Raw genomic sequence first — 144,179 nt, 5'->3', positions numbered from 1 at the left:
CATCGATCGGTGCGGTGTCAAGTCCCCAAGTGACTAAGTGGCTGTTATTTGGCACATGGCAGCCACTTCCTATGGAAATCACCTCGAAATGACACCCGTCCACAGACGTGTCATGCATGCAGGTGAGAAGGTGGCCAAACGGCCCAGCAAGGCTTGCCGAACATGCCATGATGTGACAGTAAGCGGCGCATTTAATGCGTTCTGCCCTGTCTGCAGAGTTAGGTATGATAGCACTATTTGCTATCTAATCAGTACACAATGACTGATTTGCCATGGTGGTGACCCCTTGATCTATAAAAGGAGGGCCATGGCAACCATAAAAAGGATTCAGACCCTTGTACACTCATACATGCATAGCTGCCCTCGCCCCGAGGCAACCCTGCCGGGATAGAGCACTGCGTCTCCACCACAGCCTCTCATCAATCCACCAAAGTAGGAGTAGGGTTTTACGTCTCGCGGCGGCCCGAACCTAGGTAAAACTGCCCGTGTGATCTCTGTCGTGCTGTGCTACGTTCTCCGCTCTTTGTGCAATGTGCTCATCCCCCCTGCCGAACCATAAGGGGCTCATGGCCCCATAGGTGGCCGTGGTTTCCCACGACATATGCCGTCTAATACAACCCCGTCACTAGGCTACTGGATAGCATCTGCCCACCTAGTCGCTGCCCGGACATTGTCAATCGGGATGCGAAGAATTAGGAGATCATTCGGGCCTCCGACTATGAACTTGTTGTTTAAATCGCGTTCCCATCGGACGACTGGTGTCTAGCAGCTCTTGCTCATGAACGATTAGACTGTGCTCAATCTTAGCCAGCCGAGCATGTTCTGCCAACGTCTCCAAACGAACAGCCTGCCAGGTGATGAATCACCCGGGATGGGTTTGTGAAGGACTCGCTCGGCTGCCTCACGTTGCTCCCAGATGGCTGAGTCCTTGTCGGCTGTGCCTCGCCCAAGTGTCATGGTTGGGTTGGCCGTAGTCCTCCGGTGGCTTGACTCGGGCAGTGGTCTGCTAGCCATGAAGACTTTCACTATGGATGCCTGTGATTTGCTGCTCTCTTCTCCCTCGGAGATGAACTCCAAGAGAGGATAAATGGACTCAGAATCCATCATTCCAATGAGCTGACTCACGGGATGACAAAACTGAGGGCGAGGTTTGCCAGATCGCTTCCTGCAATGACGCGACACCAGTTGCGTCGACTAGTATGACGATGGGAGCTACAAGCACAAACCCCCAAGTCGGTGGCTCGGTAGTGGATACTCCCATGAGCCCGTAGGTCTGCACTATTCAATGGGGCATCGAGATGCCACGCCAAATAGTGGATGGAGAACTCAAGGACCCAGAAGCAGATGCTGTCAGTCCGAACTGATGATGACGAAGCCAAACACACCATATCATCGTTAGACGCTTTCCCCATGGTGGGTGCCAACTATCGTGGATATGATCCTGACAATACTAGGGGGTATGGATATAGAGGCAATCATATCTAGCAAACGGTGCGATTGGGAGTATGCTAAAGGAATTATATACGTTCGGGCCCTCTACGGTGGAGATAATACCCTACTTCTATGGTGCTCTTTTCTCTTGGCATAGGGTACTGGTGGTTCTATATTTACGCATTTTCAGAGCTCATTTGTTGCATGTTATCTTCATATATCATGTCCCACTGAACCAAATAGTTGTCCATTATGCACGATTACCGGTATTTACACTTATCTTTGTGAGCATTGCACATTTAGTATTTATTTAGTTCTTATTAGTTTTCTTTATTTTATTGTGTCTACAGGTGTTTTGGAGCAACCTAGGACGAAGCACGATGAAAGCATCAAAGATGGGTTCAATACAGCGACACCCACATCCAGACTTAACCATTTCGGAGGTTAAAAAGGTCATTTTTCCAAAGTGCTCCAAATCAATGTCTAGGACCAAAAATTGATTAGCGTTGTTCTCTCGAATCCAACAATCCCAAGAACGTTAAAATCGGAGTCCGTATGAAGAAATGGTGATTGTTTTACCGGAGATGGACACAAAAGACGATGTACCATACGACCATCCAGGTCACACGTGTGAAAGTTGCCCTTTCAGATGGGGTTCTTCGCTGATTTCATCCCCGTTCGACCCCATGAGATCGTTGGCTCGTAAAGAAGTGATTGGGAGAGGATTTGGCTCATCTAGAGCCCTTGGATGCAGCCCATCAAGAGAGGAGACTAGGGAGGCGCCCTATATATCATCTACAACCCTATCCGCCGCCTCCATCATCCTCATTTATCACCAACACATACATCTCCATTGCTTCTCTATCCACCACCATAGAGGAAGGGACAAGAACAAGGGCAATAAGAGGATGCTCCACTACAGGAGCACCGGCCTACAGGCCGGTGCCCTCTCCACCGCGACGGCGCCATCACCACTATCATTTCAACCACGCTGCCGCCACCATCATCATGACCACCATGTCTCCTCCCTTTACCAGCTCGATGCCGACTTGTAACTTGACCCTCTCCTTTATGTTTGAGTAGATGAATGTGTTCTCAAGGATACATATGAACTCTTCTATGATTAGTATTATTATGATTCCAAGCGATCCAATATGCTCTTGTTCATGTTTGAGTTAGTATTCTCATGAGTGTTGAGAGGAGGCCTTATTCCCACTACTGCCGTGATTGTTCGTAGAGGAACTACTGTTGTGTATTGGTTAGGATGTTGAGGTAATTTGGGGTGACAGTAAAATCCTCGAGTCCTAGTCTTTGGAAACTTATAGGGGAGTCTAGGTAAACCAATATTTGGCTGCATCCATGGGGAAACCCTTAATTGACCGTATGTGATAACCGGCATGGAGAAGCTACGGTTGGTGGCATATGTGGCATGAAGTCTACGTTAGAGTAGAACACATTCTATACCGGGAACCGCCCACTTATGCATATGAAGAGTGGATAGAGTGTGGCACCCCGATCCGCATGGAGTAGGGGGCCTTCACATGTTAACCCAGGATACACAACAAAAAAAGACACATCTGTGACATTTCGGGCCGAACAATTTTTTTCTGTCATGCTTATGACACTTCTATGACGATAATTGTGACAAAACCCGGTATCATCATAGATGTGGTGGGCTCCTACTTCTATGACAAAAAATCATGACAGAAAATGGGCTTTTCGTCCTGGGCGGGCCGGAGACGCAGCTGCATGACATTCTTTGGGCCGTCCATGACGGAAAAAACCGTGGTAGAAGCAAGGGCGCGGAAAATATCGGGGAGTTCCCGGTACGGTGGGTGGTCAGGGGCCGAGCGATGCATGTTTCTCTTGTCCGTATGCGCGTGTGTGCGAGGCGTTGGGCTCTAACTGAACCCGAGCGATTGCACTGCAGGCTACACGTTACTGAACCCAAGCGATCGATCGATCCCTTGCTGTTAACTGAACCCGAGTAATTCCTTCGCTACTGCTGCTAACTGAAGCCGATTGATGCTACCTCTGGATGAATAGTGAATGTTATGGGGGGTTTGGATGAACAGTTCCGGGTAGGGGGTTGGATGAACAGGACCCCGTTGTAGTAGAGTCCATTGTCGCTGGATGAACAGGACCCCGATCGATCGAGCCGGTGGAGGGCTGGATGAACAGGACCCCGTGGAGGGCTGGATGAACAGGACGACTATCGGTGTCAAAACCGGCGGATCTCGGGTAGGGGGTCCCGAACTATGCGTCTAGAATCGATGGTAACAGGAGACGGGGGACACGATGTTTACCCAGGTTCGGGCCCTCTCTATGGAGGTAATACCCTACTTCCTGCTTGATTGATCTTGATGAATATGAGTGTTACAAGAGTTGATCTACCACGAGAACGTAATGGCTAAACCCTAGAAGTCTAGCCTATGTGAATATGGTAATGAGTATCTCTATCCGGACTATGCTCTCTGGTTTATATAGGCACCGGAGAGATCTAAGGTTACATGGGGTCGGTTACATAAGAGGGAATCTTCATAGTTGGTCGCCAAGCTTGCCTTCCACGCCAAGTAGAGTCCAATCCGGACACAGGTATAGTCATCGGCCTTCATGTCTTCACAGCCCATCAGTCCAGCCCAATGAATAACAGGCCGGACGCTCGAGGACCCCTTAGTCCAGGACTCCCTCAGTAGCCCCTGAACCTAGCTTCAATGACGAGGAGTCCGGCATGCAGATTGTCTCCGGCATTGCAAGGCAGGTTCCCCTTTTTCCGAACTCCAAGATAGTCTTCGGATGCGATGATTGTATCCGGACCTGTAACGTATTCCACACAACCGCAGAGAGAATATAATATTTGCACGAGTCTAATCTACTGACAGCCTTTCGCAACGTAGCATTATGCCCGTCCGGTCAAAATTTCGAACCGTTGTCCCACGTTTCAAGATGCGGTTGCTATTGGCACGTCTTGTCGAAGCAGAGATCGTGTCCCCTTATTTCGGGATCCTCATCAATGCGGGCGTGGGTAACCCAACCATGCCATTTGCACAACCATTGGGCACAGGCGAGTTTAAGGCGAGTGGGGAGGCGTTTGACACTCACGACCTCTATAAGGGGGTTAGGATTCCCTTCTCTCACCCACAAACTTTCTCTTCCTCAGCCCTTCCGTCCTTGAGCTCTAGCGCCCAAGCTTTAGCTTTTCCCTCGTTCGAGAAAGTACTCCGAAGATGTCCGGATCCGGAGCCGGAGGTAAGTGGATGGCCTCTTCCGTCAAAAAGAAGAAGGATATCAAGGAGCTACGGGAGGCCGGATATCTGTCCAAAGAGATCGCTCATCGACTCCCGGCCAAGGGACAGATCGTTCACACTCCCGAGCCCCACGAGAGGGTTGTGTTTCTCACACATTTCGTCCGCGGGCTTGGGTTCCCTCTTCACCCATTCGTCCGCGGGTTGATGTTTTACTATGGGCTGGATTTTCATGACCTAGCCCCCAACTTCATCCTCAACATTTCAGCGTTCATCGTCGTTTGTGAGGCTTTTCTCCGCATCCCGCCTCACTTCGGCCTGTGGCTGAAAACCTTCAATGTGAGGCCGAAAGTAATGCACGGTCAACAAGCAGAGTGCGGAGGCGCTATGGTGGGCAAGATGCCCAACGTCACCTGGCCCGAAGGTTCGTTTGCGGAGACGGCGAAGGGGTGGTCCTACATCATCGAGCCGCGCGATGCTGATTGGTTGGCGGACCCCGAATTCCGATCCGGAATCCCGATGCGGCTCACCTCCTGGCAAGAGAGGGGCCTAACCTGGGGTCCCTCGGACGAGCTGACTGGGCACCAGACGTGCATCCAGAACATGATAGAAAGGAAAATCAAGCTCGTCAACGTGGTCCAGGTCATGCTTGTTCGTTGAGTCCTTCCGTGCGAATGCCGAACTTGTAATTTGTGGGAGTTCGAGCCGGTCAAGCACCAGACGCTACTGGAGCTCTTCGGCACGACGCACAAAGAAATCTGGAAGGTGCTCTTCAAGGCCGGCGAGACGCCACCGCCTACGACCGAAGACCACGGGCTTAGCTTAAAGCTCCAGCCCAACCCGGTCAGTTCCTTTAATGTTTTCATGGAATATCCCCTACTAGCATATTTTGAGAGGAAATTTAAGCTTCCTTCCCCTATTTTCAGGCCTGGATTAAGTTGGCCGAGGAGATTAACTGTCCGGCTCCGCTGCCCGAGGACCAAGAATTTCCATTATTGGAGAAGATGTTGTTCCCTGCACCTTATGAGGTGCCGGAGAAGATGGCTAAGAAGGCGGCCCAAGGGGCCAAGAAGGGCCTTCACCGGAGAAGCACTCCGGACGAGACGTCCGGAAGCGAGACTTCTTCTTCGTCCGCTGACGACAGCGATGAAGAGGAAGAAGAAAATGACTCCCCACCTGAAGCAGGGAGGAAGAAGAGAGTGGCCCCCATAAGCCCGGAGGCGAAAGCACCTAAGAGGGCTAGAGGCTCCTTCGCGGATAATTCTGCGTGGGATGTTGACAGCAGTCCGGAACAACCTCGCCGGACCAAACCTTGGGCCGCCTCGTAAGTACCAGAATCCGCAAACGGCTGGCCTTCCCGGTTTGTAACATTGACATATTGTAAACTTTGTCATTGCATTCTGGCGCATGATGGCTCCCCGCGATCCTCGACAAAGGATTCGCTGGACACGGAGGAGATGGCTAGCATGTCTCCGCCACCTGCTAATTCCATATCACCCAAGGGTGATGACGAGGTGGTGTCCAAAAAGACCTTCCCAGGCCGGGGGAGGTTCTGGAGATCATCGGGGTGACGCCCCAGGATGACTCCTCGGACGTCGGACACATGGGGGAAAAAGCCCCCATGGGGACTGGTGACGGGGCCCGAGTTCCCTTCGGCCCTCACACGGATACCATTCTGGAAATCTATACGGCTCCGGGGTCCAGCGAACGGCATTCCCCACCAGGAGGGGGTGTGCCTGTTCCACCGGTGACCTCTGTCCAACCAGAGGCACCGGATAATCTGCTGGAGGCGCTGCTACCTCTTGAGCACTGCGTTGGTTTTCCCTTGAAGAGGAAAGGGTGATGCAGCAAAGTAGCGTAAGTATTTCCCTCAGTTTTTGAGAACCAAGGTATCAATCCAGTAGGAGGCCACGCACGAGTCCCTTGCACCTACACAAACAAATAAATCCTCGCAACCAACACGATAAGGGGTTGTCAATCCCTACACGGTCACTTACGAGAGTGAGATCTGATAGATATGATAAGATAATATTTTTGGTATTTTTATGATAAAGATGCAAAGTAAAGAAAGCAAAATAAAGACGGCGACAGAAATAGCTTGTTGTCGGGAGATTAATATGATGGAAAATAGACCCGGGGGCCATAGGTTTCACTAGTGGCTTCTCTCAAGAGCATAAGTATTACGGTGGGTGAACAAATTACTGTTGAGCAATTGACAGAATTGAGCATAGTTATGAGAATATCTAGGTATGATCATGTATATAGGCATCACGTTCGAGACAAGTAGACCGACTCCTGCCTGCATCTACTACTATTACTCCACACATCGACCGCTATCCAGCATGCATCTAGAGTATTAATTTCAAAAGAACAGAGTAACGCTTTAAGCAAGATGACATGATGTAGAGGGATAAACTCATGCAATATGATATAAACCCCATCTTGTTATCCTCGATGGCAACAATACAATACGTGCCTTGCTGCCCCTACTATCACTGGGAAAGGACACTGCAAGATTGAACCCAAAGCTAAGCACTTCTCCCATTGCAAGAAAGATCAATCTAGTAGGCCAAACCAAACTGATAATTCGAAGAGACTTGCAAAGATAACCAATCATACATAAAAGAATTCAGAGAAGATTCAAATATTGTTCATAGATAAACTTGATCATAAACCCACAATTCATCAGTCTCAACAAACACACCGCAAAAGAAGATTACATCGAATAGATCTCCACGAGAGAGGGGGAGAACATTGTATTGAGATCCAAAAAGAGAGAAGAAGCCATCTAGCTAATAACTATGGACCCGAAGGTCTGAGGTAAACTACTCACACATCATCGGAGAGGCTATGGTGTTGATGTAGAAGCCCTCCATGATCGATGCCCCCTCCGGTGGAGCTCCGGAAAAGGCCCCAAGATGGGATCTCACGGGTACAGAAGGTTGCGGCGGTGGAATTAGGTTTTTGGCTCCGTATCTGGTAGTTTGGGGGTACGTAGGTATATATAGGAGGAAGAAGTACGTCGGTGGAGCAACATGGGGCCCATGAGGGTGGAGGACGCGCCCTGGGGGGTAGGCGTGCCCCCTACCTCGTGGCTTCCTGGTAGCTTTCTTGACGTAGGGTCCAAGTCCTCTGGATCACGTTCGTTCCGAGAATCACGTTCCCGAAGGTTTCATTCCGTTTGGACTCCGTTTGATATTCTTTTTCTGCGAAACTCTGAAATAGGCAAAAAAACAGCAATTCTGGGCTGGGCCTCCGGTTAATAGGTTAGTCCCAAAAATAATATAGAAGTGTATAATAAAGCCCAATAATGTCCAAAACAGATTATAATATAGGATGGAACAATCAAAAATTATAGATACGTTGGAGACGTATCAAGCATCCCCAAGCTTAATTCCTGCTCGTCCTCGAGTAGGTCAATGATAAAAACAGAATTTTTGATGTGGAATGCTACTTGGCATAATTTCAATGTAATTCTTCTTAATTGTGGTATGAATATTCAGATCCGAAAGATTCAAGATAAAAGTTCAATATTGACATAAAAATAATAATACTTCAAGCATACTAACTAAGAAATTATGTCTTCTCAAAATAACATGGCTAAAGAAAGTTATCCCTACAAAATCATATGGTCTGGCTATGCTCTATCTTCACCACACAAAATATTTAAATCATGCACAACCCCGATGACAAGCGAAGCAATTGTTTCATACTTTTGGTGTTCTCAAACCTTTTCAATCTTCATGCAATACATGAGCGTGAGCCATGGATATAGCACTATATGTGGAATAGAATGGTGGTTGTGGAGAAGATAAAAAGGAGAAGATAGTCTCACACCAACTAGGCGTATCAATGGGCTATGGAGATGCCCATTAATAGATATCAATGTGAGTGAGTATGGATTGCCATGCAATGGATGCACTAGAGCTATAAGTATATGAAAGCTCAACAAAAGAAACTAAGTGCGTGTGCATCCAACTTGCTTGCTCACGAAGACCTAGGGCATTTTGAGGAAGCCCATCATTGGAATATACAAGGCAAGTTCTATAATGAAAATTTCCCACTAGTATATGAAAGTGATAACATAAGAGACTCTCTATCATGAAGATCATGGTGCTACTTTGAAGCACAAGTGTGGTAAAAGGATAGTCACATTGTCCCTTCTCTCTTTTTCTCTCTTTTTTTATTTGGGCCTTTTCTCTTTTTTTATGGTCTCTTTTTTTTAGTCCGGAGTCTCATCCCGACTTGTGGGGGAATCATAGTCTCCATCACCCTTTCCTCACTTGGGACAATGCTCTAAAAAAATGATGGTCATCACACTTTTATTTACTTACAACTCAACAATTACAACTCAATACTTAGAACAAAATATGACTCTATGTGAATGCCTCCGGTGGTGTACCGGGATATGCAATGAATCAAGAGTGACATGTATGAAAGAATCATGAACGGTGGCTTTGCCACAAATACGATGTCAACTACATGATCATGCAAAGCAATATGACAATGATGGAGTGTGTCATAGTAAACGGAACGATGGTAAGTTGCATGGCAATATATCTCGGAATGGCTATGAAAATGCCATGGTAGGTAGGTATGGTGGCTGTTTTGAGGAAGGTATATGGTTGGTGTATGATACCGGCGAAAAGTGCGCGGTATTGGAGAGGCTAGCAATGGTGGAAGGAAGAAAAGTGCGTATGATCCATGGACTCAACATTAGTCATAAAGAACTCATATACTTATTGCAAAAATCTACAAGTTGTCAAAGCAAAGTATTACGCGCATGCTCCTAGGGGGATAGATTGGTAGGAAAAGACCATCGCTCGTCCCCGACCGCCACTCATAAGGAAGACAATCAATAAATAAATCATGCTCCGACTTCATCACATAACGGTTCACCATACGTGCATGCTACGGGAATCACAAACTTTAACACAAGTATTTCTCAAATTCAAAACTACTCAACTAGCATGACTCTAATATCACCATCTTCATATCTCAAAACAATTATCAAGTATCAAACTTCTCATAGTATTCAACACACTCATAAGAAATTTTTTAATTGGATGCCTATCATCATTTAAGCAAATTACCATGCTGTTTTGTAGGACTCTCAAAATAATATAAGTGAAGCACTAGAGCAAATCTATATAACTCAAAAGATATAAGTGAAGCACATAGAGTATTCTAATGATTTCCGAATCATGTGTGTCTCTCTAAAAAGGTGTGTACATCAAGGATGATTGTGGTAAACTAAAAATCAAATACTCAAATCATACAAGACGCTCCAAGCAAAACACATATCATGTGGTGAATCAAAATATAGCTCCAAGTAAAGTTACCGATGGAAGTAGACGAAAGAGGGGATGCCTTCCGGGGCATCCCCAAGCTTTGGCTTTTAGGTGTCCTTAGATTATCTTGGGGGTGCCATGGGCATCCCCAAGCTTAGTCTCTTGCCACTCCTTGTTCCACAATCCATCAAATCTTTCACCCAAAACTTGAAAACTTCACAACACAAAACTTAACAGAAAATCTCGTGAGCTCCGTTAGCGAAAGAAAACAAAACACCACTTCAAGGTACTGTAATGAACTCATTCTTTATTTATATTGGTGTTAAACCTACTGTATGCCAACTTCTCTATGGTTTATAAACTATTTTACTATCCATAGATTCATCAAAATAAGCAAACAACACACGAAAAACAGAATCTGTCAAAAACAGAACAGTCTGTAGTAATCTGTAACTAACGCAAACTTCTGGAACTCCAAAAAATCAGACAAAATAGGAAGACCTAGAAAATTTGTTTATTGATCAGCATCAATTGGAATCAATATTTTATCACGTTCTGGTGATTTTAAACAATTATTTTCGTGAACAGAAAGTTTCTGGAATTTTCTGCAAGATCAAATAACTACCATCCAAGAAGATCCTATAGGTTTAACTTGGCACAAACACTAACTAAAACATAAAAACACATCTAACCAGAGGCTAGATCAAATATTTATTCCTAAACAGAAGCAAAAATCAAAAAAACTAAAAATAAAATTGGCTTGCCTCCCAACAAGCGCTATCGTTTAACGCCTCTAGCTAGGCATAAAATCAAGGATAGATCTAGGTATTGCCATATTTGGTAGGCAATCCATAAGTGGCTCTCATAATAGATTCATAAGGTAATTTTATTTTATTTCTAGGGAAGTGTTCCATGCCTTTCTTTAACGGAAATTGGAATCTAATATTCCCTTCCTTCATATCAATAATTGCACCAATCGTTCTAAGGAAAGGTCTACCAAGAATAATAGGACATGAAGGATTGCAATCTATATCAAGAACAATAAAACCTACGGGCACATAATTCCTATTTGCAACAATAAGAACATCATTAATTCTTCCCATAGGTTTCTTAATAGTGGAATCCGCAAGGTGCAAGTTTAGAGAGCAATCATCAAATTCACGGAAACCTAGTAAATCGCATAAAGTTTTTGAAATTGTGGAAACACTAGCACCCAAATCACACAAAGCATAGCATTCATGATCTCTAATTTTAATTTTAATAGTAGGTTCCCACTCATCATAAAGTTTTCTAGGGATGGAAACTTCCAACTCAAGTTTTTCTTCATAAGATTGCATCAAAGCATCAACGATATGTTTAGTAAAAGCCTTATTTTGACTATAAGCAAGAGGAGAATTTAGCACGGATTGCAGCAAGGAAATACAATCAATCAAAGAGCAATTATCATAATTAAATTCCTTTAAATCCAAAATAGTGGGTTCATTAGTATCTAGAGTTTTGATCTCTTCAATCCCACTTTTACCAATTTTTGCATCAAGATCTAAAAACACCGAATTTTTGGAACGCCTTCTAGGTAAAGGTGGATCATATTCAGTACCATCATTATCAAGATTAATATTCTAAAACATAGATTTAATAGGGGACACATCAATAACTTTTAGATCTTCATCTTTATTTTCATAGAAACTAGAAGAACACGCTTTCACAAAACAATCTTTCTTAGCACGCATCCTAGAGGTTCTTTCTTTGCACTCATCAATGGAAATTCTCATGTCTTTGAGAGACTCATTGATATCATGCTTAGGAGGAATAGATCTAAGTTTCAAAGAATCAACATCAAGAGAAATTCTATCAACGTTCCTAGCCAATTCATCAATCTTAGGCAACTTTTCTTCAAGCAAAGCATTGAAATTCTTTTGCGAATTCATAAATTCCTTAACACTAGTCTCAAATTCAGAAGGCATCTTATTAAAATTTCCATAAGAATTGTTATAGGAATTACCATAATTATTAGAGGAATTACTAGGGTACGGCCTAGGATTAAAGTTTCCCCTATACGCGTTGTTACCAAAATTATTCCTACCAACAAAATTCACATCCATAGATTCATTATTATTCTCAATCAAAGTAGACAAAGGCATGTCATTAGGATCAGAAGAAACACTTTTGTTAGCAAATAATGTCATAAGTTCATCCATCTTTCCACTCAAAACATTAATTACTTCTATCGCATGCACTTTCTTATTAGTAGATCTGTCAGTGTGCCATTGAGAATAATTAACCATAATATTATCTAGGAGTTTAGTAGCTTCTCCTAAAGTGATTTCCATAAAAGTGCCTCCCGCGGCCGAATCTAAAAGATTTCTAGAAGCAAAATTCAATCCGGCATAAAATTTTTGTATAATCATCCACAAATTCAAACCATGAGTGGGGCAATTATGTATCATTAATTTCATCCTCTCCCAAGCTTGTGCAACATTTTCATGATCAAGTTGCTTAAAATTCATAATATCATTTCTAAGAGAGATGATTTTAGCGGGAGGAAAATACTTAGAGATAAAAGCATCTTTGCAGTTATTCCAAGAATCAATAATGTTTTTAGGCAAAGACAAAAACCAAGCTTTAGCACGATCTCTAAGCGAAAAAGGAAATAGCTTCAATTTAAAAATATCATTATCCACATCTTTTTTATTTTGCATATCACACAAATCAATGAAGCTATTTAGATGGGTAGAGGTGTCTTCACTAGGAAGGCCGGCGAATTGATCTTTCATGACAAGATTCAACAAAGCAGCAATGATTTCACAAGATTCAGTATCGGTAAGAGGAGCAATCGGAGTGCTAAGGAAATCATTGTTGCTGGTATTGGTGAAGTCACCCAATTTAGTATTGTCTTGAGCCATCGTGACAAGCAAGCAATCCAACACACGAGCAAACAAGAGACGGGCAAAAAGAGGCAAACGGAAAAGAGAGGGCAAATAAAACGGCAAGGGTGAAGTGGGGGAGAGGAAAATGAGAGGCAAATGGCAAATAATGTAATGCGGGAGATAAGGGTTTGTGATGGGTACTTGGTATGTTGACTTTTGCGTAGACTCCCCGGCAACGGCGCCAGAAATCCTTCTTGCTACCTCTTGAGAACTGCGTTGGTTTTCCCTTGAAGAGGAAAGGGTGATGCAGCAAAGTAGCGTAAGTATTTCCCTCAGTTTTTTAGAACCAAGGTATCAATCCAGTAGGAGGCAACGCATGAGTCCCTCGCACGTACACAAGCAAATAAATCCTCGCAACCAACGCGATAAGGGGTTGTCAATCCCTACACGGTCACTTATGAGAGTGAGATCTGATAGATATGATAAGATAATATTTTTGGTATTTTTGTGATAAAGATGCAAAGTAAAGAAAGCAAAATAAAGACGGCGACAGAAATAGCTTGTTGTCGGGAGATTAATATGATGGAATATAGACCCCGGGGCCATAGGTTTCACTAGTGGCTTCTCTCAAGAGCATAAGTATTACGGTGGGTGAACAAATTACTGTTGAGCAATTGACAGAATTGAGCATAGTTATGAGAATATCTAGGTATGATCATGTATATAGGCATAACGTTCGAGACAAGTAGACCGACTCCTGCCTGCATCTACTACTATTACTCCACACATCGACCGCTATCCAGCATGCATCTAGAGTATTAATTTCAAAAGAACAGAGTAACGTTTTAAGCAAGATGACATGATGTAGAGGGATAAACTCATGCAATATGATATAAACCCCATCTTGTTATCCTCGATGGCAACAATACAATACGTGCCTTGCTGCCCCTACTGTCACTGGGAAAGGACACCGCAAGATTGAACCCAAAGCTAAGCACTTCTCCCATTGCAAGAAAGATCAATCTAGTAGGCCAAACCAAACTGATAATTCGAAGAGACTTGCAAAGATAACCAATCATACATAAAAGAATTCAGAGAAGATTCAAATATTGTTCATAGATAAACTTGATCATAAACCCACAATTCATCGGTCTCAACAAACACACCGCAATAGAAGATTACATCGAATAGATCTCCACGAGAGAGGGGGAGAACATTGTATTGAGATCCAAAAAGAGAGAAGAAGCCATCTAGCTAATAACTATGGACCCGAAGGTCTGAGGTAAACTACTCACACATCATCGGAGAGGCTATGGTGTTGATGTAGAAGCCCTCCATGATCGATGCCCCCTCCGGTGGAGCTCCGGAAAAGGCCCCAAGATGGGATCTCACGGGTACAGAAGGTTGCGGCGGTGGAATTAGGTTTTTGGCTCCGTATCTGGTAGTTTGGGGGTACGTAGGTATATATAGGAGGAAGAAGTACGTCGGTGGAGCAACATGGGGCCCACAAGGGTGGAGGGCGCACCCTGGGGGGTTGGCGTGCCTCCCTACCTCGTGGCTTCCTGGTAGCTTTCTTGAGGTAGGGTCCAAGTCCTCTGGATCACGTTCGTTCCAAAAATCACATTCCCGAAGGTTTCATTCCGTTTGGACTCCGTTTGATATTCTTTTTCTGCGAAACTCTGAAATAGGAAAAAAACAGCAATTCTGGGCTGGGCCTCCGGTTAATAGGTTAGTCCCAAAAATAATATAAAAGTGTATAATAAAGCCCAGTAATGTCCAAAACAGAATATAATATAGCATGGAACAATCAAAAATTATAGATACGTTGGAGACGTATCAGGCGCTACGAGGCGCCTCTATCATGTCCTTATGGACACGGTAATAGAGAAGGTTCAGTCCGTTAAAAGCGGACTGACCGAAGCCTGCACTAGCCTTCTAACGGTCTTTGAGGTAAGTAATGTGACTATAGGAAAATATCACAGTATAGACAGTAGACCCTGATACTCTGTTTGGTGTTCGGGAAGAAAAGCCGAACAGAGGATCAAAAAATCGCAGGAGTCTAACATGAGTTGTCTATGTGAATTAGCAGGTATCGCTGCAGGCTGCCACTGCTCATGCTGCGGAGGTCTCCGGACCGAAGCAGAAATTGGAGCGGCCCGAGGAGGAGCTCGTCCGCGTGAAGAAGCAGTTGGAGGATAGCCAAGGTATGCAGTAACCTGTGGGTACATTTTGAAAAGAAATGAATAGTCCGACTGGGCTAAAGTGTCATAAACTTTATTAGGGGCCACGGCCGAGGTGGCAACCCTGAAGAAGGTGCTAGCCGAGGCCGAGGAAAAAGCGGCCAAAGAGCGCGTCTCGCGCGAGAAGCACGATGCCCGGGTTGGCGAGGCGCAGCAACAGCTCCAGGGCGCGATAGAGAGATTTGAGGCCCTGGAGCGCGATTGTAAGGCGCACGAGTCTGAATTGGTGAAGGCTCGCCAGAGCGCTCAGGATGCGCGAGCCGAAGCCCAGAATGCCCTCCAGGAAATCGAGATGGCCAAGAAGATTGCGGCGGGTAAGTTTTTCACCATGCAGAGCAAGCGTGTAGAAGCAACGTCCCTTGTACTTATCCTGAATTTTGGTTTTCCAGGGGCATTTACAGGTCTGCCGCACAGTGTGTCGGATGCGGCCGAGCATTATAGAGCCGACGAAGGGATGGCTATGGAGAAGCTGTTCTGGTCCCAATATCTGGGATCCGAACATCCGGTGCCCTTCAGCGACCAGCTAAACCAGTTGGTCGAGCTGCACAGGTTGGCAGAGTTAGCCATGAAGGACTTTATAGTCCGGCTGTGGCCTGCCAATCCTATACCTAGCAGCTACTTCGGACTTGTGCAGCGGCTTGTGAGTGCCTGTCCGCGGCTCGAAGCTGTGAAGCGGTCAGTCTGTATTGAAGGTGCGCGTATGGCCTTTGCCCGTGTCAAGACGCATTGGGCGAAGTTGGATGCCAAAAAGCTGATGACCGAGGGACCGCCGGAGGGCAAGGAGCATCGTCAACCCGAGCACTATTTTGATGGTGTCCTGGAGGGGTCCCGCCTTGCGGCGGAGCAATGTTCAAAGGATATTATATTCCCATAAGAACATGTGTATTTTCTTGCCCTGTAATACGGAACAAAGATGTAATGTAGTATAATGTTTATGATTTTAACTTTTACCTCCTGTGCGGCCGTTTATTAAATCTGAGGGATGACCAGTCGTCGACTTCTGCCCCCACGTAGATAGTACGGGGGTGTTCGGGATAAATCTAAACACTCTTTACTCCACATTCTGGTCCTTAAAGGAGGTGTTTAGCGCAACGAACAAGGCAATCAGACTATGCGGCCTTTACCGCCCCCACTTAGCCATAGGAGTTTGACAATTAATAAAGTTGGCGAAGCCCCTGGTGTTCGGAAGGCCGAATTAGGGGCATTATACACGCCTAATCGGAAGAACCGATTCCTCGCAAGAAGCGGAAAAAATCTCCAACGATTTGGAACCTCGCGAACAGCTGACCGGCTCTCGCCGCATCATGACAGTCATTTTTCGGCTTTCTCTACTGAGGTGCTCGTTCGGAAGAACCGGGACACAATCGCAGTAGTTCTCCCTTTACTACCCTAGCCGATATAACGGGACGTAAGCTAGTAAGCACAGGAGCCGGGCAACCCAACTATTGACCAAAGACATGATTCGGAGCCTATGCATATAATGCTATAAGTTCGGGGTGCCGAACTATACTGAAAAAGTGTTCGGACTTTTATTACCGTGATGCGGGGTATAATGAAGCCCCTGGCGTATTATTACGTACCATGATGTACGCGTGCAATGAGTAATAGATACTGAGGTGAGGAAACGGAAAAAATTAAGTAATGAGTTGACGCCACCATTTGTTCACCGTTGTGATGTAATCAGTACGTCGAGGCGTACTTTGTACAAGTAATGCGATAAGCAAATAAGGCTATTTAACATGCCGTAACCAAGGGCGAGCTGCATGCGGGTATGTAAAACAAGTATATTAATCATTTATTAGAGACCACCTGGGGGTTCCATTGTACGCCAAAGCTCGTTGCCTCCTTTGTGTGTTCTGCAAACGGGTCGTCCGTATAGACCTTGAAAAGAAAAGAAAAACCCGTAAAAAGAAAAAGCGGAAGCGTGCGAATCCCAGGGTCTATGAAGCCATACTGTGGATTGCGAGCGAGTTGTGCCTCCGTCAGTACCCATGGGGTTTCGAGTGCATAGTTTATATGTGCACGGTACTAATACCATTGCCTCGTCAGGGCTGGGACGGAGGCCAAATTGCTAGTTTGGCCCGTGATGAGCCGAGTTGTCCTGCTGCAGTGTAGTCCGGACCCTCTTAATGATGTCCAGAGGCTCGGCAGTCGGATTATAGTGCTGCTTGAGAAGGCCACTCTGTGCTTCTGCTGCTAGGGCGGCTGTGTGCTCCTCTGTTCAAAGGGAGCGTTCAGTATTGCCATTGACTGTTATGACGCTGCGTGGACCGGCCATCTTGAGCTTGAGATAAGCATAGTGTGGCACTGCGTTGAATCCAGCAAACGATGTCCGTCCGAGCAGTGCGTGGTAGCCGCTGCGGAAGGGGACGATGTCGAAGATTAACTCCTCGCTTCGGAAGTTGTCCGGGGAACCGAAGACCACTTCCAGCGTGATTGTGCCCGTACAGCGGGCCTCTACGCCTGGTATGACTCCTTTAAAGGTAGTCTTTGTTGGTTTGATTCGCGAGGGGTCAATGCCCATCTTTCGCACTATGTCTTGATAGAGCAGGTTAAGGCTGCTACCACCGTCCATCAGAACTCGTGTTAGGTGGAACCCGTCAATAACTGGGTCAAGGACTAGTGCGGCTGAACCGCCGTGGCGGATGCTGGTCGGGTGGTCTCGTCGATCGAAGGTGATCGGGAACGACAATCATGGATTGAACTTTGGGGCGACTGGCTCTACCGCGTAGACGTCCCTAAGTGCTCGCTTACGCTCCCTTTTGGGGATGTGTGTAGCATACATCATGTTCACCGTTTTGACTTGAGGGGAAAATTTCTTCTGCCCCCCAGTGTTCGGCAACCGGGGCTCTTCGTCATCGTCCTCGCTCTGTGATTCCCCTTCTTTGTTTCTGCTATTTTCCTTGCTGGCTTGTTTAAAGATCCGGCAATCTCTGTTAGTATGGTTGGCCGGTTTGTCTGGGGTGCCATGTATTTGGCAAGGGCGATCGAGTATGCGGTCCAAGCTGGATGGTTTTCCGCTGCTCCTTTTATTGGGCTTCTTTCGCTGGTCGAGCTTGGAGCCACTGAATCCGGCATGAATTGTTGTGTCATCGGTATTATCTCCATTGCTTCGGCGTTTGTTTCTGTTGCGCTGTAGCATGCCGGTGCTGTTTTTGTCCTCGGAGAGGCTTGTTTCATTCGCCGTGTTTGTACTGCGAGCCAGCCAACTATCTTCTCCCGCGCAAAAGTGGGTCATAAGTGCCGTGAGGGCTGCCATGGACCTCGGTTTTTCTTGGCCAAGGTGTCGGGTGAGCCATTCGTCCCGGATGCTATGCTTAAAGGCCGCTAGGGCTTCGGCATCCGGACAGTCGACGATCTGGTTATTTTTGGTTAGGAACCTAGTCCAGAATTTTCTGGCTGATTCTCTGGGTTGTTGAACTATGTGGCTTAAGTCATCGGCGTCTGGTGGCCGGACATAAGTTCCTTGGAAGTTATCAAGGAAGGCCTCTTCCATGTCCTCCCAGCTGCCGATGGAGTTTTCAGGCAGGCTTTTAAGCCAGTGCCGGGATGGCCCTTTGAGCTTTAGTGGGAGGTATTTGATGGCATGGAGATCATCTCCTCGAGCCATATGGATATGGAGAATAAAATCCTCGATCCATACTGCAGGATCGGTTGTGCCGTCGTATGATTCAATGTTGACAGGCTTGAACCCCTCGAGGAATTTGTGATCCAGCACCTCGTCTGTGAAGCAGAGAGGGTGTACGGCGCCTCTATAGCGGTCCGCATCGTGGCGGAGCTCTGATGGAGTCCGTCTTTGGCATTCGGCCCGGGCATGGTTAGATTTTTCACGTCCGAATAGGTAGCCGTCGTCGTGCCTCGAGGCACGTCCTCGCGATCCGTAGATCGGTCTTGTATGTCCTGCTCTACTGTCCAGGGTCTTCCGAAGGTCGTACGTGTGACCCCGAACTCGTTCGTCTTTATTTTTGCGGGGCGGTGGGGCAGGCTGTTGTTCGGCCTGAGTTGCCGCTTTATCCCGACCGTGGGGTGGCCAGTCGGCCGCCCTATCTCGACCACGCGATGGTCGATCCGCCTTCGCGAGGGAGATGCGTGCTCCGGTGCCTCCTCGTCGAATTGAGGTAGCAGTCTGCGTTTTGGGTAGCTCTTGGCTGGGCGCTTGAGGCCGTATTCTTCGGCTGTCAGGACATCAGTCCATCTGTCGACGAGCAGATCTTGTTCAGCTTGAAGCTGCTGCTGTTTCTTTTTTAGGCTCCTTGAAGTGGCTATGAGCTGAAGCATAAAGCGCTCCTGCTCCAGAGGCTCCTCCGGCACGATGAAGTCTTCGTTGCCGAGGCTTGTCTCCTCCTTGGAGGGTGGATGGTAACTATCGTCCTCCGAATTATCTTCTATGGCCTGTTCATCAGGGTTGTCTTGCCTGTTTTCATGTTCCTCCTGTTCGGATGCAGCACCGACAGGGTCTTCATTGTTTTCGGCGTCACCCGGAGTGCTATTTTCTCCGGTACCAGTGTTGCTATCTTTTGAGTGACGAGGCTTTGAGCGGCGTTCGGGGCGCCGGCGCTTGGACTGCGTCCTAGAGGGCTTATTCTCATCTGGCTCTTCTTTGTTGTCGCCAGATCCTTTTGGTGTATCAACCATGTACACGTCGTAGGAAGAGGTGGCCGTCCAACGTCCAATGAATGACGGGTCTTGGCCTTGCTCTCTATCGGCATCGTCGTCCATATCGTCGATGTCTTTGGAGCCATAGTCAAGCACGTCGGTTAAGTCGTCGACGGTGGCTATGAAGTTGGTGGCGGGTGGGAAGCAAAATTCCTCGTCGTCCGCCTCTAGGTCGAACCGAACATAGTTCGGCTGTGAGTCTTCCTCCAAGGACAAGTTCTTCAAAGAATTTAGTACGTCACCCAAAGGCGAATGCTGGAAGATGCCTGCGGCGCTAAATTCGAAAATCGATAACCGATCCAGCTCGGTGTCCGCATGCGCACTTGATCCGGAACATGTAGCCGGAGATGAGTCCGAGTTCCATTGACGCAAGCATTGCAGGATGTCGAGTCCGTGTGCGGCTCCAACGCCGCAGACTTTATGGCGTCGGAGGGGATGATCTGCTTCGGTACTGAGGCCATTGCAACAACAGGATCCATCTCCTGGATGTGATCCGATGATAGATTTGAATCATGTTCATTGGAGAGAGGGGGAGCGATCGCCGCAGTCTCGAATCCGTCGAAGATCAAGTCTCCACGGATATCCGCGACGTAGTTCAGGCTTCCAAATCTGACCTGATGGCTAGGGGCGTAGCTATCGACCTGTTCCAGATGGCCAAGCGAGTTGGCCCGCAGTACGAAGCCGCCGAACACAAAAATCTGTCTGGGGAGGAAGGTTCATCCTCGGACAGTGTCATTATTGACAATTGAAGGAGCCATCAAACCTTTCGTCGACGGCACAGTGCAACTCTCAATGAAAGCACCAATGTCGGTGTCAAAACCGGCGGATCTTGGGTAGGGGGTCCTGAACTGTGCGTCTAGGATCGATGGTAACAGGAGACGGGGGACACGATGTTTACCCAGGTTCGGGCCCTCTCTATGGAGGTAATACCCTACTTCCTGCTTGATTGATCTTGATGAATATGAGTGTTACAAGAGTTGATCTACCACGAGATCGTAATGGCTAAACCCTAGAAGTCTAGCCTATGTGAATATGGTAATGAGTATCTCTATCCGGACTATGCTCTCCGGTTTATATAGGCACCGGAGAGATCTAGGGTTACATGGGGTCGGTTACATAAGAGGGAATCTTCATAGTCGGTCGCCAAGCTTGCCTTCCACGCCAAGTAGAGTCCAATCCGGACACAGGTATAGTATTCGGCCTTCATGTCTTCACAGCCCATCAGTCCGGCCCAATGAATAACAGGTCGGACGCCCGAGGACCCCTTAGTCCAGGACTGCCTCAACGACCCCGTGGACGGCTGGTTGAACAGCAGCCGGTGGAGGGCTAGATGAACATTAGCCCGTGGAGGGGTGGTTGAACAGGACCCAGTGGAGAGGGCTGATTGAACAGTAGCCGGTGGAGGAGCGCGCGGTGGAGGCTGGATGAACAGGAGCCCGTGGATGAACAGTCGCATGTGGAGGCTGGAGGAGGTCGATGGTGGTTGAATAGTAGCCCGTGGAGGCTGGAGGAGGTCGATTGTGGAGATGAACAGTATCCCATGGAGTCCCGTTTTGCGGTACGCCACACCCCTCCCGATGAACAGGACCCCCCATTTCGACCGTAGCGCTCCAACACAAGTCCGTTTCCTCCGTTTTGCGGTATGCCACACCCCTCCCGGTCAACAGGACCCCGTTTCGACCGTAGGAGGTCCAACACAAGTCTGCTTCCTCCGTTTTGCGGTACGCCAGACCCCTCCCGATGAACAGGATCCCGTTTCGACCGTGGCCTGTCAAACACAAGGTCGTTTCCTCCGTTCTGCAGTATGCCAGACCTTGTTTCCATCGGTTGTTCCGTCCAAGCCGGTTGGCTCCCGATGAACACGACGACACATTCCGTGCCGACCCAGCCAGTTGGCTCCCCATGAACACGACGATGACGTAGTTTCTCCGTGCCGACCCAGCCATGTACACGAGCCCTGGCCACACGTATGTGCGAGTAGGCGTTCGAGACCCCCGGTATGTACGTACATGGTCGTATTTACGTTCTTGCACCCTAGCCACTGTACGTACGTGTAGATGCTACGTGCGCGCCTCTACTACGACACGTGCGCGCCTCTACTACGACACGCGCGCCTCTACATCGACTAGTATGTACGTACACGTTTGCGACCAGAATGACAATGCTACATACGCTTCGACCAGGTGGGTCCCGACTGTCAGGCACTTCCTTGCGTGCGAAGATGTAGCTGGTGGGTCCCAACAGTTAGGGGGCGAATCATTTTTTTTGCCCGTAATATGGATGCACTTCCTTGCGTGCGAAGATGTAGCTGGTGGGTCCCAGTAGTCAGGGGGAAACGTTTTTTTTTACGAAATACGATGGCCCGTCCGGTGGGTCCCTACTGTCAAGTGGAGGAATCATTATTTTTCGCGTAATAAGGAGGCACTTCCTTGTTGCAGCCATGGACCCAGCTGTTAGCCTCTCCACGTAGAGTACTCTTCCGATGGAAGTCGGTCGTTGACCACATTGACCACGCCGCGCCGAGAGCACCAAGGCGGTGGACGACGGTGAGGCCTAGGAAGGGGACGACGCGGAGTCGGGGAAGACGCGGCAGTGGATGCCCATGCGGGGAGGAGTATGAGGGTTCACTGGTTCGGCTGCGGTGTGAGGCTGTCGTCGCCGCAGAATAACAGGGGGTGTGGGTGAGTGAAGGGATGGCCTGGCCAGCGGTGGGAGTAGTAGGGTGCGGTGAGGCCTCCGCGGCAGCACAGCCGGCCACGGGAGGCAGGAGCAGGCGGCATGACCGGCGCTGCTTTGGGCGGCTGGAGCAAGAAGACCAGAGGTTGAAGAAGCACGACGACCGTTGGATGGACATCGTACGGTAACTGCAGCTAGAATCGTTTATATTGACTAAGTTGACAAAGCCCTTGGTACGCGTCAACTTAGTAGGCCCACAGGTCAGCTTCCGAAACGGTGCGCCCCAGATGTCAGGGGGAGGAATCATTTTTTGGGCGGGTGAAGCTAGAATATCCGAGATTGAAGAAGAAGCACGACATCCGTTGGATGGACATCCAACGCCCACTGCTGCTAGAACCGTGTGTTGACTATAAGTTGACAAAGCGTTGCATACGCGTCAACTTTTTTTTGAGGGGACGCGTCAACTTAGTAGGCTCACAAGTGTGTGGCAGAGAACTTATAGCCCATTTGAGATTTGTAAGAATGTACAACCCATTTTTGAATTCTAATGAAATTTACTACAACCCATTTACAGTTTGTTAAAAGTACAGCCCATTTTCTAGCTAGGACAACGATTAATAATTTCAACCAACCGTTCAAAACAGAATTCAATAAAATTTCCCACATTTTGATGGGATCTGAAATATTTTTATCCCAAAATTTCTAGTCAGATTAAATACAATTTCAATATAAATTTGTATTACGTAAAAATCCAACGAAACATTGTGCGCGCAACAATTAATGAAATTAAAAATTTCAAAATCAAGAAATAATATTTTATAAAGTAATTACGTGTTTGGTGCATTTTTTATACTTACTGCCAGTTTTTATAATTACATCCCATTTATTATTTCTTAAAGCCCATTTTTTATTAAGCCTAATGCATCCCTCCTAGGAAAGATTTGCAGCCCAGCGGGGCGGAGAATAACAAGTTGACCTTGCCTGGGTATTCCATAAAAAAAGTATAGCTGGGCTAGCCATTTTCAGCTTGAAAAAAATTAATATCTGGGCTGGATATCTGGCCTGGGCTAGACGGGCCATAGCCCGCCTAGTTAATACCCTGCTCTCCTCTAAACAACAACGAAAACATTGCTCAAGAAAAACTTTGCAGTGCTCACACCTCAAAAAGACAAATACTGCTCGAGCTGCTTGGTCCCAGCTGTCGGTCGATCCTTGTGCAATTCTCTTGTTTATTGACTACATAGGTTGACAATGGTTTGGGACCGTGATGTCAGGAAACCAGGAGGAAGCAAAAAATATTACAGTTGTATATAATAAGGAGGCACTTGCGTACGTGCGGCTATGGCCCTGGTGGGTCCCCACTGTCATCCTCTCCAAGTAAAGTCATCTCCTCATTCCTCATGCCGTTGACCATGTTGACAACGCAAGACGGCCGCGCCACGGCGAGCGCAACAACTCGAAGGACGACGGAGAGGGCCTCGTGGGCCCTACAGATGGTCTGATACAGTGCCCGCTACTCATTCGGGAAGCCAGGATCATAGGGCCACATGTCCGCGACGTCATTGTCGTTCGCTTGTTCACCGGTGCTTGTTGAGGAGACGGAGGTTGCAGCACAGGTCCTCCTGCACTGGTAGCTCTTCCGCCATTAGGGCATCGAAGTGGGCCGCACCTACTCTAGGGTGAACACGGCATGAACCGGCTTGGACAGTGGCGCGGCTCCTGGTCGGAAGCTACGTCCATCGTCTGATTGTCGTCACTCAGCTCGGCGAGCTCACTGGCGAGCCAGCATGTCCGGCTGTTGGACCGACCTGCTGCCAAGCACAAGTCTGACTGCCCTAGCCCACCCAGACCGCCTCCCTCGCCCGCGCGCGCTTTTCTCCAGAAACGGTCAGCGCCGCCCGCCCCGCTTCTCGGTGCAGGCGATTGCTCCAACTTCAAATGACACAAGTGTCGTCCGTCTGTCCGTTTGCCGCCCACATTAACGATACGCGGTTGCCAAGGTGGCTACTCTGGCGCCACACGTCCGTCCCTCCGCCGCCCACCATTGCTATATAAACTGCTGCGCCGGCCATAGCCGTAGTCATCCGCCTCCGTTCCCTTTCTCTTGTCCACACCACTACTCCCACCATGGCTTCCTCGCGCTCCAGCGCTCTTCGAGACGGGCGGACGACGGACCACAAGGAGATGGCAGCCATTGCCGCCGACTGGCTGGCCGGCAGGCAGCCGGAGGATGATGAGGTCCCAATGGAGAACATGGTAGTCGACGATCCGGCGCCAACCCCCTCCTCCGCGCCATCCTCGTCGGTGCATTGCACCATGACCATCGGCGAGGCCCGTGCCCAATACATGGACACGGTGAGGCAGAAGCGTCAGGAGCAGTTCCGGGAGGCGCAGGCGGACGCCGCCTACAACCACCATCTCCTCCAGGAGCACTTGCAGGTGAAGGAGCAGATCGCCGCGGAGCGGGCGGAGCAGGCGGCGCTGCTCGACTCGTACTGCTCCGCCCACGAGGGCCGCCTCGAGCGCTGGTGGTACCACATGCGGGTGGCGGAGGCTGCGGCCGCCTACAAAGAGGGCGATGAAGCGGGCGAGGCGCTGTTTGGCCAGACAAAGGACGGGGCAGAGGACAATGCCGGCTCCGATGAGTCCCTGCTCCGCTAGCGTCAACGAGGCCCTGCGGCGCCAACAACGAGGCAGAGGACACCGCCGGCTCAGCCGAGGCCCCGCCCCGCCGGCACCGAGGCAGAGGCCCTACTCCGCCGAGGCCCCGCCCCGCCAACAACGAGGCAAAGGACATCGCCGGCTCAGCCAAGGCCCCACACTGCCGGCAACGAGGGGCAGGATTTCCCCCGCTCCGCCGAGGTGTCGCCCCGCCGGCAACGAGACAGAGGACATCGCCGGCTCTGTCGAGGCCCCGCCCCACTGCCAACGAGGCCGCACCACAAAAAAAATGAGGAAGAGTAGAACACGGTAGGTCGCCACCGCTCGGGTCCAAGTAAGGCCACCGCTGCTACCCTCCGGTTGAAGCCAAGCTAGGCGGGTTGACCATTGACGGCCGATTAGCTTCTTGGCGGTGACATGGAGTCGGAGAGCTATGTTGGAGAAGGACGTTGCTTCAGTTACTTAACTGCAGGTGTAGTTGGGTCACTGGCATGTGGGCCCAATAGGCATCTGGACCACATGTAAGTGGCGCAACTGCACCTGCTGTTATGTCACTGAAGCTCAGTCCGCTGGAGACGAAGCTTCTGTTCGGCTCAGCCGGACACGGGTGCTACGGTTAATTAATTATACCTCCAGCGCACCCCTTTTTAGTTGAAGAATGTATGAAATGTAATGAAATCCGGCATGTTTATATGAAATCCGGCAGTGTATGAATGAATTTAGTTTGATTTGTTTGAATTCTTGTATCACCGGCATTGGATGAACATGCAAAACAATACGTACTAGCATTATTCCCATGGTGATCACCTCGTTTGCAGCAGTTTCACATGTACTCCCTCCGGTCCTTTTTAGTCTGCATTTAAGTTTTGTCTGAAGTCAAAGTATCTCTACTTTGACCAATCTTATAGAAAAAAGTATCAACATTCACAATGTAAAATCAACTGGCTTGAAAGAAATCTAATATGCGAAGTAAAAAGGAACAGAGGGAGTACAAAATTTAGCATTCCTGTACATTGCAATAAACACACAGGCCAGGCAATTCATAGAGAACATTCAAAACAATCGATGATTATGCATCTTAGCGATTCACATGTCAGAGCCAATATTTACTTCACAGCTAAAGAATAAAGAAAAATCGATCGATGCTACTAACAGCAAAGGGCGTCCCATTCGAAAATATCAAACGTATGTCTTCTTGCTAACATCAATGAGCAAAATTTGACAAGGTTGTCCCATTCCAAAATGTCAAATGCGTGTTGTTTTGCGTACATCAATGAGCAAACTTTGACAAGCTTTTCCCATTCCAAAATATCAAATGCCTACGATTGCGGAATGGGCAGGGTTTGCCATCAGTTCGGACATTGACATGGCACCTCGTGCAAAATAAACCAGCTGTTCTTTTTGTGCAGTTCCACAAAAATCAACCAAATTCGTGCGTAGTTTGTATGATTTCACCTTTATATGTTGCAACACCATGAACATATCGGCACCTCCTTTCTTGTGGTGGAAATGAATGATTCGAGAATATTCGATGTATTCGTGAACATTTTGTGCATATCCTATTGAAATCAAGCTGAGCACCCCTGTTTGCATAAATACAAAAAAAGTGATTAGTATAAAGCAACTGTACTATGAATTGACAGTTTAAACAGTCAACCTACATGATCCATGTGGAGCACACATTTAAAAAAATGGAACTCGCCAGAAGGAATCGTAAAACAACATTGTACTGGCCATCACAGCAACAAAGATGGAGATCCGTGAGTCCTTCTTAGCTAAAGTTAGTTTGTTCATGTGGGCAATAATGTAACCATCCTTCAGTTGCTCCCTTCTTAAGAAGAGAGGCTTGGCTTCTTTATCCTGGCATAATCGAAACTAGGCATTTCATGTACTCCATATTCTTCTTCAGAGGAGGATGATCCTGTTGTGCAAAGACAAGAGGACAACTAAATGCTAGCATCCCTGTTTGCTCAAAAAAAGGAAAGGAAATATTTAAAACAACACAGATGAAGCACTTCTCAAGGACAATACCACTTTCTCATGATAGTATCTAAACAGTAGCACAACACCAATAGAGATGACAAAGCTCAATCGTATGGATGAAATCCGTGGGCGAGTACCAACCTTAGTCAGGAGGCTTATTGTGTAAAGCATACAGATCAAGCACTTCTCCGAAACCATCTGTTGTTATCTACTGTGGTTGCCATGCTTACTGTATACTCCTCGATTAGTTTAATGTTTCCAACATCTTCTTGTGTAGTTCCACTAAAATATATGGTATCTTCAAAGAAGATCCATGTTTGCACAAGTAGAGATAATTACATATTACATTAAGAGTGGCAAAACAATTGCTCGTTCCAGCCATAGCAATAAATTAAGATGCAAAACTATATCATTACTTGTGTCATCACAGTTCCAGTGCTTCATTACAGCACCGGGAGTTTATTTTTGTTTTTCTTCCACTTGTTCTTCCCCTTCATCACTTGGTTCAATAACAGACAAGCTTCGCCTTCAATGTAATATTTGGCATGTCAATTAGGGAGCACAAGTATAGAACTAAACAACGACGTTAATTTTCAGATGAAAGTGGCAAAATACAGGCTAACAGTTGTGAAATATCCTTATCTTACCTCAATGGGATATTACGGTGCACATACAGATTGGAAGTCTTGTCTCCATTTGTGCAGTTCCCTAAAATCAAGCAACATTACCGTACAAGTAGCACAACATATGAAAGCATACTGCACAATCATGTGAAAGAAGGCTAGTACTGACCTCTCATGACGTGGAATTCAAACAACTCGCAAGAAGAAGATCTGAACCAAATTTTCCAGCATGAATAGGAAGTAAGATCTCCTCTTGTGCAGTTCCACTAAGACCAAGCAATCAGGCAACATTGTCGGTGTGACATTTTGGTTGAACTGCACAAAACACTCTTAAAACAAAAGTGTTTTGTGCAATGCAACAAAAGGTCACAATAGCAACAAGGTGAAGTAGATAACCCTGTTTACACAGAGGTGCAAAGGAAACAACTAGTGGTAAATAACGGTGGATGACACAGAAGCCAACAAAAAGAAGCATCTAACTTATCTAAATGGGAAAGAAAGCAAGACAGTAGCATTTCTCAAACGGTGGCATTGATTAATATTAACAGAGAGATTATATTAACAATAAAATTCGTTAAACATGTAATTTGGTTTTAACTATGGCATTGCATCAATTTTCCAGCGGCATTATTAGAGGGTGTTTGTTTACAGGGACATTTTGGTGTAGGGACTAAAAAAAGTCTGTGTCAGTCCCATCTGAACCAAACAGGAGGGACTTTTAGGGACTAAAAGTGGGCATTTGGGACTAAAGAAAGAAGACCCCAAGGGAGAGTCTTTTTGGAACTTTTCCAACAGTTGCCCCTACCCCGTATCACAGCTTGTCTCTATTAGTTCATTACTATGTGTAACATGGTCTTTTAGCATGTCATTTAATAACCTCTAGTCCATGTTTAGTCCCTGGAACCAAGAAGGTAGGGACTAGGGAGTTTTTAACCAAACAGGGCCTTAGATTAACAACAGCTAAAGAGTTGCACGGGATAGTGGACGCACTAGCACCATGTGCATCTACCGATGTATGAAGGGGTGATGCACAGTCTGTTGCAACCAAGAACAAACAACCAAGGAGCATATTTGTGTTGGTCCCAGTTTTGTTATCTTTAGACACCTTTCCCTATGTGAGCGTAGCAAATCTAGTCCCGCTCAAACTCTACAGCCTTGTCCCCCAAAACAAAAGTGTCAGGACCCCGATTCTAAGTCACACCAATCTAGCCTGTAACACCTCATATCACTTTGCGGCCTCACGCACGGTATTCCCACGGGTGTCGCCTTACCATGGCCCGGGACCGTTTGAGCCTTTTGGCTCACGTATATGATAGTGTCGCTAGCATCCATATGACAGAGAAACCGGGCCGACATGGCTACACGTGAACCCAAAGTGGCACTAACTTACGGGGACAGGCATACATGAATCAACATCGAGCATCTCGGTCAGCAGCGTGCGAATCCAGGCTATAGCACTGGGCTAACAGGACTCCGGGAACCCGGGCTGTAGCAGGCTAGGCAGGACTCCGGATGTCACCGGGTGACATTTCCCCGAAGGGACAGACACAGGAACGAAGTGAGACACATGCCGGCCAGTCAAGTGTTCCGGAGCAGTAGTGCTGGGCTAGCAGGACTCCGGTGAACCGGGCTGTAGCGGACTACTATGGCTCATGGAAGCACAAGACTACATTTCCCCATAAGAGAGGCTACCAAGGATAAACAACTAGGTTGTCGGATCCCACACATACCAAGCATTTCAATCATACACACAATATGCTCGATACGTGTAAATACAACATGGCATCACAACATAACTCTACGACTCAAGTACTTATTCATTAGGCTCCGAGAAGCGAGATATTATAAACATAGGTCTCATGACCCAACATTCAGAGCATACAAGTCAAACACATGCGGAAGCTTAACATGTCTGAGTACAGACATCTACAAATGAAAAAGGCTGAGAAGCCTGACTATTTACTAGATCCTGCCAAGGGCACAAGATCGTAGCTGAGGTATCAAGCTAAACGTCGAAGTCCACACGAAACTACTAGCGAGACTGACGTCTCTCTGCAAAACATAAAATAAGCAAACGTGAGTACAAATGTACCCAGCAAGACTTACATCAGAACTATCTACATATGCATCGGTATCAACAAAGGGGGTGGTGGAGTTTAACTGCAGCAAGCCAGCTTTGACTCGGTGGCTATCCTAAACTACGACTGCAAGTAACTCTTTTGAGGTGGCGCACATGAGTCCACATATTCACCATATCAATACTCCACTATGGATCCGCTCCCATCTCCCTACGAGAACGCCATCCATAGCACTCACGCTTATCTTGCGCATTTTAGAGTATCCACTTTCACTTGTCTATGAACTGTTATAGGCAACCCAGAAGTCCTTTACCGCGGACACGGCTATTCGAATAGATGATGTTAACCCTGCAAGGGTGTACGTCGACACACACGCTCTCACCACTTACCGTCGTTTACACGACATGTACTCGGCAACCTTCAAGCGGAAGCCCAGCGAGGGTGTCGGCCACAGCCTACCTAAACACTCAAGTCTCTAGTCCAGGTTTATCGCCTATTCAGGTTCCATCCGCAGGGAGTCCGGCCGAGGTTTCCACATACGGCCCCGAACGATGTGTGCAGGGTTCCCGTGAAACCAAACGGGCGCCCGGTCCACCGTGCCACGTGCCTACCGCATCACAGCCCACCCCTCAGGTCAGCGCTGTCCACGGCCTCCAGCATACTACAAACACCAGAAACTACTTGCAACTCCTGGACAGAGGACAAGGGTGGTTAAGAAGCCGAGAGGGTCCATTGGTTTCGGGCCCAATGCGTGGTAGTAACTGTTTCATGGATCACAAACACAGAACTCAGTTCCAGAGGACGGCTTCAATGAAACAACCCACCATGTACTCCTACATGGTCTCTCACCGCTACCTTTACCAAATCGTGTTCACACACTTAGCTCACACACAGTAGGACATGTTCATCACCATTCCAATTCATCCTCGATGAATCAGACCTGACACAACTCTAAGCAATAGCAGGCATGACAAACAAACATGAATGAGTAGGCACATCAGGGCTCAAACAACTCCTACTCATGCTAGTGGGTTTCATCTATTTACTGTGGCAATGACAGGTCATGCAGAGGATAAGGGGTTCAACTACCGCAGCAAGTAACAGATGAATCGTTGTTGTCCTAATGCAGTAAAAGAGAGCAGGAGCGAGAGAGTGGGATTGTATCGGAATGAACAAGGGGGTTTTGCTTTCCTGGCACTTCTGAAGATATTATAGTTCTTCATCGGTGTCATCAAACTCATCGTCGGAATCACGGCTATCGAGAGGGGACAATTACCGGCAACAGAGAGGAAACACAATCAATGCAATGCAACAATATGATGCATGGTCGTGACATTTCAAGAATGTTATGATTTACATTAATGCATCTAACAACAGTTTAAATGAAGTCCATATGAACTAAGGGTTCATATGCAAACTCCACATTTAGCATTTAAAATGTCATTATCATGTTTTCACCTATACAGCAGGTATAACTTAGTTTGACATGCATGAAAGTGATACAGATGGATAGATTGCATTTTTCTGATAATTTTTCATATATAATTTGTTTCATTTGGAGTTACGGATTAATTTCTATGAATTTTAGAAGTTTTGGGCATTTTCGGGAATTTCATGTATAAAAATAATTCCAGTAATTAAATTAATGCGTCAGGGTGACGTCAGCTGGTCAGCGGGGTCGTCCAGGTCAAACCTGACGTGTGGGGTCCACACGTCAGTGTCACTGTTAGTAAACTAACTAATTTAGAATTAATTAAAAGTTAATCTAGGTTAATTAGCAGGCGGGCCCACTTGTCATTGACTCAGGGGAGGGGGTCAGCCTGGGTCAAACGGGGTCAACTCGCCGGTGTTTAGCCGCCGACGAGGCCAGACGCGGCGGCAAGCCACGGGTTTGCCCTACGGGGCGCCGTTTGGCGCACGGAGCACAGCTACGGGATGCGGACGCTCGTCCGCATCCAACCGTGGGGGTGGCGTGGCCGGGGAGTTGCCGGAGTGGCGCCGGCGACGAGCTCGGCGGCGGCGCGTGCGGGTGAGCTACGTGCAGTTGCTACGGAGCACGAGAGCGAGAACGAGAAGGGGGAGAAGGTAGCGGAGCTCACTGCGGTCACGTAGAAGCAAACGGCGCGGTCGGGGACGGGCTGACGACGTCGGGAGGTCGTCGGCGATCTCGGAGCAGAGGCGGCGAAGTCGAGGGTGCAGGTGGTGATGCAGGCCGTTCGGCGTTGCCTGACTCGTCTGAGAGGACGAGGGCGTCGAGACGGAGCTGCTGGACAGCACGGGAAGGCGAGGGGAGCACGGTGGCTGCGCGGTTCACGCCGGCGCGAGCTCGGCAGCGTCGGCCATGGCGGAGGCGAGGTGAGGGAGAGGTGCAGGGGGCGAATGAGGTGTCGGGGCGGTCGAGCGGGCGACGTGGGCGTCATCCAGATCCTCCAGAGGCGCGGGCGGCAAGCAGGTAACGCCGTGGCCCGCACGGCGGCGTCGCGGTGTCCCTCCTCTGCCTACTGGCAGAGGTGGGGGATGACTGGCACGGCCGGGTGGGCTGGGCCTCTGCTGGGCCGCGGGTGGGCGCCGGGTAAGTGGCCTCTGGCCTTTCTCTCTCTTTTTTTATTTGTTTCTGTTTTCTAATATTCTGTAGTCTTTAGGGCTTTATTAAAAATACTTAGACACTTCCAAAAATCATGAAACTACTCATGATCACTGTTGGGAATATATCCTACAGTAAACATTTTAGTTTATGATTATTTGAGCATTTAAAATATTTAATAGCATTTAAATGCTCAAATGCAAATAGAGTATGATTTAATCCAGAGCCCAAATATGTCGTGGAAAGATGTGCATCACCTCTGGTTACTGTTTCCAGCAGTTTCCAAGAATGATGAACATTTTTGAAAGCCATTTGGATTTACTAGAAATATTTTGGTTGAACCTAGTGAATTCCTTTAATGCTAGGGTTTAGGCAATCCCTATTTCAAGTTTCTTTCAAAGTTTAAACATGATGCACACATGAAGTTAGCCTAGTGCAATCTCAGAAGCTAGGGATGATACAACTCACCCCCACTAAACAAGAATCTCGTCCCGAGATTCAAGTCGTGAGGTAAGAAGACAGAGGGACACAAGCTAACACAATCTTCACGATCCAGATGTCTTTCTCGAGGATGTTGATTCATTGCATCACCTTGATCTCGACGTCTTGCTTTGAGAACTACATCCAACATAACAACGAATAGAGAGAGAGAATTTAAGAAGAATCGATCTTCCTGAGGTTCGAGCAACTTAGGATCATCTTAATGATCACAAGATCAACTCACGGAATGGGACATAGAAACATCTCTGGAGCTGAGAGGCAAAACATGCATCAGGAGGGACGGAAGAAACAATTTGACGAAGGTTTCAGAATAGCGAGGAAGAATTGCCATGATTCCATAATGGGGCACCTTAGGAAAGGTGACTCGTAGAATTCTTCCCTTAAGTGGCAAAAAGAATTACTTTTGATACAAAGATCATTGAAACTCTTTATACCAGCCTAAGGCAATCACAATCGATCGTTTGGCGGAATCCAAAGGAATGGCATATCCGGATTAAAATGGATGATGTGGACTACCTTGTTGAAGACAACGTAAGGAATGATTTTTGCTTATCATCAGAAATGGATGGGACCCATGGTAGGACCACTTTTGAAGAAGATCCTGAGCAGCAATGGCTGAGAAGGGCAGCCCATGGGAAATTGGCACAAGGCGGTGCAAGCTAGGAACAAAATGCAAATGTCGGGAATGTTCCAACCATCATATCTGCCTGAGATTTAGATCTGGTTGGTGTCAGGATATTCCAGACTCATCAAGTCTAGAAAGAAAAATGAAAGTTTGCAACACAAATCGACGAGATGATGTTGCGAGATTCTCGGGGAGTGAACTACGATAGCAAGCTCCAAAACATGAGCTGGTTCTGCTAAACACATGTGAACACGCTGTCCCAGACAAGCATGACCACATAGTAGTCTTATGATAAAACACTACTGAGTTCAAGTTGGGAACCATCATCTAGGGTAACGAAGTCTTGTGCATGACCTAGGATTTGCACAACAACTCCTTTTCCTTGAACAAATCAATCAGTGGCTTGGTGTGCTAGGAACACATATAGAACGAAGGTTGCAAGTCTCCGAACCACAAAATACTTCGCACGTATGCATGACCGATTTTGGGATGATTCCAAAAGAAGCAACATTGACTTTCTCAAATCCACGGCGGCAACTTGCATCAGATGCACGTGAATTAGAGGAAGTCACTACTTTCATCCAAACATATGCTTCATGAACGGAACATGAAGGCATTGTTTACAAAGTTTCCAACACTAGCTTAATGTTTAGCACGAATCATGGGGAAAGCAAGATGCTGCTGATGGGCTCAACAGCAACTCATCGGAATTTCCATATCACTGGACTTCCACCATCGTGTGAACAGGTGATAGCATTGGTCAGACCAAAAGATCTAATGGTGTATGCGCGAGGAATCAACCACGAGTAAGACAACATTACGAACATCGTTGGTTCTGATTTGACTTGACGATAGCCCATACTCAAATCAAAGATTGGTAAGATAATAGATCCAACAACTGATCACGAGGGTCAATCAATGAAGATATCATCTTTCCTTAACACACACACACACACACACCAAGATATCCCTTAATGATGAACTAAGTCAGACAAAGCTTTTATCTTCCAACTCTCCAAGTTGTTGTTTAGCTCAACCAACTAGCTCAGGGGTATCCAACACAGATTCTTGGAGAAGGGGTGGTTTATAGGAAACCAACTTGATCACGAGGTCAACATAACGGTCAGGGAGCAACCTGGTGATACTTCCGAGAAGATATTCAGGAAATCGCGAACCACCGATATGTTACTAGGCTCGAGAACAATCTCGCCTTTCAGAGCAAGACGATATGATCAATAAGCAAGGGATTGAATAATCCTAACTCATTGATCGAAGAGTGCACCGGAAATAAGGACTAGATAGCACGATCAACCTTAGGATGTGATTCAGTAACCAACACGCTAGGGATGAAATTATTATCCTTTAACTACCAAGCAACGGAGTTGCTAGGAGTATTGATTTCACGCATCACGATTCACTTGTCGGTGTTCCGGTTACAATAACACGGGACCGAGAAATGAATGATGATGGCGAGGAGTATCACTGCGTCAAGAATTCACAAAAGGTGGTGCAATTCCTACGATATTCTCGACATAAAGGGGGTAATACTCGAAGGTAGAACAGAACAAAAACTGGTTAGGCATTTGATCTGCGGAATACAACTACTTTGACCCAATCCCAGAGATGGACGAGGTACTGGAGTTTGTTTCTCCTAGTCATTCCGGATTAGAATGGCTTGACAGACCACAAGAATAATAGGCATCGATAACACAAATGCACAATTACTCCTGACTATCAATTGATAGACGAGGGCCAGAAAATAACTAAAGAGGGACAACCCAAAGGAACATATGTTTTTCTGAGTTGTGGATGCATGGATTAGTATGTCGAACAAATTCAACATATTTCTTCCGGATAACCCATGCAGAGGAGGAAGGACTGGCAGAGTCACAATATGAATGGAGTACTCCTCAAGAGCACCCTGGTTGTGATCTTTTGGTTAAAAGAACTTCTGCCATGATGGTTCATGGTATTGGAAGAATGAAATACCACGGACCTCGAGGACTAATGCAAAGGTTACTAATAACCTAAAGGAACGAGCAAACACTATCAACAGGAGGTAAGTGGAGTGAATCTTGGGCTCAAGAACCCAGAAATAGAATGCCTACTAACTAAATGGCATCACGGGATGCTTTCGAGAATAATGGCCAGAATCATCACACTGGGGATGCAAGCATTGCTAGATTACTAAGTGGTCCTCTAAGACACCTAGGGTCATAATAATAACTCCAACGTATATGTCAAGGCAACAGAGTACCTCAACTCAACGATTAGTGTGGTTAATCTGGCCCACAGGAACATCGAGAACGGAAAGAAGGGATTTGCAAATGCATCAGATTATTTAGAAGCCTGGGATGACTCAGACAGCATAACGGCTGTAAATGCTCAAAGGATTCGAGACATCCTACAAAATGGTGGCATAACCACTCAACATCACAATATAAACTTCCGGGATCAATGGTCAACATACGGAAGTAGTAGGAACTAAACTGAGGCTTAAATCCATCAATCGTATGAGTCTATGGATTAGTAACACGTGATCCTGATAGAAAGATGAGAAGCCTAGTTCTTAATCCCCGTAGAAGAGAAGAGGGTGACTCGGATCAGAAGGGCATAAGGTAAAGGAGTAAAAAGAGCCTTACGTTCCCTCCCACAATCAATTCCCTTATATAACTAAAGCATTTCTAGACACAACTTCGACCAGTTTGGCTTGGTAATCCTACAGGCAGTCAGGCTCTGATACCAACGCTGTCAGGACCCCGATTCTAAGTCACACCGATCTAGCCTGCAACACCTCATATCACTTTGCGGCCTCACGCACGGTATTCCCACGGGTGTCGCCTTACCATGGCCCGGGACCGTTTGCGCCTTTTGGCTCACGTATATGATAGTGTCGCTAGCATCCATATGACAGAGAACCCGGGCCGACATGGCTAGTCGTGAACCCAAAGTGGCACTAACTTACAGGGACAGGCATACATGAATCAACATCGAGCATGTCGGTCAGCAGCGTGCGAATCCGGGCTGTAGCACTCAGCTAACAGGACTCCGGGAACCCGGGCTGTAGCAGGCTAGGCAGGACTCCGGATGTCACCGCGTGACATTTCCCCGAAGGGAGAGACACTGGAACGATGTGAAACACATGCCGGCCAGTCAAGTCTTCCGGAGCAGTAGTGCTGGGCTAGCAGGACTCCGGTGAACCGGGCTGTAGCGGACTACTATGGCTCATGGAAGCACAAGACCACATTTCCCCATAAGAGAGGCTACCAAGGATAAACAACTAGGTTGTCGGATCCCACACATACCAAGCATTTCAATCATACACACAATATGCTCGATATGTGTAAATACAACATGGCATCACAACATAACTCTACGACTCAAGTACTTATTCATTAGGCTCCGAGGAGCGAGATATTACAAACAAAGGTCTCATGACCCAACATTCAGAGCATACAAGTCAAACACATGCGGAAGCTTAACATGTCTGAGTACAGACATCTACAAATGAAAAAGGCTGAGAAGCCTGACTATTTACTAGATCCTGCCGAGGGCACAAGATCGTAGCTGAGGTATCAAGCTAAACGTCGAAGTCCACACGAAACTACTAGCGAGACTGACGTCTCTCTGCAAAACATAAAATAAGCAAACGTGAGTACAAATGTACCCAGCAAGACTTACATCAGAACTATCTACATATGCATCGGTATCAACAAAGGGGGTGGTGGAGTTTAACTGCAGCAAGCCAGCTTTGACTCGGTGGCTATCCTAAACTACGACTGCAAGTAACTCTTTTGAGGTGGCGCACACGAGTCCACATATTCACCATATCAATACTCCACTATGGATCCTCTCCCGTCTCCCTACGAGAACGCCATCCATAGCACTCACGCTTATCTTGCGCATTTTAGAGTATCCACTTTCACTTGTCTATGAACTGTTATAGGCAACCCAGAAGTCCTTTACCGCGGACACGGCTATTCGAATAGATGATGTTAACCCTGCAGGGGTGTACTTCGACACACAGGCTCTCACCACTTACCGCCGTTTACACGACATGTACTCGGCAACCTTCAAGCGGAAGCCCAGCGAGGGTGTCGGCCACAGCCTACCTAAACACTCAAGTCTCTAGTCCAGGTTTATCGCCTATTCAGGTTCCATCCGCAGGGAGTCCGGCCGAGGTTTCCACATACGGCCCCGAACGATGTGTGCAGGGTTCCCGTGACACCAAACGGGCGCCCGGTCCACCGTGCCACGTGCCTACCGCATCACAGCCCACCCCTCGGGTCAGCGCTGTCCACGGCCTCCAGCATACTACAAACACCAGAAACTACTTGCAACTCCTGGACAGAGGACAAGGGTGGTTAAGAAGCCGAGAGGGTCCATTGGTTTCAGGCCCAATGCGTGGTAGTAACTGTTTCATGGATCACAAACACAGAAGTCAGTTCCTGAGGACGGCTTCAATGAGACAACCCACCATGTACTCCTACATGGCCTCTCACCGCTACCTTTACCAAATCGTGTTCACACACTTAGCTCACACACAGTAGGACATGTTCATCACCATTCCAATTCATCCTCGATGAATCAGACCTGACACAACTCTAAGCAATAGCAGGCATGCCAAACAAACATGAATGAGTTGGCACATCAGGGCTCAAACAACTCCTACTCATGCTAGTGGGTTTCATCTATTTACTGTGGCAATGACAGGTCATGTAGTGGATAAGGGGTTCAACTACCGCAACAAGTAACAGATGAATCGTTGTTGTCCTAATGCAGTAAAAGAGAGCAGGAGCGAGAGAGTGGGATTGTATCGGAATGAACAAGGGGGTTTTGCTTGCCTGGCACTTCTGAAGATATTATAGTTCTTCATCGGTGTCATCAAACTCATCGTCGGAATCACGGCTATCGAGAGGGGACAATTACCGGCAACAGAGAGGAAACACAATCAATGCAATGCAACAATATGACGCATGGTCGTGACATTTCAAGAATGTTATGATTTACATTAATGCATCTAACAACAGTTTAAATGAAGTCCATATGAACTAAGGGTTCATATGCAAACTCCACATTTAGCATTTAAAATGTCATTATCATGTTTTCACCTATACAGCAGGTATAACTTAGTTTGACATGCATGAAAGTGATACAGATGGATAGATTGCATTTTTCTGATAATTTTTCATATATAATTTGTTTCATTTGGAGTTATGGATTAATTTCTATGAATTTTAGAAGTTTTGGGCATTTTCTGGAATTTCCTATATAAAAATAATTCCAGTAATTAAATTAATGCGTCAGCATTGGATCAGGGTGATGCCAGCTGGTCAGCCGGGTCGTCCAGGTCAAACCTGACATGTGGGGTCCACACGTCAGTGTCACTGTTAGTAAACTAACTAATTTAGAATTAATTAAAAGTTAATCCAGGTTAATTAGCAGGCGGGCCCCACTTGTCATTGAGTCAGGGTCAAACGGGGTCAACTCGCCGGCGTTTAGCCGCCGGCGAGGCCAGACGCGGCGGCGAGCCACAGGTTTGCCCTACGGGGCGTCGTTTGGCGCGCGGAGCACAGCTACGGGATGCGGACGCTTGTCCGCATCCAACCGTGGGGGTGGCGCGGCCGGGGAGTGGCCGGAGTGGCGCCGGCGACGAGCTCGGCGGCGGCGCGTGCGGGTGAGCTACGTGCAGTTGCTACGGAGCTCGAGAGCGAGAACGAGAAGGGGGAGAAGGTAGCGGAGCTCACTGCGGTCACGTAGAAGCAAACGGTGCGGTCGGGGACGGGCTGACGACATCGGGAGGTCGCCAGCGATCTCGGAGCAGAGGCGGCGAAGTCGAGGGTGCAGGGGGATGCAGGCCGTTCGGCGTTGCATGACTCGGCTGAGAGGACGAGGGCGTCGAGACGGAGCTGCTGGACAGCACGGGAAGGCGAGGGGAGCACGGTGGCTGCGAGGTTCACGCCGGCGCGAGCTCGGCAGCGTCTGCCATGGCGGAGGCGAGGCGAGGGAGAGGTGCAGGGGGCGAATCAGGTGTCGGGGCGGTCGAGCGGGCGACGTGGGCGTCGTCCAGATCGTCCAGAGGCGCGGGCGGCAAGCAGGTGACGCCGTGGCGCGCGCGGCGGCGTCGCGGTGTCCCTCCTCTGCCTACTGGCAGAGGTGGGGGATGACTGGCACGGCCGGGTGGGCCGGGCCTCTGCTGGGCTGCGGGTGGGCGCCAGGTAAGTGGCCTCTGGCCTTTCTCTCTTTTTTTATTTCTTTCTGTTTTCTAATATTCTGTAGTCTTTAGGGCTTTATTAAAAATACTTAGACACTTCCAAAAATAATGAAACTACTCATGATCACTGTTGGGAATATATCCTACAGTAAACATTTTAGTTTATGATTATTTGATCATTTAAAATATTTAATAGCATTTAAATGCCCAAATGCAAATAGAGTATGATTTAATCCAGAGCCGAAATATGTCATGGAAAGATGTGCATCACCTCTGGTTACTGTTTCCAGCATTTTGCAAGAATGATGAACATTTTTGAAAGCCATTTGGATTTACTGGAAATATTTTGGTTGAACCTAGTGAATTCCTTTAATGCTAGGGTTTAGGCAATCCCCATTTCAAGTTTCTTTCAAAGTTTAAACATGATGCACACATGAAGTTAGCCTAGTGCAATGTCAGAAGCTAGGGATGTGACAACAAGATCCGTTCATTACAGATGTGCGTGCTGCGTTTGTCAGTGTTTTCCCTTTTCGACCAACGTAGGTGCTGGATAGCCAGTCTGTACTATTACTTTCCCCCTTCCTTTCCTCTTTGAACCACGTCCTAGATTCATGCTACACAAATTTCCCCACTACTTTCCTGTTTGATCCAACACCTAGATTCGAGTGCAGAAGAGGAAAAAGCCTACATGTAGCTAGAGCAATGCATGTGGAATAAGTAAATTATACCTTAAGGTTCTTGGGGTGTGGTTCGGTGGGCGACCGGAGGCCGTACAACCCACACTATGTACGGCGGCGAGGAAGAAGGGGTCGGAGGCCCTCCCGTGCCGCCGCTGGGTGAAAGAGAACAGCTGCGCCGGTAGTGGATTCCCTCCCTCGCCGACGGCAACAGCGTTAAGCCTCCTTCCCTTCCCGACGGACGGATCCTGCCGGCTCTTTGACCAGCAGTGAGGGGAGAAAGAGAGGCCAACGAAGTCTTGTTTAGATCTGGAGAGGGTGAGAGAGTGTGAAGAGAGCACCTACAAGCGCTGAGGCTCCAGCGTGTATATATATACTGGAGAGAGAGTGTGAAGAGTGCAAACCCTAGAAAACAAGCGCCGAGGCTGCATCGTATACGTGATGAGGTGATTATACGGTCACTACAAGATCGTATAGCTCCGTATCCATCCATTTTGACCAGTCAAAGAATCCTCCTGGCACCGCTCCAGATCACTTTCTCTCTCTATCATGCGGGGCCTACCTGTCATTGGGTGGAAGAAAGAAGTCGAACAAAAACAAAATTATGCTCAAGTGTAGTTATCGAACCCAAGACCTCAAGTTTGATGAGCGAACAGGCTAACCAGCTACACCACCCTCACGTCATGTTTAACGAGAGGAAAATAACCTTTTATACATTCCTGCATTCATGTGACAAGCATGTCGTGTTTTTTTTGCATGGGAGTCATTGGGATTTAAATCATAATCGTGTCATGTGCCTTTGGTGGTAAGGTCTTTTGGGATTTAAAGCGGTGTTGGTAGTACAGAAATAATGCAGCCTTAGTCACCTTACTTTTCTCCACGTAGTACGTTGGGTCCCACCAGTCAGAGGGTGAAACAAACAAATTAATAAGAAAAATTAAAAGCGTCAGCGGTGTATCTTACCTCACACATCTCGCTACTGCTCGTGAACACTGTCCAATTGATTCCTCTGTTCGCTCACGTACTATTTTAAGTGAATCCTTATTATAACATGCACACCATTTTGGGCACTTGTATTCGACCTAAGTCAGTGTGCCACCGTATCTCATACTACTCCCTCCATCTAGGTGTAATAAATCACGTTAGAAGGTGCAGCGGGACCAAGGTGCAAGCAGATTGGAGGAGAAGGAGAAACTTGACCGGTCCTTCCTCCAATAAAAGCCCTGATTTCTGTCTCTAAATGCAATAATTAATCACAACAACTAAGAGATGCCGTTTTAGATACAATGCAGGGCCACGTATTAACTCGCATGCAAGCCGACTTTGATTTCTTGACTGATCAACGCGTAGTTGCGCTCCATGCATTGGGTTTCCGGGGGAGATAACAAGGCAGAGTAAGGAGCGTTTGGTTACATTGCTAGGCTGGTCATAATGTTGAGTAACTTGGACTAGTAACATGCATATGTTACTAGTCTATGTTACTACTTTCATAGTAGGTAGTAACATATGGATGGTAACATGCAAGTCTTCATTAATTGAGATATACTCATTTTACCTCGGCATGTGTGTGTGTGTGTTTAACAGCATGTGTGTGTTAGAGAGAGCGATACATCGACCTACTCCTACAGAGAGATGGTGTGTAGTGTACGATTTAGCTGCGAGAGTCAGTGCATCCTCTCGTTTCCGGGCGTCCGGTCGGGACAGGCGGGACAGCTGCCATGCCCGCTCCTGACCAGCCTGGTCCACCCAAAGCCCCTCCATCACCCGCGCGCGCTTCCCGCCCGAAACAGTCAGTGCCGCTCCAAAGAATCGGTGCCGCATTCATGCCCGGGCAGAGCGGACGCGACCTCTCACTGGCGCCTGCGTTGAAGGGAGAAGCGGATTCAAGAGTGATGGTTGCTTCGTCCGTCCAACTTACTACTGGGTCTATGTGATTTGACGGCTCATTGGTCATTATTACTGAGGTGGTAGGACTGCTGGATGTCCCACGCTTTCGGCAGAAGGAGGTACTACTAGATTACAATTTTCTCCATTCTTACAGTGGAGGAGTGTGAGAGTAGTGAAAACACGCAGGCTCAGAGATTACATGGCCCACCTCACACTATCACCATATTTTCTGGACACCGTGCAACACCTAACTCTTTACATAGTACTAGTATAGTAGGTACTGTAATTTATCAGCGAGATAAATTTGTACAATGCTATAAAGCTTCCAGCTTCGGTTTCATGTATCTTGCGTCCAAGGTTGCCCGTTGCAACATTTCATCAAATACAAAGGAGACTAACATGCATGCTATTGCATCTCAATGATTGAAAGATCATAGCCAATATGTACTCCCTCCATTCCAAAATAAGTGTCTCAACTTTATGCAAACTTTAGTACAAAGTTGTACTACTACTAAAGTTGACACTTATTTTGGAACAGAGACGACTAAAGAAAAAATGATCCATGCAGTCCCTAGCCCTTGAACCGTAAACCCTAACCAGGCTTTAATTTGCTGGCAACGTTGGAGCTTCCGAAGAAATGAAGTTTGCAACCCTTTGACCATCGGATCATTTTGTGCAGTTTCACCAAAATCGAGATGAGCATCCCTGTGGCAAAGAAATTGAAGAAGCGTGATTAGAATAAGATTACTGGGAGTAGTTCATGAGACATAAACTCATCACAAATACAGTACGTAGAAGCCAGTAGAGGTATGTGCGGGGCAAAGAAGTAGAGAAATATCCACATGGAGTGATGTGGGCAGCTGGAGCAGTGGTGCAAGCCGGCTGTAAAGGGAGTTGTACCTGAGGGATGTCGGGACGTAGCTCAACCTAGAGGAGGGTGGAGGGAGGCGGCAACTGCCCACGTTGTGTCAGTGAGCAATGGACGAAGGCAACCTCACCGGCTTTGTGAGAGAGAATGGCGGGGACCCCTGATCGGGACGTGCCGATAGTGGGTTTTCGCCGTCGGCAACAGCGACCGCATCTACACTAAGCATCCACCCCTTCCCCCGGTGGACGTGATCCGCCGGGATGTTAGAGATGTGGCCACAGTCGTTTTCTGCGAGAGAGTGTGAAGACTGAAGAGAGCAACCCCAGCAAGCAATCGTGTAGGCTCGTCCTGCCTATGTATATAGTTGAGCGGTTTCCTTTTCTCTCCATATGAACCTATTTATATTGTGTACGTGCCACTGAAGAAAAAAACTTTATTTATAAATGACGCGACACCTACTACTCATTCTCCTATAAACCTTGCGCTTGGCATCTCCAAAATATTAACCTTGCGATTGGCTCTTCGCCTCTTTGGGAAGTCGAGCAATAATGGTACTGCAGTATATATCATTCTGGCTATATGAGACCGAATGAATTGCTGCACGTCCACCACGTGGCCGAGGGTCGAGGGGCGAGGGAGAGTGCGTACTATTACGTCAGTTTCAATATGGACTACATACGGAGCAAAATGAGTGAATCTACACTCTAAAATATGTTTATATACATCAGTGTTTGGAGTGTGTACTACTAGTTCATATTGAAATCTACTAAAGGACATATATTCCAAACAATATGATAATCTCTCTAACCAAGGTAGGGACGAGGAGTAAACAGAGGGAGTAGTAAAAATTTCTCCTCGTCCTGCCAGCCACCGCGCGCGTGGGCGAGGGAGCGGGCGTAAGGCGTACTAGTAAGAAAGCTTCACCTCATCTTGAGAGCCACCGCGCCCGTGGGCGAGGAGACGGCCTACTAAGCAAGCTTCTCCTCGTTCTGCGAGTTGACGGGTCACATCAAAAGTACTCCAGTGTATAGAGCCTTGCCTCTAAGGTAGGCCCCACATGGTTTGCCTCTTTTTTAACATAACGCATCAACTTGCAATTTGTTTGTTCACCCATGGTAGACGATCCTCCATCAAGTGGACAACCAGTACACGTGTCAAATTACCATGTGGGATGCCTTTTCGTAGAGAAATGAGCTCCACCGTGTACCTGCACGGGTGATGTTGGGAAAGAGACGGGAGTACGTGCGCCGTGCGTGCACCTCTTCTCTTCGTGCATGTCCCCCACCTACGTGGGTGTGTGTGAGAGAGATACAAACCTAGACAGATGGCGTGTGCGTTCGTGAGTGTTTTTTGTTTTGGGGGGTGATTTCGTGAATGTATTTGTGGGAATATGTGTCGATGACATCTCAAACAAAATGTTGCATGCAATGTGTGTGAAATAGAGGCATATCCATATCATATAGAGAGGGCCAGAGGGGGCGATCCACGAGAAGAGAGGGAGGGGTCATAGATATCGATAGAGTCGAAGAGAGGATCAAGTGGGTGGGTGCGAGATGGATGAAGAGAGCCATCGAAATTGTGTGTGTGCAAGTCAAAGATATAGGGCGACTGACCTACCAGAACGTCAGAGGGCACAAGGCAAGTTTGTGTGTGGCAGGGAGACATGACTAGAGCGCTCGATGTATCTGTGTGTGTGGGGGGCGGGGGGGAGGGGGGAGGGGGGAGGCAGACGCCTAACTAGAGAGGTAGAACGACCCGTATATGTGTTGAGAAGGAGAGACCCAGCTATGTCTTGAGGGAGATCGGTCGACATCCATACATAACTGAAGGACGGGAAATAGGTTGGGACAGAGAGAGAGAGAGAGAGAGAGAGGAGAGAGAGAGGGAGGGAGAGGGGTAGAGTGCTGGATGGGTGATGGAGTTGCTTCTCAAAGATGGTGGGAGAGGCCTACTAGACAAACTGAGGGTAGAACTACAATAATATCAATAAGAGTGGGGATGTGTGTCTGTGTGTGCCTGTGCGTGATAGATCTATCGGGACACATGCATGGATGATGAAGGGGAACCATGTGTTTGCTAAGCAAACCTAACTAGATTGGTAGATCAATTGTTGTTTGTCGGAGGAAGGGAGAGACATAACTAATGAGGTAGATCGATCGACGCGTGGGAAAAAACGAGTAATAAGGACCTAGCTAGCTATATGTATAGCGGGATATCGGTCGGTTTACATCCATTTGTTAGAGGCAAATAAGGCCCAGCGAGACGGATATACAGAGAGAATGGAGCTAGGAGGTGGTGCGAGAGGCCGAGCTACTAGCTAGATAGGGGGAGGAGTGTGCGGTTGTGAGATCGATGAAAAGAGGGGCGAGAGTTTACATGTGTGTGGGACCGTATGAGAGACACGAGGCATGGACACAAAAAGGAGGAGATGGAAGGTGCGTGTGTACGTATGTTATAGGCAGACGCTGGAGAGGTTTATCGATCGGTGTGTGTCGGAAAGGTATTGTGGAGACTGTGGGAGAACGACCTAAAGAAAAGAATGAATGTGCGCGATGGATAGAATGCCGAGGGAGGGGGAGGGCGAGGAGGGCGTGTGGATGCACGAGAGAAAGTTAGTGCTAGCTACAAAGGTTAGAGGATTGTGCGGGTGTAAGAGACTAACAAAGATCATAATTTGATAAGAAAGTGGATTCATATATTTGAATAGGAGATCATAGTGTTATAAACATATGCATGAATGAATATAGCGGTGATACGCATGTTGTGGTTTTGTACATGTTATACCATAATGTGATAATGCATGTCGTTTGCAACTCACAACTAAATGTCGAACAATCTAAACCATACTATACATCGAACAATCTCACATTTATTTTGAATTTGTGATAATGTGTGGCGTTTGCAGCTTACACCTAAATATCGAACAATCTAAACAATACTATATATCAAACAATCTTGCATTTTATTTGAATTTGTGGTAATGTGTGGTGTTTGCAACTCACATCTAAATACTTGTAGGCGTAGGGGGTGGGGCACCATACATTATGTGATAAACACATTATACATATGAGACATGGTTTAGATTATGAAGATCTAGTTAGAGCTTGAAATGTACTGTGATTCAAAATCAACATAAAGTGGATTCAAAATATCGAGTTCGAGTTCATATAGTACACATAGTTCATATCTAACTCGAGAGTAATCATGTGGTGTGCTGTGAAGATAATACACAAACGATGGTTGAACTTGACAATAATGATTATTGTAGATCTTATTAAAATAGAGAAACGAATTCAAATGGTTTGACTTCACAACAATCATTATTGTAGATCTTATTCAAATAGAGCAACGAATTCAAATTTAGTTCATATTGAAGCGGTAGTATATACGTTTGGAATGCACTGAAACATTCATTTGAGTAGCAGGTTGCATGCATTATACACGTAGCGAAATATTTTAATTGAACATAACATGAATTCAAAGTTTTGAATGACATTTGTAGTGCGAATTGATTTGGTACAGTACACGGGACTAGACTCTCTTGTGTGCTGCGAATTGATTTCTTTTTCTTTTTTCGTCGATGGAAGTGCGAATTGATTTGGTACAGTACACGTTGGGCTTGTCCGGAAATTTCAACCCGCGCCTTGTTACCCCGAAATATTTAAGATATATCTTGGTCTCGTTGTGCCTCGACAACTCCCTCCATCTCAACCCGCACCTTGCTATTCCAAAATTACAACACTCGCGAAAACTCCCACCTCCTGTGAAATCCCGACACACGTCCCGTGATACCCCTGAACCGAAAGAACCACCTAGCTCAAATCGGTGGGGGTACTTTTGTAACTTACCCCACATTTCGGACAAGCGCGTCCCTAAGCCATGGTTCCCCACTCCCATCCCATCCGCCCACCCATTCGTACACCGAGGCCGCGAAAACACGTGAAGCCCCACACCCTCCTCTGTCCGCCACCCAGCCAGAGCCTCTTCCCCGACGACCTCCTCCACAGCAACACCTCGACGTCCCTCATCCACGTACCGGATGAGGATCCATCGTCGACCTCGTCGTCCCGCCGGTTCAGCCACCCCGTCCTCCACCTCCAAGGAGCTGCCCCGACGTTCCCCTCGTCTTTTGCACCACCTCCATTCCCACACCGCCGTCTTCACCTGTACCACCGGAAGAGCATCATCATCACCATTTCCTCGGATGAAGCTGAGGCCTAATCGGCGCCACCAAAGAGGTTGTACACTAATCACCGCATTTTCTTCTTGATTCGATCTCACGGTGCTGCCGGCGCTTGGTTCCAAGCCGCCACGGCGCGGCTCCATCCACGGCGGCTTTGCCAGCCACTTCCTCCATGGCGTCGCTCCCTCGGCGGCGCTGTCTACATCAGTAGGAGCTGCTGCTGCTTTAGCTCTCGCTCGCGCTGCTGCTCTGCTCTTGCTCTCGGTCCCCTGCTTGGTCTGCTCTTGCTATTGTCCTTGCTCTTGCTTGCGTTGTTGCTCTCGCTCTTGCTCTTGCTTGCGATGCTGCTCCGATTTAGCTACACTTCAGTCGACTGAATCGACTTTTGGGCCAGTCGATTTTTAGGGGGGGGGGGGTCGCCGGAGTTAAGGAAGAACCAGCAACAGCGGGTAGGGGGGCTCACCGGAGAGGTACCCCACTATCTACCTTAGGGTTCAGGGTGGCGGCGGTGGTGTGGCGGTGGCGTGGGGATCGCCAGAGAAAAAGGTCGGCACGGGGGGCCTAGAGGGATGTCCGAGGTGGCGGCGGACCGGTGGTGGGGAGTGGTTTCGGGACGGGCGGGGCGGTGGGGGGCGGCGGTTTGGTCGGTGGTGGCTGGCGGCTCAGGGGGGTGGAGGTTGAAGATGAACTGCAGGGCCTTGATTTTGTATCCAACGGCTGGAAAATCGACTGACCAGAGATGAAAAATTCAGTCAACTGACATGTAGCCTCACCTGATGCTGCTACACGACCAGCTGCCCCGGCTCTCGCACGCGCTGCTACTGCTGCTACTGCTTTTCTACTACTAGCTAGTGCGTTCAGTTTCGACAGTAAAATTCAGTTTCGGCAGCAAAATTCAGTTTCGATAGTTAAGTTCAGTTTCGACACTTAAATTCAGTTTCGACAGTTAAGTTCAGAGATGAGCGGCTGATGTATTTTACATCTAGCACTTTGTGGTTATGTATTTTACGTCATCTATTGGAGATGCTATTAGAATTCCACTCAGGTTAACGTTGTCTCTCCTGTCCCGCTTCAGCCTCGGCGTCGTACAACTCATCGGAGCTGCTCCAATGACGAAACCCTCCATCACAGCGGAGCAGTACCCCGGGCTCCATCTCAAGATGCCTAAGATCTTCTTCCCCTCCTCCGACAGCCAAGTCAGCCGGATCATCCTCACCGACCAACCCAATCATGCTGAGCTCGACATGGCTTCGCCAAAGAGGTTGTACACTTGTTGCATCTTCTTTTTACTCTACATGTTATATATATTGTCCACTAAGCACACGTAGCAACGTGAAATACGATTAGTTTATCCTACTATATGACAAGCAGTGAGGTACCAGGCAACTTAGTTGTCCGTGATGGACTCTCTTGAACGCCATCATTATTTATCTCTGCGTGTTTGAGCTGTGCATTTGTCGATGGGCCTGGGAGTTGAGCTAGTAGGGCAGTGGCCTGGGTCCAAAGTAGTAGAAGTAGACAAGTAGCACAAAAACATTTTTTGAGTGTAGCTTTTCCTTGCTCAAGCCTGCCTACTAGAATCGTCAGTGCTTGAAAGGAAAGTGAAGGAAAAACATAGGAATTGGAAAGTTTCCTATGGTACTACTATTCATGCATTTGGTTCAAAGGAATGGAGCAAAGGAAAACTGTAGGATTTGTTCCTTTAGTGTCTCCTTGAAAGAAAAACCGCACGGATTTTAATTTCCACTTGTCCTCCTTTTCGAATTCCTATTCATGAAGCACAAGACTAAGAGATAGTAGCATAATAGCATTATAACCATACATTTTCTTGTGGTTTGACTTAATATCACCATGCTTCTTTGCATCCTGTGATATTCCAATTCTTGTGAACCAAACACCCAGATTGGCAGAAATCCTGTGTTTTTAAATTCTCTGTTTTGCACGTGCATTCCTATCCTATTAATGTGTATTTCCTATCCCTGCTTTGTTAGAACCCTCCAATTCAAATGAGCCCTTACAGAATTACTTCTCTTACAGATAGTTGTCAAAGAAAACCTTCTGTGGTTTGTCCCGCTCCTGCTGCGCCGTCGTCCACCCAAGCTCAGCTGCTCCAACGACAGAAGGGTCCAGCACAGCAGGGATCCGGCCTCCAGACTGTCTTTTGCCACCTCAGATCTTCTTCCCCGCCGCCGGCAGCCATGACAACTGCATTACCATCATCAACCGAGCTGATGACCTTGAGGACTACACTGGTCCGCAAGAGAGGTCGCACTCTTTCGTGTCTGCTTACGTTATGCATCGCTTAATTTTACATGCTACTTTATCGTCCTGTTCACCGATTAGACTCTGAGTCAGCTCCAAACTAATGGTCAAACTTGAGTTTTTAAATGGTTGTGGGGTACATATCGGGGCCGCAATCAATAGTATCTATCTACTATCTGGTTAATCTCTGGTGTCTACTATGAGTTTCATGTTGGGTGGGAAACAAACAGTAAAGAAGCCATTATCTGTATTTTTTAACTGAAGCCATTATCTGCCTGCTATCATTGGTTTTGGGTCTATCCACAGGTTGCTACCATCACTCTGGATTTCTGCATGCACTCCTTACATAATCTCACTATGTTTTATTCCTGTGCCTGCCAGTTATTGTACACAACGGAACTGAACATGTAGAGCAAAAGAGACGAGCCTTGCATGGCAATAAAATTTCATGCAGATGTCGCTCCATGGTAGGTGCAAAGGCAGCCCCCTCCACCCATTTCGGATTGTAATCGAGAGGAAGATATCTGTTTTGAGGGGGATTCAGAAGGAGAAGACGACTCCTATTTACCCCATGAGGTCTTCGCTCTAACTTGGCATGCTGATGTTGGTTATATCATGCATATGGTGCCTTGCATTGCTTACTTTATACATCAAATATGTCATATGCTTAGTTTAGACATGCTTTGTGTGAATGCCATCTGTTTAGTTTATTCATCGTTTATGTGAATTATGCAACGCCATCTCGTTTAGCCAGGCATCATATATGCGAATTTTGCAATGCCATCCTGCTTAGCCAGTCATCTTATATGTGAATTATATCAGGCCATCCTTTTTTCATTACGTATTACATTTTTCAACCATGTTAGTACATTCAACTACTCTTCGTGTGCATCAGCCGTTTGACACGGTGATGGAAAATTCTGGAGTGAAAACAAGGTCTTCAGAACAGACTATACTATCTGACGAAGCGCATATCTCGCTGGTTACGGATAGCTCCTCAGAGGAGGATTCAGAGGCAGATGACCAGTCCTATTTCCCCCCGAGGTGTATGCTCTAACTTGGCAGGGTTATGTTGCTCATATCGTTCGTATGGTGTCTTGCATTGCTATGTCATTTGATTAGTTTAGACATGCTTTGTGTGAATGCCACCTGTTTAGTGTCGAATTACCATATATGTGAATTATGCATTGCCATCTTGTTGCAAGACATTATATATGTGAATTATGTAATGCTATCTTGTTGCACACGCATTATATATGTGAATTATGCAATGCCATGCTGTTGAGCCAATCATCATGTATGTGAATTATATCATGCTATCATTTTTTGTATTACATGTTCTATTTCTCGACAACATTTGTATATTCAACTACTCTTCCTATGCATCAGCCATTTGAAGCGGTGATGGAAGTATCTGGAGTGAAAACAAGGTATTCAGAGCAGACAATGCTACCTGCTGAAGCAGACATCTTGCTGGATGCAGAGAGCTCCTCAGAGGAGGATTCAGAGATTGATGACCATTCCTATTTCCCCCCTGACGTCTATGCTCAAAATTGGCAGGGTTATATTATCCATGTCAGCATGTTGTCTTGCATTGCTTAGTTTTTACATCATATATGGATTTCCATCTGCTTACTTGCTTACTATATAAATCATATATTTGAATTATATCATGCCATCATGTTTACATACACAGCATCTATCTGAATTATGGCATGGCAACCCATTTAATAAAGACATCATATAGTTATATCATCTCATCCTGTTTAGTGTTTACAGTCATCATATTTTGAATTATGTCATTCTATCCGTGAATTATATCATGCTATCATGTTTCCATAGGCGGCATGTATGTGAATTATGGCATGCCAACCTATTTAATAAACACATTATCTAGTTATATCATGTCATCATGTTTACATAGTCATCATATTTCGAACTATGTCTTTCCATCTTTTTTAGTTAGCCATCATAATGTGAAATTGTGTCATGCTATCCTATTTAGTTAGCCATCATATATGTGAAATTGTGTCATGCTATCCTGTTTGGTTAGACAACATAAATGTGAATTATTTCATGCCCTCTTTTATTCCCCACTATCCATTGCAGTCTATCATACAATGTCTGTACATTCAATTAATTTTCTTGTTTATCAGCCATTTGAATTGGAGAGGGTGATGGCAGTATCTAAGGGAGTAACAACACGGTCTTAAGAAAAGATAGTGATACCAATTGATGCAGATAGAACCATAGTTGTACTTGCCCAAGAACCAGCCCCACCACACATAACCCAGACTCTCGCAGATTGTACCCCTACCCAGTTGGACAGAGAACCAGCTACACCCCTTCTAACCCCAACCCCGGCAGATAGTAACCCAGTTCCAGTTGACACAGCACCGTCTCCACCACAGAGCACCCAAACACGAGTAGTTGGTAAGGGAACTGCAGTGCCGAAAGCACGAGGACCACCACTCTGAATCCCAACTCAACGCTTAAAGGAGAAGAATAATTGTTCTCAGGTCAGGTTCTGTAGCTATGGTTCATACTCCTTTGCTCTTGCATCACTGTATTTACTGGTTTGCTCTTGCATCAACTATTTTCAAATTTGAAGGATGGAATTGAAACTCCAATGGCGCAACAGGTATGTTTTAAACCTGTTTCTTTAACTGGTTTGCTGTTGTAACTTGCTCTATGTTGATTTCAGTTTCAATTGAATAAACAGTTATGTTCTCATGTCATGCACATACAAGTGTTGTTATTGCTCTATAGTTTCCCACACTTATATTCTATCTATTCTGCTTTCTCTTGAACAAATATTATTTGAACTGTGTCTCTATCTTGATTTGGCAACAAAAACTAGAATGATATAGACCATAAAGTGACCATGGTACATATATATATATATTTGTTTCATGCTGTTATCCTGTCCACTTTAATACTGAACTGATTTACCAAAATGAGTTTCATATTGATGTCTACTACGCAACCTTCTTCTTGTAGACGTTGTTGGGCCTCCAAGTGCAAAGGTTTGTAGGACAGTAGCAAATTTCCCTCAAGTCGATGACCTAAGGTTTATCAATCCGTGGGAGGCGTAGGTTGAAGATGGTCTCTCTCAAACAACCCTGCAACCAAATAACAAAGAGTATCTTGTGTCCCCAACACACCCAATACAATGGTAAATTGTATAGGTGCACTACTTCGGTGAAGAGATGGTGATACAAGTGCAAAATGGATGGTAGATATAGGTTTTTGTAATCTAAAAATATAAAAACAGCAAGGTAACTAATGATAAAAGTGAGCACAAACGATATTGGAATTCTAGGAAACAAGGCCTAGGGTTCATACTTTCACTAGTGCAAGTTCTCTCAACAATAATAACATAACTGGATCATATAACTATCCCTCAACATGCAACAAAGAGTCACTCCAAAGTCACTAATAGCGGAGAACAAACGAAGAGATTATTGTAGGGTACGAAACAACCTCAAAGTTATTCTTTTGGATCGATCTATTTAAGAGTTCGTACTAGAATAACACCTTAAGACACATATCAACCAGAACCCTAATGTCACCTAGATACTCCAATGTCACCTCAAGTATCTGTGGGTATGATTATACGATATGCATCACACAATCTCAGTTTCATCTATTCAAACCAACACAAAGTACTTCAAAGAGTGCCCCAAAGTTTCTACCGGAGAGTCAAGACAAAAACGTGTGCCAACCCCTATGCATAAGTTCACAATGTTACGGAACCCGCAAGTTGATCACCAAAACATACATCAAGTGGATCACGTGAATATCCCATTGTCACCCCAGATAAGCACATGCAAGACATACATCAAGTGTTCTCAAATCCTTAAAGACTCAATCCGATAAGATAACTTCAAAGGGAAAACTCAATCCATTACAAGAGAGTAGAGGGGGAGAAACATCATAAGATCCAACTATAATAGCAAAGCTCGCGATACATCAAGATCGTGCCGAATCAAGAACACGAGAGAGAGAGAGAGAGAGAGAGAGAGAGAGAGATCAAACACATAGCTACTGGTACATATCCTTAGCCCCGAGGGTGAACTACTCCCTCCTCGTCATGGAGAGCGTCGGGATGATTAAGATGGCCACTGGTGATGGATCCCCCCTCCGGCAGGGTGCCGGAATAGTGTCCCGATTGGTTTTTGGTGGCTACAGAGGCTTGCGGCGGCGGAACTCCCGATGTAGATTATGTTCTGGGGGTTTCTGTATATATAAGAGGTGCGACGGGAACAAGTCAGGGGGAGTCTCCGGTCTGTCCACGAGGTAGGGGGGCGCGCCCCCACCCTCATGGGCAGCCGGGACTCTTCTAGTCCATCTCCGATGCTTCGTGGGCTTCTTCTGGTCCAAAAATAATCTCCGTCAAGTTTCAGGTCAATTGGACTCCGTTTGGTTTCCTTTTCTGTAAAACTCAAAAACAAGGAAAAAACAGAAACTGGCACTGGGCTCTAGGTTAATAGGTTACTCCCAAAAATCATATAAAATAGCATATAAAACATCCTAGATGGATAATACAATAGCATGGAACAATCAAAAATTATAGATACGTTGGAGACGTATCAGCATCCCCAAGCTTAATTCCTACTCGTCCTCGAGTAGGTAAATGATAAAAACAGAATTTTTGATGTGGAATGCTACCTAACATAATTGTCATTGTAATTTTCTTTACTGTGGCATGAATATTCATATCTGAAAGATTCAAGACAAAAGTTTAATATGAGATAAAAATAATAATACTTCAAGCATACTAGCCAAGCAATTATGTCTTCTCAAAATAACATGGCCAAAGAAAGTTCATCCCTACAAAATCAGATAGTTTGGCTATGTTCCATCTTCGTCACACAAAATATTCAAATCATGCACAACCCCGGTTTCAGCCAAGCAATTGTTTCATACTTTAGTATTCTCAAACTTTTTCAACTTTCATGCAATACCTGAGCGTGAGCCATGGATATAGCACTATGGGTGGAATAGAATATGATAATGGGGGTTGTGTGGAGAAGACAAAAAAGGAGAAAGTCTCACATTGACGCGGCTAATCAACAGGCTAGGGAGATGCCCATCAATTGATGTCAATGCAAGGAGTAGGGATTGCCATGGAACGGATGCACTAGAGCTATAAATGTATGAAAGCTCAACAAAAGAAACTAAGTGGGTGTGCATCCAACTTGCTTGCTCACGAAGACCTAGGGCATTTGAGGAAGCCCATCGTTGGAATATACAAGCCAAGTTCTATAATGAAAAATTCCCACTAGTATATGAAAGTGACAATATAAGAGACTCTCTATCATAAAGATCATGGTGCTACTTTGAAGTACAACTGTGGAAAAAGGATAGTAGCATTGTCCCTTCTTTTCTTTTCTTTTTTTTCCTTTTTTTGGGCCTTCCTTTTTTTTGGCCTTTCTCTTTTTTTGGGGGGGACAATGCTTTATTAATGATGATCATCACACTTCTATTTATTTACAACTCAATGATTACAACTCGATACTAGAACCAAGTATGACTCTATATGAATGCCTCCGGCAGTGTACCGGGATGGGCAATGAATGAAGAGTGACATGCATGAAAAATTAGGCATGGTGGCTTTGCCACAAATACGATGTCAACTACATGATCATGCAAGGCAATATGACAATGATGAAGTGTGTCATAATAAACGGAACGGTGGAAAGTTGCATGGCAATATATCTCAGAATGGCTATGGAAATGCCATAATAGGTAGGTATGGTGGCTGTTTTGAGGAAGATATAAGGAGGTTTATGTGTGATAGAGCATATCATATCAAGGGGTTTGGATGCACCGGCGAAGTTTGCACCAACTCTCAAGGTGAGAAAGGGCAATGCACGGTATCGAAGAGGCTAGCAATGATGGAACGGTGAGAGTGCGTATAATCCATGGACTCAACATTAGTCATAAAGAACTCACATACTTATTGAAAAAATATACAAGTCATCAAAACAAATTACTACACACATACTCCTAGGGGAAGGGTTGGTAGGAGTTAATCATCGCGCGATCCCGACCTCCACACAAAGGATGACAATCAAAGAAATACCTCATGCTTCAAATTTGTTACACAACGGTTACCATACGTGCATGCTACGGGACTTGCAAACCTCAACACAAGTATTTCTCAAATTCACAATTACCCAACTAGCACAACTTTAATATCACTATCTCCATATCTCAAAACAATCATCAAGTATCAAACTTCTCACCGTATTCAATGCACTTTATATGAAAGTTTTTATTATACCCATCTTGGATGCTCATCATATTAGGACTAAATTCATAACCAAAGCAAATTACCATGCTGTTCTAAAGACTCTCAAAATAATATAAGTGAAGCATGAGAGTTCATCTATTTCTTCAAAATAAAACCACCGCCGTGCTCTAAAAAGATATAAGTGAAGCACCAGAGCAAACGACAAACTACTTTGAAAGATATAAGTGAAGATTAATGAGTAGTCGAATAATTATGAAACTATGTGATGACTCTCTAACATTTAAGAATTTCAGATCTTGGTATTTCATTCAAACAGCAAGCAAGACAAAAGAAAATAAAATGACGCTCCAAGCAAAACACATATCATGTGGTGAATAAAAATATAGCTCCAAGTAAAGTTTACCAATGAACGAAGACGAACGAGGGGATGCCTTCCGGGGCATCCCCAAGCTTAGGATCTTGGTTATCCTTGAATTTTACCTTGGGGTGCCTTGGGAATCCCCAAGCTTAGGCTCTTGCCACTCCTTATTCCATAGTCCATCGAATCTTTACCCAAAACTTGAAAACTTCACAACACAAAACTCAACAGAAAACTCGTAAGCTCTGTTAGTATAAGAAAATAAAACCACTTTTGGTACTGTTATGAACCCATTCTTAATTCATATTGGTGTAATATCTACTGTATTCCAACTTCTCTATGGTTCCTACCCTCCGATAATACTCATAGATTCATCAAAATAAGCAAACAACATAATGAAAACAGAATCAGTCAAAAACAGAACAGTCTGTAGTAATCTGTATCAAACGTATACTTCTGGAACTCCAAAAATTCTTAACTAAACTGGTGGAAGTGAGGAATTTGTCTATTAATCTTCTGCAAATAGAATCAACTTAAAATCACTCTTCTATAGAAAATGACAGCTAATCTCGTGAGCGCAAAGTTTCTGTTTTTTACAGCAAGATCACATTAACTTTCACCCAAGTCTTCCCAAAGGTTCTACTTGGCACTTTACTGAAACAAAAGCTATAAAACATGATTACTACAGTATCATAATCATGTGAACACACAAAAACAGTAGGGGTAAATATTGGGTTGTCTCCCAACGAGCGCTTTTCTTTTATGCCTTTTTAGCTAGGCATGATCATTTCAATGATGCTCACATAAAAGATAAGAATGGAAACATAGCGGGAGCATCATAAATAATATGACTAGCACATTTAAGTCTAACTTACTTCCTATGCATAGGGATTTTGTGAGCAAACAACTTATGGGAACAATAACCAACTAGCATAGGAAGGCAAAACAGGCATAACTTTAAAACTTTAAGCACATAGAGAGGAAACTAGATATTATTGCAATTCCTACAAGCATATATTCCTCCCTCATAATAATTTTCAGTAGCATCATGAATGAATTCAACAATATAACCATCACATAAAGCACTATTTTCTTGATGCACAAGCATAATTTTTTTATTACTCTCCACATAAGCAAATTTCTTCTCATGAATAGTAGTGGGAGCAAACTCAACAAAATAACTATCTTGTGAGGCATAATCCAATTGAAAATTAAAATCATGATGACAAGTTTCATGGTTATCTTCATTCTTTATAGCATATGTGTCATCACAATAATCATCATAAGTAGGAGACGTGCTTTCATCACAATAAATTTGCTCATCAAAACTTGGGGGACAAAAAATATCATCTTCATCAAACATAGCATCCCCAAGCTTGTGGCTTTGCATATCATTAGCATCATGGATATTCAAAGAATTCATACTAAAAACATTGCAATCATGCTCATCATACAAAGATTTAGTGCCAAACATTTTAATGCATTCTTCTTCTAACACTTTGGCACAATTATCGGAATCCTTATTTTCACGAAAGACATTAAAAAGATGAAGCATATGAGGCAACCTCAATTCCATTTTTTTCTAGTTTTCTATTATAAACTAAACTAGTGATAAAACAAGAAACAAAAAGATTCGATTTCAAGATCTAAAGATATACCTTCAAGCACTCACCTCCCCGGCAATGGCGCCAGAAAAGAGCTTGATGTCTACTACGCAACCTTCTTCTCGTAGACGTTGTTGGGCCTCCAAGTGCAGAGGTTTGTAGGACAATAGCAAATTTCCCTCAAGTGGATGACCTAAGGTTTATCAATCAGTGGGAGGCGTAGGTTGAATATGCTCTCTCTCAAACAACCCTGCAACCAAATAACAAAGAGTCTCTTGTGTCCCCAATACACCCAATACAATGGTAAATTGTATAGGCGCACTAGTTCGGCGAAGAGATGGTGATGCAAGTGCAAAATGGATGGTAGATATAGGTTTTTGTAATCTGAAAATATAAAAACAGCAAGGTAACTAATGATAAAAGTGAGCACAAACGATATTGCAATGCTAGGAAACAAGGCCTAGGGTTCATACTTTCACTAGTGCAAGTTCTCTCAACAATAATAACATAACTGGATCATATGACTATCCCTCAACATGCCACAAAGAGTCACTCCAAAATCACTAATAGCGGAGAACAAACAAAGAGATTATTGTAGGGTATGAAACCACCTCAAAGTTATTCTTTCGGATCGATCTATTCAAGAGTTCGTACTAGAAAAACACCTTAAGACACATATCAACCAAAACCCTAATGTCACCTAGATACTCCAATGTCACCTCAAGTATCTGTGGGTATGATTATACGATATGCATCACACAATCTCAGATTCATCTATTCAAACCAACACAAAGTACTTCAAAGAGTGCCCCAAAGTTTCTATCGGAGAGTCGAGATGAAAACGTGTGCCAACCCCTATGCATAAGTTCACAATGTTACGGAACCCGCAAGTTGATCACCAAAACATGCATGAGTGGATCACGTGAATATCCCATTGTCACCACAGATAAGCACATGCAAGACATACATCAAGTGTTCTCAAATCCTTAAAGACTCAATCCGATAAGATAACTTCAAAGGGAAAACTCAATCCATTACAAGAGTGTAGAGGGGGAGAAGCATCATAAGATACACTGTTCATTACGGGCCAGTTTCACCACGGGCCGTGAATGGGCCAAGAGTTATAAAGGGCCTCAAATGGGCCGAAAGACGTCATGGGCCATACATGGGCCAGAAGTTAAAACGAGCTGGAATCATATTGGACGGCCCAGATGACGCTATTGGGCCTAATTTGGATAGGTCGTAACGCGTCCTAGGTTAGCGGGCTGTAAATGGGCTATATGCGAACAAGCCATTAACAGGCTTTCCGTGGGCTGGCCCGCCACCTTTTGACCAAGTCAAGCGGGCCGACCATTTCACAGGAATGGGTCTCTGTTGGGCCATGCCATGTGTCGACGTATCATAGGCGCCTTCTGTCCAATGAGTGGATGACATCTGTCCCAACGGTGAGCCGACACGTGTTTCCTCCAGCCAATGATGATTTTACATGTGGAAAATCCCCATTGGTCGGGGATGTTAACGGGTTATCGGATCCAAAACCGGACCCGATAGCTTAACGGCGAGCCGTTACGGTGGATGCCACATGTCGGTCACCCTTGACGAAAGCACTTCTATGACGCGCGATTTATCGTCATGGAAGTGGACACTTCCGTGATGATAATTTTGGTAATGTCATGGAACACTTCTACGACAGCACAGGTATGACTATCTTGATTCTGTCATAAAATCGTCATGGATGTACATGCATGACAGAAAACGTGACCTACTCTGACAAACACGTATCATCACAAAAGTGTATTTTTTGTAGTGATAACACCTGACGCACGACATGTCCATGATGCAGCATTCCAGGTACAAGAATATTCATCAAATACATGTATAGAAGATTACATCATTGATGAATAAAATCATATGGCATAGCTCTAAGGCTGTCTAAATGGCGGAAGTCTTGGTTTGGCAGCTCATCAACTCTGGCTGGGCTCCACAACTCACAGGACTGGCAAGGTTACGGCCTAGCACGACCAAACAAGCAAACAATCCAGGCACGACCTACAAACTGGCATGACACGCCAGGTCAGTACATTGAATGTACTTGCAAGACAACCAAATATATAGCATCCAAACAAGCAGATGACAAAGCAAGAATCAAGCGCATGCCACAACCTACCTCAGAACAATAACTAAACATGGCATGATATTAACAAGAGTCATAGATCAAACTAATCATGAAAAACATCATAGCATCTACTAGCATGACAATAACAAGGCATATCAAAACATGCTTTTAACATGGCAATGACATAACATGGCATAGCATAGCATCTCAATCATGGCATAATTTAGCATATCAATCAAAGGATGGCATGGCATGGCATCATGAAACTATGCTGAAAATACACTACCAGTTACCTCCCATGAAGACATATCATATTAACTTTATGCAAAAACCTCTTACTCTGCCACGGCTCCTTGGAGCAAACTCATGACTCACCGAGACCTCGTCTTGTGATCATATCAAAACATCACCGTGACTTCTCACAACTATCTCATAGTCCAAGTCACCACATTCTTTATATCACATTATTATCACATTAGTTATTTAAGGTTTATCCTCCGTTTCGACCAAGACCCGATAGTGTGACCTACTACGAACTGTGCGGCTATCGATAGACACTAATAAACACTCTGCAGAGGTAGCACATTCTACCCACGCCACGGAACCCATGGCCTCGCACTCCCATTCAGGTGGACCAACGGCGTTCCGACAAAACCGCTCTACTACCATGACACTCTCCCGGCCACTCCGGCCAACTCCCCTTTGGGCTAAGTCATGGGTGGCCCCGTGCCTACCAAAGGCATCAACGGCCACCGTCATGGCAAAACAATAAATGGTCCCAAACGGGGACATATGCACATAACCAAACTCGGGCTCACAAGGCTTATGTACGCCTACCTGATCAGGGTAGCACTCGCCCATAACCTTCCCTCGTTGGAGGCACCGGCGAGAGGCATGACAATAGATCGCATTAGGGCCCTCCCATAAAGGCAAGTGTGGCTGCACTGTAGAAGCTCGATTTGGTGTCACTACGACTCGATCCCATCGATGATGGAGGAGGTTTGTTATTATTAAGTCATGTTATTATCTTCTCCATCATCATGAGCATATTTAACATGAATGCAACAATGAGCATGCAACATAAAAATGCATCAACAAAATACCAAGCTTATCAAGTGAGCAACTAAAGCATATGGAACCTGGCAAAACAAGGTACTAGCATAACAACGGTGTAACAGATCATCATAACATCAGTTCTACAGGCATGTAACTAATCCCCAACAGAGGCATGATATTATTAGTAACAACATACTAATAAGCATAGCAAAAGGTATCATGAAAGGTAAGCATGACATGGCAAGCCATAGAACATATAACATAACTGAAATAACTGCAGACGAACATGCAAGAAAATACTGCAACTACACACACAGGGTGCAAGCAAAGTCAACATGCCAGTTCGGGGCTCATGATAAGAGGTTGGCTTGCCTGGGGTTGAGGAATACTCTGGGAAAAAGTGTAGAATGACCACAGAAAGATTTGCCAGAAATAGTTCTCTCTCAGAGGGGGCTGTTTACGGGCAAGGGCAAATTGGTCATTTTCACTGTGTGAAAACATAATGAAAACGATACCAACGGAAAGAGCTCGATGAATAGAGAACATGAGCGCTGGAATCACCTCGATCGGAGTTACGGTTGAAAAGTTATGGCCGTTCACTTTTTAGGCAGAAAATGCACTAAACAGTGAACGTTCACAAAATAGCCACTTCGGCGGGCGAGGCTGAAAAGGAGAAAACGCAAACTTCAAATACGTTTTCGGAGAACGGAAGGCGTATTTCAGGCAATACCCCTTCAGTACCGGAAAGCGTAAAGCGCCAGGGGCGTCTCCACTTATCGTACATGTTATCACCCAGTCGCCGACAGGTGGGGTCGCGCAAAGTGGGTCCCACCTAGCCTGACCTCCTTTAACCTCCCGCTCGAGCGCGTGTCCAGCCGAGGGAGAGGATCGCCAAGACGGCGATTGCCGGCGCGTCCGGCCGCCATTCGCGACGGGCGACCTACCCAGATGCTCAGGGGGAGAGGCGCGTCTCGGGGTGGTCTCCGTTTCTGGCGAGGAGCGCTGGAAAGGGAGCAGGAGGGCCCGTGGCGGGGGGCTCCGGTCGCTGGTGGATATGGAGCTACTGTGGGGGAGGGGAGAGGCCGAGGCTACTGGGAGACTTGCTGGGCTCTGGGAGTTGCAGTGGTGGTGGAGGAACGGCGAGGGGAGCTCGGGACCACCGGAATCGAGAGAGACCTGAGGCGGCGACCACAGCAGCGGGGGTGGACGAGGAGGGAATCCGAGGAGGAATGGGTGGTTCAGGGGAGCGTAGAGATGAGAGGAGGGACTGCTGGAGTGCTCGAGGGGTTCACGGGCTCTATATATAGCCGGGACGAGGTGCGGCCGAGCCGAGTGCCGCCGGGCAAGTCCGGCCAATGCTCTGGCGGCCACAGCGGTCACGGGGAGACGTGGGAAAGCGAGAAGGGGGAAGTGGACGCGCTGCAGAGGTCACGGAGACGAGTAGCGCTCGGGGACGAGAGGAGGAAGAGGACAGGGGGGAGGAAGGGGACGATGGCCACAGGAGCGCTATGTGGGGCCATTGGAACGACTCGCTGGAGAAGAAAACAGAGGGGGAGAGGGTTCCAGCAAGAAGATGACGTCGAGGGGGAGCTGTAGGACACGCGCGGACGAGCCAGAACCGGCCGGAGCAGACGTGCCGACGACAATAGTGGCTAGACCATCGTTTTGGCTGGCATCGCACGTGGTCACCACTGGCAAGGCATGCTCTGGTCTTCTTAATGATGCCAGCTCATGTCTCCAGCGTAGTCCATCCAAGATAGAGCAATACCGCGGTAAATAGACGAGTAAAGACACAGGGAGTGGAGTAAACCAAGCTCCACAAGTTTTCTGTAGCAAACTTGGCCACATCCTTGAGATCAAACCAGGAGGTTAAAAAGTAAACTTGTTGTCTGGGAGGCTTAGGCTAGTAAGGACTACGGTCCTGGGAATTATGAGGGCATTAGGTCAAGAATTTAACATAGTTGCAGTGCAACTGCCAAATCTGGCCCAGAAGCTAAATCATGACGTAACACTCACTAGGAGTGTTGGATTGGGCTAAAACTTGGCAGAGCTTTATGATTTGATCATATAATGATGTTGTAGAAATTTCATACCAAATGGACTTGCCAAAATGGTACTTCGTTCCCAGCTATCCTCTCTGCCCAAAAACTTGAGAAAATTCTAGGGAAATATTGGCTAGATGAAATAAGCCAAAATCTTTTGGAGAGGGGTTATATGAGTATGAGAAGACTTAGGAAAATTTTCAGCCATAATGGAGCAAGATAAAATATACTTGCTTCACAAACTGAAAAATTTGGACAGAAACAAAGAATTGATCCCCGGCTCATATGCATCAATGGAATGAGATGAATCTTGGAGGAGGGTGATTATATGCTCATTAGAGACTGATGGAAAAGTTTCAGCTCATTTTGATCATCTATGAAGGTACTTCCTTCACAGACAAGCAATGTGAATAGAAACTTGAGAAAATTGCCAATGAAGATTGGATAGATGGATTGAGCTGACTTTTGGTATCCATAGGTGATTTATTAATGTTAATCACCCTGCAAAATTTCAGCTCAAATGGATAAAGGATTAAAGCACTTCCTTTGCAAAAATTTCAGACATGACAGAAACTTGCATTGGATCATGTGCTCAAATTATGACTTTTGAATCATGGTTTGGATGGAAATGGTGAAGATATAGCAATGACAAGCTCCACAAATTATTTGAGAATTTTCCTTGCTATAAAAATGGTAGCTCCTTTGGAAAATGGCAGAAATGCAATATTGGCTTAAAATAGAAAAAGGCAATTTTCCTTATTTAATTATGGCTAATATTTTTGCCCGAGCTAGGATTAGACATAAATATCATCTCCACCAATTTTCATGAATTTAGGAGATGACTAGCTATGCCTTTGGATTTTATTCCTCAGATAGACAAGAAAAGGAATAAATCACAAATGAAAAATATTGCATAGGACTTAGCAATATTTTTGCATATCCAAGGTTTGAAAGGGTAGGAGGATCTCTGAGAGGATTTGGAAGATCAACAGATCAAGAGAAATGATGGCTCCATTGCAAGCACAAAGGATATATTTAAATTCCAAAAATTGGAATTAGGGTTTTGATGGATGATGATGGAGTCAAATGAGGTCTTGTCGACTAACAAAGACATGAGCAAGGTTTTGAAAAGGTAGAAAATGACAAGAATTCTCAGAGTCATCCAGCAAACTCGGGAGAAAATTTGAAAAATGATTGCCAGGAAAGGAATAACAGCAAAAAAATAGATAACCCAATTTTGGGGCTGTTACAACTCTTCCCCCCTTAAAAGAATCTCGTCCTCGAGATTCCTAGGGTTACAGCAACAATGAAAAGTCAGCCACTCCGGGGAAAAAGCACTGGGTTAAATTTAACCCTTTGGTTAGATACAGATGTGTTGGGATACCGATAATTGGTACATCCAGGGGAAGATATGGGCAAAACAGGGTTACCTCCACGGCTAGTGGCACTCGAGATCAGACTCCCGAAAAAAAATGTTGGATGCACCCCAAAGAATAGTGGTTTCACCTGCTGACACGTGGGTTTAGGGCCCACTGGCAGCCTCCTTCTTCTGCCTCCAGCTTGCTGCTTCTTCTTCGTCGCTGCACTGCGTGCGGCTTAGCGCAGCCCGCATCTAGCTCCTAGGGCGGTGAGGACCCTAGTGCCATAGTGCGCGGCGTGCACGATGCCGGTGCAGCGAGCACGCACGTCGCGGGCCAGCACCTTGTCGGCACTGCTCACGGATTCGCAAGCTGGATGCCGGTGATCGGACGACGAGCGGTTCTCCTGGACCTCGCTCACCGTACACCGGGGTTGGGCTATAAAAGACGGAAGTGTGGCTCTCCTCCAACACGCAAACACAATTCCGGCCTACTACCTCTTCCATTTGGACGAGATCGAGCCGAGCTCCTTCGGCGAGGCGGCGTTCTTGGTGGTGCTACAGTGGTTCCTCGCCGCGCTACTGGGTACGCTGATCGGCTCGTCGATCATCCTGCTGATGATCATCATGTAGAGCGAGCTCGAGACAACGCACATCTGGGATGGGGGCTCGAGATGCAGAAGAAGATGTTGCAGTGGGTGTTCCTCCGCCACGCTTGATTCTCCGTCGGTTTGCGCCGGCTGAGTAATCGCGTGCTGAGGTGGAGCGGGGTGACGACTTGCCTGCACCATGCAAGGAAGAGACAAGGGTGGTGATGGGGTCCAGATGCAGGTGAGGTGGCTGCCCCAGCTCAGGAAGCATACTGGGGCACGGGAAAATTTCGCGGATTGCTCCATGAAAAGTAGGTGTCGAGGTAGAATTGGAGTTGAAATCTATTGTGGGAGATGTACTGGATCGAGTGAAATAAAGTTGGCAGTGTTCCTCCGGAAATGAAATCGGGAAAAGAATTAGAGAAGAGGAATTGCCAGACGGAAATGCCTCTGCGAGGCTCTGGGTCTAGAAACCTAGCACACGGGGTATGCACAGATAGAGATAGATAGATGACTTTGCATCCCCCCGAGTACTTCCCGAATGTACTCGTGGGTGAACCGGGTATGCATGCAGTATGCAGTACAATCTAAACTAACAAACAGACAGATGCAACGAATAAGCAAAGGAAAGACACATCAGACAATCATACTAAAGTCTTCTAATGCTAGTGGGTATATGTACTCCTGGTATACATATACCTACACCAGCGCGCATTTTATTATAGACTCAGGACGAGTCCATGTTGTTTAGTGTATGTGCTCTACTGATTAAAATCTTGTTAGAAACACATTGCCAATCCTGTCAAACATTTCTGCTTGACAGAGAGACAATCAAAAACAAAACCAAAAAGCAAGAAAGCACACATAAAGCACAGCATACGGATTACAAACAGTGCAAGCATACAACAAAGCATGAAAGCGCTACGCACTAAAAGAAACAACTCACTCCGGGATACATAGTTCTATCCTCATATCGAGGATGAACAGACTGATTGCCCTACTTGCAGATTCACCTGACTGTGTGACTAAGGTCACCCAGAGGGCTGGTCTTGCTGGGGTTTTCCTGGAAGACGAAAACTGAGCCAATCTTCACCTTCATCATCGGACACTCCTACGGGTTGGGGCTCAACTGTTGGGGGTGCGGCTGGAACTGATCCAAACAAATGTTGGTGGTGAAGGCGGTACATAGCCTTGTTGAAGGAGTCAAGGTTGATGATGCCTGGCCTCAGCCAAGGCACCGGATGGGAGCGTAGCACTGGTTGGATGGTATGGGATCAGTGACTTGAGATGCAACCTGGCGGCCCTCAGAACGTGCTTTTGTGACGGCCTGAGAAGCTTCGCGGTCCAAAGTCTTGAACTCCCTGATCAGGTTACCAATCACCAATCCTTGGGCAGTAATAAACTGCAACAGGCGAGCGATGGCGGGATCACCTCCCTAGACAGTGATGGGATGCTTGGTCCTTAGACTGGTCTCAACGGGGAAGAAACAAAACTCCCGTCGTCCCGCTACTTGCGGAAACTAGGATCGAAGATGGACGACAGCGTCCACAGCAGCGGTCTGAATAGACAACTCTGGTGTGGGCATGGGTTTGCCTTGGATGATCAAGGACTGACCATCCTCAGCTGGACCTGGGCAGATTTGCACCTTGGTCTGGAATCGGCAAAGATGAGGGACGGGTATTGCTTGGAACACCAGATACTCGGGACTGGAGGAACAACCAAGGGCTTGGGTGAGCACATCGGTGAGGAGAGGCGGAAAGCCAGTGTGACCAACCGCAAAGGTACGGCAGTAAAGGATGGGCTCTCGGAGAAAGCCGGATGTGGCTCCCGATCTGGAGCTACTAGCTAGGCTTCTCTGCAGGGACATGGCTGACTGAGTGGGGAGGGATACGGCTAGCAGAAAAAGGAGGCTTTATAGGCAGCTATGCGGGATGCACCCGCATGGCACGACCCCTTTCCCTTAATGGAGAAGGGTATGCTGTGCGGCCGACTAGAAAGGATAGGGTTGCTATCTGATTCACGGAAAACTAGGCGGGGACAGCGGGGTAGGGACGTGTCATTCCCGGCTGCACCACCTGTTGCTCAATAGTGGTCATGTCGGAGGCCAGGGATGGGTCAAATCCTTTAGGGTCATTACGGTTTAATTGTAGCGGTGATCTAATGCTAGGATAACCTATGCCAGCCTGGCTGCTCTGATACCATCTCCTGTGGCACCCCGATCCGCATGGAGCAGGGGGCCTTCGCACGTCAGCCCAGGATAACACCGGACGCACGACAGGTCCATGATACAGCATTCCAGGTACAAGAATATTCATCAAATACATGTATAGAATATTACATCATTGATGAATACGATCATCTGGCATAGCTCTATGGCTATCTAAATGGCAGTGGAAGTCTTGGTTTGGTGGCTCATCAACTCTGGCTAGGCTCCACAACTCACATGACTGGCGAGGTTATGGCCTAGCACGACCAAACAAGCGAACAATCCAGGCACGACCTACAAACTGGCATGACACGCCAGGTCAGTACATTGAATGTACTTGCAAGACAACCAAATATATAGCATCCAAACAAGCAGATGACAAAGCAAGAACCAAGCGCATGCCACAACCTACCTCAGAACAATAACTAAACATGGCATGATATTAACAAGAGTCATAGATCAAACTAATCATGAACAACATCATGGCATCTACTAGCATGACAATAACAAGGCATATCAAAACATGCTTTTAACATGGCAATGGCATAGCATAGCATCTCAATCATGGCATAATTTAGCATATCAATCAAAGCATGGCATGGCATCATGAAACTATGCTGAAAATACACTACCAGTTACCTCCCGTGAAGACATATCATATTAACTTTATGCAAAAACCTCTTACTCTGCCACGGCTCCTTGGAGCAAACTCATGACTCACCGAGACCTCGTCTCGTGATCATATCAAAACATCACCGTGACTTCTCACGACTATCTCATAGTCCAAGTCACCACATTCTTTATATCACATTATTATCACATTAGTTATTTAAGGTTTATCCTCCATTTCGACCAAGACCCAATAGTGTGACCTACTACGAACTGTGCGGCTATCGATAGACACTAATAAACACTCTGCAGAGGTAGCACATTGTACCCACACCACGGAACCCATGGCCTCGCACTCCCATTCAGGTGGACCAACGGCGTTCCGACAAAACCGCTCTACTACCATGACACTCTCCCTGCCACTCCGGCCAACTCCCCTTTGGGCTAAGTCATGGGTGGCCCCATGCCTACCAAAGGCATCAACGGCCACCGTCGTGGCAAAACAATAAATGGTCCCAAACGGGGACATATGCACATAACCAAACTCGGGCTCACAAGGCTTATGTCCACCGACCTGATCAGGGTAGCGCGCGCCCATAACCTTCCCTTGTTGGAGGCACCGGCGAGAGGCATGACAATAGATCGCATTAGGGCCCTCCCATAAAGGCAAGTGTGGCTGCACTGGAGATGCTCGATTTGGTGGCACTATGACTCGTCCCATCGATAACGGAGGAGGTTTGTTATTATTAAGTCATGTTATTATCTTCTCCATCATCATGAGCATATGTAACATGAATGCAAAAATGAGTATGCAACATATAAATGCATCAACAAAATACCAAGCTTATCAAGTGAACAACTATAGCATATGGAACCTGGCAAAACAAGGTACTAGCGTAACAACGGTGTAACAGATCATCATAACATCAGTTCTACGGGCATGTAACTAATCCCCAACAGAGGCATGATGATGTCGACTACGCAACCTTCTTCTTGTAGAAGTTCTTGGGCCTCCAAGTGCAGAGGTTTGTAGGACAGTAGCAAATTTCCCTCAAGTGGATGACCTAAGGTTTATCAATCCGTGGGAGGCGTAGGATGAAGATGGTCTCTCTCAAACAACCCTGTAACCAAATAACAAAGAGTCTCTTGTGTCCCCAACACACCCAATACAATGGTAAATTGTATAGGTGTACTAGTTCGGCGAAGAGATGATGACACAAGTGCAATATGGATGATAGATATAGGTTTTTGTAATATGAAAATATAAAAACACCAAGGTAACTATTGATAAAAGTGAGCACAAACGGTATTGCAATGTGTTGAAACAAGGCCTAGGGTTCATAATTTCACTACTGCAAGTTCTCTCAACAATAATAACATAATTGGATCATATAAATATCCCTCAACATGCAACAAAGAGTCACTCCAAAGTCACTAATAGCAGAGAACAAACGAAGAGATTATTGTAGGGTGCGAAACCACCACAAAGTTATCCTTTCTGATTGATCTATTCAAGAGTCTGTAGTAAAATAACACGAAGATATTCTTTCCGTTCGATCTATCATAGAGTTTGTACTAGAATAACACCTTAAGACACAAATCAACCAAAACACTAATGTTACCTAGATACTCCAATGTCACCGCAAGTATCCGTGGGTATGATTATACGATATGCATCACACAAACTCAGATTCATCTATTTAACCAACACAAAGAACTTCAAAGAGTGCCCCAAAGTTTCTACCGGAGAGTCAAGATGAAAACGTGTGCCAACCCCTATGCATAAGTTCACAAGGTCATTGAACCCGCAAGTTGATCACGAAAACATACATCGAGTGAATCAATAGAATACCCCATTGTCACCACGGGTATTCCACGCAAGACATACATCAAGTGTTCTCAAATCCTTAAAGACTCAATCTGATAAGATTACTTCAAAGGGAAAACTCAATCCATTACAAGAGAGTAGAGGGGGAGAAACATCATAAGATCCAACTATAATAGCAAAGCTTGCGATACATCAAGATCGTGCCAAATCAAGAACACGAGAGAGAGAGAGGGAGAGAGATCAAACACATAGCTACTGGTACATACCCTCAGCCCCGAGGGTGAACTACTCCCTCCTTGTCATGGAGAGCGCCGGGATGATGAAGATGGCCACCGGTGAGGGATCCCCCTCCGGCAGGGTGCCGGAACAGGGTCCCGATTGGTTTTTGGTGGCTACAGAGGCTTGCGGCGGCGGAACTCCCGATCTAGGTTATGTTCTGGAGGTTTCTGTATTTATAGGAATTTTTGGCGTCGGTCTCACGTCAAGGGGGTCTCCGAGTCGTCCACGAGATAGGGGCCCACGCCCAGGGGGTAGGGCGCGCCCTCCACCCTCGTGGACAGCTCGGGACTCTTCTGGCCCAACTCTTTTACTTCGGGGGCTTCTTTTGGTCCATAAAAAATCATCAAAAATTGGCACGTCAATTGGACTCCGTTTGGTATTCCTTTTCTGTAAAACTAAAAAACAAGGAAAAACAGAAACTGGCACTGGGCTCTAGGTTAATAGGTTAGTCCCAAAAATCATATAAAATAGCATATAAATGCATATAAAACATCCTAGATGGATAATATAATAGCATGGAACAATCAAAAATTATAGATACGTTGGAGACGTATCAGCATCCCCAAGCTTAGTTCCTGCTCGTCCTCGAGTAGGTAAATGATAAAAATATAATTTTTGATGTGGAATGCTACCTAACATATTTATCAATGTATAATTCTTTATTGTTGCAAGAATATTCAGATCCATAAGATTCAAGACAAAAGTTTAGTATTGACATAAAAATAATAATAATTCAAGCATACTAACTAAGAAATTATGTCTTCTCAAAATAACATGGCCAAAGAAAGCTCATCCCTACAATTATAGTTTGGCCATGCTTCATTTTCGTCACACAAAAATGCTCTCGTCATGCACAACACCGATGACAAGCCAAGCAATTGTTTCATACTTTAGTATTTCTCAAACTTTTTCAACTTTCACGCAATACATGAGCGTGAGCCATGCATATAGCACTATGGGTGGAATAGACATAAATGGGCTATGGAGATGCCCATCAATGGCTCACGCTCTGTAAAAGTCTCACATTGACGCGGCTAATCAATGGGCTATGGAGATGCCCATCAATTGATGTCAATGCGAGGAGTAGGGATTGCCATGCAACGGATGCACTAGAGCTATAAATGTATGAAAGCTCAACAAAAGAAACAAAGTGGGTGTGCATCCAACTTGCTTTCTCATGAAGACCTAGGGCATTTGAGGAAGCCCATTGTTGGAATATACAAGCCAAGTTCTATAATAAAAAATTCCCACTAGTATATGAAAGTGACATAATAAGAGACTCTCTATCATAAAGATCATGGTGCTACTTTGAAGCACAAGTGTGGAAAAAGGATAGTAGCATTGTCCCTTCTTTTCTTTTCTTTTGGGCCTTCCTTTTTTGTTTGGCCTTTCTTTTTTCTTTTTTTATTTGGCCTGTCCTTTTTTATTTGGCCTTTCTCTTTTTTTCATGGGACAGTGCTCTATTAATGATGATCATCACACTTCTATTTATTTACAACTCGATACTAGAACAAAATATGAATCTATATGAGTGCCTCCGGCGGTGTACCGGGATGGGCAATGAAACAAGAGTGACTTGTATGAAAAATTTGCATGGTGGCCTTGCCACAAATATGATGTCAACTACATGATAATGCAAGGCAATATGACAATGATGAAGCGTGTCATAATAAATGAAATGGTGGAAAGTTGCATGGCAATGTATCTCGAAATGGCTATGGAAATGCCATAATAGGTAGGTATGGTGGCTGTTTTGAGGAAGATATAAGGAGGCTTATGTGTGATAGAGTGTATCATATCACGGGGTTTGGATGCACCGGCGAAGTTTGCACCAACTCTCAAGGTGAGAAAGGGCAATGCACGGTACCGAAGAGGCTAGCAATGATGGAAGGTGAGAGTGCGTATAATCCATGGACTCAACATTAGTCATAAAGAACTCACATACTTATTGCAAAAATCTACAAGTCATCAAAAACCAAGCACTACGCGCCTGCTCCTAGGGGGATAGATTGGTAGGAAAAGACCATCGCTCGTCCCCGACCGCCACTCATAAGGATGACAATCAAAGAACACCTCATGTTTCAAATTTGTTACACAACGGTTACCATACGTGCACGCTACGGGACTTGCAAACCTTAACACAAGTATTTCTCAATTTCACAATTACTCAACTAGCACGACTCTAATATCACCATCTTTATATCTCAAAACAATTATCAAGTATCAAACTTCTTATAGTTTTTAATGCACTATGGTTTTATTATACCCATCTTGGATGCCCATCATATTAGGACTAATTTCATAACCAAAGCAAATTACCATGCTGTTCTAAAAAGACTCTCAAAATAATATAAGTAAAGCATGAGAGTTCATCTATTTCTTCAAAATAAAACCACCGCCGTGCTCTAAAAAGATATAAGTGAAGCACTAGAGCAAATGACAAACTACTCCAAAAGATATAAGTGAAAATCAACGAGTAGTCGAATAATTATGTAACTATGTGAAGACACTCTAACATTTAAGAATTTCAGATCTTGGGATATTATTCAAACAGCAAGCAAAATAAAATGACGCTCCAAGCAAAACACATATCATGTGGTGAATAAAAATATAGCTCCAAGTAAAGTTACCGATGAACGGAGACGAAAGAGGGGATGCCATCCGGGGCATCCCCAAGCTTAGGCTCTTGGTTGTCCTTGAATATTACCTTGGGGTGCCTTGGTCATCCCCAATCTTAGGCTCTTGCCACTCCTTATTCTATAGTCCATCGAATCTTTACCCAAAACTTGAAAACTTCACAACACAAAACTCAACAGAAAACTCGTAAGCTCCGATAGTATAAGAAAATAAATCACCACTTAGGTACTGTTGTGAACTCATTCTAAATTCATATTGGTGTAATATCTACTGTATTCCAACTTCTCTATGGTTCATACCCTCCAATACTACTCATAGATTCATCAAAATAAGCAAACAACACAATGAAAACAGAATCTGTCAAAAACAGAACAGTCTGTGGTAATCTTTATTGTTAGAATACTTATGTAACTCCAAAAATTCTGAAATAAGTTGGTGGACCTGAGGAATTTGTCTATTAATAATCTTCAAAAAGAATCAACCTCAAAGAACTTTCCAGTAAAAAATGGCAGCTAATCTCGTGAGTGCAAAAGTTTCTGTTTTTACAGCAAGATCGCATAGACTTCACCCAAGTCTTCCCAAAGGTTCTACTTGGCACAAACACTAATTAAAACATAAAACCACATCTAAAAAGAGGCTAGATGAATTATTTATTTGTAACATCCCAAAATTCTAAATATTGGAATGTTTTATTAAATAAATAGTTTTGATTGATTGTTTGATTGTGGTGTGGTTGCTTGTGTGAAACTGAGTGAATTTTGAAACTTTTTGAAAGTTAAATGAGAGGGAATAAAAGGACTTTCCCAAACTTTCATTTTGCATTTATGATCTCCATGAATTCAAATTCTTTTCATCACAAAACCCTAGAGAGAAGATGACATGACTTCTTCCATTTAAAATGAAAAGGGGGTTTTGAAAATATTTGAATTTCATTTGGAACTATTTCAAATTCAGAAACTTTAAGCAACTCAATGATTTTCATGAGAGAAGATAAAATGACTTCTTCAAAACATATGAAATATGAGTTGGAAGTTTAAAAGAATCAAATTTAAAGTCCCGTTTGAAATTATTTTCAATTTGGAGTTATTTGGGTTTTATTCAAATTATTTTTCTCCAAAAATAAAATATATGGAAAAGAGGGTAAAATGATTCCCTCCATTAGAAAATTGGAGAGAAATAAATTTGAAATCATTTTTGTATTTTAAAAAATGATTTTTATTGGATTTTATTAGAGCTGTAGCACTGTTTGCTTTATTTAAATTTTTGTGGATTTTATTTGATGCTAGAAAAATGTTCAAGTTGTAGAAAATCTTTTTCTGAAAATTTTGATATATTTTATGCCTATATAATATTCTTATCTATTTTTGTTTTTTTGTCTGGAATTTTTTTTTTTTAAAACTCCCGCCGACTGGGCCGGCCCAGGCCCAAGCCGCCACCGCCTTTCTTCCCCGTGCCCGACCGGGACACTCCCAGAGTCCGCCGCCGCCGCGCCTGCCCCTCGCCCACGCCTCTCGAGGCCCTGGCCTTTAAAAGCCGAGGCCGGCTCCCCTCCTCCTCTTTCTGCTCGCGCCGCCGCCCCCTCCCGCATCTCGTCGAGCCGCCGCCGCCGCACCTCGCGCGCACCGCCGCGATTTGTATTTGAACTTCCTTTGATCATAACTTGAGTTTTATAACTCTGATTTAGTTGATTCTTTTTGCAAATCGAAGCTCTTGACCTAAACTTTCTGATAAGGCCAAATTCACCCAATTTTGGTACTGTTAGAAATTGCTTTCTGTTGCAAGAGTTATTTACCTGTTTTCGAAGTTTTCCGAGATCTTTTCTTCGATTGTTTTGCATGATTGCTTATGTGTGGTTACTATTGCTTGCTTACGATAGATTGACCGGAGTGTGATGTGTAGAACTATCAGGAGTTATGAGTGTGAATCATCTTCATCAATAGTACAAGACAAGTTTGCACTTTGATCATATTTTTCATACCCAGTTTTTATGCATTAGTTTCAACCCTCAAACATTCCATGAGTAGGACTTGATAACATGTGGGTTCTGGGAAGTAGTTGATGAGGTAGGAACCTATTGTCTTGCATTCAAACCCAGGGTATTACTACGTTATGCTTACTGCTATGCTATGCTCATAGACGTGGTTTGGTTTGAGTGATCCATGACAGATGTGAGATTGTTAATTAAGGTTAACTTAAGGTGGTTACTTAAATACACATCTGGGTGGATTGGTTGCGGGAACCTGGGGATATACCAGTGTTGTCCTAGGAGATCCCGGGATTACCATGTGATCATCCTATGGTTCGCCACCCAGGCACAAAGGGATCATAATATTATTCATGCTAGAAACTTCCGTGTGCAGCCACAAGCTATTATGGGCTCTAGCATAGTTGAGTATGTTGCATGACCTCTTTCAGTGGTAGGCTAGAAGATGTAGGGGAAAGTAGGTGTAACTGTCTACCCAGAGTAAAGAGTTAATGCTTCTGAAATACTGTGTCTCGGTCATCTGTTTCTCAAACACCATGTATTGCGAGAAATTCAATGGAGGAGAGCGAGTCTTGTGGGAAAAAGTGCGCAAACCTCTGCATAGTGTACAAACTAATCATGGTTAGTCGTGTCCCCGGTTATGGACATCTTGAGTATCTGGTTATTGGATTATCATGTTGATCTCATCACTCTAAATTAATTTGTTGGGTTGTTAATTACTGTTTAATTGGCATTGAGATGGGGTTACCATTCTCAATGTTTATCAACCACCATGATATTTAAACAAAATATATTCCTTTGTTGTAGGGAAAAATTGGCTTTTCGCAAAAAAACATATTAACCATAGAGCCTCCACCAGCCATATATGCATGTAGTGATAGCTATTATTCATTCTTATCCTATGGTGTGAATTTGCCAGTACATTCAATGTACTGACCTACATGGCTGCAACGTCTCATGTTGCAGGAATCTTACGACGAGTAAGTGATATGTTAGGGTTACGATGGCTACACTCAACTTTGCCATTGGTGTTGATGGGAATCCACAACCTTGTTGTTACTTCCGCTATATGGATTGAGGTAATAGTATTTACGTTACTTTATACATGTGATTTGCCTCTGTTATAAATCCTCGAGTACTGTGTGTGTAATCATACCAATCCAGGGATGACACTTAAGCACAGAGACTTGACCGTCTGAGGTCGGGTCGCTACAAGATGGTATCAGAGCACATGTTGACTGTAGGACGTGACCCTAGAAACTGGCAAGCCCATAGGAAAGCTTTTCTCTAAAACTTTGTTTTCAAAAAGATCCTTTCCTCTCTCCTTTTCTGAGCTTTATCAAATATTCCATTTTAGTTAGACCATACCCCTTTCCCCATTTGACCACACGAAGATTCAGCTGATGAGACCACCCCAAGAAGTACAAGATATTGGACGACTAAGACCACTTCAGAATGAAGAGGATTTTACCGTGCAGTATAATAATGGAAACTACAACAGTTGAAGACTCCGAAGACTAGGAGAATTTGAAGGCTGTGTAGAATTTCTAGATTTAGTATGACCTTGTAAGGCTACCCTTATGGAACTTGACAGACTATGGAAGCTGTCAATACCCGAGATCAAGGTGTATCGGAGAAAGACCGAAACATAGAGCATTAGAACTCAAAGATTTTGTCAAGAAAACCCTAAGGCAGGAGATATCAACTATGGAATGATAGCTCATGGAAATGACAAGAGCAGAAACATGGCTATCCATGATGTTATCACCCGCTTATGCTATTGTCACCGTGCTGAGTTAAGCATGCATACTTCGGAAGGATTGGATGACAAAAGGGCTAATGGAGCACCTATCGGTGAAAGATTAAGTTTTAACCATAGATGGTGTATCACCAAGGATATGGAGTATTACATCAAGAAGTTTAGGGTGGACCTTTAGGAAGTCATATTTGACAAAGAAGTATTCCGTGAAGAACTCAGGACCCAGAAGCTGAAAGTAGCCAAGCTAGAGGAGCAAAACCTTGAGATACTGGAGATTCGTCAGGGACTGAAGGACAGTAGGACCATGGTTCATGCCAAGGATGTTGAAACCCAGAAGTTTGGAACGCAACTCCAGAATATTAAAGGATGCCACGAGAGACTTCGCGTCAACAGAGATGATCTGGCAAAAGAATTTGAGAAGGACAAGCACGATCGGAAGAACCCATTGGAGACATGAACAATACTTGAAGAGTTTGGCGACCTGGAAGATTTATTGACCTTTAGAAGACCAAACCCCTGTTATATACCTACGTTAGATGCGACAATTGTGAGCTGTCATTTGTTTGATGTTTTTCGACAGCCACAAATAAAATCTGTCCTTTCAAAACTTTTGTTTGTATTGTGTGTATCCCTCTCTATCTCTCTTATCCCACCCCAAAACCCTTGGAACCAATAGAGGATGAATGGAGATGAACTCACATTTCCGGGACCGGTAAGTCAATTGGACACGGACCAATGGATTCAGAACATGGAAGATCATATGGAGAATAACACTATAACCGGAAAGGATATGGCTCAGCATGCTCTTCAGTGCTTTGAAAGAGGTGATGCTACTTGGTGGAGGATGTACCAAACCATCAATGGATGGCAAGGAGTAACCACTTGGAAGGAATTTAAGTTGACTTTGCTTAAGTCTCGTCTTGTGTCCCAGAAATTGAAGCCTTATGGAAACGATATGAGGAAACCTTGTGCAATGCAAGCTCTGTGGAGAAATAGGACACAACCATAAAGAGCACAAGGATAAATGCCTACATTGTGAAGGAAGTTACCCATCTAAAGAATGCCCAACTAGGCAGATTACTTGTTTCTTATGTGAAGGGACTACCCACTACCCTACTCAGTGTCACATTTACCCCATGGTATGAAAAAAACATCCAGCAGAAGAAAGAAGCAATGAAAGGAGCCCTCATGGAAATTTTAGAAGAACGTATGATGAAGGAAGAGGTGGAGGACACACCCAAAGAATATGCAATTAAACCCTGCATCAAGTCATGTTATTCATGTGGAGAAGAAGGACACATCTCCCAAAATTGTCTGAAGGGGGATCTAGTAGCATTCCCGACAGTGGAAGTAGAGTATGACCCACGGGAAATAGAAGCCCTAATTGGAATGAAAAAGTCCAGGAAGAGAAGTAGATTGGATTCTAGGAAGGACCTGAGTCATATCACCTGTTTCAGGTGCAAGAAGTCAGGGCACTACTTCAGTAGTTGCCCAAAAAGGAAACCTCGAGACTTGTCAGAAGTAATATGTTTTCGTTGTAATGAAGCAGGGCACTTTGCCAGAGATTGTCCCAATGTCGGGTGGTAGGTGCGACATATGCCAACGGGTGGCTTATCATTGTGGGAGCCAGTAAAACATCGCCGGTGCCTGGAAACGGGATGAGGCGAAGACATGCACGCCGGCGGATCTTACCCAGGTTCGGGGCTCTCCCTGGAGATAACACCCCTAGTCCTGCTCTGCGGGGTCTCCGCATGATCACTAGATCAATACAAGTAGCTACAAGTGCTCCTTGAGCTGTTTGGCTAGAGGAAGAAGAAGGGCAAGGCTAGCTCTCTTTTTCTCTCTATGTGGTGTGTGGAATTCTATGAGATCCCCCCTTTGCATGGGTGTCCCGGGGGGTTTATATAGGCCCACTCCCCAGGGGTACAATGGTAATCCGGCTGGGCGCGGGTCCCAGCTGTCAGTGTCTATGCTCGCCGGCTTCTCCGCCGGTCATTGGGGCCCGCCGACTGGTGGGTCCCGCCAGCTACCGGCCCCACCGCTTGGGGGCTTTGTCGGCGGCTGGTTACTGTTGCCTCGCCTCTGATGACGAGGGCTTTGTCGAGGTAAGCGTGGCTACAGTGTCACCGCCTTGCGAGCTCTCACTGTAGCCTCACCTCGTCTTGTCTCCTTAATGGGGCGCATGCTTCGAGGGAGGGAGGTTGCCGGCTATTGGGAGCCGGCCACATCCCTGGCCGACTAGAGGAGGCCAGGCCGCCTTCAGATGTCTCTCTGGCAAAGGGGGCCCACCGCCCACGGGTCGTACTGGCACCTGTCGTGGGTGACGTCAGGGCCAACACGGCTACAGTGCCGCGCCGGACGGGGGATGGCTGGCCCGTACGGCGCCCTGTGGCCATGCCTGTTCCGGGATTCGGGGGTAGTGGGCTGTACTGCGGCCACGCCCCATCCTATCGCCGTTACGTGGGTACAGTCTTAGTGGGTGCAATCTTGGCCGGCTCCTGGGAGCCGGCTTTCTTCATGGCCGCCTTCTGGGAGCCGGCTTTCTTCATGGCCGACTTCTGGGAGTCGGTCCTCTCAGGGCCGGCTTCTGGGAGTCGGTCCTCTCAGGGCCGGCTGGGGGAAGGCGGCCCTACGCTTTGTATGTTTGAAGGCTTGAATGGCCTAATAATTTTTCGAAGAGCCAGGGGGAGTCGGTTAGGCTACCCGTGGCCATTTCCTCCGACACCCAAGGAGAAGGAGACTTGTGATAATTAGTTGTGTCTGTGAGAAATATAGTAGTAGCAGTGGGAACATTTCCTTTATATTTAGGTGTTGAGTTGAGGCATGTAATGGAAATGCAGGAGATTGTAATAATTGGAGAATCAATAAAGTTAGCCTCATTGGTACTGATTTGGATTTTATGAGTTGTTACTCTATGGAGAAAGATTTTGACCATTTTCGAGGATATGAGAAATATGGTCTATAGATGAGTTTGTGCATTTCAAGGGTGGTAGTAATTGTGAGGACACTTGACCCCTGGAAAAGATAATGATGTTCCACGAAGTGGAGTACGGACAAAATAAGTACGAGTTTTATCTCGATATGTGGAGTATCCCAGGAGTATCGAGAGATGAAGTACTATTGGACGTAAAGGAGGTAAAATGTTGGTAATGTGGAGCAATTGTAAGTCCATGATGAGTAGTTTGGTGCTAATAGAAGGAAGGGAGACAATACAATTGGATGGATTAAGAATGCTGGGACGCTGGATGTTGGAAAAAGGCATCAGTTGCCCCGATGATGAGTTCAAGGTTTACAAGTGATGAGTTGGGCCATAACCCACAGGCTCCAGGACCTGCCAAGAAGCAAGCACATTCTTGCTGAAGGAAAAACCCTGGAAGAAGTTACGATTTTATCGAGAGACGATCTTATAGGGGTAAACGCAAAACCTGAGAGTTATGAAGGAACGATAGATGTTTCTTTGGCTTGCAGAATCCATGGATTTATCCGAACTTGGTTTGTCAACAAGAGAAATTCTGCAATGCCTGTGAGGATGACCAAGTGTTAGAATGCGAGATTCGGTAAACCATATATGTCGGGGATATACCCCGCGGTATGGCCCGGCCGGAATGATGACCCGGCCGGACTTGGCGACTCACCAGAGACCCGGCTGGAGCTAGGCGACTCACTGGCAATCCGCCCGGACATGGCGGTTTACAGGTAAGCCGCTTGGATATTGTGACTCACTAGAGACCCGGTGGGTGGATCAGACAGACGAAAAGGCCCAAGGCCCAGCAGGCCGGCTTATAATCTAGTGAGCCGGCTTTAAAGGAAAGCGTAAGGAATATTCCTTTACAAAGGAAGCAAGACTAGGACTCCACTTGTAATAGAGTAATCCTAATCTTATTAGGACTAGTCATGTAACCCGCCCCTTCAACATATATAAGGAGGGGCAGGGCACCCCAAAGAGGGACAAGCAACAAGCAATAATCTCTAGGGCTAGACACAACTAGAGGAGAGTCGGTTTACGGCGACTCCCTTATGACCATAATGAGACCTAGCCACAAACAACATGTAGGGCTATTCCCGATGATGTTTCCTGGGGCCCGAAGCTGTCTAAATCCTTGTCTTGTGTGATGATCCGCCTCGCGTCTCTCGTCCCGATCAACCCCTCTCAAGCTACCACATAGATGCGCTGGCCTCACGACTAAGTCCTCACACTGGACATCTGCCGTGACAATTCCACGATAGTTGGCGCCCACCGTGGGGCTAGGCGCACAGTGGTGTTGAGTTCTTGAAGGGATTTCTCTTAGGGATTGAGGAGTTCACCGTTGATCAGATGAAAAAGATCCGGCATGGAACAGCCGCGAAGACCCGCCGGACGAGCATGGACAGAGCCGACAAATTTATCATTGAGAGATCAGAGTTATGGCCAAAACTTTGGAGCCGACGGATACAAGTTTCATAGAGATTTTTGGGTTTGCATGCGGCGCCTCACGCGTGGCACGGCGTCCCGTTGAATCCGAGTGCAGATCGCTTTTTTCTGCTGCAGACGAGACGGACAAGAATCGTCGGGATCGAGATGAGTTTTTTTCTGCTGCAAGTATATGTATTACAGGATCCGGGTCAGATTGCTAGTCCTCTTCGTGGCCACATCGTTACGGACGAAGATTGGTGATGATTAATGTTTAACGAAAACACTAACGCCCACACGTGTGGGCGTTAGCCAACTCGCCCACACGACACGCCTCCATCGCCGTCCAGCGCTTTTTGCACGAATCTTGGCATGAAAAGACTGAATTTGTGTGCCACGTAGGACAACTTGTGTGTGTGGCGTGTGAGGGAGTTCGCCCGCACGCCGTTTTCTCTCCGCGGTTAACGGTTCGCCAGTCGGGGCGTGCGATGAAACTGATGTCGCGCCCGCACGCCACACACCACTTTTGTTCCCCATCTCCCACAACTTCCCATTCTCCCACTCTCCCACACCCAAGCTGTCATTTTCCATGTCTTTTGAGGGGTACATGGCAACTGCCCTATTTTGTGATTGTAAACAGATGGCAACTCTCTTTCACCCGAACATGTTATTGTTGCCACGTCTGTTTGTAGCGCTACATGGCAACTGTCTAGTGTTAGTAGGTGGCAACTCCTAAAGATACCACCATCGCCCACATGCCCGTCTCCTCTCCCACACACCAAAAGCTATCAGTTGCCATGTGTTTTTGCAGGATACATGGCAACTGCCTCTAGCGTGCTTGTAAGCAGACGACAACTCTCTCTTTACCCGAAACATGTTTTTTGCCATGTTTTTTAGTGGCACATGGCAACTGTCCAGTGTTAGTAAGTGGCAATTCGTAAAGTTTTTCAAATCATGGTAACTGTAGTAGACCAGACCATACATGGCAACAGCTGTAGTTGCCCAAAAATGGCCTCCGGCACTTTGACCTAAGATGGCAACTGCAGTTGAGCAACCATGGCAACTGTAGTTGTCCGACATGGCAACTGTAGTTCAGCAACATGGCAACATGGCAACTGAAGAGGGTTCGGACCATGGCAATCGCGACGGGACGCGTGGTTACTGACACGCGGGGCATGTGACACACGGGGCGTGTGACACACGGGGCATGTGGCTCGCAGGCGGGGAGGGGCGACGGCCGAGACGAGTCGTGCGGGCCGCGTGCTCGCTCGCCCGTACGTGCTCGTGCGGGGCGATCGCGCTGCACCGGAGATGGGTTTGTGGCTGCGCGCGCCCGGACGCGGTCGTGCGGGCGGGGTCGTCTCCGTCCCACACAGGGCGTGCGGCACAACCACCCGATACACGACACGTGTGGCAGTTATCGGCGTCCATGTTTAATCTAGCCGCAGAGATCCAAGGAATAAAGAAACAATTATTGCATGGCGGGGCTCCTGAGGATTGAGGGAAAACTACTCTCATTTGGGAATATACTATTATAGTTCTACTCCAGCAAGGTCCAAAATTCGTTTTTTAATCATTGCTTTGATCAGACCAGCAACTCGTACTAGTACGTGAGGCTACTACATAGTAGTATTGGTTCAGTTTTTTCAATTACCAAAGCGAACGGTCTCGACCCAGATTCAGGATTCAGTCACAACCTGGATTCTGCTTCATTGCCGAGTTGCCCGCAGCGCTCAACCCGCCGTCAAGATTGCCTAGCCATCGGGATGGTCAAAATTTGGTTGCCTATACACTGTTACGCTGTTTTTAAATCCAGAAAGATCAACTCATAGCCTTGGTGTTCAAACCTTGGTGTGGAAAAAGTAATCCATACGCTGATCCATCAGCACGGGAAAATAGAACTAATGATCAGCGACAATCTGATCTACGAAGGAAAGAAGACAACAACTTGGAGGAGGACACGGACGTGAGCCAATTCATTCAGCCACGACTTGGAAGCGGACGTCTCCGCGGACTTGGGCTTGACCATTGAATCACCTCCGCCTCTGCCGCGAGCCGCTGGCCGCACCAGTCACGCTAAGCTCGCCTCGGCCTGTGCCTCGCCCGCAAGTCTGCTCACGAGCCACCACCACGCCGGCGTGTCACCTCACCCGCGGCTGCACCACTCCGCCTTCAACCGTGAGCCATCCTTGACGGAGTAGCCTTAAGCAGCTGTTGACATGCCGCCTCGAGCCGCCGCTACACCGGCACACCACCACTCCTCACGGCTATGGCTCCGCCTCCGCCGTGGCCCCCACGGCGCGACCTCAAGCCGCCTCCGCTGCTGTAACCCGCCGTGGGTGAGCCACTGCCGCTGCCTCTGCGCCACGCCTAGCTGCAGCTCCGCCGCCTGTTCCATTGCGCGTGATCCGGATACCTCCGTGATTAAGTCGCCATGGAAACAAGCAAGCCGCCTTGCATTATGTTGCTGCCTTCAACAACCACCTCAGCTGCCTCTGTTGACCGAGCCGCTTGCTGAGTCACCTCCACGGCTGCGCGACCTCAACCAGCTTCACCTCAACCCGCCGCCACCCGTCCGCTTAAGAGCCGCCGATGTGGCTTTTCTTCACCGGCCTCATCGCCTCGTGAGTCACCAAGACCTCGACTCGTTTCTGTCATGGCTGAGCCGCTGTCGCGGTCTCCGCCTCTGTCGTGGTCCGGAGCTCAGAGCCGGTTTGTACTGCTGCCGAGTCATCGCTCCGGTTTGCCTTGGTCGTCGTGCCCCGATTGAGACGTCTGGGGTCGCTACCTCCATGGTGGCCTCTGCTTCAAGTACTGATCCAAAACGCTGCGGTCTTGGCTTAACTCGCCAGGAAGCCAGGCCGATCTGAGCCGCCTTCTGCCGCGGTTTCCTTCTGAGCTGTTGCTGTGGCACGCTGTTGCTTGAGCTACCGCTGCGGCCTTTGAGTCGCCGGCCTGGTCACCTTGCGCTACTTCAAGCCGCCCCGCACGGCCGCTGATTCGCCATTCACTGCTGCCATTCCGGCCCCAAGCCGACCCTACCACAATCAGGTGTTATTTTTTCTATCTATTTTTAAGTATATATTAATTCATCCAGGAACAATTGCTCTGGCTCGTGATGTTTTTTATGCAGGACAACTATTCATTGCAAGGATGATCGTTATGTCACGAATATAAAGCTCGCGCTAATATTATCAAGCGCCAGCATCCAACCATACTGTATTGTTCAACAAATGTGTGTGCAAACCGCCACCTCTGTGGCTCAGTCTACAACAACAAAACCGCGGCCGGTTCACCTGTCTGCGCCGGTTTACAACACCACATGCAACTCACCCATCCACCCCCGCGGCCGACTCTCCCGCCCGCACCGGCTTACAATGCCACGGCCGGCTCAACTATCTGTGCCGCCTCAGATGTTGCGGTCGCTCTTACCGTCCGTCTCTTGCGGCCTGGTCTACATCAATACACCGGGTCGCGCCTGTCTGCATGAGCTATTTTTTGAAGTATCAGCAAGTCACTGCTTGGGTAGCCCGGGTTTTTCTTCCAACAAATTGGAGGCAAAATTATCATATATTATCAGCCGCCGTCTGTGCTAGATGGCTCAATGGGCATGTGCACAAGTCGCCGCCGCTACATTTTGGTTAATTTCAAACAACCAGTTGGAAGGAACCATTGGCCGAGTTGCTGGCATGGCTCATACGGGATCATTTACAACCCGCCGCAGTCATTTCAAACATTCTGTGGATTCACATCACGCTATCAACGCCAATGATATAAACCTTCTGCTATGGTCAGATATGGAGAATCTCAAGCCAACTCCTCGAGTCGTCTTGAGACTCGGGGACTACAATGGCATGACTCGGCAGAATTTGCCGGTTTCAATGCATTCAAGAACTCTGGGTCATTGGAGGGAGAAATAACCCGGCCCTGGGGATTACTGCTCTATCGATGAAAATTTAAAGGCCGTCAGAAAAATATCCGGCTTAAAAAGGAAGAATTCCGGAGTAAAATCTGACTCAAGGTAAATTTGTCTCTCACAAAGCTTTGAAACTCTCAATATCCGGTTTAAGAATTTCCTTTTCAAAAAATTTATTTTTCGCAAAGTTTGAGTTCTCAGAAAAAATTAAAGGGACCAAAGAGAGTCTGATGCAAAGCATAACTCACACATAGGTACCCTGCTTCTATGGTCATTAGGGGGCTTCCTGTTCAAACATGGGTCGTATTCGAACCAAAGAGAACATAGTTGTCGGTACCCTTTTGATCGGCGCACTGCCAAACTCACTAGGGGGCTTCTTGATCGTATTCGAATCATAGCTTAACCCCTTTGGGTCCGACGTTGATCGTATTCGAATCAGCGTCGTTAAAAAACTCTCAAGATCATCAGGGGGATTCCTGTTCAGACATAGGTCGTATTTGAACCAAAGAGAACATAGCTGTCGGTACCCTTTTGATCGGCGCAACGCCAAAGCCACTGGGGGCTACATGATCGTATTCGAACCCTAGCTTAACCCATTTGGAACGGTTTACTGATCGTATTCGAATCAGAAGCCTTGATTTTCTCCTTATTTGGCTTAAGTTTTGAAAACAATTTTTGGTTTTTGTCTCCAGGCTTTTTGTCCAGATCTAAGTATAAGTGTGGTTTAAAATTAACCCGGCTTGGTTTGGGACGATAAGTCGCCAGTATATGACAATCATAAACATTTCAAAGTTTTGGCTTCCAAAGATTGGGTTATCACCCTTACTGCATAGGTATCATAAGCCGGCAGTACGATTCAATATCACAGCTCATCATTAAAAGTGATGCCTCGAAATGATTATCTGTTCTGGATTTTCTCAAAGGCTATAAGCCGCCGGGTTATAAAAATTCTGGCTTACAATGGAGGTGTATTAAATCGCCATCGGTCAAGAGCCGCCAGGTATTTAAACTCCGGATTTACTTGTCAACAGATAAGGTATTCAAAGTCGCTTTGGCGCAATGGCTATTATTTTATAAATGGATATGGTTTATTCTACAATGAAAGAAATAGTCCCGAGTCGCTGCAGGCTTACGACCCGGCACTTGGGGGCTACATTATTCAAATTGAGATTACATTGAAAATGCAAGTCCCATGTCACTGCCAGCATGCACCATGGCACTTGGGGGCTAATGCAAAGTCATTTTTTGCTCAACTTATTGAAGACCCGACTCATCACATTGTAATGAGCCGGCCCTTGGGGCTACCAATTGCTCCTATCAAAAATTCAAGGTACACAAGCCTTAATCCATTATATTGAAGGGTTTATTGCTCAGTTGGTAGAGGACAACACTCTTAACCTTGTGGACGTGGGTTCAAGCCCCATGGTGGAGATTACATCATACAATGTTATTATCAATGAATTATATACGAAGTCCCAACTCAGTATTATCTTACTGAGACGGCCCTTGGGGGCTATACGTCGCTGCTTAAATCTACATGATCATATTTATAAAAGTCCCTGCTCATTATTATTTAATAACCCGGCCCTTGGGGGCTATACTGGTTGAAGTTTTTATGGGCATCAGCCAATTACAAGTCCCAGGTTACTGCAAGCATGACAACCCGACACTTGGGGGCTACAGGTAATATGGGTAGAAGGGATAAAAATCTTTAAATTCTCAGTTTTGAGAAAACTAGATTGACCCGGTATCTACAACAATTATGTCCCGGCATCGGTAACAATTATGACTCGGTATCATCTGTTTATAACCCGGAGATTCCGGAAATTATAATTCGGCAAGATCTACATCTTCAAGACCTATATTTTTAAGCCGACGCTTTGGAAGCCGACTCAAGTGGATTATTTCTTACAATATTTCTCTACAAGAGACCAATGTTAGCAAATTGATTCTGAAGCTGGACTGTTGACCTGGATTTTTCAAAAGAAGTATCTGGACTTTTTGCATTGACAAAGTTGAAACATATCTGCTAAGGAGATTTGCTATGAGTTCATGGGCATGTATCAAGAAGGAAATGACAAGGATTTAAAGATGATCAGGTGCCGGCTTACAAGAATTTTAACCTGGAGCACAACCTGTCAAAATTGTTCTGGTGTTTATTTTGCAGGATCAGCTTAACATGGATAAATCCAAATTAAATTGGGGGCTAATGTCGGGGATATACCCCGCGGTATGGCCCGGCCGGAATGATGACCCGGCCGGACTTGGCGACTCACCAGAGACCCGGCTGGAGCTAGGCGACTCACTGGCGATCCGCCCGGACATGGCGGTTTACATGTAACCCGCTTGGATATTGTGACTCACTGGAGACCCGATGGATGGATCAGACAGACGACAAGGCCCAAGGCCCAGCAAGCCGGCTTATAATCTGGTGAACTGGCTTTAAAGGAAAGCGTAAGGAATATTCCCTTACAAAGGAAGCAAGACTAGGACTCCACTTGTAATAGAGTAATCCTAATCTTATTAGGACTAGTCATGTAACCCGCCCCTTCAACATATATAAGGAGGGGCAGGGCACCCCAAAGAGGGACAAGCAACAAGCAATAATCTCTAGGGCTAGACACAACAGAGGAGAGCCGGTTTATGGCGACTCCCTTATGAGCATAATGAGACCTAGCCACAAACATCATGTAGGGCTATTCCGGATGATGTTTCCTGGGGCCCGAAGCTGTCTAAATCCTTGTCTTGTGTGATGATCCGCCTCGCGTCTCTCGTCCCGACCAACCCCTCTCAAGCTACCACATAGATGTGCTGGCCTCACGACTAAGTCCTCACACTGGACATCTGCCGTGACAATTCCACGACAATATACAAGGTAATGATTTGGGTGCGGGATGGATTGATCACCATACCGACTTACTCTTATTTATTCGCCTTGCAATACGGGGTGGTAAATCTGAGTGACTTGCCTATAGTAGAGAGACGACAATCAAAACCTTGTTTAAACCTTAGAATGGTATGACAATTTTCCCTTGTACAAGGCAGCTGTTGCCAATCGTAGGTCATACGGTGAGAATGAAGCCCAGACCCATTTCCTGCAGGAGAAACCATAAATTGTTGACCACCATGAGATATCGATAGTTGTTTAGTATTGGCGCCAAACCCGTCAGCTCAGAAGACCCAGTCATAGAAGAACCATACCAAGATGAAAGGACACGAGATTTTGAGGAAAAAGATTTTTGCCACTACCGGAAGAGCCCAAAGAAGGAATTTTCCCGAGAATCTGAGAAGACCGACCCTGTCAACAATAAGGAAGGAGTATATGCGTTTTGATGGAACCGTAACCATGCTTCTAAGGGTGGTAGCACCACATACCCCGTGAGACGATCGATGGATTTTGAGAAGACCCCGAACCTAACCTATTTCTTTCTAGCCTCCCCGAATCTCGAGGACGAGATTCATTTTAAGGGTGGTAGGTTTGTAACATCCCAAAATTCTAAATTTTGGAATGTTATATTAAATAAATAGTTTTGATTGATTGTTTGATTGTGGTGTGGTTGCTTGTGTAAAATTGAGTGAATTTTGAAACATTTTGAAAGTTAAATGAGAGGGAATAAAAGGACTTTCCCAAACTTTCATTTTGCATGTATGATCTCCATGAATTCAAATTCTTTTCATCACAAAACCCTGGAGAGAAGATGACATGACTTCTTCCATTTAAAATGAAAAAGGCGTTTTGAAAATATTTGAATTTCATTTGGAACTATTTCAAATTCAGAAACTTTAAGCAACTCAATGATTTTCATGAGAGAAGATAAAATGACTTCTTCAAAACATATGAAATATGAGTTGGAAGTTTAAAAGAATCAAATTTAAAGTCCCTTTTGAAATTATTTTAAATTTGGAGTTATTTGGGTTTTATTCAAATTATTTTTCTCCAAAAATAAAATATATGGAAAATAGGGTTAAATGGTTCCCTATATTAGAAAACTGGAGAGAAATAAATTTCAAATCATTTTTGTATTTTTAAAATGATTTTTATTGGATTTTATTAGAGCTGTAGCACTCTTTCCTTTATTTAATTTTTTGTGGATTTTATTTGATGCTAGAAAAATGTTCAAGTTGTAGAAAATCTTTTTCTCAAAATTTGGATATATTATATGCCTATATAATATTATTATTTATTTTTGTTTTTGTTTTTTTTGTCTGGAAAAATGTTTAAAAAAACTCCCGCCGACTGGGCCAGCCCCAAGCCGCCGCTGCCTTTCTTCCCCGTGTCCGACCGGGACACTCCCGGAGTCCGCCGCCGCCACGCCTGCCCCTCGCCCACGCCTCCCGAGGCCCTGGCCTTTAAAGGCCGAGGCCGGCTCCCCTCCTCCTCTTTCTGCTCGCGCCACCGCCCCCTCCCGCATCTCGCCAAGCCGACGCCGCACCTCACGCGCACCGCCGCCGCTACCGCCTTGCGCCATCGTCGTCGCTCGCCTGCGCCCTCTGCCGCGCCGCACTTCACCACCGCCACCGCCGGAGCCGCCGCGCCAAACCCCGCCCGCAGTCGCCGCCGCCGATCCCGCCGGTACGCCCGATCCGCCGGCCCGTTTAATTGTTTTTTCTTTTTTCTCGTCAGGGACCTATTCACGATTATCTTTTTTACACATTAGTCCCTGATCTTGCAACGCTCGTAACTTTTAGCCCGTTTATCCAAATCCAACGAAACCGACGCCAAACTCTTCGTCCTGACCTCGTCTATCCAGATAATCAACTTAAACATATTTTTGAAAGTTTTAAAATTTGAATTCAAACATATTTGTATTTGAGCTTCGTTTGATCATAACTTGAGTTTTATAACTCCGATTTAGTTGATTCTTTTTGCAAATCGAAGCTCTTGACCTAAACTTTCTGATAAGGACAAATTCACCCAATTTTGGTATTGTTAGAAATTGTTTTCTGTTGCAAGAGTTATTTGCCTGTTTTCGAAGTTTTCCGAGATCTTTTCTTCGATTCTTTTGCATGATTGGTTATGTGTGGTTACTATTGCTTGTTTACGATAGATTGACCGGAGTGTGACGTGTAGAACTATCAGGAGTTATGAGTGCGAATCATCTTCATCAACAGTACAAGGCAAATTCGCACTTTGATCATATTTTTCATACCTAGTTTTTATGCATTAGTTTCAACCCCCAAACATTACATGAGTAGGACTTGATAACATGCGGGTTCTGGGAAGTAGTTGATGAGGTAGGAACCTATTGTCTTGCATTCAAACCCAGGGTATTACTACTTTATGCTTACTGCTATGCTATGCTCATAGACGTGGTTTGGTTTGAGTGATCCATGACAGATGTGAGATTGTTAATTAATGGTTAACTTAAGGTGGTTACTTAAATACACATCTGGGTGGATTGGTTGCGGGCACCTGGGGATATACCACTGTTGTCCTAGGAGATCCCGAGGTTACCGTGTGATCATCCTATGGTTCGCCACCCAGGCTCAAAGGGATCATAAAATTATTCATGCTAGAAACTTCCATGTGCAGCCACAAGCTATTATGGGCTCTAGCATAGTTGAGTATGTTGCATGACCTCTTTCAGTGGTAGGCTCGAAGATGTAGGGGAAAGTAGGTGTAAATGTCTACCCAGAGTAAAGAGTTAATGCTTCTGAAAGACTGTGTCTCGGTCATCCGTTTCTCAAACACCATGTAGTGTGAGAAATTCAACGGAGGAGATCGATTCTTGTGGGGAAAAGTGCGCAAACCTCTGCAGAGTGTACAAACTAATCATGGTTAGCCGTGTTCCCGGTTATGGACATCTTGAGTATCTGGTTATTGGATTATCATGTTGATCTCATCACTCTAAATTAATTTGTTGGGTTGTTAATTACTGTTTAATTGGGATTGAGATGGGGTTACCATTCTCAATGTTTATCAACTACCATGATAGTTAAACAAAATATATTCCTTTGTTGTAGGGAAAAAGTGGCTTTTTGCAAAAAAAACATATTAACCATAGAGCCTCCACCAGCCATATATGCATGTAGTGATAGCTATTATTCATCCTTATCCTATGGTGTGAATTTGCCAGTACATTCAATGTACTGACCTACGTGGCTGCAATGTCTCATGTTGTAGGAATCTTACGACGAGTAAGTGATACATTAGGGTTACGATGTCTACACTCAACTTTGCGGTTGGTGTTGATGGGAATCCACAACCTTGTTGTTACTTCCGCTACATGGATCGAGGTAATAGTATTTACATTACTTTATACATGTGATTTACCTCTGTTATAAATCCTCGAGTACTGTCTGTGTCAGCATACCGATCTAGGGATGACACTTAAGCACAGATACTTGACCGTCTGAGGTCGGGTCACTACATTATTACTAAACAGGAGCAAAAGCAAAGGGAAAAAGTAAAATTGGGTTGCCTCCCAACAAGCGCTAACGTTTAACGCCCCTAGCTAGGCATGATGATTTCAATGATACTCATATAAAAGATAGGAATTGAAACATAAAGAGAGCATCATGAAACACATGGCAAGAACATTTAAGTCTAACCCACTTCTTATGCATAGGGATTTTGTGAGCAAACAACTTATGGGAACAATAATCAACTAGCATAGGAAGGCAAAACAAGCATAACTTTCAAACTTTAAGCACATAGAGAGGAAACTTGATATTATTGCAATTCCTACAAGCATATGTCCCTTCCTCATAATAATTTTCAGTAGCATCATGAATGAATTCAACAATATAACTATCACATAAAGCATTCTTTTCATGATCTACAAGCATAGAAATTTTATTACTCTCCACAAAAGCAATTTTGTTCTCATGAATAGAAATGGAGCAAACTCAACAAAATAACTATCATGTGAAGCATAATCCAATTGAAAATTAAAATCATGATGACAAGTTTCATGGTTATCTTTATTCTTTATAGCATACGTGTCATCACAATAATCATCATAAATAGGAGGCAAGCTTTCATCAAAATAAATATTCTCATCAAAACTCGGGGGACTAAAAATATCATCTTCATCAAACATAGCATCCCCAAGCTTGTGGCTTTGCATATCATTAGCATCATGGATATTCAAGGAATTCATACTAACAACATTGCAATCATTCTCATCATACAAAGATTTAGTGCCAAACATTCTAATGCATTCTTTTTCTAGCACTTGAGCACAATTTTCCTTTCCATCATTTTCACGAAAGATATTAAAAAGATGAAGTATATGAGGCACCCTAAATTCCATTTTTTTTGTAGTTTTCTTTTATAAACTAAACTAGTGATAAAACAAGAAACTAAAAGATCGATTGCAAGATCTAAAGATATACCTTCAAGCACTAACCTCCCCGGCAACGGCGCCAGAAATTGCTTGATGTCTACTACGCAACCTTTTTCTTGTAGACGTTGTTGGGCCTCCAAGTGCAGAGGTTTGTAGGACAGTAGCAAATTTCCCTCAAGTGGATGACCTAAGGTTTATCAATCTTTGGGAGGCGTAGGATGAAGATGGTCTCTCTCAAACAACCCTGCAACCAAATAACAAAGAGTCTCTTGTGTCCCCAACAGACCCAATACAATGGTAAATTGCATAGGTGTACTAGTTCGGCGAAGAGATGGTGATACAAGTGCAATATGGATGATAGATATAGGTTTTTGTAATCTGAAAATATAAAAACAGCAAGGTAACTATTGATAAAAGTGAGCACAAACGGTATTGCAATGCGTTGAAACAAGGCCTAGGGTTCATACTTTCACTAGTGCAAGTTCTCTCAACAATAATAACATAATTGGATCATATAACTATCCCTCAACATGCAATAAAGAGTCACTCCAAAGTCACTAATAGCAGAGAACAAATGAAGAGATTATTGTAGGGTACGAAACCACCTCAAAGTTATCCTTTCTAATCGATCTATTCAAGAGTCTGTAGTAAAATAACACGAAGCTATTCTTTCCGTTCGATCTATCATAGAGTTCGTACTAAATAACACCTTAAGACACAAATCAACCAAAACCCTAATGTCACCTAGATACTCCAATGTCACCTCAAGTATCCGTGGGTATGATTATACGATATGCATCACACAATCTCAGATTCATCTATTCAACCAACACAAAGAACTTCAAAGAGTGCCCCAAAGTTTCTACCAGAGAGCCAAGCTGAAAACGTGTGCCAACCCCTATGCATAAGTTCACAAGGTCACTGAACCCGCAAGTTGATCACCAAAACATACATCAAGTGAATCAATAGAATACCCCATTATCACCACGGGTATCCCACGCAAGACATACATCAAGTGTTCTCAAATCCTTAAAGACTCGGTCCGATAAGATAACTTTAAAGGGAAAACTCAATCCATTACAAGAGATTAGAGGGGGAGAAACATCATAAGATCCAACTATAATAGCAAAGCTCGCGATACATCAAAATCATGCCAAATCAAGAACACGAGAGAGAGAGAGATCAAACACATAGCTACTGGTACATACCCTCAGCCCCGAGGGTGAACTACTCCCTCCTTGTCATGGAGAGCGCTGGGATGATCAAGATGGCCACCGGTGAGGGATCCCCCCTCCGGCAGGGTGCCGGAACAGGGTCCCGATTGGTTTTTGGTGGCTACAGAGGCTTGCGGCGGTGGAACTCCCGATCTAGGTTATGTTCTGGAGGTTTCCGTATTTATAGGAATTTTTGGCGTAGGTCTCACGTCAAGGGGGTCTCCGAGTCGTCCACGAGATAGGGGCCCATGCCCAGGCGGGTAGGGCGCGCCCTCCACCCTCGTGGATAGATCGGGACTCTTCTGGCCCAACTCTTTTACTTCGGGGGCTTCTTTTGGTCCATAAAAATCATCAAAAATTGGCACATCAATTGGATTCCGTTTGGTATTCCTTTTCTGTAAAACTCAAAAACAAGGAAAACCCAGAAACTGGCACTGGGCTCTAGGTTAATAGGATAGTCCCAAAAATCATATAAAATAGCATATAGATGCATATAAAACATCCTAGATGGATAATATAATAGCATGGAACAATCAAAAATTATATGGAGACGTATCACATGATATTATCAGTAACAACATCCTAACTCGCATGGCAACAGGTATCATGAAAGGTAAGCATGACATGGCAAGCCATAGAACACATAACATAACTGAAATAACTGCAGACGAACAGGCAAGAAAATACTGCAACTACACACACAGGGTGCAAGCAAAGTCAACATGCCAGTTCGGGGCTCATGATAAGACGTTGGCTTGCTTGGGATCGAGGAATACTCCGGGAAAAAGTGTAGAATGACCGCGGAAAGATTTGCCGGAAACAGTTCTCTCTCAGAGGGGGCTGTTTACGGGCAAGGGCAAATTGGTCATTTTCACTATGTAAAAACATAACGAAAACGATACCAACGAAAGAGCTCGACGAACAGAGAACGTGAGCGTTGGAATCACCTCGATCAGAGTTACGGTTAAAAAGTTGTGGCCGTTCACTTTTTAGGCAGAAAATGAACTAAACAGTGAACGTTCACAAAATAGCCACTTCGGCCGGCGAGGCTGAAAAAGAGAAAACGCAAACTTCAGAATACGTTTTCGGAGAACGGAAGGTGTATTTCAGGCAATATGCCTTGAGTACCGGAAAGCGTAAAGCGCCAGGGACGTCTCCACTTATCTGACCTGGCATCACCCAGTCGTCGACAGGTGGGGTCGCGCGGAGTGGGGCCCGCCTGGCCTGACCTCCTTCAACCTCCGACTCAGGCGCGTGTCGAGCCGAGGGAGAGGATCGCCTCGACGGTGATTGCCGGCACATCCGGCCGCTGTTCGCGACGGACGACCTACCCAGATGCTCAGGAGGGAGAGGCGCGTCTCGGGGTGGTCTCCGCTTCTGGCGAGGAGCGCTGGAAAAGGGAGCGGCAGGGCCCGCGGCGGGGGGGCTTCGGTCACTGGTGGATATGGAGCTATGTTTGTGGAGGGGAGAGGCCGAGGCTATTGGGAGACTTGTTGGGCTCTGGGGGTTGCAGTGGTAGTGTAGGAACGGCGAGGGGTCCTCGGGATCACCGGAATCAAGAGAGACCCGAGGCGGCGACCACGGCGGCGGGGGTGGTCGAGGAGGGAATCCGGGGAGGAATGGGTGGCTCGGGGAAGCGTAGAGATGAGAGGAGGGGCTGCTAGAGTGCTTGAGGGGGTCGCGGGCTCTATATATAGTCGGGGCGAGGTGCGGCCGAGTCGAGGGGGTCACGGAGACGAGCAGTGCTCGAGGACGAGAGGAGCACGTGGTCACCACTGGCAAGGCACGCTCTGGTCTCCTTAATGATTCCAGCTCATGTCTGCAGCGTAGTCCGTCCAAGATAGAGCAATACTGCGGTAAATAGACGAGTAAAGACACAGGGAGTGGAGTAAACCAAGCTCCACAAGTTTTCTGTAGCAAACTTGGCCACATCCTTGAGATCAAACCAGGGAGGTTAAAAAGTAAACTTGTTGTCTGGGAGGCTTAGGCTAGTAAGGACTACGGTCCTGAGAATTATGAGGGCATTAGGTCAAGAATTTAACATAGTTGCAGTGCAACTGCCAAATCTGGCCCAGAAGCTAAATCATGAAGTAACACTCACTAGGAGTGTTGGATTGGGCTAAAACTTGGCAGAGCTTTATGATTTGATCATATAATGATGCTGTAAAAATTTCATACCAAATGGACTTGTCAAAATGTTTCTTCCTTCACAGCTATCATCTTTGCCCAAAAACTTGAGAAAATTCTAGGGAAATATTGGCTAAATGAAATGAGCCAAAATCTTCTAGAGAGGGGTTATATGAGTATGAGAAGACTTAGGAAAATTTTCAGCCATAATGGAGCAAGATAAAATATACTTGCTTCACAAACTAAAAATTTGGACAGAAACAAAGAATTGATCCCGGGCTCATATGGATCAATGGAATGAGATGAATCTTGGAGCAGCGTGATTATATGCTCATTAGAGACTGATGGAAAAGTTTCAGCTCATTTTGATCATCTATGAAGGTACTTCCTTCACAGACAAGCAATCTGAACAGAAACTTGAGAAAATTGCCAATGAAGATTGGATAGATGGATTGAGCTGATTTTTGGTATCTAGAGGTGATTTATTAAGATTAATCACCCTACAAAATTTCAGCTCAAAAGGATCAAGGATTAAAGCACTTCCGTTGCAAAAAAATTAGACAGGACGGAAACGTGCATTGGATCATGTGCTCAAAGGAAGACATGTGCGAGACCACCAATTTTGGGAGAAATGACATATTAGATTTTGAGCTGCAACTTCCCACCTAAACCTAAGTAATTCTAGAAGGGTCTAGCACATTTTAGAGTTTGGAAAAGATGGTCTTTTAAGTCATCTTTCATTCGAAAAAATGGTGCATCATTTGAGATCTTAAGTCAAAAGTTGTGCAAATTCTGATGCAAGTTGTCCAGCAATTAATTACAGCACGAGGCTCAACAAGTTTGGTCCTCCTACAGCTTTGAGCTCACGAATTTACCCTTCATTTTGTGTTGTTTTCACACCTAACTAGTAGGTTCTTATAGTATAAGTACTCCCCAGCTGTTCCACGTGAAGGGAATGAGATTTCTGAGTTTATATTTGTAGACAGACGGTGAAGTTGTGTTGTGTTATGAGCACTAGCTTCGTTGAGTGTTAGCTCGTGTGTGTGTGTGTGTGTGGATTGGAGGGCTTGTCCTAAATTTATATAGGATCCTTGTGGTTCCCTCTTGTGATTCTACATAGGTTCACAAGTTTCATGGTTTTGGTTGCTTCCTTGTAAACCAAGCTAGTTATCCGCTGCAATTTATTTGAGAGTGTTTCCTCTTATTCTTTGCCATTTGAGAGAGATAGTTGTTGCTCCTTGTGGGGTCTTTGGCACCGTGAAAGATTGTTTCTGTGGCGTCTCGCATGACGTAGTACATTTTTATTCTTGTTTTACCTTCTTGTTCTTAGTTTAGTAAACCCTTCTATCTAGTTTCCCTAGTAACTTATAGATTAGGCTATTTCCAAACTCTGGGTTGGTTGCGTACATAGATGCATGAAGTGACAACGTAGTTTCGGGGTTTGTGGTGCCTTCCTATTAGCTCCCTGTGGGTTCGACGCTTACTTATCACAAAAGTGCTACAACATCCATGTGCACTTGCAGGACATCAAGCATTTTCTGGCACCGTTGCCGGGGAGCATAGCGCTTGGTCATTACTTACCGCTCGCACATAGTTTATATTCTTGTTTGTTACTACTTATCTTACTGTTTTTCTCATGACCCAAAAATACAATTGCTTTGAGATCAATAGGAGACGTAGAGGTTGCAATGGAATGATACAATGAACTAATGAGGGTACATGAAGAACAACGGAGTACCAACAAAGGTAGCCGATTATAACTAGTGATATCCCTAATGGTTGCATACAGTGCCAATCTCTTCTCCACATGTGCTTTTACTGCAGCGATCACCTTACTCATGTGGTGTTGTTTGCTCTTGGTGGAGAGTACAATGTGAGTGTGTTCAACCTCTAGTCTGAAACTTCCCTACTGGCTTATATAGAGTGTGCCGGGTAGGGGTACATAATGGGTTGGTATTAATTCTATTCATAGCTCAGGTGTGGCCGACTGTTTCATCAAATTTACTACTTGTAACTACCGTATTTAACTAGATTATACCACCATTGGGTAAGTGTCACCATTATGACATCATGGCGAGAGGAATCCTAGGCAGAGGCCGACTGATGACATAGCCGGCTGCTCCCCTCATCTCCGGTTGAGTGTTTGTTGATCGTCAGTCGGGTGGCCTGGTATCCGACTGTTAGGACTTAGCGCGGTCTCGTGCCACCCTCCTTATCTCTGATGGGCTGATGATAGAATTCCTTGGCCCATTACCTTCTGGGTCGTATTTTGTACGAGTCTTGGGCCTCCAGCGGGCCAATCATATCACTACAAAAAATACACTTCCGTGATGATACGTGTTTGTCACAGTAGGTCGCGTTTTCTGTCATGCATGTACATCCATGACAAATTTATGACAGAACCAGGATAGTCATACCTGTGTTGTCGTAGAAGTGTTCCATGACATTGCCAAAATTATCATCACGGAAGTGTCCACTTCCATGACGATAAATCGCGCGTCACAGAAGTGCTTTCGTCAAGGGTGACCGACACGTGGCATCCACCGTAACGGAACGCCGTTAAGCTATCGGGTCGGATTTTGGATCCGATAACCCGTTAACAGCCACAACCAATGCCGATTTTCCACGTGTAAAATTCTCATTGGCTGACGGACCGACACGTGGACCGGGCCAAAAGTGGCCCACAAAGTTTAAATGGGCCAGCCCAACCAAAGGCCCATAAGATTTAGTGAACCATAATGGGCCGGCCCCGCTAAAGGCCCACAAAATTTAGCGGACCATAATGGGCCGGCCCAGCTAAAGGCCCACACGATTTTGCAGACCATAATGGGCCGGCCCAGCTAAAGGCCCACAAGATTTTGCGGACCACAATGGGCCGGCCCAGCTAAAGGCCCACAAGATTCTGCAAACCATAATGGGTCGGCCCAGCTAAAGGCCCAACATTCTTATCGGCCCGTCAATGGCCTGTCCTAAACTTGTCATCAACGTGGCCCATGGTCACTTCTGGCCCGTTAACAGTCCGCTAAGTAATTGGGCCGAATTACGGCCTGTTAAAGGTCCGGCTTCATTTGGGCCCATTTACAGGCCATCAAAACTTTTGGCCCATAAACGACCGTGAAGGATTTGGGTCATATTCGGCCATGTCTGACATTCGGCCTGTTAGAGGCCCACTATAGCTTTGGGCCACTTTCGGCCGGTTGTCATTTTCGGCCTGTTAAAGCCGGACATAAACCATGGGCCATATGTGGCCCAACGTCATATCGGGCCCATTAACGGCCCATATAAAAATGAAGATAATCTAGCCCGACCGAAGTTCCGGCCTGTTAAAGGCCCGTGTATTAGGTCGGCGCATTTACGGCCCGTCCGAATTTCGGCCTGTCAAAGATCCGCATCGTAAATGGGCCACCATTTCGGCCTGCTAAGTCCAATGGGTTATTTGGCACAATCAGGGCCCAATCTCACTTTCGGTCTATTAAAGGCCCATGTTTTTTATGGGCTCGAGATATTTACACCTGTAAATGGCCTATTTTTACTGAGGGCCCAAATTATGTTTAGGCCTGTTAAAGGCCCACTATGGGCACAGGCCTACCAGAAAAATATGAAAGCTTATGCTGATTTAGGCCCAGATATTTTTAGTGGGCTACATGCCAATTTCGGCCCGTAATCATTTTAGCCCAATTGGAATGGGCCCGACGAATGTGCGCATGTTGGGCTCCTACGAAGCTTTCGGCCGAATACATTACTAAGATAAACCTACACTATACAAAAATAGCATCGTAATTACTGTAGCCTGAGGCAGCATCATAAATGTTGTATCACAACAAAATAAATTCCAACCATACAACAAAAGGCCTGTTGGCATAAAGTTTACAGTCCTTCCAGATAAAAGCACCATCAGATGTATAGAAGCATAGATCATTTGACCTGAGTGCTAATGTTTTAGGCTGTAGAATCTGATGGAGCAGCACGATCTCCACCTTTTTCCGCCATTGCTCTTGAACAACGAAGCGAATGTCTGATAGTCTGGTTTCAAAACCATTCATATCTTGACGACATTTCTCAACCACTATTCTTGTTTCCGAAACAACGTCCATTAGGGATTGGACTTGTGTCTGGAGCACAGATATATCACTCTGTCTAGCAGGAAGATTTTGTTCAGTAGTCGATTTGGACGAGGTTACCTTGACAATCAACCCGGAATTACGCAGGAAGGTGCTTTTTGCACTGTTAGTGGAGAGATACTAACGCACTACAGCAAGAGGTGACATTGTGCCTGTAGTAGCCTCGTCACCTTAAGGTGGTTGTGGCTGTTCAATCATTTGTCCCATAGCTTCCTGAAAGTTTGAACTTGTAGATTAGTGTACCAGATAAGTTACTAATGAGACAAAAACAAACAAAGTAGGTTAAACGCTTATACATAACTTATTTTGGTGAACTACTGTAATACATTAGCATGTATTGTAGTGCCAACTACATAATAAAATCACTTTCGGAACATATGTCCATGTAGCATGCCTACTGTATTGTCTATTTCCTCACATTCGTTGACATCTAAGGATAAAGAGACATGGTTTAAAGTAGGATGAACATAGTATGACATCATTCATATCATGGGCAAACAGATATAAAACAAAGAGGCTATTTTATCATTGTGTGCGCACGTGAACATAACAACTAGATTACAGATCAAGACCAAAAGAATATCCTTCATCTCTTTTAAACCATGTAAGGTGAAATGGTATGTTAAGACAACTGTGAATAAAAGTGAACAGAGTAACTGACATTGGCTGCAAACCAAGTAGTTAAATGAACACATCACAGTACCAATCAGTTCAAGGCAGGAGGAGTAAGGACTTACAACAGCGGCTTGAACTGGTGTGCTCATGCCCTTCATCTTGCTGGTGTGGCAATCCTTGAAGATTTGCACTGCATTCGGTTCAGGTTCTTTTTGGTCCGCACGGGCTTTCCTCTGTATTTGGAACAAGTCAATATAGATACGATAATATGGCACAAAAAAAGAAGCAAGTAGCAGCTATTTACAAGAGCCTCGCAGTGTGTAATATAGCTACGAGATCCTGTTGTTTGTTGGAATTTCACTTTAGAACGGTTGGTTTTGTTCTTCAAACAGTTAGCCTAGAAGAAGATACACTTGTAAGGCACATACATAAATACAAGTTCAATATGTGGTCTGATCAAATACATATAGCCTACCTGATACTTTGGATTAGACCAGTGTTTAACGAGGGCTGTCCAGTCTTCATCTGTAATATATTCCACTGGAGATGTTTGGGCGATTTCATTGTTAGCCTTGCCTTCAAAGTGAGATTTTCTAAGGTGGTACCGATACTGTCGCAGAGCAGACTGAAAAACATGAGTGCATGCTTATTTAGTTGCATCATCTTTCGGATCCAACTTGAACCTCATCTGTTGAAAAAAGAATGTGAGTCTTATTAGGAGGAAGCTAGAAAGTATGGGACAGAGCAAGACAATATTACTAATTGCGATGAATAACATTACTTACGGATAAATGGTCAAGGAAGGTGTTAAACTGGGTATTGTCTTTCTCATTCCTGTACTGGATCCACGTTGGGAGGATACGTGCATGACACCTAACGGCAACGGCTGCCTCTGATACTAACTTCGCTGACTCTGTAGCATCACGTGGCCTTTTTAAACCTGACTCAAAATGGATCTCCATTCTTCCTCCTTTAGATTTTGTTAATCTGTCAAGCATTATCCCTGATGTCTGTTTCCACTTGCGTCGTGGTGCTAGTTCAACAACGAATATGGAAAGTGTCAGTGTACATCAAACTGTGAGAGTACATATAAAGGAGCATGCAAGTGCAACTTGACTCAGTCAGGTACCGTCTTGGTGTTGATGCTCATGAGGTTCATATGATCTTGCCAAGTCCTGTTGTGTCAGCAGTGCTTCGGAAGTAGTGTTAGGTGTGAAGGCAGCTTGGGAACTGGCCAGTTCCGGAGCAAACGAACGAGTAACTGGTTGAGATGCTGGTACAGTTGAAGCGGATGCTGCAGCTGGTGGAGCAAGTGATACTGTGTTTGTAGATTTAGCCGGTGGACTTGGATCTTCTACTGCACTATAAGTACCAGCAGAATCTCGACGGCAGAACCTTTTCCGTTTCACCCGACGAGTAACAGCACTCCCTACTATATTATTTTCCTTGCTCTTTTTTGACTTTGCCATGTCAAGCTGTACCCACAACACAAAAGAATAAAATCACTCTTCAGAAATCATTGATGCATGATACAGACAAGCAATACTTTGATGTAAGACAACCGTATGAGGATGGAATATGTAAGAAAAACAGGACGGCATGACATATTCACAGCTACGATGTGCAAACTAAGCAGAAGGATTTTCAAGAAAATAGAAGTAATGCAAGCTAGACACCATATGAAAGATGCAACCAATATTACTCTGCCAAGTTAAAAGTGTCTTCTCATAAGTGGCAATTCGAAAAATTAGAAGCAGTATAACGTAGAAATCAATGCAAGATGCAACCACTATCAAACTGCCATGTTAAAAGCGTCCAATCATGAGTGACTGATGTGGGATACACAACAGCAGTACTTTGATGTAAGAACATGGTATGATAGATAGATGCAGTGTATTCTAGACACAGAAAGCCATGTCATATGCACATGTATAACGTATGAACTCAGCACGTGCAACTTAATCAAAATAGAAGAAATACAGGCTAGACAACATATGCAACATGAAACCAATTATCACACTGTCAACTTAGAGAAAGCACCTGCGATGGTGGAGTATGGGAGATGAACTCATCATGTAGACTTGGGACTTCAAATTCATTAGCAGTAGAAGTGGCAAATCTAGAGAGTCTTTGTTTGCGTCGGTCCGGAGGACCACCAACATCCCCTAACTTACTCTTTTCCTTCCTATTTTCTGATATTGCCTTATGAAGTCAAAACCACAAGAAGATGAATAAAATTAGCTCTGCATAACTGGTTGATGCATGATACAGACGAACACTACTTTGATGTAAGGCAAGCGCAGGATAGGAGGATGGAATATATACAAAAAAAGACAGCGTTTCATATTCACACGTACGATAGGAGGATGGAATATGTATGAAAAAACAGTAAGCGGAAGGCATTTCAACAAAATTAGAAGAAATGAATGCTAGGCACCATATGAACATGCAACCAATATCACTCTATCAGGTAAAAAGTGTCTCGTCGTAAGTGCCATTTCAAGAAATTAGAAGCAGTACAAGCTAGAAGACAATGCAAGATGCAACCTACATCACAGTCCCAAGTTAAATGTGTCTTATGGGTAAGTGATCGTTGCAGGTATAAGTTGTAAGCTACGCAGATACAATTCAACATAATCAGAAGCAATACAAACTAGACATCATACGGAAAACGCAACCACATATAACAGTTCCAAGTAAGAGCAAGCACCTGTGATGGTGGAGTAGGGGAGATGTGCTCATCATGTACACGTATGTTCTAGAAACAGGAACACGTGCCATATTCACAGGCATTATGTCTAAAGTAAGCAGATGCAATTCAAGTTAGAAGCAATACAAGCTAGCCATCATACGCAACATGCAACCACATATAATAGTGTCAAGTTAGAGCAAGCACCTGTGATGGTGGAGTAGGGGAGATGTGCTCATCATCTACACAGCTACGTTGACTGTCCAGCCTTGTGTTGTCTTGCGAATCTTGTTGGGAGGATGGCGGAGTAGAATCTGTAGAGACCCCCTGTTTGAGTTGCTCCAAAGGACCACCATCATCCACTGCCGGACTAATTTCCTTCAGCTGTAATGATTTTGCATTGTGAAGTCAAATCGATAAGAAAAAGGAATAAAATTCGCTCTTCAGAACTCATTCATGCATGATACTGACGAACACTACTCGGATGAAAGGCAAACACATGATGCGAGGATGGAATATGTATGAAAAACTGGATGGTGTGACATATTCACACCTATGATGTGGCAACTAAGCAGAAGGCATTTCAACAAATTAGAAGCACTGCAAGCTAGACACCATATGAAAGATGCAACCAATATCACTCTGCCAAGTTCAAACTGTATGGCGTTTCAACAAATTAGAAGCAGTACATGCTAGAAATCATATGCAAGACACAACCAATATCACAGTGGCGACTTAAAGGTGCCTTATCATAAGTGACTGATGCGGGATATGCAAGAATAGTAGTCTGATGTAGAAATAGGAACACGTGTCATATTCACAGGCATTATGTGTAAAGTAAGCAGATGCAATTCAACAAAGTTAGAAGCAATACAAGCTAGACATCATACGCAACATGCAACCACATATAATAGTGCCAAGTTAGAGCAAGCACCTGTGATGGTGGAGTAGGGGAGATGTGCTCATCATCTACACAGCTACGTTGACTGTCTAGCCTTGTGTTGTCTTGCGAATCTTGTTGGGAGGATGGCGGAGTAGAATCTGTAGAGAACCTCCGTTTCAGTTCCTCGGAAGGACCACCATCATCCAATGCCTTGCCAATTTCCTTCAGCTTTATTGATTTTGCATTGTGATGTCATACCGACAAGAAAAAGGAATATCATTCGCTCTTCAGAACTCATTCATGCTTGATACTGATGAACATGTCGGAGTAAATAGCCACGGGTAGCCTAACCGACTGCCCCTGGCTCTTCAAGAAATTATCAGGCCATTTGGGCCTTCAAGCATTTCAAGCATTGGGCCGCCTTCCCCGGCCGGCTACCTCTGAAGCCGACTCTCAGAAGACGACCCAGCCTCAGCAACCTCCCCCCAAGATAACCACGGGATGGCCGACTCCAGGAAGCCGGCCATAGAGGATGCCGACTCCCCAGAGCCGGCCATGGAGAACGCCGACTCCCCAGAGCCGGCCACGAAGAGCGCCGACTCCAAGAAGCCAGCCAAGACCGCACCCACCAAAACCACACCCACATAACGGTGACAAGACGGGGTGTGGCCACAGTGCGGCCCACTACCCCCGAAGCCCGAGGCAGGCATGGCCACAGGGCGCCGTACGGGACGGCCATCTCCCGTCCGGCTCGGCACTGTATCCACGCTGGCCTCAACGTCATCCACGACAGATGCCAGTACGGCCCACGGGTGGCGGGCCCCTTCAGCCAGAGAGAGAGGTGAAGGCGGCCCGGCCTCCCCCAGTCGGCCAAGGGCATAGCCGGCCCCCAGAAGCCGGCTACCCCCTTCCTCGAAGCATGTGCCACATTAAGGAGACAAGACAAGGTAAGGCTACAGTGAGAGCCCTCGAGGCGGCACACTGTAGCCACGCTTACCTCGACGGAGCCCTCGTCATCAGGGACGAGGCTATAGTAAGCAGCCGCCGACAAGACCCTAGGCGGTGGGGCCGGCCTGTCGACCAAGAGGCCGGCAGCCGGCGGGACCCAACGGCCGGCAGAGAAGCCGGCGAGCGCAGACACTGACGACTGGGACCCGTGCCCAGCCGGATTACAATTGTACCCCCGGGGGATAGGCCTATATAAACCCCCCGGGGCACCCATGCAAAGGGTTGGCTTCTTAGAGTTACACACACACCATAGAGAGAGGGAAGTGAGAGCTAGCCTTGCTCTTCTTCTCCCTTGAACCCAACAGCTCTAGGAGCAATTGTAGCTACTCTTTCTGATCTAGTGATCATGCGGAGACCCCGCAGAGCAGGACTAGGGGTGTTATCTCCACGGAGAGCCCCGAACCCGGGTAAGATTCGCCGGCGTGCATGTCTTCGCCTCATCCCGTTTCCAGGCACCGGCGACGTCTTACTGGCACCCACCATGATAAGCCACCCGTTGGCATATGTCGCACCTACCACCCGACATTTGGCGCCCACCGTGGGGCCAGGTGCACCGTCGTCCGGAGACCTGTTCTGGATGGGAACCCTCTTCCTCCCCCGCGAGCGCAGCCAGCCTGCTGCGCCCGATGGCGTTTGCCTCGACGCACTGCAAGGCGTCGACGAAGCCTGCGCGGCGAGCTGCCTCGCCGATCTGCTCGGCGAGACTCGCATCTCTGACGAGCCCGCGTCCGACGCGGGCACGGACTACCCCGAGAGCCGCCTCGTCAGCCTCCTCGACCAGCTTCACGTCTCTAGCGAGCCCGCTGCAGATGTGGAGTCGGTCGGCTCCACCGACCCAATGCTCGTCGACTCCGACACGGCATCGCTCGACGCCTACCCCTCCGACGTGGTGGTCTTCGACGATCCTCTCCCTCGAGCTGACAGTGGCAGCAGCGCTGTCACCGAAGTGTTGGTCATCAGCCACGTTGACAACTCGGGCGAGAACGCCCACGACGCCCTGCAAGCGGCGATGCACGACCTCTCCGTCCCCATCCCGGCCGACGCCGACACCGAGACCCTGGAGGCACGCCGCCTCGCCCTCATCGCGGAAGGCCAGAAGATAGCCTCCATGAGACGCCTCACCAAGGCCCACCAGCGCGAAGTCGACCGCGCCGCCTTCGGTACGCCGCCGCCTTTGGTGTTTGCGTTGAGCATGAATATGATCTGATCATGTTTATTGCAATACGGTTATTCATTTAAGTTAGAGACCAATTGTTGTTCTGTTTACATGAATAAAACCTTTATGGTCATACACACCAACGAAAATGGTTTGTTGGATCTCGATCGTAGTGATACACATATTCATAATATTGAAGCCAAAAGATGCAAAGTTAATAATGATAGTGCAACTTATTTGTGGTACTGCCGTTTAGGTCATATTGGTGTAAAGAGCATGAAGAAACTCCATACTGATGGGATTTTGGAATCACTTGATTATGAATCACTTGATGCTTGCGAACCGTGCCTCATGGGCAAGATGACTAAAACGCCGTTCTCCGGAACTATGGAGAGAGCAACAGATTTGTTGGAAATCATACATACAGATGTATGTGGTCCCATGAATATTGAGGCTCGTAGCAGGTATCATTATTTTCTGACCTTCACAGATGATTTGAGCAGATATGGGTATATCTATTTGATGAAACACAAAGTCTGAAACATTTGAAAAGTTCAAAGAATTTCAGAGTGAAGTGGAGAATCATCGTAACAAGAAAATAAAAGTTTCTACGATATGATCGCAGAGGTAAAATATTTGAGTTACGAGTTTGGCCTTCAGTTAAAACAATGTGAAATAGTTTCACTACTCACGCCACCTGGAACACCACAGTGTAATGGTGTGTCCGAACGTCATAACCGTACTTTATTGGATATAGTGCAATCTATGATGTCTCTTACCAATTTACCACTATCGTTTTGGGTTATGCATTAGAGATAGCTACATTCACGTTAAATAGGGCACCATCAAAATCCGTTGAGACGACGCCTTATGAACTGTGGTTTGGCAAGAAACCAAAGTTGTCGTTTCTTAAAACTTTGGGGTTGCGATGCTTATGTGAAAAAATTTCATCCTGATAAGCTCAAACCCAAATCGGAGAAATGTGTCTTCATAGGATACCCAAAGGAGACAGTTGGGTACACCTTCTATCACAGATCCGAAGGCAAGACATTCGTTGCTAAGTATGGATCCTTTCTAGAGAAGGAGTTTCTCTCGAAAGATGTGAGTGGGAGGAAAGTAGAACTTGATGAGGTAACTGTACCTGCTCCCTTATTGGATCACAGAAATCTGTTCCTGTGACTTCTACACCAATTAGTGAGGAAGTTAATGATGATGATCATGTAACTTCAGATCAAGTTACTACCAAACCTCATAGGTAAACCAGAGTAAGATCCGCACCAGAGTGGTACGGTAATCCTGTTCTGGAGGTTATGTTACTAGACCATGACGAACCTACGAACTATGAAGAAGCGATGGTGAGCCCAGATTCCGCAAAATGGCTTGAGGCCATGAAATCTGAGATGAGATCCATGTATGAGAACAAAGTGTGGACTTTGGTTGACTTGCCCGATGATCGGCAAGCAATTGAGAATAAATGCATTGTCAAGAGGAAGACGGACGGTGATAGTAGTATCACTATCTACAAAGCTAGAATTGTCGCAAAAAGGTTTTTGACAAGTTCAAGATGTTGACTACGATGAGAGTTTCTCACTCGTATCTATGCTTAAGTCTGTCCGAATCATGTTAGCAATTGCCGCATTTTATGAAATCTGGCAAAGGGATAAACAAAACTGCATTCCTTGATGGATTTATTAAAGAAGAGTTGTATATGATACAACCAGAAGGTTTTGTCAATCCTAAAGGTGCTAACAAAATATGCAAGCTCCAGCGATCCATCAATGGACTGGTGCAAGCATCTCGGAGTTGGAATATACGCTTTGATATGTTGATCAAAGCATATAGTTGTATACAGACTTGCGGTGAAGCCTGTATTTACAAGAAAGTGAGTGGGAGCACTACGGCATTTCTGATAAGTATATGTGAATGACATATTGTTGATCGGAAATAATGTAGAATTATTCTGCAAAGCATAAAGGAGTGTTTGAAAGGAGTTTTTCAAACATAGACCTCGGTGAAGCTGCTTACATATTGAGCATCAAGATCTATAGAGATAGATGAATACGCTCGATAAGTTTTTCAATGAGTACATACCTTAACAAGATTTTGAAGTAGTTCAAAATAGAACAGTCAAAGAAAAGAGTTCTTGCCTGTGTTACAAGGTGTGAAATTGAGTAAAGACTCAAAGCCCGACCACGCCAAAAGATAGAAAGAGAATGAAAGTCATTCCCTATGCCTTGGCCATAGGTTCTATAAAGTATGCCATGCTGTGTACCAGATCTATTGTATACCCTACACTGATTTTGGCAAGGGAGTACAATAGTGATCTAGGAGTAGATCACTGGACAGCGGTCAAAATTATCTTTACTGGAATAAGGATATGTTTCTCGATTATGGAAGTGACAAAAGGCTCGTCGTAAAAGGTTACGTCGATGCAAGTTTTGACACTAATCTAGATGACTCTAAGTCTCGGTCTAGATACATATTGAAAGTGGGAGCAATTAGCTAGAGTAGCTCCATGCAGAGCATTGTAGACATAGAAATTTGCAAAATACTTACGGATCTGAATGTGACAGACCCGTTGACTAAAATTATCTCACAAGCAAAACATGATCACACCTTAGTACTCTTTGGGTGTTAATCACATAGCGATGTGAACTAGATTACTGACTCTAATAAACCCTTTGGGTGATGGTCACATGACGATGTGAACCATGGGTGTTAATCACATGGTGATGTGAACTATTCATGTTAAATCACATGGCGATGTGAACTAGATTATTGACTCTAGTGCAAGTGGGAGACTGAAGGAAATATGCCCTAGAGGCAATAATAAAGTTATTATTTATTTCCTTATATCATGACAAATGTTTATTATTCATGCTAGAATTGTATTAACCGGAAACATAATACATGTGTGAATACATAGACAAACAGAGTGTCACTAGTATGCCTCTACTTGACTAGCTCGTTAATCAAAGATGGTTATGTTTCCTAGCCATAGACATAAGTTGTCATTTGATTAACGAGATCACCTCATTAGGAGAATGACGTGATTGACTTGACCCATTCCGTTAGCTTAGCACCCGATCGTTTAGTATGTTGCTATTGCATTCTTCATGACTTATACATGTTCCTCTGACTATGAGATTATGCAACTCCCGTTTACCGGAGGAACACTTTGTGTGCTACCAAACATCACAATGTAAATGGGTGATTATAAAGGTGCTCTACAGGTGTCTCCAAAGGTACTTGTAGGGTTGGCGTATTTCGAGATTAGGATTTGTCACTCCGATTGTCGGAGAGGTATCTCTGGGCCCACTCGGTAATGCGCATCACTATAAGCCTTGCAAGCATTGTGACTAATAAGTTAATTGCGGGATGATGTGTTACGGAACGAGTAAAGAGACTTGCCGGTAACGAGATTGAACTAGGTATCGAGATACCGACGATCGAATCTCGGGCAAGTAACATACTGATGACAAAGGGAACAACGTATGTTGTTATGCGGTCTGACCGATAAAGATCTTCGTAGAATATGTGGGAGCCAATATGGGCATCCAGGTCCCGCTATTGGTTATTGACCGGAGACGTGTCTCGGTCATGTCTACATAGTTCTCGAACCCGTAGGGTCCGCACGCTTAAAGTTACGATGACAGTTTTATTATGAGTTTATGTATGTTGATGTACCGAAGGAGTTCGGAGTCCCGGATGAGATCGGGGACATGACGAGGAGTGTCGAAATGGTCGAGACGTAAAGATCGATATATTGGACGACTATATTCGGACTTCGGAAAGGTTCCGAGTGATTCGGGTATTTTTCGGAGTACCGGAGAGTTACGGGAATACGTATTGGGCCTTATTGGGCCATACGGGAAAGAAGAAAAAGGGCCTCAAGGGTGGCCGCACCCCTCCCCTTGGTCTGGTCCGAATTGGACTAGGGAAGGGGGGCGCCCCCTTCCTTCCTTCTCTTTTTCCCTTCCTCTTTTCCTATTCCATATGGGAGGTGGAATCCTACTAGGATTAGGGAGTCCTAGTAGGACTCCACACTTGGTGCGCCCCCTCCTAGGGCCGGCCTCCTCCTCCCTTGCTCCTTTATATACGGGGGCAGGGGGCACCCCAGAGACACAACAATTGATCCTTGAGATCTTTTAGCCGTGTGCGGTGCCCCCCTCCACCAAATTACACCTCGATAATATCATTGCGGAGCTTAGGCGAAGCCCTGCGTCGGTAGAACATCATCATCGTCACCACGCCGTCGTGCTGACGAAACTCTCCCTCAACACTCGGCTGGATCGGAGTTCGAGGGACGTCATCGAGCTGAACGTGTGTAGAACTCGGAGGTGCCGTGCGTTCGGTACTTGATCGGTCGGATCGTGAAGACGTACGACTACATCAACCGCGTTGTGATAACGCTTCCGCTGTCGGTCTACGAGGGTACGTGGACAACACTCTCCCCTCTCGTTGCTATGCATCACCATGATCTTGCGTGTGCGTAGGAAATTTTTTGAAATTACTACATTCCCCAACATCCCCGCCTCGAAGAGAGAGACGTCTCACCCCGCCGCCCGTCACGCACCCGACTCTTGGTGACCGACTAGGCCGCCGAGAAGGAGTCGGTGAGAACGACGCCCGCCACCGGATCGACCGCCTTGCTCGATCCCTGGCGTTAGAAGAAGAAGACGATGTCGGCCCGCCATGCTTTGGCCCCCGCATCTGCGACGAGCCCTTCCCCAAAGGGTTCTCGCTCCCCAGAGACACGCCCAAGTACAACGGCTCAATGAAGCCCGAAGATTGGCTCATCGATTACTCCACTGCTGTCAGCATAGCCAACGGCAACCGACGCGTCGCCGTGAAATACGTCCCCCTCATGCTGCAAGGCACGGCGCGCACCTGGCTCAACAGCCCCAAGCCCTATAGCATCAACAGCTGGCTGGACTTCACGGAAGTCTTCGTCCGCAACTTCACCAGCACGTACAAGCGGCCTCCCAAGCCTCGCCAGCTCTCCCTATGCGTCCAAGGGCCCAACGAGTCGACCCGCGACTACCTCACGCGGTGGGCCGAGCTCCGCAACTCCTGCGAGGGGGTGCACGAGGTTCAGGCCATCGAGTACTTCACCGCCGGGTGCCGAGAGGGCACCCTCCTCAAGCACCGACTCCTCTGCGACGAGCCGGCTACCCTCGACGAACTACTGATCATCGCGGACAAGTACGCCACGGCCGACTCGTCGATGAAGACTGAGCTCCGAGTGGACGCCTCTGGGAAGGTGATCGCTCCGGCTCCAAAGACGCCGGCTGGCGACTCCAATCGGCGCCCCTACCAGAACGATCACAAGCGCAAGGCCCCCATGCCGCCTTCCACCAGTTGGCAGGTGGCCACAGTTGAAGATGAGCAGCCCGAAGAGCGGCCCGCTCCCAAGAAGAAGGGTGGCAGGCCGGCTTGGCAGCCAGCTTTCTCTTACGAGCAGACTCTCGACGCCCCCTGCAAGTTCCACAGCGGCGCGAAGCCGTCCAACCACACGACCCGAAAATGCCACTGGCTGACGCGAATCTCCAAGGGCGAAGGTCTGGTGCCGCCTCCGCCTCCCGGCCCACCACCTCCAGCCCCTCAGCAGCCGGCGGCTCGGCCGGCAGTCGGAGCCATCCAAGATGAGTTCCCTGAAGAGCACGCCGCCTACGTCGTCTTCACAAGCCAAGCCGAAGACAAGCGCAGTCGGCGCCGTCAGCACCAAGAGGTCAACGCAGTCGCCTCTAGTGCCCCCGAGTTCATGCACTGGTCAGAGAAGCCAATCAGCTGGAGCCAGGCTGACCACCCAGAGGTGATGCCATCCCCTGGCTCCTATGCACTGGTCTTGGATCTCACCCTCGCGACGGAGAGGCGAGCAGCCCGATTCTCCCGCGTCCTGATAGATGGCGGAAGCAGTATCAATATACTGTACCGCGATACCATGGAGAAGCTGAACATCAAGGCGAAGCAGCTTACGCCAAGCCGGACCGTGTTCCATGGCATCGTCCCCGGCTTGTCTTGTTCCCCGATTGGCAAGATCAAAATGGATCTTCTCTTCGGAGACAAGGATCACTTTCGCCGAGAAGCGATCTGGTTTGAGGTAGTGGATCTGGAGAGCCCCTATCATGCTTTGCTTGGCCGACCTGCTCTAGCCAAGTTCATGGCTGTGCCCCACTACGCCTACCTGAAGATGAAGATGCCGAGCTCAAAGGGTATCATCACGGTAGCCGGCGATTACAAGAAGTCCATCGAGTGCGCCATGGCCAGTAGCCGGCTGGCCGAGTCCCTCATGGTGGCAGAAGAGAAGAAGATGCTAGAGCGGGTTGTGGCCATGGCCGGCAAGCAGCCGACCCTATCCCCCAATCCCAAAGACTGTGATGCACAAGGCTCCTTCCAGCCGGCCAAGGAGACAAAGAAGATACCTCTGGACCCGGAGAATCCGGAGAGGTTTGCCGTCATTGGGGCAAACTTGGACAGTAAATAGGAAGGCGAGCTCGTCGACTTCCTCCGTGAGAATCGAGACATTTTTGCATGGTCCCCAAAGGACATGCCGGGTGTCCCGAAGGATTTCGCCGAGCACAAATTACATGTTCGAGCCGACGCGAAGCCGGTCAAGCAGCCCCTCCGCCGACTGTCAGAAGAGAAGCGAAGAATCGTAGGAGAAGAGATAGCCCGGCTCCTTGCCGCTGGCTTTATTATGGAAGTGTTTTTTCCAGAGTGGCTTGCCAACCCAGTTCTGGTATTGAAGAAGAATGACAAGTGGCGTATGTGTATAGACTACACTAGCCCGAACAAGGCCTGCCCCAAGGATCCGTTTGCTTTGCCACGGATTGACCAAGTGATAGACTCCACAGCCGGATGCGAGCTGTTGAGTTTTTTGGATGCCTACTCAGGGTACCATCAGATCAAGTTGGACCCAGCAGACCGCCTGAAGACTGCCTTCATCACACCATTTGGAGCTTTCTGTTACCTGACTATGACATTCGGCCTGAGGAATGCCGGTGCCACTTTTCAGCGTTGCATGCAGAAATGCCTCCTCAAGTAACTCGGCAGAAATGCCCACGTCTACGTAGACGACATTGTGGTGAAGACAGAGAAGCGTGGCACCCTGCTGGAGGACCTCAAAGAAACATTCCCCAACTTGCGCCGATTCCAAATCAAGCTCAACCCCGAGAAATGCGTGTTCGGAGTACCAGCCGGCCAGCTGCTAGGCTTCCTGGTCTCCGAACGCGGCATCGAGTGCAACGCTGTGAAGATCAAGGCCATCGAGAGGATGGAGATTCCCACCAAATTGCGAGATGTGCAGAAGTTCACCGAGTGCCTGGCCTCCCTAAATCGCTTTATCAGCCGACTAGGAGAGAAGGCTCTCCGCCTGTACCGACTTATGAAGAAGTCCACTCACTTCGAGTGGAATGACCAAGCCTTCCATGAGTTGAAGAAGATGCTGACTACTCCGCCTGTCCTGGCAGCGCCGACTGAGAAGGAGCCCATGCTCCTCTACATTGCCGCGACTAGCCGAGTAGTCAGTACTGTTGTTGTGGTCCAGCGCCCGGAAGAAGGCCGAGCCCAGCTAGTCCAGAGGCCGGTGTATTACCTAAGCGAAGTACTATCCAGCTCAAAGCAGAACTACCCGCACTACCAGAAGATGTGCTATGGGGTGTACTTCGCCGCCAAGAAACTGAAGCCCTACTTCCAAGAGCATCCCATCACGGTCGTGTGCACCGCCCCGCTCGCCGAGATCATAGGCAGCCGGGATGCATTCGGCCGGGTGGCTAAATGGGCCATTGCATTGGCACCATACACGATCTTCTACCAACCCCGCACCGCCATCAAGTCTCAAGCACTGGCCAACTTCCTCGTCGACTGGGCCGAGACCCAGTACCTACCGCCGTCTCCCGACTCTACCCATTGGCGGATGCACTTCGACGGGTCTAAAATGCGCACCGGCTTGGGAGCCGGCATCGTCCTCACCTCTCCCAAAGGCGACAAACTCAGATACACCCTGCAAATCCACTTCGCCGCCTCCAACAACGTGGCCGAGTACGAGGCGCTCGTACATGGGCTCCAGCTAGCCAAAGAGCTCGGCATACGCCGGATCCTGTGTTACGGCAACTCAGACTTGGTGGTACAGCAGTCGTCTGGCGACTGGGACGCCAAGGACGCAAACATGGCGAGCTATCAATTCCTCGTCCAGCAGATCAGCGGGTACTTCGAAGGGTGCGAGTTCCTTCACGTGCCAAGGGCCGACAACGACCAAGCAGATGCCCTAGCACGGATCGGCTCCACCCGACTGGCGTCTCCCTCCAGCGCCTCCTCAAGCCGTCCATCAAGCCGTCTCCAGAGTCGGACTCTATCTTCGTACCGCCTGTGCCAGATGCAGCCGGATCCGACTAGAGGAACCCCGCAGGCGGCACGGGGACTTCGACAACTGGCCGGCCGACTGCCGTAGTCGCACCCGGCCAGGGGAGTTCAGAACCCGGCCCGGGGACTGCAGTAACACAAGAAGCGATGGCCGACTCCAATTCCACACCTCCCAGCCCACCCACCCGAGTCATGGTGGCCGTCCTAACAGAAGAAGAAGTCACAGCTCCGTCATGGGCCCAGCCCATCCTCAAGTTCCTAGTCAGCAGAGAGCTGCCGGCTGATGAGATCTCAGCAAGACTAGTGCAACAACGAGCCAGAGCATATGCAATAATCAACAGAGAGCTTGTGAAGCGCAGCGTCACTGGAGTCTTCCAGCGTTGTGTCGAGCCAGAAAAAGGAGTGGAAATCCTCAAGGATATCCACCAAGGCGAATGCGGCCACTACGCAGCCTCAAGATCACTTGTGGCCAAGGCTTTCCGCCACGGCTTCTTTTGGCTGACTGCCTTGGAAGATGCCAAAGAGATAGTCAAGAGCTGCAGAGGATGCCAAGTCTTCAGTTCCAAGCAACACCTGCCGGCTTCTGCACTCAAGACCATTCCCCTTACCTGGCCCTTTGCCGTCTGGGGACTGGACATGGTGGGCCCTTTCAAGACAGCCCGCGGAGGCCTGACACATCTGCTTGTCACCGTGGACAAGTTCACCAAGTGGATCGAAGCGAAGCCGATCAAGAAGCTGAACGGGCCGACTGTCGTGACATTCATCACTGACATCACTACTCGGTACGGCGTGCCGCACAGCATCATCACCGACAACGGCACGAACTTTGCCAAAGGAGCACTGGCACGTTTCTGCGCGACGCAGGGTATCCGGCTGGACTTAGCGTCCGTTGCCCACCCGCAGTCAAACGGCCAGGTCGAGCGAGCAAATGGACTCATCCTCTCCGGCATCAAGCCCCGACTGGTTGTACCACTGGAGCGATCGGCCGGCTGCTGGCTCGATGAGGTGCCGGCTGTCCTCTGGAGTCTGCGCACCACCCCCAACAAGTCAACTGGCTTCACTCCGTTCTTCCTTGTATATGGTGCCGAGGCTGTCATCCCAACCGACATCGAGTTCGACTCGCCTCGGGTCACCATGTACACGGAGGCGGAGGCCAAGGAAGCAAGAGAAGACGGCGTCGACCTACTAGAAGAAGGCCGGCTGTTAGCACTCAGCCGGTCCGCCTTGTACCAGCAAGGATTGCGCCGCTACCACAACCGCAAGGTCAAGCCAAGATCCTTCCAAGAGGGCGACCTTGTGCTTCGGCTGATCCAGCGAACAGCCGGCCAGCACAAGCTCTCGGCCCCTTGGGAAGGCCCCTTCGTCATCAGCAAGGCACTAGGCAACGACTCCTACTACTTGATCGACGCGCAAAAACCAAGAGCACGCAAGAGAGATGACTCCGGCAAGGAGTCGGAGCGACCATGGAACGCGAACCTCCTAAGAAGATTTTACAGTTGAAAGCAGTATGTATCATGCTACCTTTTTGTATTAAGTATGAAACAACAGGCTCCCCGAGGAGCACTCGGGGACTGCCTTCCTTTATCTATGAGTGACGAGTGTCATATCCATGAATGTATTATTACATTTGATTTCTTGTCTGGCACCGGGTTCGACTAGTCGGCCCGGGGACTGGCCGCCTTGAGCTATATTAAAAGTACTACCTGAAGTCAGACAAGTAGTGTGCCGGCTCCCGAGTCCTCTCTTGTTGAAAGTCGCAGCTCGAAGAACTGACTGCCCGACTAGCAAGAGCCAAGGCAGAAAGGATGCCCACACGAAAAACGGCTAAGGACTAACGAACTTATATAGCAAAAAGACGGCCTCCAACCACGCTTGCCGGCTGTCAGAACAGCCGGCTGGCCGGCTTCCTAAACACTTAGCTCCAATCCAACAAAGCTAGAGTACTTGCCCTCCCAATTGGCCAAGCACTCCTCCAGCCACAGATTGCAGAGCAACTGTCTGACTGGGGAGGCGGCAACCGAGGGAGGGCGGCAAAGGAAACAGCGGAAGGATGAAAAGCAAAGAACGAGGAAAAGCCAAACGCATGCATAAGTCATATATACATATAAAGCCCCCAACAGGCCGGCAATCGACATAGTTCGAATACACCCCCAGTGGGTGGAATTGTGCAGACTTAACAGAATATTCTTCCAAAGTGACAAGACAGGAAAACAAAAGATAGCAGATTAGACTAAGGCGCGGTGCGGGAGCCAGGCTGGTCGGGGGAGATGGCGTCGCCGGCTGAAGGAGTGGCCGGCTGGCGGGTCTCGGCTTGGTCACCACCGGTGGCAGGCGACGCACCCGCGCGTGACGTGGTGCTGGAGGCACGGTCAGGCTGAGGCTGGTCCGCCGCTCCACCATCCGGCTCGGCGTCTTCACCCTCCTCCTCCTCCTCTTCGCCCTCGTCGCTGGAGTCGATCTCCTCCGCTGAGTCTTCACCGTCTGCCGGGTTCAGCCCGAACCACTCCTCCGGCTGGGCGACACCGTTGTCATCTACCTCAGGGGCGGAGACGCTGGTGTCAGTGTAGTCGGCGATCGCCGAAGCCCGCCGGATGATAGCCGACCGCGCCGGCTCCAGCTCCGTGTCGGCCTGCTGCCGCCAAATAGCCAGCTGGTCCAGACACAGGCCGGGATACCAGGCCTTGACGAACTCCAGCGCCCGCCTGGCGCCGGACCGAGCCGCCGAGGCCTTCCAGGCTTCGAAGCGACCGACCGCCACCTTCAGCCAGTCGGCAGTCCGACTGGGGGTGCGGGGAACCACTTCGCCGGCCCAGAGGGCGGCCAATACTTGCGCCCCGGCACGCTGAAGCCGGCGGAGCAGTCGGTGTGGAGACGGACCTGGATCGCCAAGAGCTGCTCCTCCAGCGAACGGCCCGCGTTTGGTGCAATCTCAGCGCCAGCCTGCCTTCGTGCTTGGCGGGGGGCTTCGATGATCTGGCTGGCGGCAGTAGAGTAGCCAGGGAAGTACTCTGTGCAAGAAAGAAAGAGAAAGAAGAGAAAATACCAAGTCAGAAAACGAGCCAAAAGCGGCAGACGGCAAGAAAGGACGAAGAAGTAGGCGGCTTACCGTCGACCAGATCTTCGATCTGGCCATAGCCATTGATCAGAGTCTGCTTTGCTTCAGCCTAGCCAGCCGCTTCTGTCTCGTACTCAGCCTGGAGGGCGGCTTCGCGGTCCTGCACCGCCTTCAGAGCCGCCTTGTGGCCCTCCTCCTGGTCGGCCAACCTCTTGGCCAGGCGGTCACGTTCCTGCACCAAGGAGGCAAACTCGGCCTCCTTGGCACGAAGGGCAGTCTGAGACTCTCCCAGCTGTGCCCTCAGACTGGCGTTGGCCGCTGCAGGGACGGCAGAAAAAGAAGAAACAATAAGAGGAAGTCGTCAAGGAAGATCCGACCCGACTGCTCAGCAGTCGGCCCAAATCTCGGGGACTACACCCAGTGGGTGCGCTGACGCGCCCCCACGTGAGATAAAGAACAAAGCACTTACCCCGGCTCTCAGTTAGGTCGGCAGTCTTCTGGGTCAGCTCCCGAGCCTGGGAGTTGAAGGCAGCCGCACGAAGATTGTGGTAGTCCTGCAAGATAGACAGAAGAGCAAAATAAGAGCAAGAACAACAAACTAGATCCACTAAGAAGTTCCAAGCCACCTGCTCAGCAGCCGACTCGGAACTCGGGGACTACACCCAGTGGGTGCGCTGACGCGCCCCCACGGAAGAAGCCAAGATCAAGAAGAAGCAAGATAAGAAGACTAACCCGGATGGCCGCCCGTGTCGCAAGGAATTGGTCGGTGTATTGCCTCAGCGCCGTAGCCTGGGCCTGGAGCTGGGTCCGGACGTCCTGCGCGGCCACGTTCATCACGGCCGTCCCTCCGCCCGGCGTCCACCCCGAGGTGGCGCTGGCCACCTCCACATCCTGGGCCGACGAGCTGGAGCCCGCGGACAGCTGCGGCTCCGACGCAGCCTTCTGTGGCTCTGACGCATCCTTCCCCGCACGCCGGCTCGGCGGCGTCCGGATCGCCAGCTCAGTCCTCGCGCCCGGCTCGCCCCCCTCCGACTGCGCAGGCGGCAGATCAGGCCGGCCGCCTTGAGTCGCCCCAGTCGGCGAGGTCGACACCGGCGCCCTCTCCAAGATGACGACGTCGTCATCCCTCTCCAGCCCCGGCTGGTCACCACCGGCTTCTTCTGGCGGGGGCTCCGGGGCCCCAGGCGCTGCGACGCGCAGTGGGGTGACCAACAAGGCCCCCTCCGCCGTCGCCGCAGCTGCAGCCTCTGCTTGGGCCTTGGCTGCGGCGTCAGCGCGCGCCTTCGCCGCCTCCTCCTCCTGCGCCGCCTTGGCGGCGGCCGCCTTCGCCGCCTCCGCCTCCCGCTCCTCCCGCGCGTTCCGCTCCGTCGCCGCCAGAAGATCGGCATGGGGGTCCACGCGGCGAGTGGTGCTCCCGGATCCCCTCGACGACTCAACGACGGAGGCGGCAGCCGCCCGCTCGAGCGACAATGGAGCTCTGGTCGTTTGGAAAAAAAGACAAGGATTCAGGAGCCACCAGAGAAAAGAAAAAAGAGTACACGAAGGAGTTTGAACTTACGCCGACACCGTCTGCGGTTGCTTCACCACCTTGCGGAAGCGAGCAGCCTTCGCGGCCGCCTCCTCCCGCCTAGTCGCCGCTGCCCCGCCTCGGGGCTTCTTTGACCGACTGCCGAACAAACCCTGCGCGGCACGACGCTTTTGCCCGCCGCCCCGAGCAGGCGGCGCAGCGGAGGAACCCGCGCCACGGCCAGACGCCGGCTGACGGCGCGGGACGACTTCGGCCTCGTCATCGTCCGGCCAATCGTCGAAGCTGACTCCAAGCCCGGAGCCGCCTACTTCGCCGCCGGCTTGGCCACCACCCGGCTCGGTGTTGTCGTCCATAGCCGCCGCCCCCAAGTCGGGGTCCTCCAGATCGTGCTCCGTCCGGTCCGGGATGAATCGGCGCTCCGCGTCCGACCCGCCTGCAGGCCGAAGAAGATGACTCTGTCGAGACGAGCCGACTAGTCAGAGCCGGCCAAAAGGAATTCGGCAATAAAACTAAGAACAGAAAAAAAGAGAGACAAGGAGAACATACCGTAGGCGGCGGATTGGCTCGGCAATATGACTCCTTGCCGAACTGAAACTCTGCGGAGAGTTTGCAGTTCGCAAGGTAGTTCACCATATATGCCACCTCGTCGTGTGGCATGTCCTTGGTACACATCCGGCTCGGATCGAGCTGGCCGCTCATCTGACAGATCAGATGAGGGCGGCTCTGCAGCAGGAGTACCCGGCGCGTGACGAAGGCGGCCAGCAGGTCGGGCCCCGACAAGCCCTCCGACTGGATCATCGCTCGCACTCGGGCGACGGCTGCGTTTCCAGCCGGCGTCAGCGTCATGGCCCGGTAGGACCACTAGGGCCGCCTGCCCGCCGGTGGGCCGGCTACGTAAGCCGGCAGATTGACGTAGTCGCCCTGCGGGGCGACGTTCCTCACGTAGAAGTACGACTTTTGCCATAGCTTCACCGACTGGATCAGCGTGATGACGGGGAAGGGGTTGTCGGCAGCCACCCTCCGCATCGCGATGTAGGCGCCACTCTGAGCCAGCACGCCTTGCATGCGCGTGCCCAGCTTGGACTGGAAGAACTCCCCCCAGAGCTCGAGGGTAGGGAGGACGCCGAGGTAGCCATCGCACAAGGTGACGAAGGCGAACAGCAGCACCACCGTGTTCGGGGGGAGGTGGTGCGGCTAGAGCTGGTAGAACTCGAGCCAAGAGCGGAAGAAAGCGCTCACGGGCAGGCCGATGCCGCGCAAGAAATGTGAGCGGAAGACTACCCGCTCGCCTTCCCGCGGCTCCGGCGTAATCTCCTTCGCCGGCGCGAGACGGACCTCCACCTTGTCCGCGCCGGGCAGCCGCCGCGTCTCGCGGAGGAATTCGACATGATCCTCGTGGACGTTGGAGCCGTCCCAATCCCCACAGTACTGCATCGTGGCGTGGGGTTGGCAAGAACGAGCGCGACGGCGGAGGAGCAAGTGGTGGAACGGTGCGGCGGCGAGGCGCTGTTGCAAGAAACGGCAGGAGGAAGAAGATGGTGGAGAGAGGAGGAGCGTGCGAGAGCCTGCTGCTCTCCCCCTCCCCCTACTTATAGCTTCGCAAGGTGAAGCCGGGAAGGCTGGGCGTGGGGTGAGATGTGGGATTAACTGCACCCACTCCCCCCACGCATCGCGATTATTACGCCCTAAAAGCGTACCGAAACCGCCGCAGGAAGACGTGCGGGCGGTTTCGGGCCGCAGAGAATCCACGCCTGAGCCCGGGCGTGGGCGTGGCGGGCCCCCGCCCTGCGGCGACGTCCCGTCGTGCGTGTGGGCTGGCAGGCTTTTTAGCCAAGAGAGGCCACGTGGTTCGCAGGCGGCAAGTGGCCGGCCCGCTGCCTGGTGCACGCGCTGGCGAGCTCTCGCCCTCCGACTCCAAATTTTTTGGCCGAGACGGCGCGCCCAACCAAAGCCGGCTCCCAGCTACCGGCTTGTCGAGATAGGAAGCTGATCGAGCTTCTCGACTCCTACCCAACCTCGTGTTGGGAACGTAGTAATTTCAAAAAAATTCCTATGCACACGCAAGATCATGGTGATGCATAGCAACGAGAGGGGAGAGTGTTGTCCACGTACCCTCGTAGACCGAAAGCGGAAGCGTTATAACAACGTGGTTGATGTAGTCGTACGTCTTCACGATCCGACCGATCAAGTACCGAACGCACGGCACCTCCGAGTTCTACACACGTTCAGCTCGATGATGTCCCTCGAACTCCGATCCAGCCGAGTGTTGAGGGAGAGTTTCGTCAGCACGACGGCGTGGTGACGATGATGATATTCCACCGACGCAGGGCTTCGCCTAAGCTCCGCAACGGTATTATCGAGGTGTAATATGGTGGAGGGGCACCGCACACGGCTAAGAGATCTCAAGGATCAATTGTTGTGTCTATGGGGTGCCCCCTGCCCCGTATATAAAGGAGCAAGGGAGGAGGAGGCCGGCCCTAGGAGGGGGCGCACCAAGTGTGGAGTCCTACTAGGACTCCCTAGTCCTAGTAGGATTCCACCTCCCATATGGAATAGGAAAAGAGGAAGGGAAAAAGAGAAGGAAGGAAGGGGGCGCCCCCCTTCCCTAGTCCAATTCGGACCAGACCAAGGGGAGGGGTGCGGCCACCCTTGAGGCCCTTTTCCTTCTTTCCCGTATGGCCCAATAAGGCCCAATACGTATTCCCGTAACTCTCCGGTACTCCGAAAAATACCCGAATCACTCGGAACCTTTCAGAAGTCCGAATATAGTCGTGCAATATATCGATCTTTACATCTCGGCCATTTCGAGACTCCTCGTCATGTCCCCGATCTCATCTGGGACTCCGAACTCCTTCGGTACATCAAAACTCAATAAAACTGTCATCGTAACGTTAAGCGTGCGGACCCTACGGGTTCGAGAACTATGTAGACATGACCGAGACACGTCTCCGGTCAATAACCAATAGCGGGACCTGGATGCCCATATTGGCTCCCACATATTCTACGAAGATCTTTATCGGTCAGACCGCATAACAACATACGTTGTTCCCTTTGTCACCGGTATGTTACATGCCCGAGATTTGATCGTCGGTATCTCGATACCTAGTTCAATCTCGTTACCGGCAAGTCTCTTTACTCGTTCCGTAACACATCATCCCGCAACTAACTCATTAGTCACAATGCTTGCAAGGCTTATAGTGATGTGCATTACCGAGTGGGCCCAGAGATACCTCTCCGACAATTGGAGTGACAAATCCTAATCTCGAAATACGCCAACCCAACAAGTACCTTTGGAGACACCTGTAGAGCACCTTTATAATCACCCATTTACGTTGTGACGTTTGGTAGCACACAAAGTGTTCCTCCGGTAAACGGGAGTTGCATAATCTCATAGTCAGAGGAACATGTATAAGTCATGAAGAAAGCAATAACAACATACTAAACGATCGGGTGATAAGCTAACTGAATGGGTCAAGTCAATCACGTCATTCTCCTAATGAGGTGATCTCGTTAATCAAATGACAACTTATGTCTATGGCTAGGAAACATAACCATCTTTGATTAATGAGCAAGTCAAGTAGAGGCATACTAGTGACACTCTGTTTGTCTATATATTCACACATGTATTATGTTTCTGGTTAATACAATCTAGCATGAATAATAAACATTTATCATGATACAAGGAAATAAATAATACTTTATTATTGCCTCTAGGGCATATTTCCTTCAGTCTCCCACTTGCACTAGAGTCAATAATCTAGTTCACATCGCCATGTGATTTAACATCAATAGTTCACATCACCATGTGATTAACACCCATGGTTCACATCGTCATGTGATCAACACCCAAAGGGTTTACTAGAGTCAGTAATCTAGTTCACATCGCTATGTGATTAACACCCAAAGAGTACTAAGGTGTGATCATGTTTTGCTTGTGAGATAATTTTAGTCAACGGGTCTGTCACATTCAGATCCGTAAGTATTTTGCAAATTTCTATGTCTACAATGCTCTGCACGGAGCTACTCTAGCTAATTGCTCCCACTTTCAATATGTATCTAGACCGAGATTTAGAGTCATCTAGATTTAGTGTCAAAACTTGGATCGACGTAACCCTTTACGACGAACCTTTTGTTACTTCCATAATCGAGAAACATTTCCTTATTCCACTAAGGATAATTTTGACCGCTGTTCAGTGATCTGCTCCTAGATCACTATTGTACTCCCTTGCCAAAATTAGTGTAGGGTATACAATAGATTTGGTACACAGCATGGCATACTTTATAGAACCTGTGGCCATAGCATAGGGAATGACTTTCATTCTCGTTCGATCTTCTGCCGTGGTCGGGCTTTGAGTCTTACTCAATTTCATACCTTGTAACACAGGCAAGAAACTCTTTCTTTGACTGTTCCATTTTGAACCACTTCAAAATCTTGTTAAGGTATGTACTCATTGAAAAAACTTATCAAGCGTCTTGATCTATCTCTATAGATCTTGATGCTCAATATGTAAGCAGCTTCACCGAGGTCTTTCTTTGAAAAACTCCTTTCAAACACTCCTTTATGCTTTGCAGAATAATTCTACATTATTTCCGATCAACAATATGTCATTCACATATACTTATCAGAAATGCTGTAGTGCTCCCACTCACTTTATTGTAAATACAGGCTTCACCGCAAGTCTGTATAAAACTATATCCTTTGATCAACTTATCAAAGTGTATATTCCAACTCCGAGATGCTTGCACCAGTCCATAGATGGATCGCTGGAGCTTGCATATTTTGTTAGCACCTTTAGGATTGACAAAACCTTCTGGTTGCATCATATACAACTCTTCTTTAATAAATCCATTAAGGAATGTAGTTTTGTTTATCCATTTGCCAAATTTCATAAAATGTGGCAATTGCTAACATGATTCAGACAGACTTTAAGCATAGATACGAGTGAGAAACTCTCTCATCATAGTCAACACCTTGAACTTGTCGAAAACCTTTTTGCGACAATTCTAGCTTTGTAGATAGTGACACTACTATCAGCGTCCGTCTTTCTCTTGACGATCCATTTATTCTCAATTGCTTGCCGATCATCGGGCAAGTCAACCAAAGTCCACACTTTGTTCTCATACATGGATCTCATCTCAGATTTCATGGCCTCAAGCCATTTTGCGGAATCTGGGCTCACCATCGCTTCTTCATAGTTTGTAGGTTCGTCATGGTCTAGTAACATAACCTCCAGAACAGGATTACCGTACCACTCTGGTGCGGATCTTACTCTGGTTTACCTACGAGGTTTGGTAGTAACTTGATCTGAAGTTACATGATCATCATCATTAACTTCCTCACTAATTGGTGTAGAAGTCACAGGAACAGATTTTTGTGATGAACTACTTTCCAATAAGGGAGCAGGTACATTTACCTCATCAAGTTTTACTTTCCTCCCACTCACTTCTTTCGAGAGAAACTCCTTCTCTAGAAAGGATCCATACTAAGCAACGAATGTCTTGCCTTCGGATCTGTGATAGAAGGTGTACCCAACTATCTCCTTTGGGTATCCTATGAAGACACATTTCTCCGATTTGGGTTTGAACTTATCAGGATGAAAATTTTTCACATAAGCATCGCAACCCCAAACTTTAAGAAACGGCAACTTTGGTTTCTTGCCAAACCACAGTTCATAAGGCGTCGTCTCAACGGATTTTGATGGTGCCCTATTTAACATGAATGTAGCTGTATCTAATGCATAACCCCAAAAACGATAGTGGTAGATCGGTAAGAGACATCATATATCGCACCATATCTAATAAAGTACGTTATGACGTTCGGACACACCATTATGTTGTGGTGTTCCAGGTGGCGTGAGTAGTGAAACTATTTCACATTGTTTTAACTGAAGGCCAAACTCGTAACTCAGATACTCTTCTCCACGATCATATCGTAGAAACTTTATTTTCTTGTTACGATGATTTTCCGCTTCACTCTGAAATTATATGAACTTTTCAAATGTTTCAGACTCTTGTTTCATTAAGTAGATATACCCATATCTGCTCAAATCATCTGTGAAGGTCAGAAAATAATGATACCTGCTACGAGCCTCAATATTCATGGGACCACATACATCTGTATGTATGATTTCCAACAAATCTGTTGCTCTCTCCATAGTTCCGGAGAACGGCGTTTCAGTCATCTTGCCCATGAGGCACGGTTCGCAAGCATCAAGTGATTCATAATCAAGTGATTCCAAAATCCCATCAGTATGGAGTTTCTTCATGCGCTTTACACCAATATGACCTAAACGGCAGTGCCACAAATAGGTTGCACTATCATTATTAACTTTGCATCTTTTGGCTTCAATATTATGATTATGTGTATCACTACGATCGAGATCCAACAAACCATTTTCGTTGGTGTGTATGACCATAGAAGGTTTTTATTCATGTAAACAGAACAACAATTGTTCTCTAACTTAAATGAATAACCGTATTGCAATAAACATGATCAAATCATATTCATGGTCAACGCAAACACCAAGTAACACTTATTTAGTTTCAACACTAATCCCGAAAGTATAGGGAGTGTGCGATGATGATCATATCAATCTTGGAACTACTTCCAACACACATCGTCACCTCGCCTTTTACTAGTCTCTGTTTATTCTGCTACTCCCGTTTTCGAGTTACTACTCTTTAGCAACTGAACCAGTATCAAATACTGAGGGGTTGCTATAAACACTAGTAAGTACACATCAATAACATGTATATCCAATATACCTTTGTTCACTTTGCCATCTTTCTTATCCACCAAATACTTGGGGTAGTTCCGCTTCCAGTGACCAGTCCCTTTGCAGTAGAAGCACTTAGTCTCAGGCTTAGGTACAGACTTGGGCTTCTTCACTTGAGTAGCAACTTGCTTGCCGTTCTTTTTGAAGTTCCCCTTCTATCCCTTTGCCCTTTTCTTGAAACTAGTGGTCTCGTCAACCATCAACACTTGAAGTGGTCTTGTCAACCATCAACACTTGATGTTTTTCTTGATTTCTACCTTCGTCGATTTCAGCATCACGAAGAGCTCGGCAATTACTTTCGTCATCCCTTGCATACTATAGTTCATCGCGAAGTTCTACTAACTTGGTGATGGTGACTAGAGAATTCTGTCAATCACTATTTTATCTGGAAGATTAACTCCCACTTGATTCAAGCGATTGTAGTACCCAGACAATCTGAGCACATGCTCACTAGTTGAGCGATTCTCCTCCATCTTTTAGCTATAGAACTTGTTGGAGACTTCATATCTCTCAACTCGGGTATTTGCTTGAAATATTAACTTCAACTCCTGGAACATCTTATATGGTCCATGACGTTCAAAACGTCTTTGAAGTCCCGATTCTAAGCCGTTAAGCATAGTGCACTAAACTATCAAGTAGTCATCATATATAGCTAGCCAAACGTTCATAACGTCTGCATCTGCTCCTGCAATAAGTCTGTCACCTAGCGGTGCATAAAGGACATAATTTTTCTGTGCAGCAATGAGGATAATCCTCAGATCACGGATCCAATCCGCATCTTTGCTACTAACATCTTCCAACATAATCTTCTCTAGGAACATATCAAAATAAAACAGGGAAGCAACAACGCGAGCTATTGATCTACAACATAATTTGCCAAATACTATCAGGACTAAGTTCATGATAAATTTAAGTTCAATTAATCATATTACTTAAGAACTCCCACTTAGATAGACATCCCTCTAATCATCTAAGTGATTACGTGATCCAAAGCAACTAAACCATGTCCGATTAACACGTGAGATGGAGTAGTTTCAATGGTGAACATCACTATGTTGATCATATCTACTATATGATTCGTGCTCGACCTTTCGGTCTCTGTGTTCCGAGGCCATATCTGTATATGCTAGGCTCGTCAAGTTTAACCTGAGTATTCCGCGTGTGCAACTGTTTTGCACCCGTTGTATTTGAACGTAGAGCCTATCACACCCGATTAACATGTGGTGTCTCAGCACGAAGAACTTTTGCAACGGTGCATACTCAGGGAGAACACTTTTATCTTGAAATTTTAGTGAGAGACCATCTTATAATGCTACCGTCAATCAAAGCAAGATAAGATGCATAAAGGATTAACATCACATGCAATCAATATAAGTGATATGATATGGCCATCATCATCTTGTGCTTGTGATCTCCATCTCCGAAGCACCGTGCTCGTGATCTCCATCTCCGAAGCACCGTCATGATCACCATCGTCACCGGCTCGACACCTTGATCTCCATCGTACTATCGTTGTCGTCTCGCCAACTTATTGCTTTTACGACTATCGCTACCGCTTAGTGATAAAGTAAAACTATTACATGGCGATTGCCTCTCATACAATAAAGCGACAACCATATGGCTCCTGCCAGTTGCCGATAACTCGGTTACAAAACATGATCATCTCATACAACACATTATATCACATCATGTCTTGACCATATCACATCACAACATGCCCTGCAAAAACAAGTTAGACGTCCTCTACTTTGTTGTTGCATGTTTTACGTGGCTGCTACGGGCTTAGCAAGAACCGTTCTTACCTACGCATCAAAACCACAACGATAGTTTGTCAAGTTGGTGCTGTTTTAACCTTCGCAAGGACCGGGCGTAGCCACACTCGGTTCAACTAAAGTGAGAGAGACAGACACCCGCCAGTCACCTTTAAGCAACGAGTGCTCCGAACGGTGAAACCAGCCTCGCGTAAGCGTACGCGTAATGTCGGTCCGGGCCGCTTAATCTCACAATACCGCTGAACCAAAGTATGACATGCTGGTAAGCAGTATGACTTATATTGCCCACAACTCACTTGTGTTCTACTCGTGCATAGCATCAACGCATAAAACCAGGCTCGGATGCCACTATTGGGAACGTAGTAATTTCAAAAAAATTCCTACGCACACGCAAGATCATGGTGATGCATAGCAACGAGAGGGGAGAGTGTTGTCCACGTACCCTCGTAGACCGAAAGCGGAAGCGTTATAACAACGCGGTTGATGTAGTCGTACGTCTTCACGATCCGACCGATCAAGTACCGAACGCACGGCACCTCCGAGTTCTACACACGTTCAGCTCAATGACGTCCCTCGAACTCCGATCCGGCCGAGTGTTGAGGGAGAGTTTCGTCAGCACGACGGCGTGGTGACGATGATGATATTCCACCGACGCAGGGCTTCGCCTAAGCTCCGCAACGGTATTATCGAGGTGTAATATGGTGGAGGGGGCACCGCACACGGCTAAGAGATCTCAAGGATCAATTGTTGTGTCTATGGGGTGCCCCTGCCCCCGTATATAAAGGAGCAAGGGAGGAGGAGGCCGGCCCTAGGAGGGGGCGCACCAAGTGTGGAGTCCTACTAGGACTCCCTAGTCCTAGTAGGATTCCACCTCCCATATGGAATAGGAAAAGAGGAAGGGAAAAAGAGAAGGAAGGAAGGGGGCGCCCCCCTTCCCTAGTCCAATTCGGACCAGACCAAGGGGAGGGGTGCGGCCACCCTTGAGGCCCTTTTCCTTCTTTCCCGTATGGCCCAATAAGGCCCAATACGTATTCCCGTAACTCTCCGGTACTCCGAAAAATACCCGAATCACTCGGAACCTTTCCGAAGTCCGAATATAGTCATCCAATATATCGATCTTTACGTCTCGGTCATTTCGAGACTCCTCGTCATGTCTCCGATCTCATCCGGGACTCCGAACTCCTTCGGTACATCAAAACTCAATAAAACTGTCATCGTAACGTTAAGCGTGCGGACCCTACGGGTTCGAGAACTATGTAGACATGACCGAGACACGTCTCCGGTCAATAACCAATAGCGGGACCTGGATGCCCATATTGGCTCCCACATATTCTACGAAGATCTTTATCGGTCAGACCGCATAACAACATACGTTGTTCCCTTTGTCACCGGTATGTTACTTGCCCGAGATTTGATCGTCGGTATCTCGATACCTAGTTCAATCTCGTTACCGGCAAGTCTCTTTACTCGTTCCGTAACACATCATCCCGCAACTAACTCATTAGTCACAATGCTTGCAAGGCTTATAGTGATGTGCATTACCGAGTGGGCCCAGAGATACCTCTCCGACAATCGGAGTGACAAATCCTAATCTCGAAATAGGCCAACCCAACAAGTACCTTTGGAGACACCTGTAGAGAACCTTTATAATCACCCATTTACGTTGTGACGTTTGGTAGCACACAAAGTGTTCCTCCGGTAAACGGGAGTTGCATAATCTCATAGTCAGAGGAACATGTATAAGTCATGAAGAAATCAATAGCAACATACTAAACGATCGGGTGCTAAGCTAACTGAATGGGTCAAGTCAATCACGTCATTCTCCTAATGAGGTGATCTCGTTAATCAAATGACAACTTATGTCTATGGCTAGGAAACATAACCATCTTTGATTACTGAGCTAGTCAAGTAGAGGCATACTAGTGACACTCTGTTTGTCTATATATTCACACATGTATTATGTTTCCGGTTAATACAATTCTAGCATGAATAATAAACATTTATCATGATACAAGGAAATAAATAATACTTTATTATTGCCTCTAGGGCATATTTCCTTCAGTCTCCCACTTGCACTAGAGTCGATAATCTAGTTCACATCGCCATGTGATTTAACATCAATAGTTCACATCACCATGAGAGAGGTGAAGGCGGCCCGGCCTCCCCCAGTCGGCCAAGGGCATAGCCGGCCCCCAGAAGCCGGCTACCCCCTCCCTCGAAGCATGTGCCACATTAAGGAGACAAGACGAGGTAAGGCTACAGTGAGAGCCCTCGAGGCGGCACACTGTAGCCACGCTTACCTCGACGGAGCCCTCGTCATCAGGGACGAGGCTACAGTAAGCAGCCGCCGACAAGACCCTAGGCGGTGGGGCCGGCCTATCGACCAAGAGGCCGGCAGCCGGCGGGACCCACCAGTCGGCGGGCCCCAACGGCCGGCGAAGAAGCCGGCGAGCGCAGACACTGACGACTGGGACCCGCGCCCAGCCGGATTACAATTGTACCCCCGGGGGTAGGCCTATATAAACCCCCCGGGGCACCCATGCAAAGGGTTGGCTTCTTAGAGTTACACACACACCATAGAGAGAGGGAAGTGAGAGCTAGCCTTGCTCTTCTTCTCCCTTGAACCCAACAGCTCTAGGAGCAATTGTAGCTACTCTTTCTAATCTAGTGATCATGCGGAGACCCCGCAGAGCAGGACTAGGGGTGTTATCTCCACAGAGAGCCCCGAACCTGGGTAAGATTCGCTGGCGTGCATGTCTTCGCCTCATCCCGTTTCCAGTCACCGGCGACGTCTTACTGGCACCCACCATGATAAGCCACCCGTTGGCATATGTCGCACCTACCACCCGACAGAACACTACTCTGATGAAAGGCAAAGTCATGATACGAGGATGGAATATGTACGAAAAAATGGACGGCTTGACATATTCACACCTATGATGTGGTAACTAAGCAGAAGGCACTTCAACAAATTAGAAACACTGCAAGACACCATATGGAAGGTGCAATCAATATCACTCTGCCAAGTTAAAACTGTCTCGTCATAGGTGGCGTTCATCAAACTAGAAGCAATACATGCTAGAAATCATATTCAAGACGCAAACCAATATCACACTGCCAACTTAAAGGTGTCCCATCATAAGTGACTGATGCAGGATACACAAGAAGAGTTGTTTCATGTAAGAACATGGTGTGATAGACAGATATAGTATGTACCAAAAACAGGAAAGCGTGTCATATTCACATGTATCATGTGTAAGCTAAGCAGATGCAGTTTACACTAATTAGGAGCAATACGAGCTAGACACCATATGCAACATGCAACCAGATATCACACTGCCAAGTTAGAGCAAGCACCTTGGATGGTGGAGTAGGGGAGCAGAGACTTGGACCTTGTAATGCACTATCAGTACAAGGAGAATCGGTACAGATGCTCCGTTTACGTTGCTGTAGAGGACCACCATCATCGCCTTCCTTACTCTTTTCCTTCCTCTTTCTTGATTTTGCCTTGTCAAGTCAAACCCACAAGAAAAAGGAATAAAATTTGCTCTTCAGAACTCATTGATGCATGATACTGACGAACACTACTTTCATGTAAGGCAGCCGCATGATAGGAGGATGGAATATCTATGAAAAACAGGACGGCGTGACATATTGACATGTATGATGTATAAAGTGTAAACTAAGCACAAGGTGCTTGAACTTGTTAGAATCGATGCAAGCTAGAAACCATATGAAAGATGAAACCAATATCACTCTGCCAAATTAAAAGGGTGCCCTAACAAATGTATTTGACCAAATTAGAAGCAATACATGGCAACAGGCTAGAAATAATATGCAATATGCAAAGAATAAAGGTGACTCATCGTAAGTGATTGATGCAGGATACAGAACAGAGGTAGTTTCATGTAAGAACAAGGTTAACACATAGATGTAGTGTGTACCAAAAATAGGAAGGCATGTCATATTCACAGGTATAGTGTGTAAACTAAGCAGATGCAATTTTCCCTAATTAGAAGCATTACAAGCTAGACACCGTATGCAACATGCAACCACATATCACACTGTGAAGTTAGAGCAAGCACCTGTGATGGTGGTGTAGGGGAAGTGCGGTCTTCAGGTACAGAGCTACGTTCAATATCTTCATTTAGGCTTGCTGTTTCTTGAGAATCATGTGGAGAGGATGAAATTGCATTCTTTATAAGAGTAGTGTGTCTCATATTAACCCACGCGCGTGACTGTCTCATCATAAGCGATAGACGCAGGATACACAAGAACAGTAGTTTGATGTAAGAATATGGTGTGATAGGCAGATGTAGTATGTACCAAAAACAAGAAGGCGTGTCATATTCACATGTATAATGTGTAAGCTAAGGAGATGCAATTTAACAAATTAGGAGCATTGATGAGGGATACACAAGAAAAGTAGTTTGATGTAAGAACATGGTTAATAGAAAGACGTAGTATGTACCAAAAACAGGAAGGCATGTCATATTCACAGGTATAATGTGTTAACTAAGCAGATGCAATTTACCCTAATTAGAAGCATTACAAGGTAGACATCATATGCAACATGCAACCACATATCACACTGCCAAGTAAGAGCAAGCACCTGCGATGGTGGTGTGGGGGAATTGCGGTGATCAACTAGAGAGCTACGTTGACTATCTTCATTTAGCCTTGCTGTTTCTTGAGAATCATGTGGGGAGGATGACACTGCACTCTTTAAACGAGTAGGGCGTCTCACAGTAACCCACTCGGGTGACTGTCTCATCATAAGTGACTGACGAGGGATACAAAAGACCATTAGTTTGATGTACGAACATGGTTAATAGACATATGTAGTATGTATCAAAAACAGGAAGGCATGTCATTATCAAAGGTATAATGTGTAAAGTAAGCAGATGCAATTTAACCAAACTGGAAGCAATACAAGCTAGACACCATATGCAACATGCAACCACATTTGACAGCGCGAAGTTAAAGCAAGCACCTGGGATGGTTGTGTGTGGCAATTGAGATCATCAACTGCAGAGCTACGTTTACTGTCTCCAACTGCTGACACTGCACCCATTAGAGCGCTGAAACGCTTAGTGCTTATCTTCGAATTACACTGGAGCGACTTCTGTCTTTTCTTTTCTGCATTCATCAACACTGCATCAGAGTCTGAAATACCCATGCATAAAAAAACAATAGTGTGAGTATGGGTGAAGTGTGTGCACAATTAGTACAGTGTAAAGGTAGCAGATAGCAGGTCGGTGAGAAATAAATGACGGGAGACATATGATAGCTCTACAACATGCATGGCACACTAAATTACTACAGGATTCTATGAAAATAACAGTCGACTGAAAGCAAATAGGTCAGTCCATTTTTTCTGCACCATCCGATGTACAAAGAACGGGCAGATCGCCTTCATCTACCTCCAGCCAGTCAGTGTTGATGATCTTCCTCGAAACGCCAGCGACCACCGGCCCAGTATTCCTCCCCTGCCTGCGCCCTCCCCTCGACCTCACCGCACCGCCGTGCTTGGCACCGCCCCCCGGCCATCCATTCAAGCCCCGCCGACCTCCAGATCGGGCGCAAGCAGCTCCTGCGCCCCCACACCCCTATGATAGACACCGATGCGCCGCTTCCCCGGGGAACAGGCGGACTAGGTGCTCCGCGCACCTAAGCGGGTGCTGCTTCTTTTAATTGCGGTTCGACTGACCCTGAATTGAAATCCAGGCGGGCTACTGACCTGTAGCAAAGGTGAAATAGTAAAAGGGAGGAAACCTTGTGCATTTAGTATCACGAAGAAGATGCAGTAAGAAGCGCTCAACTAGTTTCTTTCGTGGGATGAATACGGTGTGAGCGGAGACGTAAGATTTGCACGAATAAGGGAAGAGGAGTACCTCTTTCTGCTGGCAGTGCTGTGTCCTCCTTCTGTTTTTCCGACGATCTTCTTGTTGTTCGCCAGAAACCAGAAGTTGTGGAGGACGGTGCAGCCTTGGACAAACCCATGGCCAAGTTGTTGAGTGTGGTGCGGTGGCCGTCTGTCAGCGGCGGGGAAGCAGATCCCAGGCGACGAACGACGGCGTAGCGGGAACAGCTCCGGTGCGGTGGACGGTTGCGACAGTGGAGCCGCAGCAGTGAGGCGCAGGACGGCGTGGTCGGAGTGGTTCTGGTACGGTGCACGTCAGCGTCGGCGTCGTGGAGGCAGCTTTGCCTCGGCTTCAGCTGCTAAGTCCTTGAGGGTGTTGCGGTTGCGGTTGCGTTGGACGACGACGTCGGGGTACCGGCTCCGGCGTGATGGAGGAGGGCGGCGGTGGATTGGCCGCTATGGGGTGGGGACGGAGGAGGCTGGGGTTTCGCGGCTGGTGGAGAGGGCGTTTTCGCGCCCACGGAGTATGAATGGGGAAACGGAGGGAGGCGGGGAACTAAGGGGGAACAATGTTTCGGTTTGAGACGCGCTTGTTTGAAATTTGGGGGAAGTTACAAACTTTGCCCCCATCTAAAATTTCAAACATATTGCGGGTTGGGGGTAGGACAGTCATGTCAGGTGTCCCAAATGTGGGCGGGATAGATTTCGGCTGAGCGCATGGGTAGGCGCCCACGGCGTATGAATGCTTCTCGGAGGCGGTTGAGACTGGCGTCTTGGTGAAGTTACAAACCTACCCCGGTTTAGACCTTTGGACATCGGGCCGATAGGCTACACGGGCAGAGTCAGGACAGTAATTTCCTACCACCAAAACATTAGTCTCGCGCGGTTTCGGGTGACCAGAGGCCTATTTGGCGCTTCGTTTAATATTTGGGAGCAGAAGCATTAACGTTTTCGGTTCTCTTGAATTGAACTTTCAGGATTTGTCAAACTTCACAAATCTTTACTCTTGAAAATCCTAAAGCTACGATTATTTTGGAATGGAGGGGGTACATTTGAATATACATTGTACACGAGTATATATTAAAAAATATGCAACTTACCTCAGTTCATGCATGGTTCCAGATATAATCTCCTTGGTTGCAAAAAAAAGTTAGATATGCGTATGAATATATATAGCATGTTCAAACTCACAACAAAGATTGATGCCCCCTTTTACATCTGATTTACAAATGCCATTATCTCGTGTTCAAATAGATGAATGCACTTCCTATGAATTCGGATCTTCGAAACCCCCTTTATGTTGAATTCGACATGTATTCTATTTCGTAGCTAGCAATTTGGAATGTATCCATGCAAGTGACAAATGTATAAAGTGCTTCACACTAACAACATGGAGTGCACTAATTAATGTTTATATATGAATTGCAAAAGCATCCATTGCCTGTATTTCAAACCGCTCTCACTCTATGGATCGATAATATGAAATAAACACATGCACATGCTAGAATTCAATAGAGTATGGGTGTCTGATAGACCGATTTTCGTCCATACGCAATTTGCAAAATTCATGATCTCATCCAAAAATAATAATGCCATTTATATTTTAATTTAATGCATAGAACCGCCTTTTACACGTAGATGCACTATGCCTCGCCCCGTTCTCACAAACGCGTTATATCTCTCTATCTAACGCGTAAGTGCACACACTTTATATGCATCGGCATTTCTCTTTCACACATGCTCACAATCTCTCTCAGGGTGTCGGGGTGTCTCACGCACATGCTGTCTCTGTTTCTCTCTCTCTCTTTCTGACTACTATGTACCACTCTTTTCACTAATCTCAGTTGGAAAACACTATTTCTCTCACATGCATATATACACATGCACGGTCTCTACTAGCCCTCTATACGCACATATATGTGCCTATGTGTCTCCCGCACGCACATTATCTTTAGGCCTCTCTCGCACACATTGCCCCCCCCCTCCCCGACACACCTCTCTCTTAGTAGTTGGCAGATATGATTTCATCATATCATTCGGCAGGATACCCCTGGCTGTTAGGCTGGATGATAATACGAGGCAAAGTTTTACCCTAGTTCGGATCGGACCCTTGCAGTTGAAGAAAGAGCCTACTCCTGGTACTGTATATTAGTGATAGGGGTGTGTACAAAGTACACGTGAATACCAGGCATTGTTCGTGTGTGTATACTATCGACGAACTAGCCCCCAAGCTTGTATAACATACTAAGGGCCTAGGGTTACAAATCATATATAGTCGGCTTATCACCAGTGGGGATAGAGTCCTCCGCGACTCTGGTAGCTTTGTGTTGTACGCCGAGTCCTCCACATGGGTCTTCGTATAACACGTCTCGGTCCAACCTATATGTGGCGCAGGATGGAACCGACCCATGAGTCTTCATGTTGACCCACCACAACTAGAAATGATGTGCCCACCACACCACACACGCAATCGGCCACTAAGAAAATAAGCATATACAATAGTACAACGGTATCTAGCTCACGATACGTCTCCATATTTTGTTGATCACACTGACGGACTTTGCATTTGATGCGTGCTCCGTATTTTGTTGACGACACTTATGGTCATTGTATTTGAAGCGAAAGCACGATATGGTCACTGGACTTCAGAATAAGCTCATCACGGTCACCACATACATTTTGTCGTGCTAACCAACATGTGGTTGGATGGTTAGAGGACAGTGGTTTCTTGAGCCCACCAAGGTTAAAGTCCCGGTGCTCGCATTTATCTTGTGTTAATTTCAGTATTTTCCGGCGATGTACGTTCAGTGGGAGGAGACGTTCCACTCGACTACGAGGCACCTATGGTGACTTCGTAAAATCTCAAGATCATATATGCTGGCCCACTCTCTCGAAGGTGCTCATAGGGGTAGGGTTCGCATGTGTGCGCTTATAGCGGTGAGTGCTTGCGCGTATATATGAGCCCTTGCGTCTGTACCGTGTTAAACAAATACATATCATGATTATACGGTCACTGGCTCACCCGTACAACTCTGTATTTTGTTGATGACACAATCAATTGACCAGTCAAACGTTCCACGTGGCGCAACTAGTGTTGCACCATCGGGGCGCGTAACCGTGGGGCCCACCTGTCAGCCCGTATATGAAAGAAAGAAATGGTAGTTTGAGTCTGTACTGTGTTAATAAAATAGGAGTACATTTTAGGGTGATCATAGGGTCACTGGCTCACCATACAGCTCCGTAATTTGTTGATAACACGATTAATTGACCAGTCAAACGGTCCACATTCAGCAGCGCACATTACCATAGGGCCCACCCATCAGCGCGTATATGAAGGACAGAAATGGTAATAAATTAGTGGTCGGTGGGTATTCGAAGTCGTGAGACCTCTGGTTGGCAGTCACTGGCGGTTGGGGGGGCATTCATTGGGCGGTGGGGTGGGGATCCCCGGAGAAAAAGCTCGGTGGGGGGGCTAGAGGGATGGCCGGTGCGGCGGCGGACCGGCGGTGGGGAGTGGTTTCGGGGAGGGCGGGCCAGCCGCGGGCGGCGGGGGCTGGCGGTTCGGCCGGTGGTGGCTGGCGGCTCAGGGGGGTGGATTTTGATGATAAACTGGAGGCCCTTGATTTCGTATCCAACGGCTGGAAAATCTAATGATCAGAGATGAAAAAGTCAGTCGACTGACGTGTAGCCTCACCCCGCACGTACACATGCACGCACGCAAGACACGCACACATGTAGGCGTGCAACACTAACACGTACACACGCACGCATGCTAGCGTGCAACACTGACACGTACACATGAACTCACGAACACACGCATGTACGCACCCATGCATGCAACACTGAAACGTACCCTTGCACGCACGCAACACTCGCACGCCTGCATGCACACAGCACACGACGCAAGACACACGCTCAACCTATACGTGCATGCACCCTTTGTTAAGGACATGGATTGTTACGGGTATTAATCAATCTTATCTGTGATAAGCAGAACATTGATGTTTGCAGCGGTCTTTATGAATCACAACGTATCGAACGGGCTATCAATATAGTAGGCTTATCTACATGAAAAAGATGACGTCACACTCAATGAACAATCATCGGTTTATGAAATGCCTGCTTCTGACCGCCCTGGCCCACCAAAGGTTCCTCTGCTATGCGCTGCCTGCGTTGGGTCACTGACATGCAGGCCATGCACCCAAAGAGCCCACACGTCAGTGGAAGAACGGCGTGGTGTCCTAGGTCAGAGTCGAGGGCGCCACTCGCGGCACGCCCGGCTGAACACGCCTCCGTGCCACATTCAAACGCCTCCATGAAACCCACCCGTGTGGAAGCCGAGAAACCCACTCTGGAGACACGTCCGTTCATGACCGGGCCGGTGTTAAACACAACGCCGGCCGAGCTCCTCCCGTCCGTCGTCTATTTATCTCCTATTTAAACGAGGCCAAACGCCGGCCAAGAATCGCACACCTCCGCCGCTCCCCTATCTCCTCCACCATTTTCTCCACTCTTACAATGGCTTACGAAGAGTAGTTATTCCGCATCCAAGCTGGCTGGGTAGCCCGTCGGATACGAGCTATGCAGCTCGCTGATCCACCTCCCTCCCCTCACCCGACGGAGCCAGTAGCTGCCCCAAGCCGGCGCGCGGTTCAGCAACTCGCACTCTAGGCCAGCTCGACGAGGAGCGGCGCACGGGCGTCGTTGCTGCCGTCCACGCCGCCACCTCGTACCGCGTCTCCCATTTCTGTGGCCGAGACTCCCATGCCGGCGGCCGCGCCATGCAAGCAGCGACAGAAGCCGGGTGCGCGGAGAGCGACGAGTCGGTGGTCAGCGCCTCCGCGTCCGCCGCCATCATCGAGGAGAACTAGAACACGGGAGGCCGCCGCCGCTTGAGTCCCATGAAGGCCACCGCGGAGGCGACGCCGGCGTACACAACAGGTGTCTTGCCGGATCCTTTTGTTGCGAGGACCTTCATCGACCCCGCATGGGCTCCACGGAAGAGGGGAATGTTAGGATGAACTCGAGCCGGTGCCCGCCATGGCGAAGTAGTGGCCGGTGATGAACTCGAACCGGTGCCGGCCACCATCATCTTCGGCACCAGCCAATGATATCAGTTGGGCAGTGGGGAAGCGAGCCGTCCTTTGCGCTGAAGCATATACCTCCGGGGCTCCCGGCAGTCCGGTGATCGTCCTGCCGGACATGAGGAACACAAATCGATCGGCGGGCGACCATTTAGGCCAGGTATTATATACCTGTGTTGTCCAGAACTAGCACCGCGTAGTTCATTTGAATGTAATGAAATCCGTCATGTTTGTATGAAAATCCGGTATTTTATATGATTTATGTCGTTGTTTATATGAAATATCAGTTTGTCTATGTGTTTGCGTGAATTTCGTCCGGTTGGTTGAGTTGCTGTCATAATGTGTGCGGCTACGGTTGGATGGCATAATTTGCGGGTCGCCGGTCGGTCTGCGGGCGGCTCGGGCGGCGTTGTGGGACAAAAAACACAGCTCGTGCGAGCTCATCTCCAACGTGCGCGCTGGAGGATGCATGACAGCATGAGCACCCGAGCCATTCCTCGTTCATCGGTGGCAAAGGCACCGGTGGACAAAAGGGTCGCCAATATTTTGGCTACCCCGGGCAAGATCCAAACAGACCCTCCCAACAGATTCAAATCCCTCGTTCGCCGTGGAATTTTGCCATGTGTTGTTTTCATGGACTAGCAAGATGCCCGTGCATTGCACGGAACATCAAGATGCATTTTTTACAAACTCCCGCATGCATGCAAGGGATAATTAATGTCCTCCTTTGCTAGTACCACGAGGCAAACACCATTAATATTGCATCGATTAGTGTTAGTGGCCTTGTATATCTGCAAATTTTAATTTTGATAGTGGCCCCTTGTATATAAAAATGGAGGGAGAAAGATGAGAGATAAGGTGAGGAGGAGTGGGGCGTGGTGGTGACTAGTGGTCGGACTGGGCGGAGGCATGGGGATGGACGGCGCATTATGTCTAGGTTTATATCTCTCTCACACACACCCACGTAGGTGGGGGATGTGCACGAAGAGAAGAGGTGCACGCACAGCGCACGTACTCCCGTCTCTTTCCCAACCACACCCGCGCGGGTACACGGTGGAGCTCATTTCTGTACGAAAAAGGCAGCCCACATGGTAATTTGGCACGTGTACTGGTTGTCCACTTGGTGGAGGGAGGATCGTCTACCACGGGTGAACAAACAAATTGCGACTTGACGCGTTATGTTAAATTAAAAAAAAGAGGCAAACCATGTGGGGGCTACCTTAGAGGCAAGGCTCTATACACTGGAGTACTTTTGATGTGTCCCGTCAACTTGCAGAATGAGAAGAAGCTTGCTTAGTATGCCGTCTCCCCCGCCCACGGGCGCGGTGGCTCGCAGGATGAGGTGAAGCTTGCTTACGAGTAGTAGTAGTAGTACTACTACTACTGTACGCCTTTACGCCCGCTCCCTCGCCCATGCGCGCGGTGGCTCGCAGCACGAGGAGAAAATTTTACTACTCCCTCCGTTTACTCCTCGTCCCTACTACGTACTTTGGTTAGTACTCCCTCCATTTACTTATACAAGGCCACTATAAAAAATACATTTTGCATCTATACAAGGCCACAAATAGTAATCGAGACAAAAGTTACTACTCCCTCCTTTCCAGTTTATGGCTCAATTTCAAAATCTCTCCAACCAAGGTAGACGGTGAGTGGTCGAATTAATTTCATAGTTTGCACAAGTAATTAGTACGCTCGTTTTTCTCAACAAGTTATGTTTACTGAGGCATTAATTAGAACGAATGCATGAATGACCACTAAATTTCCATGAACTTGTACATGCATTGGTTAGTTTCCTCTTGACACTGCTTGCGTCGGGTGATCTAACGCACCTCGAAATCCAACATGTAATGGTACTACTACTAGTATAGTAGAATTGAGACTTATCAAACGGAAAAACGAATGTTTTTTAGATGAGCCCTATAAACCCTAGTGGGTACGTACTCCGTAAAAACAGATTTTTCCAAAACTAAGTCGCTCCCTTTCATGAATTATGTAGTATACTCCTCCGTCGACGCTCCCTTTCATGAATTCTGTACTTCCTGTCGCCGACATGTGGGACATATAGCAACCGGGTCGACGTGTCAAGCACCAAAGAACAGCAGGGGGACGCACCCCACTCGTACCGGCCCAGTAGTAGTAATGAGCAATGAGACGTCAAATCACAATGCCGCACCTTCCCAGACGGACGAAGCAACCATTATTTCACAGTTCGGTTCGCCATCATCTCAAACCACGTAGTATTTCTTCTACCTCAAGAGGGACACGCACATCGCCTTGGTACATCATGACACGTGGGACCGCATGACAGGCCATGCTCCCCCGCCGATCGCTCGGTAAAATCACCACATTTTTACTATACTTCCTCCGTATCGGTTTACTACATGGCATGCATGTCGTTCTAGGTTGAGAATTTAACTGGCTATATATGTGATGAACAGTACTCTAGCCTTTTAAAAATGTATACTTTTGTACAGTAGTACTATCGATGGATTGCGCCATGGAGCAAAAGTTGAAATTAAAAAAAAGGTGGTACATATAGAGAGCGCTCGTCGCCAAATTATGCATATAGTACTATTAAAAAAACTAGTACGTGCTTAATTGGGGTGCTAAATTCTATTAAAGAAATACTAGTAGTATGTACATACTGAAGAGTTAAAGTAACGAGAAGAAACATAACATAGTTCTGCTGGGGGCTCAGCACAACACACCCCTCAAATTAAACTAAGCACACCTGAAATTAAACTATGCAACTAATCCGGTAGACACTGCATTAGAAGTTTAGAACCACCATGAGCAACGACACTGCCACCTTACTCGGAGTCCTCGTCCACGTCCTCGACTTCGTCCTTGTCCCTCTTCCTCTTGGCCGATACTTCTTTGCTTGAACCGCACACTTGGCTGTTGCTCTTCATCCAACCCTTGTAGATATTGAAACAAAGGTAGCCATCCATTGCAGCGTAGTGGATGTGGTCTATATCTAGTACATTCCGCTGCCATGCATGACGAGGAAACGTGTAATGAGGTTTCTCCAGTTTACGTACGAAGGATGAACCATGGCTCCTGCCAGGGTCAGCATTGAAGGCTGACGAGAGCGCACCAGCCGATTCTTCTGGAGGTCGAAGGGGTTGCCTACAACGAGGCCTATCCGACCCAGGACTTCTTTGTCGTTCTTAAAGTCTACAGTAACGAATTTCACTGTTTTGTCCTTGAGGAAGTTCTTAAAATCCTGGCACTCAACGTCGGCATGGCATATGTGGTAGACCAAGCAAACGTTATGTACGCAAACCTGGATCACGGCGGGCTTCTTCCTCTCTTCGTCCTTTAGATCCTTCTCTCGTCCCAGGACTATGGTGTACTCAACATCTAGCCCAGCGACCCACTCATCATCTGAGTTTCAGAACATGCGTCTGAAGCGAGAAAGGCATCCTTTCACCGTCGCGGAAGAACGGGTGTAGATGACGTCGAACTCATCGCCGATGATGGTTCTAACCTTGTACTCACCGCCGATCGTGGAGATTTGGGACGCCATGGATTTGGGAGGAGGGTTAGGATTAGTGGAATTGCCGTAATGTGAATGGACGGGACGACTAGGAGCGAACCGCCGTAGTATTGAAGGACATGCGGGGACGAGTAGGAGCGAACTGCCAGCGTGCAAACGGCAGGGTAGTGGCTTTCCATTCTCCCATGATACGGACTTCCGAGAGCCCTTGGATCTGAGATCAAACGGTTGCATGGTGTGATTCTAGACCTATGGGTGAATATCCTATCCTGGACGGTTATTCTGCAAATTTTCAGCAACTTAGCATGCGACCGTTTGATCTCAGATCCAAGGGCTGCCAGCAGCCCGTATCATGGTCGCGCCTACCACGACCGTCGCATCGCTCGCGCGGTCGCGCCCTTGGAGATTTAACACGGTGCGTTAGGCTATCTGATGTTGGCATGTTATACATAGTCATCACTTAGTCACTCATACTACAACAAGGTTGGCTATAAGTGTAATTTTTTTACTCCTCTCTATCTCTTTCTTCGTACTCCCTCCGTCCCATAATATAAGAACGTTTTTGACACTAGTGTAGTGCCAAAAACGTTCTTATATTATGGGACACAGGGAGTACTAGTATTTATTGCATTTGCCAAGGAGTGACCTCTTCCAATGAAATGGTGTTGCTAAGTTTGCTTCATTTAATCAGCTATAGACTCAAAATTGTCTTTTCACCTAGGTACACGCACTTAGCACCGTTTCTTCCTTGGGTCACCAAACTAGTCTCTCTCTTCTTGATTAACTTGCCACATATGTGGCAAGCTTAAGCACCTGTAGGAGCAAGTAAGAGTAAGTACAATAGTGCGCTTTACATGGCATTTTTGCATATGTGGAGGAAAGAGAGGCAAGGAAAAAGTGGAGAAGTGGGCTCTCATGCAAGAGCCAGCCTCTACTACATGGTGGAGCATTGGGAGATGCACCTGTATGGAGGTGGTCAGGAATCGGGAGACTCACGCCGGTCGTAGCGCCGCAGTTAAAATGATAATGGCAAGTCAAATCACGGGGCCCCACCTATCCAGCAGTAACTCGCTGTCAAATCACACAGCCCTATGTTTGCAGTAGCCTACTCCCTCGTCTTCTCGCGTCTCTGTCGAACCGACTAGGCGGAACTGCCCCGCCTACCACGCAGGAAAATCCCCGCCCTCGACTTTTAAATACAGCTACATCCACTTAAGAATCCAATGATATACTTTTTGTGACATAGTAACTCATATTTAGTTAGTCAAATGGATGACCTAGAACTACGTGTAGGCCCTAGAAACCGAGACGCCTAAAATTAAAAAACCCGAGACGGAGAGGGTAGTTCAACACGTATCTTTTTAGATCAATATAGTCGGGATTCACCAAGGAGCAAAACCAAGTGGTAGGCTGCTCCTGTCGTGTTGGCGTAGCAACTCAAGCAAGGTTAGTCCGCACACGAAATGGCGACACACTTAACAGGACCCCTTTGGCCGACATGTGGCTCATCCACCGTCTTGTTCCACGTGCGATGCACCAAATTACAGTTCGGAGCAGCGGTTGGAATTGGAGGCACCCCGGTCGTAGCACTGCAGTAGTAGAAAATGAGCGATGAGGGGTCAAATCACAAAGCCCCACCTTTCCCGCATTAAGCTGGACGGACGAAGCAACCATCATTTCACTCTAGGGCGCAAGATCATAAAGAAAAGAGAAAACAATAATGCATGCGGCAGCTACCTAGGGCATGCTAGGGTAGGGGTCTCCACTCCAGATCCTTTTTTTTTAAAGCGCGCCTCCACTACAAATCGGCTTCTCCCTCGTCCTCTTGAAGAAAACCGATGATGAGTGCGGCGGTAGGGTTTGTAGGAGTACTACGGCGTACGGGGCCATGTCGTAGTAAACGGGTTCGAGTCGACGCCTTAAATATGTGTGGGCCGCTTGGTTTTACGGGAACGAGGCAGCATTTTTGGGTTCGGGGACCAGTGGAGATATAGTACGTACAAAAAATTGTGGACGTAGGTTCGACCGAAAGGCAATGATGCATGGGCCCTGCATTTTGATATACCCGGGGCCGCGTGAAATTTGCTACTCTACTCAAAACTAGTAAGGTACACATGTATTGAACGCATGAGATTTCGAAACCAAATTACGAATAAATACACACTATAGCATGTAAAGCTTTGAGTCATATATGCATGATGTAGATGTTCGTTTAGTTCTTATAGTTCATCTCATTCAAAATCAATTAGTTTTATAAAAATGTTAAGATTCATGGGGTTGTGCATTGTAAATTATAAAGTAAAAAACAAATAATGGCAATTCATTTAGAAAAAATAATCAATTATGATACAGAAGATTCTAGAACAAAGGAGAAGTGCTTGTGTTTTGAGGTTTGTGCATTATGCTTAAGTTCAACCATGGAGTCTTCTAAATTGTACATGTGGCAGATCTGGTGGAATGTTGATGATATCCAACGGCCAGTAGTGCTCGGATTTACCTATCTCTGCACTGTCTGGTTAGCTTCATCCAGCGACCATCTTTCAAAGTTATTGGGACACTATATAGTTCTTGTGCCATAGTTGCATGTTTTGGAA

Source organism: Aegilops tauschii, chromosome 5, assembly GCF_002575655.3.
Source record: "Aegilops tauschii subsp. strangulata cultivar AL8/78 chromosome 5, Aet v6.0, whole genome shotgun sequence".
Lineage (NCBI taxonomy): Eukaryota > Viridiplantae > Streptophyta > Magnoliopsida > Poales > Poaceae > Aegilops > Aegilops tauschii.
Note: the sequence above shows the minus strand (reverse complement) of the source record.